The 144179-nt window shown below is 34.6% G+C and overlaps 6 protein-coding genes and 1 long non-coding RNA gene across 11 annotated transcripts; 2 read left to right on the top strand and 5 right to left on the bottom strand.

Annotated features, from left to right (window-relative positions):
* Positions 1-79851: 79851 nt before the first annotated feature.
* LOC123685922 (alpha-soluble NSF attachment protein) lies at positions 79852-83334 on the bottom strand. Its single transcript, XM_045625789.1, has 3 exons — positions 83160-83334; positions 82895-83091; positions 79852-82136 (listed from the first exon to the last, which is right to left on the bottom strand). Exons 1-3 carry the CDS (start codon positions 83249-83251, stop codon positions 81547-81549), a joined length of 879 nt encoding a protein of 292 aa, XP_045481745.1. The 5' UTR covers positions 83252-83334; the 3' UTR covers positions 79852-81546.
* Positions 83335-83723: 389 nt separating this feature from the next.
* On the top strand, positions 83724-109431 carry LOC123686477 (putative transcription factor capicua). Of its 4 annotated transcripts, none has more exons than XM_045626645.1 (14): positions 83724-83836; positions 84099-84570; positions 100083-100707; positions 101317-101515; positions 101598-101767; positions 101824-101927; positions 102003-102249; positions 102311-102828; positions 103309-103529; positions 103612-104732; positions 104795-104995; positions 105054-105240; positions 105302-105576; positions 105681-109431. In XM_045626645.1, exons 2-14 carry the CDS (start codon positions 84262-84264, stop codon positions 106019-106021), a joined length of 4518 nt encoding a protein of 1505 aa, XP_045482601.1. In that variant the 5' UTR covers positions 83724-83836; positions 84099-84261; the 3' UTR covers positions 106022-109431. The 4 variants fall into 4 exon arrangements, with proteins under 4 accessions (XP_045482601.1, XP_045482598.1, XP_045482602.1 ...); XM_045626642.1 differs by having other exon boundaries at positions 100083-101001; XM_045626646.1 differs by having other exon boundaries at positions 83811-83972.
* A 38-nt stretch (positions 109432-109469) lies between these two features.
* LOC123686479 (sterol carrier protein 2) lies at positions 109470-112901 on the bottom strand. The gene is made up of 8 exons (XM_045626648.1): positions 112651-112901; positions 112453-112579; positions 112205-112395; positions 111593-111783; positions 111301-111538; positions 110889-111241; positions 110491-110762; positions 109470-109764 (listed from the first exon to the last, which is right to left on the bottom strand). The coding sequence occupies exons 1-8, from the start codon at positions 112687-112689 to the stop codon at positions 109574-109576; spliced, it is 1602 nt and encodes a 533-aa protein (XP_045482604.1). The 5' UTR covers positions 112690-112901; the 3' UTR covers positions 109470-109573.
* Positions 112902-113018: 117 nt separating this feature from the next.
* On the top strand, positions 113019-116440 carry LOC123686478 (eukaryotic translation initiation factor 2D). Its single transcript, XM_045626647.1, has 6 exons — positions 113019-113242; positions 113298-114240; positions 114289-114509; positions 114727-114813; positions 115847-116214; positions 116318-116440. The coding sequence occupies exons 1-6, from the start codon at positions 113187-113189 to the stop codon at positions 116380-116382; spliced, it is 1740 nt and encodes a 579-aa protein (XP_045482603.1). The 5' UTR covers positions 113019-113186; the 3' UTR covers positions 116383-116440.
* Positions 116441-120087: 3647 nt separating this feature from the next.
* LOC123686129 (pro-interleukin-16-like) lies at positions 120088-141563 on the bottom strand. 2 transcript variants are annotated; one of them, XM_045626122.1, is made up of 3 exons: positions 141459-141544; positions 122181-122330; positions 120088-120341 (listed from the first exon to the last, which is right to left on the bottom strand). In XM_045626122.1, exons 1-3 carry the CDS (start codon positions 141502-141504, stop codon positions 120265-120267), a joined length of 273 nt encoding a protein of 90 aa, XP_045482078.1. In that variant the 5' UTR covers positions 141505-141544; the 3' UTR covers positions 120088-120264. The 2 variants fall into 2 exon arrangements, with proteins under 2 accessions (XP_045482078.1, XP_045482077.1); XM_045626121.1 differs by lacking the exons at positions 120088-120341; positions 122181-122330 and adding exons at positions 140026-140276; positions 141244-141393 and having other exon boundaries at positions 141459-141563.
* LOC123686130 lies at positions 134627-138215 on the bottom strand. The gene is made up of 6 exons (XR_006748406.1): positions 136659-138215; positions 136347-136539; positions 136044-136238; positions 135746-135919; positions 135447-135692; positions 134627-135199 (listed from the first exon to the last, which is right to left on the bottom strand). It is a non-coding gene; the product is annotated as an uncharacterized LOC123686130 (long non-coding RNA).
* Positions 141564-141615: 52 nt separating the features above from the next.
* Positions 141616-143203, bottom strand: LOC123686117 (pro-interleukin-16-like). Its single transcript, XM_045626100.1, has 5 exons — positions 143130-143203; positions 142876-142966; positions 142764-142775; positions 142342-142674; positions 141616-141921 (listed from the first exon to the last, which is right to left on the bottom strand). The coding sequence occupies exons 1-5, from the start codon at positions 143201-143203 to the stop codon at positions 141631-141633; spliced, it is 801 nt and encodes a 266-aa protein (XP_045482056.1). The 3' UTR covers positions 141616-141630.
* Positions 143204-144179: the final 976 nt, after the last annotated feature.

Genomic DNA, 144179 nt, shown 5'->3' with positions numbered 1-144179 from the left:
TTCTGGATATAACGGTGTTTCGACATACACTTGAGGATTAGCTTTACTCCAAATGCGGCAGTTTTGTTTGTTGACGTAGCCATTCAACCAGAAGTGCGCTTCATCGCTAAACAAAATGAAATGGACTTAGTGCGCGATACGTATCCCACACAGAATCATTATTTTCGAAATGAAATTGCACTATTTGCAAGCGTTGTTCAGGCATGAGTCTATTCATGATGAGTTGCCAAAACAAACTGAGAATAAATCACTTGACAGCTGTTAAATTGGTCGCCATCTCGAACAGTAATGCCAACTTAAAGTTATATACCTCGAAAAAAACACCCATTATTAGTCTTTACTGTGAAACAAGAACATTTATTTCCGGTTCAAGTCACAAGCTTTCAACTATCACAGTTGTAGAGGACCTTCCTTCGCCTCAGTTTCAACTCCTGTAACAAAAAAATTGACGATCACTATAACTGAATTTTTCACCTTCCCTGATGTCGAAAGAAGCGTACTGAGAGGAAAATATTCCTCACTTAACACAAACTCAACAAGTGATTAAGATACAGAATAAAACCACAGGAAAAAATTAAGCCGAACAAGGGAAATAAGGAACTCGAGGCGGAAAGCGGGGTATGGAAATCACCTCATAATTTCATAATTCTGAAATGGCCTTGTTCAAATTCCACGTAATTTGCGGATGATGTTGTTTAGGAGTTCCTTAATGCCCACCCTTAGCAAGAAAAAAGCCATTGTCATCCACCTGATTTGCATAAGAAACCCGGGCCGAAAAGGTTTTTCCGATTTGAGAATTATCCTTTCCTAGCTCACTTTATACACAAGGTGTTTTGTTCCCATGGAGATCTGAAGAGTATCTCTGCCAAATGGGAGAAGATTCTCTCTTGTTGGGATGAAATTATTCTCATTTATTGTTTCTCTTCTAGATCCAACTGTTTCGATTAAAACTTTTCAAATATTGAAATGAATTTATTTTCTTTAAAATATTGAATATGCTGAAGTTCAAATAATAGTGTTAACACTATTGAAATCGAGTCAATATTTCGTTTATACACTCCGCCAATAAATTAGCACCACTAAAAATTAGTCGAAAGTTTAAGATACATTTTCGTCAAAACTATATTTCGAATTTTGTCGTTTTTTTGTTTAGTGATAGGTTATTATCTTATGAACGTTAATGTGTAAACTGTATGCGCATAAAAACCAGAATTTAACAAATACCGGGTATCGCAATTATAGCCTATTTTCATAAAACATTTCAGCCTTATCGTATTTCAACATTTGATTTTTTGATTCACTTCAATATCTTTCTTACTACATTTGCGTTAATTTATTGACGAAGTGTATTTTTAGACTTCATTCAGGCTACATTTGAAACAGACAAAATAGGCGTAACTTTGTTTCTATGGTTTTTTTCCGATATTCGAGGCTTTAATTCGAAAAACTGGTTATACATTTATGATTCAAAGTTTTGTCCATCGCTGGCCACTACTTTCCGCAATCTTTCGGACAGCTTATGAATCCCGCGTTGAAAAAACTGGTCATCTTTTAAAGTGCTGGACAGCCGGTCTTAAGCCATTGATCGAAAAAAGTGATAGTCCGAAGGAGCAACGTCTAGAGAATACGGCAAGTGGGGTAGGACTTGACAACTTTCGCACTTGGAGCATTGTCATGCTGTAAAATCACTTCAACATGTCTCTCATTGTATTTAATTCCTTTGTCTTTCAATGCTCGACTCGAACGCGTTAATTGCATTCGACAACCATTGCCTGTGATTTTATCAGACGGTTTTAACAACTCATAATACATTACGACGAGCTGTTCCCACCAAATACTGAGCATCATGACCTTGCAACCGTAAATATTCAGTTCGGCCATCTACGTAGAAGCATGACCAGTATATTTCCATGATGTTCTGCGCTTGGGATAATCGTGATTTTTTTCGTCTCCAGTCACAATGCGTTGCAGAAATCCCTTCCGCCTTTGCCTTGCAAACACCTGTTCACAAGCAAACAAACGTCGTTCAAAATCTCTGTTCTTCAACTCTTACAGCACCTAATTTCCTTGTTTCTGAATCATTCCCATGACTTTGACGTTTCAAAATGGTTTGCTGCGTTACTCCAATGATCCTGCCAATTCTTGTTGCGTTTGACACTAGTCTTGATCAAGTAATGCCTCGAATTCTGCATCTTTGAAAACATTTTCTCTTCCACCGCCATACGGGTCTTCGACATCGAAATCACCGTTCTTGAGACGTTGAAACCACTCTCGGCACGTTCTTTCACTAATATCGGCCTTATCATAGATATTTGAGAGCATTCGATGAGCCTCAGTCGCAGATCTCTTCATATCGACACAAATCGACTAATACTTTTATGGCGTTATGTTTACAAATACCTAAGATTATTTTATGACATCTACGATCTATTTATTTCGATTACCACTTACCGCTACAGCCATCTATTACAAAACGGCGGAAGCAAAATTGTACACCTAATAAATCAATTTTCGAATATATAGAAAAGACATGAATATATGGAAACGAATGACACAGGTACGAACCTCTTGAAATGATATATTTTGTATTATTTTCGATTAGTGGTCTTGATTGCAGAGACACTCTGTAGAAGTGAACTCACCTATTATCAAGGGAGGGATTGTTTTTCGGTATGCTTTGTTTACGTTACTTCCTGTTATCCTGGCATCTCTAGGTAAACTTATCGTGGTATTAAACAGAATTGTCTTGCTTGATGTCTTGTTGATTTAGGTTGGGCGTAATGTGTAAGAGCAAATATACTATTTCTACAATAATCAACTAATATACAGAGATGGTCTATTGATTCATCTGACTGTAACGAGCTTGGATATATTCTGAGAATCCAGAATCCAGTTGTAGGTACTTAATTTAATCACGTTTTCCTGGAAAAAAATTCTCAAATGAATATAACAAATAGGATAATTTCAAGAAATAACAGGCCAATTGAAAAGTCCCCGGTCTACTATAGTAAAACATATTTTTTTGGCAAAATTTGATTTTATTATTCAACATAGTTGCCTTCGAGGGCGATACAGCGAATAGAGCGATCTTCCAACTTTTCGATATAATTTTTGTAGTACGATTTGTCTTTCGCTTCAAAATAGACCTCAGTTTTGGTGATTACTTCTTCATTGGCGCTAAATTTCTTTACAGCGAGCATTCTTTCGAGGTCTGAGAACAGGAGAAAGTCGCTGGGAGCCAGATCTGGCGAATATGGTGGATGCAGAAGCAATGCGAAACCTAATTCATGCAATTTTTTCATTGTTTTCATTGATTTGTGACACGGCGCATTGTCTGATGAAACAGCACCTTTTTTTTTCAAATTGGATTTCATCCTTCAAACGATCGAATAACACGTTGTTGCTTTTGAACGATTGTGAGCTCGCGCGGCATCCATTTTGCACACAGCTTTCTCATGTACCAATATTCGTGAATTATATGATGTACACGTTCAGATGATACCTTCACAAAGTCTGCTATCTCCATCAACTTCACTTTACGGTCATTCAAAATTATTTTGTGATTTTTTTGAAATTTTGTCGTCGATGACAGCCTCTTTCGGGCGTCCACTGCATTCGCCGTCTTCGGTACTCATTTTATCACGTTTAAACTTGGCATACCAATCAATGATGGTTGATTTTCCTGGTGCAGACCCCAGAAACTCTTCATCAAGTCGAAATGTTGCTTCAACTGTATTTTTTCCTTTCAAAAAGCAATATTTTATCAGCACAAGAAATTCTTTTTTTCCATCTTTCTTCGAATAACAAAAGTAGCTACACTCACAACGCAATTTCTCACAAACTAATGGTCGGACTGCTGTCAAATTTTGACACTTGTCGTTTGAAGGCTGGTACTGACTAAATATCATATGAATTTAATACTAGCACCGCCATCTCTGCATCAGATCGGAGACTTCTCAATTGGCCTTACATAGGTGAAACCATCCATTAGTACTTGAAAATTTTGGCTTGTTTATTTATGCATCTATTGCGGCCTTGATGACCACAGAACTGTATACATATACACGGTTTATCTGAATGTGAGGGGTGATTCTGTGATGAAAATTAACAAAAAAACTCTCAACGTTTATTATAATTGTATGGTCGATATTCGACAGGTTTTTGTTCATTGTATGTTCACTATTCATTTTCATCACAGAATCCCCTTTTACTTTTTTCCGGTGTTATTCAGATACACCCTATATAAATGAAATATGATTTATGATGAAATCATTGTGATGGAGGCTTAACACAGTCATCACAAATTTTCAACTACGAAATATTTGTAAGATTTTAACTTTTTCTTCATTAACAAAATTATGTCTTCGGTACCAATTATGTTGCTCATTAGTGAAGGTTTCAAGTTTCTAGAATTTTCCGCTCGAGAGTTATGGTGTTTTCGGGTAGGAGGGCGGACGAACAGAATTCAACTTGATCGGACATTCATCCTCCGAATTAGAAAATTAAAGACCTCGTGATAAAATGATTTAGCACATTGTTGGAGAAACTTTCAAAATTTCCCTTAGAACTGACAAAAATATAAAGTAAGAATTAAACTACAAAAAAGAACAGAACAAATGTGATAAATATTTCAACCCCTTGATTGTCTACCTTACTCCCTTCCACACTGTATTTTCATCTGTCCCTGCCTCAGATTCGAACCACAATCATGAAAAAAACGTCTAATGTTATATGACCGTCATGAATTACAACAATTTTCAAGGCTCGACCCTTTCTTACTCCAACAAATTTATACTTTTCAATTTGGCACCGCCAAAAGACGTAACAACCTTACATTTAAAGCCTCCAGGATTAACAGTAATTAGATATTCAGGACTCCTGGAACATTAATAAAACGAGGCAATCTTTCACGGGAAAGACTTATCGCAGCTTCGTTTTTGACAAATAACACCACAGATTTAGCCTCTGGGACGAAATACACACTTTGCCATTTCCCAAGACGCCAGTCTGGAATGAATTTTTGTGTTGAAATGACTCTGCTTACTAATAAAGTTATCAAAGTTGTTAAATATTAACTCATGCGTCAAGCCTTGATTATCCTCCCTTTTCAAGAAGCAATGCTTTCCGTTGTGTGTCAAGAATGAAAGACAAGCGAATTAGGTATGTTGTGGAGGGTCTGTCAAATGTACTGGCTTGTTTGAGAAAGCAAATCTTAAGGGAACTGCTCAATTTTTATTGAAATACAACAGCTATAACAATAGGGAAAAATCAGTTTCAAATTATTTTTCTGAATTTGACTTCAAAAGATACAAATTCTCTGTTATGCTTTCTAGCAGGCCAATTACCATAGTAAAACACATTTTTTCGACAAGTTTCGATTTTATTATTCAACATAGTTGCCTCAGAGGTAATAACAGCGATTATAGCGATCTTCCAACTTTTCGATAACATTTTTGTAGTACGATTTGTGTTTCGCTTCAAAATAGGCCTCAGTTTCGGCGATTACTCCTTCATTGGCGCTAAATTTCTTTCCAGCGAGCCTTCTTTTGAGGTCTGAGAACAGGAAAAAGTCGCTGGGGGCCACATCTGACAAATACGGTGGATGCAGAAGCAATTCGAAGCCCAATTCATGCAACATTGCCATTGTTTCATCATTTCATTTTTTTTAACAATCCAATAACGCTATATAATAATCGCTGTTGATGATCTGGTCCTTTTGAATGTGATTAATGAATATTATGCCTTGCGCATCCGAGAATACTGATGCCATAACCTTGCCAGCTGACTTTTCTGTTTTTCCTCGCTTTGGATTCGTTTCATCGTGTGCAGTCCACTCAGCTGACTGTCGATTGGAGTCCGGAGTGAAATGATGGAGCCATGTTTCATCCATTATCACATATCGACGCAAAAATTTAGGTTTATTGCACTTGAACAGCTTCAAACACTGCTCAAAATCATTAATACACAGCTTTCTCATGTAAAAATATTCGTGAATGATATGATGTACACGTTCAGATGATATCTTCACAATGTCTGCTTTTTCGATCAACTTCACTTTACCGTCATTCAAATTTTATTTGTGAACTTTTTCGATTTTTTCGTCGGTGACAGTCTCTTTTGGGCGTCCACTGCGTTCGCCGTCTTCGGTGCTTATTTTATCACGTTTAAACTTACCATACCAATCAATGATGGTTTATTTTCCTGGTGCAGACCCCGGAAACTCTTCATCAAGCCAAAATTTTGCTTCAACTGTATTATTTCTCTGCAAAAAGCAATATTTTATCAGCACACGAAATTCTTTTTTTTCCATCCTTTTTCAAATAACAAAAGTAGCTACACTCACAACGCAATATCTCACAAACTAATGGTCGGACTGCTGTCAAATTTTCACACGTATCGTTTGAAGGTTGGTACTAACTGAAAATCATATGGATTTAATACTAGCACCGCTATCTGTGCATCAGACCGGGGACTTTTTAATTGGTCTTATTCCTACTGAAAACTACTGCCTCGGAGTTGTCATTGTTTTGAGACGTAAAAAATCAGCTGGAGTCACATCAGGGAAATACACTGGTGTCTGCCAGAACTAAGAGCATTGAAAATACGTGCAAATAGCTCTTAAAGGGGGAACACCCTGTATCTAGAAAAAAAACGTTTTTGGGTTCATGTTTATTGGATGTTTTTCTTTAAATTATTTATTCAAGGAATCTCTCATTTTAGTTTGTTCCTCCAATTCAGTAATAGCCTGTAAACCTACTTCCGATTTTTCAAAAGAGCGACAATAGAAAGGAATTTTATATGTTGGATTAACTTGGGTTGAAATGTTTTATACTTTCTTGCAGACAATAATTAGAGTTCATAAAATTGATGATTATTTTGTCGTTATCGAGTAAAATAAAATTGACTGTTCATATCCTCAACTGGAACATTCAGTCATTTAAACGTTATTTTATTTTGGTTTCATTAAGTCCCCAATTAGAATCCAAACTATCGAAGATTGGGCAGATTGGATCTTGTCATCTAACATGTTTCCTTGTTGGTGGTTAATTCGTTAGAACGTTTTATAGCACAGTGGCAACTTCCGATGAATAAGCTGTAAAAATACGCGTTAGAGTGGCCCGAAGGCAGAAGAGAAATCCAAAAGGAAAACAAGTATAGCTCGTTAAAGGAATGGATCTATTGATGGCCGACAATTCTTGCGGAGCTCTGGGCCTACTAAATCTTATCTAAAAGTAGTATTGAACTGGGGTGCTCGCAATAGAGCTATAAATAAGAACCAAACACGAAAGATTTTGGCACATGACTATGAAGAGAGTTCACTTCCTTTATACTGATTGGATGAATCCGGTTCAAATTGAAATTGATTAGGGTATTCATTCAGGTATTTTGTGTGGATATTTTCCGCTCGAAAAATAACACCATACCTAAATATTTGTAACGATTGGGACGAGTTAACACTTTCAGGGATGTTACAGTTAATACTGAGGAAAAAATATACCTCTTGTCTTCTGCATCAACTTCGAAAAGTCTACTTTTGAAACGCTATTTTCTTTCCAATCCATTTTCTTCAATGGAACACCCTATATTTGTCAACACAGTTTTTTGTCTGCAGAGTTATCGAAAATCAACCAGTTATCGGTTTTTCAAAAATGTTACCTGTTTCAAGATATTGATTTTTTTTATTTCATTGTTTTGATGGGACATCTAATATATCAATTTTTTTCATTCATGTTGAGATTCTTTTGTGTTTTTTCAGTAATTATTATGGTTTATATTTTACTCATAACACATCTTAGAAATTAATTACCGTTTTAGAGATATAGAGGGGACTCGATTAAAATTATACAATAGACACTAAATGAATTAGATCTCGAAATAAATTGAGTGTAAATCTCTTATATTTATATATAAAGTATCCCATTAAAAAAAAAATTGAAGTCTGTTATTTGTTTCGATTTTTTGATTTCATTTTTTTAATGACACATTATATCTAAATATTTTTCATTTATTTCGAGATTCAATTCATTTTGTATCCATCATATAATTGTTATTCGTTCATACATAAACAGGGTTGGAATAAAGTATAGAATCCAGTAAATATCTTTCGAACGAAAAGGATAATATTTATGAAATTTTGTAGGTAAGTGCAATAGCACAAAATGCATCTGATGTATAATTTTTGGTTGATAATATATTTCCGGTAGAACCGAAAATACCCTCAACATTTTTAATTTATATGGGATCTCCTGTATATCTTTGTAAATGTTGAAAGAGCTTGGGATTTCGAATGCGCATATACTGGACTGGGTTTAGTGACAAATATCTAATAAAAACGAGGAATAACTTACTGTAACTTCTCGACTAGCTGAATTTATTTACTGCAGACTAATGAGAATAATGTTTTAAACAAAATTAAATCAAATGTTCGAAATGCCCACCGATCACCTCCTGACAATGTGCCATCCTATTAACAAATTCTTGAGTCACTCTTTGCAAGTCCTCTCCACGTATTATAGTTGACATTCATCAATAATTCTTCTTCTCAATTCCTGCAAACATGTTGATCGTCTAACCCTAACGTAAACACGTGGTTTTCGATAACCTAAAAAAAAATCTAACGGGCTAAGATCCGGAGAAAGGGCAGGACACTCTATGAATCCTCTACGGCCAATCCATCGATTTGTAGATCCCATATATATTAAAAGGGTTGAGGGTATTTCCGGTTCACCCGGAAGTATATTATAACCAAAAAATTTTACAACAGATGCATTTTGCGCCATTGCGCTTACCTACCTGCAAAATTTCGTAAATATTGTTTGTTTCGTTCAAAAGATATTTACTTGGTAACATACTTTATCTCAACCCATGGGGAATTTCATTAAAAAACTTGAGGCGAAAAAATCAATACTCCGAATCAGATGACATTTTTGAAAAACCAAAAACAGGCAAAGTTGGTGTTTTCAAGCCGAAGATTGGTCGAAAAGTATTATTGAATATTTTTTAACAAATCTGCGGCTCAATAACACCAACTTTGCTATATACACTAGGGGAATAAATTAAAGGATCAAAATAAAATTCGAAATTTGAAGCGGTTTTTCAAATGGCTGTATTTTCGATAACAATGGTCGTATCTCAATTTGAAGAGGAGATTTTTGAAGCATGAAGTTTATAGTTTAGAGATCTCATAATGAAAAAATTTTTCAAGCAACGTGTACCGCTCAATCCTAATTAATACAGTATCTAAAATTTCTGTAAAATTTTTTCAGTTTTTATTTTTGGCCCACAGACTTGGTTATTTTAATTCCAACTTAACCACTATATGGATGAGATAACTTGTTCATTCAGCTTCAATATCATTTTTTCAAAATTTCGATACAAGCATTTCTCTCTGAAATATCGAACTTCGAATTGAAAAGGACCTTTTTGTATTTAACCATCAATATCTCACCAATCAATTGCATAGAAAATTTAGGGGTTGTTTTGAAATCTTGAGTGAATTCTCTACAAGAAGTAGCTACGGTCTTTTCGGAAAAAAATTTTTTTCGTTCTGTACATTGATTTGAAAAGTTGATAAGAAAAGGGCTTTAGGAGGCTTTCTGGATAATCAAGCGCTAAATTGAAAATATCAAAAAACCATCAACGTTGAGTGTGCCTTTTATGTTCAATATCACCACAAAAATCCCAGAGAATTTCAATTCAATCCATGGAGCAGTTTTTTTGTTTCATTCGATCGAATTTTCGAAAAATTAAAGATTAATTAATTAAAATTAAAATAATTGAACAGAAACGAAGATATTGCGAAATATTTGAAACAGTCCTTTTTCAGAAACGCCCTGTAACTCGAGAACGAATCAAAATACCTTTGAGCTCGGGAGTCCTTTTAGAGTCTAATAATTTTTGGAATACTTTAAGTGAGCATAGAATTTGAAACACCCTGTACACAAAAAAAAGTAGAAATCAATGGCATTTTTGAGAGAAATAGACTTTTATAGTTTTCAGGTAAGCGAACTATAATTGAAATATCTCTTCTAATCAATTGTAATATTACATCTCCAGATTTTACCAACAGAAAAAGCGAAAATATTGTTCTATAATTTTCAGATTTCATGATATTTTGAAGATAAATATTTATAGGTATTTTTGTAGGTACCCTAGAATATAGGGTTGAAATATCTGTTCGAATCAAGTAGCCACTTCGTGAAATTTCAAAGCTAGGATATGTATAGTGGATAGTTGAGAGGAATCCCGACACACGTGACTGCATCAGGCAATGCGGGACTGTAGAGGAGCTGGCCAGCTGTAATCATTTGCAGCACTTTTGAGTGTGACACCAATCTGTATTCGGAAGAAATGACGTTCTTTGAACACCCGCATGCCTGAGGCTTTTCCAGATGACTACAATCGGAATCATTACGAATATAGATACGTATCAACCTATTTGCGTCTTTACTTTGATGGGGCTGTCTTTTGTTGTATACCCCAAGCCGCTGATTAACGCTGGAACTCTTTGCTGAATGTGGAAATTCTGTGACGTTGCATGTTTCATTATGCGACGCTTAAACGTTCCTGATTGAAACTAAAATTTGAAACTGGCGATGCGAATATTCTCAATGCTGTGGAAAATTCACCAATCCTATTCTTATCGTCGCAGTTTTTGTTCGTTTCCACTTGAAATTTAACTCGAGATATTCGAACTAGTGATAGGCATCCTTCTAGGAGTCGATAACAATGTTCTCGAGAGCTTTAAAGAATCGAATGTTCATTCGAGAATCGAGAACACATATTCCGAATGGTGTAATTTGAGTTCTCATTCATTCAATTTTCATACAATGCCTGTAATTGACGAATTTTTAGCTGAAAATGGTTTTATAGGATGAGTAGGGACCCACCGATGAATAAATCCTGGTCAGAATCAAATCTATTCGGCCGTATAGATAGTACCTTTCAAAATAAAATACGTAGAGAAATTTTCAGGGTAGGTACAGGGTTTTTCACTATAATTTGACCCCCCTTTCAACTTTGTTAATAAAAGAGGTACAAAACGAAATATATACAGGGTGTTTCCTAAACATGCGGCAAAAATTCAGGGGGTTGTTCCTTGGACTATTTTAAGCATGTTTTGTCCTTGGATGATTTTTGAAAAACCTCTTTGTTTCGAAGATACAGGGCGAACAACATTTTTCATATTTTTAAAATTAATAATAGTTTAAATAAAAATGCGTACCGCACTGTGTTTACTAAGTAGGTACAATTTATTTTTAAATTTGTTTAACAACATTCCAATTACTAAAAACGGCCAGTTTTTTGACTAAAAATTGATAAGTGCAGATGGTAAAGGAATACAGATTAAACACGGTTTTCATTTGAATTCGTTCGGATCATTGCTGGGTGTAACTTAATAAGAAATAATCCTGGTGTTTTTGAAAGGGTTCGGCAGTCAATGAGGAGAAGATTGGATGCTTGTATGCTGGCTAGAGGTGGTCATTTTCAACAGTTTTTGTAGGTTGTGTTGAATTTTCATGTAATTTTTCATAATAAAATGTTATTATCTGAAATTTTGTTTCCCCTATATCTTCGAAAAAAATAGGTTTTTCAAAAATCATCAAAGGACAAAATATTCTTAGAATAGTCCAAGGAACAACCCCCTGAATTTTTGCCGCATGTTTAGGAAACACCCTGTATAGAATGCGCAGCATATTGATAGCAACTTCATTTTTTCAAATGGAACACCCTGTATATTTTTCTATATTTGACTAGCTCTTTTTCCCCCGATTACGAATATATAACATATTAAGGACCGAATTTCTGAACACAAAAGAGACTCCCTTCACATCCTCAATCCATTGAAGAACAAAAAAGAAAATAATACTGCATTAGCGGAGCACGTAAGAAATCTCCTTCATTTATTTAATTTCGATCCGGGCTCAGTAGGAATATTAGGTAGGCAGACAAGTTTAAAGAAACGGTTATTACATGAGATGATATCCATAAAACAGGACAAAAATTCCATCAATAAGAGAAATGACATAGAAAATCTGAATACCGCGTACTATTATTCAATAGGAAAAATGAAAGATTGATAGAAGCTGTTGTCCAACCAAGATAAAACGCGCACACTCCATAAACAACTGATATGCTAACCTCAGTTTTTAAATAGTTATTTATAATACAAGTGCAGAAGGCATTGATATTCTTCCACGAGTTCAAAATTCAAAAACGAGCCACGAAGTGGCGAGTTTTGGAATGAACGAGTGGTAGAATGAGCCTTCTGTACGAGTGTTATACATTATTTTCTCTAATTCATTGCATTTTCATTGAAATTAATGAAATATTTCCATAAATATAATTTAGTGATTTTTGTATTGAAAAATGTTGGTTGGCAGAACTGATTTCTTTAAGGCAATTTGATGAATTGACAGATAAAGCCGTAGCGGAAAGTTCGGAGTGCCAACATAGAATAATAAAATATAACCATGAAAACTGTGCGTTTCTGATATATTCTCGCACGATTTTGTTCTACAAGATGTGGAAGAATGAACGGAATAACCACAGAATTAGAGAAAAGTCCTTTATGCAAGCAGTTGTTATCATTTCCAACATTTTAATTATTGACAACGGAACCACACAAAGTGAAAATGTAAGTCGACAACTCTAGTCAAAACACGATATTTTTCTAACATGTTTCCTCACTTTCTGAATTTATATGTTTGTAAAGATTTTAAAAATAAGATTTTAACTTTTAATGTTGTAATTTCGTGCATCTGTATTTGATTGTAGTTCTCAGGTACTCAGAATCTCTCATTCTGAGTACCTGAGTTTCAAATTTTAAGAACGACCTGGCAAGTAATCAGTTTCAAGTGGAAGGCTGCGATAATTCAAAATGCCCTTTTTTGAGTTATCTCGTTGGCGACGATATGACATACATTTTTCACTATAAATTGGAATTGGATGATTTGGATGCCATTCATTCTCTCCTTGTAGCTTTGTTATTTTCATTGTTCTCCACATAAAGCGAAAATATTTCAAATTTTTCCGCTTCTGTGTAGTGCATATTCGATGAATAGTTTTATTCAATGACAAACGTATGTTATATATCATTTTCAACGAGATAACTCAAAAAAGGGCAGTTTGAATTATCGCAGCCTTTCACTTGAAACTGATAATTTGCCAGGTGGTTCTTAAAATTTGAAACTCTTTGGCATTCAGAATAAGAGAGATAGGCCAAACATATGTTATATATTTGAAATCGGGGGAAAAGAATGTAGTCAAATATAGAAAATATACAGGGTGTTCTATTGGAAAAAATGAAGTTGCTATCAATATGTTGCCCACTCTGTATATATTTCTTTTTAAAAAACACTAGTCGATTTCGTGAAACTTTTGTAGAAAACATTTTTTTGTACCTCTTCTAGTAACAAAGTTAAAGGGGGGGTCAAATTATGGTGAAAAACCCGGTACATTTGAAGTCTGAATATGTTGAAGAACCAGTTTTGGACCCCATTGACATGTATATTGAAAATCACATATAAGTTTAAAATGTTGCACATAAATTTCAAATTGGTTTATCGATTGCTTAGGGGTATGATCCGATAACCTAACCAAGCGTCTTCTGGGTGTCTCATTAAGTATGTATGAATATATTTACAAAGTCTCTCAAATTCTAGTTCACAATGTTACAAGATATTCAGTTTCTATTAAGTGTACAACTTTGCTACCACCGTTTCACAATAGTGTCTGTAGCGGTAAGTGGTAGTCTAAATAAATAGATTGTAGATGTCATACAATAAGCTTAGGTATTTGTAAACATAACTCCATCGAATTATTAGTCGATTTGTGTCTGCATCATAAAGTTATTCTCGATTAAACATGTCAGCTCACGAGCCAAATCATTTTTAATTTTCTGCTTTAATATGAAGAAACCTCAGGCCGCGGCTCATCAAATGCTCTCAAATACCTATGGTGAGTCAATTATAAGTGAAAGAACGTGTCAAGAGTGGTTTCAAAAACGGTGATTTTGACGTCGACGACCAGCATGATGGTGGAAGAGAGAAGGTTTTCGAATATGCAGAATTGGAGGCATAACTCTGCTAACACTCTTTGAAAGATCTGATGAATGATACAATGAGATTATAAATCATAGTGAAACATTTTCCGTTTTTTTTTTGACATAGTGTTATGTCGAAGAGAATTTCAGACGTCAATATTTGCGAACCAATGAAGGTACAGCTCTTCACCCCTGCCTTGAATTAAACCAGTCAATGATCCAAGAAAAAAGAGAAAAACAAATTGATGCAACCCTTGAGAAAAAACTCAAATGTTTTATAGGCTCATTCAGAAGGGGTTAATAGGCAATATACACCGCATTAAGCAGGATACTCACGGCTTGTTCGGCTCATTTATGGTGAAGTCAAAGCAGTAAACTTCTAACAAGAAGCCTGCGTAACCTAAAAATTAACGTACACATAAGTACTTTACTAGAATGAAATGATTAAGGTAGAATTTTACTCAGGGGTGTAATTCCAACTCCGTTATTCTTGAATGTGACATTCTTTCACAATGGAGAACGATTAAGAAACTCTGCGGTGGAATGATTTGTTGTCTCTTGTTTCGGATGTGATTACCCTTGTCGCTTCCGCAGTTAGAATAAGCATCTCGAGATGGCCTCTCAGTAAGAAGAGGGAGGCTGCGGAACAAATTACTACACCATAAAGAACCCAATATGCGTCACCCTAAAACGGTCTATTTGGAACTTTTTCCGAATTTTGAGTGGGAACTTGAAGAATACGGTAATCTTCTGCATTAAGAGGTTTCCAGAAAACGTGGTTCGTTCTTCAATATTTCGATAGTGACGTTTTTCACCATAATTATATAAGATCACCGTTTTTTGGTTTCGTTGAGTAAGTCGAGAAAAAGACTCAAATGCATGAAGATGTAAAAATCGAAGACATTCTTATCTGATGAGCATTCATTCTGGTACGAAATTCGGTATTATTGTAAGATATCGTGTCTATAGGCGTACAATTGTGCTTCCAATGTATTTTCCGAAATGTAAGGCTTTATTATGAAAAAAAACTGATTAGACATTTATGTATGATTCAAAATATTGGCCATCGATGATCACTACATTCTCCCTTCTTTCGGGCAGCGTAGGAATCCCGCATTGAAAAAACCTATCATTGTCGAGCATTGTCATGCTGTAAAATCACTTTATTATGTCTTTCGTTGCATTACAGCCGTTTGTCTTTCAATGCTCGGTTCAAACGCATTAATTGCGTTCTAGGAAGACCGGAATATCCCCATGGTTTTCTGCGCTTGGGTTATCGTAATGAACCCATTTTTCGTCACCCAATTTTCTTGTTTCTGAATCCTTACCATGACTTTCAGGTGTTTCGAAATGGCTTGTTGTGCCACTCCCAATGATTCAGCCAATTCTTGTTGTGTTTGACTTGAGTCTTGATCAAGTAATGCCTCCAATTCTGCATATTCGAGAATGTTCTCTCTTCCACCTCCATGCTGGTTTTCCACGTCAAAATCTCTGTTCTTAAAGCTTTAAAACCAAGATACGTTCTTTCACTAATAGCGGCCTCACTATAGGTATTTGAGAGCATCAGATGGGCATCATCCGCAGATTTCTTTATATTAAAGCAGAAAATTAAATCCTCCCGCAAAGGACGAGAATTTGGCTCGTAAGCTGACATGTTTAATCGAGAATAACTTCATGACGCAGACACAAATCAAATATAATATTGCGATGGCGTTATGTTTACAAATACCTAAGCTTATTGTATAACAACTACGATCTATTTATTCCGAGTATCACTTACTGCTACAGCCATCTCTTGCAAAACGAAGGAAGCAAAGTTGTACACCTAATAGTTATAATGCTACAACAATGTGTATCCAAAAGTTCATAGAGATACTAATGGGGATAGGATTTTTGTTACAATTGCTTGAATGAAATCTGTATGTGCCTTGAAAGATATTTCCATAGTTGAGTAGGTTATCATTTCAGAAAAACCTGATTATTTTTTTCCGTGTAAAAGCTACTAAGCTGAGTAAGAGGTAACTCATTTTATCAATAACCTTAACAGTCTCGGGAAAACCAATATCTCAGCAAGATCATGCCCGACCTCATGCTGCCAAACTTAATTTAACCTTTTTCGAAGCGACCCATGTGAATATTTTGCCATGGCCGCCCACATCCCCCGATCTTTCGCCCATAGAGCATGCTTGGGACATCATGGGTAGAAGGCTTGGGAATACAGGAAAGTACAGGTAGCTTGGGATAGTATCCCTCAAGAAAATAGACCATGCTATTGCATCAATGCCGAGACGTGTTGGGGAGTGTATAAATGATCGCGGTGGACAAACACATAATTAATAAATTTATTCAAAAAATTGTAAACCCTTCCTTTTTTTCTACAAATTTAAATCATTTACTCCTTGCTATACTATCTGTGTTTTACCAAAGAAAATTTAAAATTTATAAAGCTCCTTCTGGATGTTGCAGTTTCTTAGTCAGTTAGTATATATGGATTTCCATTCGTACAAACTTGCTCGATCATGCTGTTTTCGAACGCCTTGTATTTCCGTCAATCCCAAGACGTCGAGACGCCATCAGTGGCAAAAAAACGACTGCAGCCGATAAAAATCGATTTCTGAAATTATAAAACAACACTTCACAATAGGGAGTCGTCTCTGAAAGCGTCGCGCTGATAACCATTCAAAGTTTTTGCTAATTATGTTGGTTAATTTCTGAACGAAGATTCCGACCCCTCAACATTATTCTTATAATTGCAAGAAAGAAACCGGAGGGGTTGGAAGAAGAGGGTTCTAATGCCCGTCGCCTTTTGATCGGCAATAAAATTAGTATACCTTGTGTGCGGACGTCAGCAAAGCGTTTGGAGTTTTTGATAAAGAACAGGGCTCCCCTGTGGACAGACAATAGCTTGCGGTTGGGTCATCCGATGCGTGTTTCTCATTCCTTGGTACAGACGAGGGGTTGTTTTCTCTTCAGTCGTCCTTTTCTATCCCGATACACTGAATACAATCCGTTTTAGACACTCTCAAAGCCTCTGCATCTCATCTAAACTGTCTCATTCTGTTTGAATTCGAAATTCTCCGATAAAGAAAGTCAACTATGACAACCAAATCATTCGAATTGTTATCCTTTCAGGCTGATAAAGGTGATGCAATCAAATTAGGAAAATAGAAGATACGGCCAACATCGAGGTTATGAGTTCGAAAGCAAGAATAATTGAAGCGGGAGTACCACAAGGATCTCTTATAGGTCCACTTTTATTCAATATACATAGTAAATTTTCTGCATCTTCGAAAACCTTCTCTCTTCCACCGCCATGCTGGACTTCGACACCAAAATCACCGTTTTTGATGCGTTGAAACCACTCTCGGCACGTTCTTTCACTATTAGCGGCTCACCATAGGTATTTGAGAGCAGTAGATGAGCCTCAGCCGCAGATTTCTTCATATTAAAGCAGAAAATTAAAAACTCCTGCAAATGACGAGAATGTTCAATCGAGAATTACTTTATGGTACAGACACAAATCGAATAATATTTCGATGGTGTTATGTTTACGAATACCTAAGCTTACTGTATGATATCAAATTTGTCGGTATTCCTTCCTGTTGTGGCTGACCGAATTAAATCTCATTCGGTACTTTCCATTTCTACACAAGTAATTTTTGTTGATCAAGCTTGAAATGCCGCCTTTAAAATTTGGTGCCCTAGGAATTTTTTTTTAATATTCTTTAAGACTGAGAAGTATGGTAATTGGATAGAGAAGATATAAAAGAATATTGAATTGGAAGATGCCGAATTGAAAAGATATAACTAGTAATATGAATTCATTAGTATATAATTTATATTTGATATTAGGGAAGTTAAGTTATTTGTGAGTTGAAAACAATAAAAATTGTAAATTTGATATCTAAAACCAACTGAGAAAGAGTCTCTATTCTTATATCTAAATTTCAAATTTTGGAAAAGTATTTCAAGTTATTGGATAGAATTCTTTCGAAATCGAAGAATAGTAATTTTTTAAATTATACGATCGATTACACTACCTACGAATAATAGCGATTGATAAAAAGGATCACTAAACTCGAGAGCTACTCTGGTCATATCGAGTTCTTCACCTCGGATAGAACTGAATCGATCTAGTGAGCTTTTGCGGTGGATGACTCGCCCCTGGCTGATTGTAAACAACCCTGCGATGCTGTCTTCGATTTCATCCCCATGTTCGCACTGACCATCTTAACCACGAACGCGTCAACAACTAGGAATTCGGTATCAATAGTTCAATACTGCACTAAGTTATATTTGACCAATGCATTATTCATTTCCTTCAGCAACTCAGCAAATAGAATGTTCTCAATCAGATCCAAACTACCTTCTACTCTTGTATTTGCGAGAAATTAATAATTCATTTAGGTATTCGTTTATTTGGACGAAAATCGGACTGATAGAGAAGTGCCATTTTCTTGTTTCTGCTGGATGTTGAGAGAACTATTTTCAGACATTGGAGCATCTACAGAAATTATCATTATCCATTTCCTTTAATAACATCATAATATTCAAGGGGATATATGAAAATCAAAATTAAAACTGAAATAATTCGACTATTTTCTTAATTGGAATTGAATGACGTAGTTTCCCTATGTTGAAGTAGCTGTAGTTAGATACTAAACTCTAATATAAATATATTTCTTTCCATTTGAAATACACAAACCTACAGGGTGGTCCAGATTTCAGTTCAGTAACTTTGGCGTCGGATGAAACAATTCTTTTCATGGAAAAAAGTTCCCATAAACTTATATCGTAATATGCTCAGGGTGTTGAAGTTTGTATAAAAAACAGTTTTCAACTCATCAGTCTAGTGTTATTATTAGGCCAATTAAAAAGTCCCTGGTCAGATGCGCAAATGACGGTGCTAATATTAAATCCATAGTTTGTGACATATTGCGTTGTGAGTGTAGCTACTTTCGTTATTTGACAAAATAGGGAAAAAAATAATTTCGTATGGTGATAATATTCCTTTTTGAAGAGAAAAAATACAGTTGAAGCAAAATCTTGGCTTGAGGAACAGTTTCCGGGGTCTGCACTAGGAAAATCAACCATCATTAATTGGTATGCTGAAGTTTAACGTGGTGAAATGAGCACCGAAGACGGCGAACGCAGTGGACGCCCAAAAGAGGCTGTCACCGACGAAAAAATGAAAAAAGTTCACAAAATAATTTTGAATGACCATAAAGTGAAGTTGACCGAGATAGCAGACATTGTGAAGATATCATCCGAACGTGTACATCATATTATTCACAAATATTTGTACATGAAAAAGCTATGTGCAAAATGGGTGCCGCACGAGCTCACAATCGATCAAAAGCAACAACGTGTTAATGATTCTGAGCAGTGTTTGAAGCTGTTTAAGTGCAATAAACCTGAATTTTTGCATCGATATGTGACAATGGATGAAACATGGCTCCATCATTTCACTCCGGAGTCCAATTGACAATCAGCTGAGTGGACTGCACACGATGAACCGAATCCAAAGCGAGGAAAACACAACAGTCAGCTGGCGAGGTTATGGCATCAGTATTTTGGGATGCGCAAAGTATAATATTCATTGATTACCTTCAAAAAGGCCAAACCATCAACAGCGATTATTATATAGTTATTGGATCGTTTAAAGGATGAAATCATGAAACAATGGCAAAATTGCATGAATTGGAATTGCTTCTGCATCCACTGTTTTCGCCAGATCTGGCCCCCAGCGACTTTTTTGTGTTCTCAAACCTCAAAGGAATGCTCGCTGGAAAGAAATTTAGCGCCAATGAAGGAGTAATAGCCGAAACTGAGGCCTATTTTGAAGTGAAAGACAAATCGTACTACAAAAATGGTATCGAAAAGTGGGAAGATCGCTATAATCGCTGTAACGCCCTCCAAGGCAACTATGTTGAATAATAAAATCGAATTTTGCCAAAAAAAATGTGTTTTACTATGGTAGACCGGGGACTTTCATCAATCAAAAACCCCAAAAAAAGTTTAGAACATCTCCAAAATTGTGAGTATCGAACTAGTTCTAAGAATTATATAGAAAATAAATTTGAGGAAATTTAATCGGACTTTTTTTGAGCGCTCGTTCCCTGAACAGGTCGCTCCATCATTTCATCTACAATTTTCTCTTTTTTTTCAGCTTAGATAGATAGATGAAATATGTGTCTAAATAGTCTCACCGAAAAAGTGAAAAGTTGTTTTGTGTAAACCTTAGAATTCATTCAATTATTCAGGATCCCACTGTAATCCTGCTTGAAATTTGGACCAAAAAAAAATGTGGCAAAAATGAAAAGGCTATTGCCCAAACCCAAAGTTTGTTCTCAAATTAGATTCAGTAAACTTTTCTCATTCGCTAGTTTATTGAATGAAATAACACAATAACAAAATCTTCAAAACGGATAATGGTTTTGAGGTATTGAGTTTTCAACCAAACACCCTAAGAAAATTTTAAAATATCTCCATTATTGTGAGCATCGAACTAGTTTTCAGAACTACATGGAAAATAAATTTGAGGAAATTGAATCGGACTTCATTCTGAGCGCTCGTTCCCTGAACAGGTCTCTCCATAATTTCATCTACAATTTTCTTCTTTTTTTCAGCTCAGATAGATAGATGAAATAAGTGTCTAAATAGTCCCACCGAAAAAGTGAAAAGTTGTTTTGTGTAAACCTTAGAATTTATTCAATTATTCAGGATCTCACTGTAATCCTGCCTAAAATTTGGACCAAAAAAAATGGCATAAATGAAATGCTGTTGCCCAAAGCCAAAGTTTGTTCTCAAATTAGATTCAGTGAACTTTTCTCATTCGCTAGTTTACAGAGGAATGATTCTAACGTAAATGAAATATATATGATTGTGTTCCCAGATGAATATTCATAAAATCACGATAAGCCACTTCAATCTGAAGATTTCCTCTCTGCTTAATTCGCTAGTCCCATGCAGAATGTTTGCGTCATAAATAAAATACAAATTAAGTTAGGAGTACTCCTTGACGTGATACGATGCAGATTATTGCAAATTTATTTCTCTAGGTGGCTGAGGTATGGCAACCCGCCAGAATACCAATGTGCATAGTCGAGGGGGTTAGAGTGGAAGGGAGGATGGCGAACAGGTCACCCCCTTCAAGCAGACAACGACATAGTTTATGTTTTTGAACGATTGAATCGGTTAACGTCCTAACATAATCCTTTCTCTGCGAATCCCTGAATGAATTAACTGTTTGGTATATCCTGGAGGGATGCTCAGGGCAAGCATTTCAGGACTTAACGAATCAGATTTCAATAGCTTGAAAATCCAGGATATTGATTTTGGGTTTTTTAAATTTAACATATCCAGACTTGAATTGAAATCTTCTATGTATGTTTTTGAAATGATCTAGAAAAGCACTGGCGCTTAGGGATTCATCAAGCCAAGTAGCTTGGCATTTTAACCAACTACTCGACTCGAAAATCAAGCTCGTGAAAAATTACATTCTTGAGCTCAGAATTGTCAAGGTTTTTTATCAACGCCAGCATCTTCAGCTCCTGTTGAAAGAAAATTTTTCAGAGCTGCTCTTTCAGTTACAAAAACCCGCCATAGGTTAGGCGACAAATCTATAAGATGCCTCATGTGTCTCAGATTCTGGATGGAAAATTATGAAATAAAACAAAACCTGGAGGTTTTTCAATATTAAGAAATTTCATGTTTTTTGTTATGATTTATAGTGATTTAATTTATCTTTCTATTTCAAAAAAGTTGATAATTTTGGTTCTTTTATATAATAAGTTCATTAAATGAAAGTGTTTTTTGCAAGGTTCCTTCTCATTTCATCATTTTTTTATTGATGTAACACTACACAATAAAACTGCCAAAAATCGAGTAGCTTGATATGATTCAAGTATTTGATAAATAAATACTTGACTTGACTTGATATTGAAAACCTACAACTGGACTTGAGCTTGACTTGAAATCAAGTCAAGCTCAAGCCAAGTAGCTTGAAAATCAAGCCAATCCGTGAATCCCTAATGACACTTGTTGAAATTCTTTTTCATGTAATCCTCATCCTTATAAAAGGTCGAGCAGTGTGTCACTCCTCTCTTGATATAGACAACCTACCGCACTAAACCTAACCTACTTTTCTCAAGGTTCTGGACATCTATTTGTCTATTAACCCTTTTCTGTTTATAACTGGTTTCACATATACTATGCCGAGCTTGTCCCACCAAATACTAAGCATGACCGTGCATGAACCCATTTTTCGAATCCAGTCACAATGCGATGCAAAAATCTCTTCCGTCTTTGCCTAGCAAGCAGGTTTCACAGGCAAACAATTCCGTTCAACATCTCCTGGCTTCAACTCGTACAACACCCAATTTCCTTGTTTCTGAATCATTCCCAGGACTTTCAGGCGTTTTGAAATGGCTTGTTGCGTCCCTCCCGATTATCCTGCCAATTCTTGTTGCATTTGACACGAGTCTTGATCAAGTGTTGCCTCCAATTCTGCATCTTCGAAAACCACAAATCAGCGATCTTGAAGCTTTGAAACCACTCTTTGCATGTTCTTTCCCTAATAGCCTGACTATAGGTGTTTGAGAGCATTCAATGAGCCTCAGCCACAGATTTCTTCATATTGAAGCAGAAAATGAGAACCTCCCGCGAATGATGACAATTTGGCTCGTAACCTGACATGTTTAATCGAGAATAACGTCGATAAATTGACAAATATTTCGATGACGTTAAGTTTTCAAATACCTGAGCTTATTTATTGTATGACATCTACGAGCTATTTATTTCGACTACCACTTACCGCTACAGCCATCTATTGCAAAGGTGTACACTTAATATATCACGTTCTCTATCTTGCGGTTTTGCTGTTAACCTAGGTCTCTCACAGGATACTCCTTTTTTTTATATTTGCAATTGAGTTTTCCTCAATCCCTGTTCTTTGGTAGTTGATCTCTGGGTCTTTCATGATAGGTTGGTATCCTAATAACATCTTCACAACTGAATTCTTTTTAGTTTGTCATTAGGATGCTGACTTGCTCTCTCTAGGAAATCTGAGGCAGTTTCCCATTCTAAGTCTGTGTAGATTTGTTGATTTCTTATGAACCACGGCATATTCATTGCAGCTCTTGACAGTTCATTTTTTTGTCACTCGTATCTTCATGATATTGTTTTTGGCTTCATTTGCTGCTGCTTTTTTCTGTATGAAGACAAAAAAAAATGATACTTCAACATATTTCAGTAACTAAGCTTCAATTTGTCCACCATGAATGAGCAATGTCGAATATCAACTCATATTGTGAAAAATTATTTTCAATTCGCTGTTAGTCGGATGTTATTTCGATTATGTTCGTAGCGTTCTGAAGAAATCCTACCGAACTATGCAAAAAATTAATTCAAGAATTTGATATGCATACTTAATCGATAAAACTCAATTCAAAATTTGTAGTTTCGTAGTTCATAGCACTTATATGAAATTCTAAACATTAAAATTTCATTAACAATATTTTTGGATCAAACTCTCCTTAATTCAAGTCTTAAATAGAATAATTCTAGATGTTTAAAAGACATCTAGACAAAAATATGAAAATATACCTCAACTTTTTGATGATTTCATTCATAGTGTCAAATGTTAATCAAATCTCAGATTGAGTTCAACCCGCTTTCAATTTTCTCGAACAGCTTCAAATTTCCAAGAAACAGACTGCTCAATCAAGAGATCATAAAGTGAGGAATCATATTGTTGAGGAAACTTACAAGTGTAACCCATATTAATTTCCTCTCCAGCTTTTGCAGCTATTAACTGACAGATGCAAGCATTAAAACAAGGATAACAATATATCCTTCCAAACTGAGATGGCGGATCCCCGTCAAATATTTATTAGGAAAGCCGAAGCTTTTACATTTTGCGACAAATCGAGCTACTTTATGATTCTTCCTTAATAACATTACGCTCACTGTCTTGTATTAGCAATTCCAACATTTAGGGGTACGAGAACGGATATATGTTCTAAAACGAGTAATTTGCTGAATCATTAATTTCAGAAGCGATGTAAACACTTCAGATTAATTACTTTTTATCGTCATATTGGTAGACAAACCCTAATGGCTTTCACTACTCGTATACATTGTCTAATGAATAATGAAAGAACTTTACTTTCTGTTACGGAAAAAAGAAGACATTTCAATTGAAAATTTTGAATTGAAATTACATCAAATTTTACACTATTGGTTATCATTTCAGTTTTCATCGCAAAATATATCGAGAGTATGGGAAAAATCTCATAAATAAAAAAATCCTAAAACGAGATTTGAAATTCGTGTGATATGTTCAGAAATACATAATTTCTCTTCATGGAAACTAAACGTAAATTACTCATGGGAATTAGATGCTGTGCGGAACTTCAAAGTTTCCTCAATAATTGGAAAAATAACCACCCAAATGGAAAAAAAAGTTACAACTTTGCTTCCGCCGTTTTTTTCCGAAATTCGAGGCTTTATTGTAGAAAACTTGATATATATTAATGATTCAAAGTATTGTCCATCGCTGGCCTCTACTTTCTCCCATCTTTCGGGCAGCGTACGAATCTCGCGTTGAAAAAACTGGTCATGTTTTTAAGCGATCCACGAATCGATACAATCTTTTACTTCTTCATAAGACTAGAAGTACTGGTCAGCCAGGCCTTGTGCCATTGATCGAAACAAGTGATAGTCTGAGGGAGCAATGTCTGGAAAATATTACTAGGGTAAGGACATTTAAACGTTTCCAAGTACGTCTTGACTTGACCACTTTCGCAACATGGGGTCGAGCAAAGTCATGCTGTAAAATCACTTCATCATGTCTCTCGTATGGCTGCCGTTTGTCTTTCAATGTCCGGCTCAATTGCATTAATTACGTTCGATAACGATCGCCTGTGATTGTTTCAGTCAGTTTTAACAATTCATAATGTACTACGCAGAGCTGGTTCTACCAAATACTAAGCATGTCCTGGGAACCGTGAATATTCGGTTTGGCCTTCGATGTGGACGCATGGCCGGGATATTCCCATGATTTTCTGCACTTGGGTTCATCATAATAAACCCATTTTCCGTCTCCAGTCACAATGCGATGAAGAAATCCCTGCCGTCTTTGACTTGCAAGCAGCTGTTCACAAGCAAACAAACGCCGTTCAACATCTCTTGACTTCAACTCGTACGGCACCCAATTTTCTTGTTTCTGAATCATTTCCATGACTTTCAGGCTTTTCGAAATGGCTTGTTGCGTCACTCCCAATGATCCTGCCAATTCTTGTTGCGTTTGACACGAGTCTTGATCAAGTAATGCCTGCAATTCTGCTTTTTCAAAAACCTTCTTTCTTTCACCTCCCTGCTAGTCTTCTACGTCAAAATCACCTTTCTTGGAGCGTTGAAACCACTCTCGGCATATTTTTTCACTAATAGCGGCCGCGCCATAGGTATTTGAGAGCATTCGATGTGCCTCAGCCGCAGATTTCTACAGATTAAAGCAGAAAATTAAAACCTTCCACATATGACGAGAATTTGGCTCGTAAGCTGACATGTTTAATTGAGAATAACTTCATGATATAGTCACAAATCGACTAATATCTTGATGGCGTTATGTTTAAAAATACCTAGGCTTATTGTATGACATCTACGATATATTTATTTTGACTACCACTTACCGCTTCAACCATCTATTACAAAACGGCGGAAGCAAAGTAGTATACCAATAATGATACAGGACTGTGTATTCAACAATTCATTAAGAGACTAATTGGGATATGATTTTTTGTTATTTATCCCTCTTTTGGTACAATTTCCTCAATGAAATCTGTATGTGCTCTGAAAGATATTTCCATAGTTTAGTGGGTTATCATATCAGATGAATCTGATTATTTTTATTGTATTAAAATTTCTATATCTCAGATTCCGTCAAATTCCACCGAACATGAGTGAACAAGAGCTGAAAGCTCTTGAATTCACGCCAATGCTTTCCTCATTTTTTCTATACAATATTTTTCATATATTCATTGGTATATTTCGTGTTTTTCCATTTTCGTCATGGTTTCGAATAACAGTAAAATTGAATCAAAGTCTCTAGTTCGAACAGCGTTATTAGCAGCATTCAATACAGAATCAGTTGTATGTGCAACAAAGGAGTGAAAAGCTTTGTCAGCAGAGCCGTATCAGGATTAGATGAATGTATAAATTACGTCACCCACAGTCCCCGGATTAAAAAGATCATGAATCATTCTTTGCCCTGTTTGGTACGTTCGTTCCACATTGATTTATTTATATATTTATAAGAAAGCGTCGAAAAATAATTGCATCTGAAGTAACTAAGGTGGCAATTTAAATTCAATAGGATGCTTAAGTAATTTTTAATGTGGAAATAAATCTTCAGAGGAGCGGAGTTTTCTTTTCTGCCTCTAAAAAGGGAGGTAAATGTGCAGGACGTGCATGCATGACGCAGATAACCGCCAGCTACTTTATCTCCGACCCCTGTTGCTAAATGCCGGCCAGCGCCTATCTTCTATCTTGAATTCTTTCATCCTCCCCGACCTAGATACCATTTGTTTTATATATGGCGAAGTTCACCAGCATCCCTCAAACTGTTGCCACTTCGATTCGATCTTATTGTAAAGTTTTAAAGATCTTCTAAGTTCGTCTAAACACATTCAAAAATGTAAATCATTTTCAGGGATAAGGAATATTTACAATTTATTGAGTAAGTTACGTTTCATAAATTCTATTCTTCAGGTGAATGAGGATTAAATTTTGTATAAATGATACTCTACATTGTATGGAATAAATTGTAAAACATATACTTAGAACTTTCCATAATCTGTTGCCACTTCAGTTCGATGTTATCTCTTCTCGTTATTCAAAATACATACATTATGTTGCATATGAAACATCTCACCTGAAAAGTTCATCATTTATACATATACCTTCAAAAATGTTAATTATTCAACAGTGGGTAAGTTTTCAGTGATACGGAGTATTTACAATTTATTGAGTCTTCTTCTTCTTCTTCTTCTTCTTAATTTAAGCCTAGGGCTTGTATATTCCACTTTAGTCCTCGGTGGAGGTAGATATCCAGGAGTCTTTCCAGCGCTTAGGGGGTCTGCCGACTGGTCTTTATTGAGTAAGTTTCGTTTTTAAAATAAAATCCTCTTTGCCAGGGTTAATAAGGACTGAATTTTGTATAAACGCATGAAAATGAACATACTTTACATTGTATGAAAAAAATTGTAAAACATATATCTGAAACTTTCCACAAATTGTTGCCACTTCAGTTGGATCTTATCCCTTCTCTTTATTCAAAATACATACATTATATTGTATATGTAACATTCCACTTAAATAGTTCATCATTCGTACATATACCTTCAAAAAGTAAATTATTCAACAGTGGCTAAGTTTTTAGAGTTAAGGAATATTTACAAGTTATTGAGTAAATGACGTTTTGAAAATTAATTCTTTTCTTAAGGGTGAATGAGGATTAAGTTTTGAATAAACGCACGAAAATCATACATAATTAACATTGTATGAAAAAAATTGTAAAACATATATCTAAAACTTTCCACTAACTGTTGCCACTTCAGTTTGATCTTATCCCTTCTCTTTATTCAAAATACATACATTATATTGCATATGAAACATTCCACCAAAATATCATTTATACATACCTACAAAAATGTAAATGTAAATTATAAAACAGTGGGAAGTTTTCAGTGTCAAGGAATATTTACAATTTGTTGATTAAGTGACGTTATGGCCCCCCCTAAGATTACCTCATTTTTCAGCACAACACCCTCAATATTACTTTCTCAATCCAAAGGGCATGGAAAAAAGGAAAGTAATTGATTTACAACAATTTTCCGGTTTTCAATGACAATCATGGACGCCTTATCGTTTTTCAATAATTTTCATTTTGCCCCCCCTGAAAAAAATTTCTGCGGGCGCCCATGGGTACCACTTGAATTCGATCACATTCAATTTCGAACTACAAATATTCAGGGTGTTCCATATACGAGTTTCCTTCTAAATAGTTCGTTTGATATGAAAATCCTCCCAAAACAACTAGAATTTCATCAAATTCCTTCTTGAAACGCAAATATACAGGGGGTCTAACCCTTTTTGTCTGAATTTTCCGTTTTACACGAAATCCCTCCGACCTTGATCTTCTATCAAGACCAAGTTTGAACCGTATATCTTTGTAATGTGACTGAATACCATAGCGACAATAAAGAAACAACCAAATAATATTCTAGCGTCACTTAACTCGAATATATCGCTCCAAACGTATCTCTATGTTCAAAAATTTGGATACTACCGAGAAAAAAGTGGTATGGTGTTGTTGGTGTCATGTGACAAACCTGGGACTTATTATTATAAACTTTTGATACATAAATTGAATCCAAGTTACCCGACTAAGATAATATAGAATCGCTCAAAAACATTTAAAGGGATTTTCAATGAAGTATCAACTTGGGCAATGCGTAGATAATCTAAATTTTATCATGAAACATTAACGAATTTTTTATTGATGTTGATGTAAATTTGTTCCATTGTAGTTCTTCTTCAAATTGATCTGATACCACTTCCATTCATCAGGGAACATTTTGAGAAGCACTGATGCTTGATATAATATATATTTTATAACAACCCTTAAACGGTGCTATCAATCTAAAAGTTTGGCAACACAATGCAAATAAGTTCGTGGAAAATGCTTATCCTTGCAACCTTTAAAAATTAATGATTTTTCGATAATATTATTATTTTTTATGTGAGCTAAAAAACAGTGTAAAGAGCAAAACTTTCGTTATACGTTGTTAGGTCAGCATATGAATGATAACTGTCTAGGGGATTTCGTTTTGAATGAAATTTTCAGGAAAATTCTACTAATCCGATACTGTTCAACAGGTATTGCCAATAGATTTCACCGCTTCCATTGTTCTCGTGAAAAAGTGAATACCGAGCTGAAATATCTAATGAAACTATGTTTCATAAAAATATCCGGCATGCCTTCCAAATCAACGTATCGGATATTCATTGACAATTTGTAAGATAAATGAAAAAAAGGGTGAAATATTTCGTGAATTCGCTCCGTCAAATAAAAAAGCGCTAGTTATGTGTAAAAAAAGACTGGACATTGTCTGATGAACTGAAAATTGACTCACGCTGGCCCGCATATATGGCAAGCCTTTTTTTTTCGCATGTTCAATATACAATTTTCGTCCAGCTATCGATTGAACACTGTAAAATAGACGTTCCATCGAAGCTAATGAAGTTTTTAGAAAAGCTGACGTGATGTTCTTTGGGATTTAGGACATGATTTTCGAATACTACTTTCAATATTGTTTTATTAAATGTTTGATTATTATTTTTCTCAGAGTTTCAAAATTATTTTATTTTCTACTCAGTTATTTGAGTTCAATAAGACGTGTATACTACCCATATCCTATAAAATAATCAATTAATTCAATTGAAAACATCTAAGCATTATATTCCACTGTTTTCATAAGTTCACTCTCTGCATTCTTTAAGAAAATTATGCAATTTCCAATATGACAGATGCCAACTTTGAACTTTTTTTTTAATGAGAAAATAACTGAATAATCATTTTCAAGTATTATCAAAAAAAGGGTCGTAAATCGTTCCAAAGGAATTCAAGCTCTTTGGGAATATTGGGATATGTTTGGTCATGATCAAACGTGAAATTCCTGGTACCTACCTCAATATTTGCGTTCTCTGGTACGTTTCTGAAATTCTTTATGAGTATTAAGGTTGGAGCATTAATGTTTCTTAGTATATGTGTCTGCATCATAAAGGTAATCTCGATAAAACATGTCAGCTTACGAGCCAAATTCTCGTCATTTGCCGAAAGTTGTAATTTTGTGCTTCGATATGAAGAAATTTGCGACTGAGACTCATCGAATGCTCTCAAATACCTATAGTGAGGCCGCTATAAGTGATGAAAGAACGTGCCGAGAGTGGTTTCAACGCTTCAAGAATGGTGATTTTGAACAGCATGGCGAGAATTGGCAGGATCATTTGGAGTGACACAACAACTCATTTCAAAATGCCTGAAAGTCATGGGAATTATTCAGAAACAAGGAAATTGGGTGCCGTACGAGTTGAAGCCGAGACATGTTGAACGGCGTTTGTTCACTTGTGACTGTGACATTGTGACTGGAGATGAAAAATGGGTTCATTACGATAATCCCAAGCGCAGAAAATCATGGAGATATCCCGGCCACGCTTTCACGTCGACGGCCAAACCGAATATTCACTGTTCCAAGGTCATGCTCAGTATTTGGTGGAACCAGCTGAGCGTAGTATTCTTCAGACGTTGCTCCCTTGGACTATCAAATGTTTCGATCAATGGCACACGGCCTGGCTGACTAGCACTTTCGTTCTCATGGAGAAGTAAAAAATTGGATCGATTCTTGGATAGCTTCAAAAGATGACCAGTTTTTTCGAAGCGGGATTCGTACGCTTCCCAAAATATGGGAGAAAGTAGTGACCAGCGAAGGACAATACTTTGAATCATAAATGTATAAACATTTTTATACAATAATGTCTCCAATTTCGAAAAAAAAAAAACGGAAGCAAAGTTGTACGCCCATGTATATTAAAGAATTTTTTGGCATAATAGAATACGAAGGGCTTTTTTTAGTAGCGAAGGACAAGAAATCATGGTTCCAAAAACACTAGACTATCTTCCAATTACCACGCTTCTACAGTACTTTTAACTTATATTTTTCCAACAATTATCACTTTCAAATATATTCATTAATAATAATAACCGTCTGTCTGTAGATTGCAAAACTCCATGAAAATGAGTAAAAAAACACAAAAAAAGAATATTATTATTAATTGATGAAAATTCATTATGAAATGAAATAAAACAAATTAATTACAACAAATATTTCAAGACTAACAACAATTGGTTTGCCAACACTGTTTTTTCTTCAAGTTAATTCGACATTTCGACTGATGGCAAAACATTTGATGTTAATGTTGAAAATTGTGATATTTTTTTTATTTTACAGAAAAAGGATATTTTACATTTTGTTTGTCTGTTTGTATTTACACCCAGTGAATGCTCTGACAAATTTCCCAATAGGAATTATGGCGATAGAAAATTCGATGGGATTTCCAACAATAGAGGAACAAAAGAGTGTTTTTTTTAGAGCTATAGAATTTTAAATTGCAATAAAACAACGATGGATTATTCGATTGACATGAATTTTATTTATCCGCAAGATAATCTTGTGGCATTACATTTTGAATATGATTTCTGGCATATGACCATCACGGCTGGCTCGGATGTAGTCCAATCTGGACGTCCAATTTTCGATGACTTTTTCCAACATTTGTGGCCGTATATCGGCAATAACACGGCGAATGTTGTCTTCCAAATGCTCAAGGGTTTGTGGCTTATCCGCGTAGACCAATAACTTTACATAGGCCCACAGAAAGTAGTCTAGCGGTGTTAAATCACAAGATCTTGAAGGCCAATTCACAGGTCCAAAACGTGAAATAAGGCGGTCACCAAACGTGTCTTTCAATAAATCGATTATGGCACTAGCTGTGTGACATGTTGCGCCGTCTTGTTGGAACCACAGCTCCTGGACATCATGGTTGTTCAATTCAGGAATGAAAAAGTTAGTGATCATGGCTCTATACCGATCATCATTGACTGTAACGTTCTGGCCATCATCGTTTTTGAAGAAGTACGAACCAATGATTCCACTATCCCATAAAGCGCACCAAACAGCATTTTTTCTGAATGTACCAGTGTTTCGACATACACTTGAGGATTAGCTTCACTCCAAATGCGGCAGTTTTGTTTGTTGACGTAGCCATTCAACCAGAAGTGCGCTTCATCGCTAAACAAAATAAAATGGACATAGTGCGGGATACGTATTCCGCACAGAACCATTATTTTCGAAATGAAATTGCACTATTTGCAAGCGTTGTTCAGGCGTGAGTCTATTCACGATGAATTGCCAAACCAAACTGAGAATAAATCACTTGACAGCTGTTAAATAGGTCGCCATCTCGAACAGTTATGCCAACTTAAAGTTATATACCTCGAAAAAAAACATCCGTTAGTTAATTTTGAATTCAGCATTTGCAGATGCGAAAAAAAATTTTAAGAGCGGAAAAAGCAACATTTTGAGAAAAGAAAATTTATTGTAGGACACTTCTACATTTCTACAGTTTTAAAATAGACCCCTAACTGGTGGTACAAATACAATATGTGTTATTTAAGATCAAGTTAATGCTTAAAATTTGCTACGACATTCTATACTGGGTGTTAGCTCACCCAGTATAGACACATAGTTATGAGAAGAAACCAGACACAAACTGTAAATTTTCCAGTGATAGTTCAAATAATTCCGTTTTCAAATTCCTAAGGTTTCTGGGTGAAAGAGCATTTGAAGGTAATCCAGTAGCCTTGAATATAATCACATTCATCAGTAACGCCAAGAAAAGGGGGAAACAAATAAATCGCATAGAATATAAGGAGGGAGGCGATAGCAGTAATCGAACTTGCCCAAAGCAATACAATAATCAGAAGTCTCAAGGATTTATTCCTGAAAGTTCGACTGGCTTGAAGAGAAGAGAACAAAGAGATCAATTACACCAGGCTTGAATAAAATTTATCGAGTGATAAACGCTGGAAAAATGGGAGGCAAAAGGGAAAGCTAAATAAGTTCCTTATCGATAGGGGATCGAGAGAAGGGAGGAGGGAGTTGATACCCAATACGTGACAGTGATTTAAAAAATTAGCAGCACCTATCCTCCCCGTTTTTTTTTTTATTTCCCTTCGCCCCGTATTTTTCGCGAAACTACTCAGCAAGTCAGCCAAGCTTATAAATCCGGTAAAAAGCGCCGGGGCTTCTTATTCTGATTTAATGAGTTTAATATCATTATCCTGCAATGATTTTCGCCGCTTGGTGGCGTTTAGGAGGCATTGGGACCCATTGAGGTGGAAGGAAATGCAGGCAGACGACCCATTCCAGGGCTACATACTTCACTACACCGTCTTCTGTTTCACTTCAACTCGCAGAACATACGCCCAAGGAAGATATTAAGGCCTTACGGAAGGAATATCGACCTGCATTCGCTGTCTTTCTGATTGAACGGATGGCCCTGATAAACTGTTCCGAAAGCACTCGAAGCAGATCCGTAACGCACTCGATTTTCATTCAAATAATTGAATAACGATTACTCCCGAAAATAATCAGTTTATTGTTTATTGTTCAGACTGGTTACAAAGCATGAAATTTTAACTTTAACTTGAAGAACTTAACTAAACTAAACTAAAAGAGTCGGAGAAATATTCTTTTACAGTATAAAAACAGTAAGATAATATAGGGTGTTTTTTCGAGGTATATAATTTTAAGTTAGCATTACTGTTCAAGATGGCGACCGATTCAACAGCTGTCATGTGATTTATTCTCAGTTTGGTTTGGCAATTCATCATGAATAGACTCACGCTTGAAGAACGCTAGCAAATAGTGCAATTTTATTTCGAAAATAATGGTTCTGTGCGGAATACGTATCGCGCACTACGTTCATTTTATTTTGTTTAGCGATGAATGGCTACGTCAACAAACAAAACTGCCGCATTTGGAGTGAAGCTAATCCTCAAGTGTATGTCGAAACACCGTTACATCCAGAAAAACTGACTGTATGATGCGCTTTATGGGCTGGTGGAATCATTGGTCCGTACTTCTTCAAAAACGATGATGGCCAGAACGTTACAGTCGATGGTGATCGGGATAGATCAATGATTACTAACTTTTTCATTCCTGAATTGAACAACCATGATGTCCAGGAGCTGAGGTTCCAACAAGACGGCGCAACATGTCACACAGCTCGTGCCACAATCGATTTATTGAAAGACACGTTTGGTGACCGCATAATTTCACGTTTTGGACCTATGAATTGGCCTCCAAGATCTTGTGATTTAACACCGCTAGACTACTTTCTGTGGGGCTATGTAAAGTCATTGGTCTATGCGGATAAGCCACAAACCCTTGACCATTTGGAAGACAACATTCGCCGTGTTATTGCCGATATACGGCCACAAATGTTGGAAAAAGTCATCGAAAATTGGACGTCCAGATTGGACTACATCCGAGCCAGCCGTGGCGGTCATATGCCAGAAATCATATTTAAAATGTAATGCCACAAGATTTTCTTGCGGATAAATAAAATTCATGTGAATCGAATGATCCATCGTTGTTTTATTGCAATTTAAAGTTCTATAACTCTAAAAAAAACACCCTTTATAATCGAAATATTCAGGCTTCCTCCAAGTGACTTTGGATATGCTATAGTAGTTTCTAGTTCTGCCAATTTTGGTCAAAAAATTCGAACGCCTTCTTGGTGTTGCATTTTTATGACACACATGATATATCGGCTGCAAAACACAGAAGAAAAATATTCTGTTATTTTTCATTTCGTATAAAATCTTTCCTTTGAAATTCAAATAGTTTTCAAAATAAATGCTGCGTCTTTTGTACAAGAGGTCCATGAATTTTAAAGGGACTCAATCCAATAGGTTAAAAAAATTCTCAGGCTTATCAACACATAATGATGAAAATGAAGTTTTTAGCGCAAAGTACTAACGTTTATAGTTCAAGACAAAAATTAAAGGACAACTGAAACAAAAATTGTTCCACTCTTGTAAGTTTCATCATCCAGTTGCATTTCGCTTATGTATCGTTTTCTTGAAATCCACGAAGCATTTTTCTATCAATCAACAACATCTATTACTTCGATTTGATGTCACTTAGTAGTATTTCTATTTTTAATTCTTAATCTTAACAAAGTCTTTCATGAGACTATGTTAATGATTATGAAGTTAAAATGTAGGATTCCAATTGAGATCCACACATTCAGAGCCATAATTTTGTTACAGGATGTTACATAACTTTCAGTATCTTTGTTCTTAAGAAAAATTCCGCTCAAATGCCTATCGTCAATAATTAATTATGTATTTCAATCTGGTGGAATTGAGTGATACGAATTCCTTCAGTTCTCCAAAAAGGATCAATCATTGTATGGAAATAAATGGCTAATGCTCGTTCGGTCCTTTCTTGTCGAAGTGTACGGATCACATTGAGTATCTCTGTCCTCAACAATCCAACCTAATTCCCAAAATCCCGAATTCATAATTGATACGTCAAGAATACTCTGTAGATAATCATTTGATTTCAATGGAAGCCACCCGGTTTGAAGGGAAACGAATGAAAGAATAAATTACGATATCGGTGAAGTTCTTATTTATTCATGTTGATCAGGTCTGCTTCTGAAAAGAAAAGAAACGAATTTAGGAGTGGTAAGTTGCAGTAGGTTAGAGTAGAGCATGCAAATTTTTCGAAGACGGTGTCAATTAAAATTCAGAATTTCGATTTGGTTCGGGGCTCGATAGGAAAATCAAATTTCATTTCGGTCGGATGAGTTTGGAATAATAAAGTGTTTCCCTTAATGCAGCTTGTTTTCAGAACTCAGTTCCCGTTCAAAATGTTAATTCGTCTGATTTCTACCGACGCACTTTTTAACACAGGGGTGTTATGAAGCAATATCGAGTTTTTCAAGGAATCCCTCCGTTGATTTTATACTTCACCATGTTTTTCTATCACGGTCGTCAACAATCAAATCAAATTGGAAGGGGGAGTCCAGCCAAAAAAATATCGTTTTATTTTTCACTTGATTTGAATCAGTTTCTGAGTGAATCCTAGATACCATCAGATTCTAAAAAAATTGTCGCTTAGTTGGCACAAATGTCTCACATCCTATATACTACTATATAAGTTTTAGCAACCTCTCTCAGTTTTTTTTATATATACTATTCAAATTTCAAAGTTTTGGGATTTCAACAATGGAAGTACAACGCTACAGAGAATCTGTATTAAATTTTAAATAGAATTCTATGTGACTGAAATATTACAAAATTGGATGTGAAAACCAAATTTGAGAATTGTACTGAATTCGATTCATGAAAATGTATTTTGAAAATTGCATGTTTCGTTGATGTAAGACAGAAATGCATCAATTGGAAAACGTTACTTGATTATAAATGTATAATAAGATGAGATAGATCTCTGCAAAACTCCAACCCCAACGAAAATTTCAATCTAACTATTAGCATAGTATAAGTATACTATGCTATGAGGTAGAATATAATTCAAGTTGAGATAGGTATGTTGCAATACTTACCTATCTAGCCGCATTTTTCTTTTCATGACTGCAATCAACTATGAAATAATATGGCTGCAAATTATCTTCAAATGAAAACAATGAAATTAGCAAGTTGGAATTGAACTTACACTTGAGCCTTTTCATTTTTCAACATTTTCATATTCGATTCACTTCATTATCTTCCTTATTACTCGAGAAACACCATTTTTTAGGATTACATGATTTTATGGAAAATCAAGATCCAAATCTAACAATAAGAAAACGAAACAAATAAAAAGAAACAAGTTGAATTATAGTGTCAGTAGTGAGTATTTACATATGTGGTATACTTAAAATGAGAGTATTTTGGTCCAAGTCTTCCCAAATCGCAATCAATCTCTGCGTACGTCTTCCAAACTATTAAAGTTACGTTCCTCTTGTAATCTCCTCCCAAGAATATCCCAGAGATTCTCTATGGGATTTAAATCCTGGTTCCGAGCTGGCCATACCGACTTCTTCTAAATAATTTCTCACAACTCGATGAAGCCGGGCATCATCTTGCACCAGCAAAAATCCTTGCCCTATCTAAGTCGCAAATGGCATAAGTTGTGGTTTTAAAATCTCCAATATGTACTTCTCAGTTGTAAGTTTTCCATTAATGATCACAAGTTCCGTGCGACCAGTCAAAGAAATGAAAGGGTTGTGCCATGACATATTTCACCAATTCTTCGGTAACTCCAATCTTCCTCAAATAATAATGCTGTTTGAGTACATTCTTAACATGTAAGATTTAGGATTGGAGGAAACACTAAATCTTACAAATTCTTTTATCAAAAAGAATTTACAAAAAATATCACACTGACAATTAGCATTTACATTTGACAATTACTGGTATTCTTTGTTTTTTCCATTGCCTGCTACTAAGTCTAGATGTCTAGATGCACCATGCTGGTAATGTTAATTAAATTCAATAAAATCACGTCATACTATAACACTAACTTTCAGAAGAAAATAACCTGTCACGTCCAAATCGGACCAGTAGTTTTGGGGAAAATGTATCTTAATCTTTTGCCTAATTTTCAGTAGTGCGTAAATTTATTGACGGAGTGTTTATTTGAAATTTTATCTTGATGTGTTGAGATCGTTCGCGTTGAAAAAAAGGAAGTAGTAAACTATAGTGAAACATTTGCTATATTTTGTCCACGAAGCTGTTTTTTTCACGTATTTTCAAATAAACTTTACCAATCTAATTTTTTTGTTAATGTGTCGGTTTGGTCTTGTTCTTATCCATCAAAAATGATGATAATAATAAGTTCGTAACAGTACAAAACCAAAAGTCTATATATCGCACATAGATAATTCAGTAGCTTGAGTTGGAATAGGTAAATAAACCCCCGAAATTCAATTCCTCAACTCGAAATGAACTTTCGGTATCTGTCTCTCTCGGATGAGCGTAGCCAAAGATACGTATAACGCGTTTTCCCAAAAGTTTAAAAAGCTATTGGCCGATTCGCACGACTTCTATTCCGAATGCACGTCATACGCACGACTTGCTCTGAAAACAGTGACACAAACTTGTCCCCTCTTATTTGGGGGAGGATTCATTATTAACTCCAAACTGAATCCTTGCTATTAAGTGGGCTTCCAACGGAAGACAGTGATATATGATCCATTTTTGTCACCACACTATCATAATATCACTTCAAATCGTATCACAGGTGAATTATCCAAGAAAAATTATCCTGAAATAAATTAGCATATCTCAAATTTCACCAACGTAGAAACAAAACATTAAGGGAAGAGAAGAGATCATCTCAATTCAAATGAAATGTAGTGTTATTTTCGATTTTTCTCTTAGAAACCTCGAAGAGTGCAGAATCAAATTCTTACGTAGATGGCTGTAGCGGTAAGTGGTAGTCGAAATAAATAAAGGGTGTTTTTTTTTGAGGTATATAACTTTTCATTGGCATTACTGTTCAAGATGGCGACCGATTTAACAGCTGTCAAGTGATTTATTCTCAGTTTGGTTTGGCAATTTATCGTGAATAGACTCACGCCTAAACAACGCTTGCAAATAGTGCAATTTCATTTCGAAAATAATAGTTCTGTGCAGAATACGTATCGCGCACTACATCCATTTCATTTTGTTTAGCGATGAAGCGCACTTCTGGTTGAATGGCTACGTCAACAAACAAAACTACCGCATTTGGAGTGAAGCTAATCCTCAAGTGTATGTCGAAACACCGTTACATCCAGAAAAACTGACTGTTTGGTGCGCTTTATGGGCTGGTGGAATCATTGGTCCGTACTTCTTCAGAAACGATTATGGCCAGAACGTTACAGTCAATGGTGATCGGTATAGAGCCATGATTACTAATTTTTTCATTCCTGAATTGAACAACCATGATGTCCAGGAGCTGTGGTTCCAACAAGACGGCGCAACATGTCACACAGCTCGTGCCCCAATCGATTTATTGAAAGACACGCTTGGTGACCGCCTAATTTCACGTTTTGGACCTGTGAATTGGCCTCCATGATCTTGTGATTTAACACCGCTAGACTCCTTTTTGTGGGGCTATGTAAAGTCATTGGTCTATGCGGATAAGCCACAAACCCTTGACCATTTGAAAGACAACATTCGCCGTGTTATTGCCGATATACGGCCACAAATGTTGGAAAAAGTCATCGAAAATTGGACGTCCAGATTGGACTACATCCGAGCCAGCCGTGGCGGTCATATGCCAGAAATCATATTTAAAATGTAATGCCACAAGATTATCTTGCGGATAAATAAAATTCATGTCAATCGAATAATCCATCGTTGTTTTATTGCAATTTAAAATTCTATAGCTCTAAAAAAAAAACACCCTTTATTTCGAATTGAAAGAGGAAATAATAAAACATATTTTATTCTACCTAATTTGTAGTGTTTTATGTTATTGAAATGTGTTTCTTCAATCAAGAATCGAATTTCCCCTTTTTTCATGACGTCGAAGCCCGCTCTGTTGTCGTAGGTGGTGGGTTTTATCCGGCAAAGCCTACTCAGCGTCCACTCCATGAATACCACTGGACCCTGCATGTATTGCGAAAGAAATAACAACAGGTTCGCTTAGTTTAGAAGATTTTCACTTCGCCATCGAAAACACGATTGACTTTAACTTTATTCATTGGACGAGTCCCAGAAATTTTCGGGAATGAATTTTGAGAGGTTAATTCGATTAGTTACTACGAAAATATTTTTCCAATGGCATTGCCAAAAAGCGTCTGAACGATTCCGAATTTAATTCGATGAAACTGACCAATTGGACTGAATACGTTTCTAAACGAATTAGCATTTCAACTGGATCGGCAAAAGACAGCAAATGCGAATTGTTCTTCAACTTGGAAAACAAACACTGCAAAATTTTTACGATAGCTCATAATTTCCTGTCACAGAACAGATGATCTCAAATCTTTCAGGGAATTATCAACATACGCCACGGAGTTTGAAACCTGGATTTTCCTTTCCGAATCCTTTCGAAAATTATTGAAATACTAGTTTGAACCTTTCTGCACACTACAAAAGTTTCTCGTATGAAATTCGTAACAGATCTATTGAAAATTTTATTGAACATTATTTCATAAAATGATTCGAATTCTTCGGAATTTTCGCTGAAAATAGCTCTATAGCACCTCAAAAATCAATAATATGGTAAAATGAATTATTTCCAGACTCTAGACGTTCATTGAATTAACCCAAAAGTATTTACTGGAAGTACCTGCACCTTCGCCATTTTGTGTCATTCAAATAATAGTTCCCAAGTGTTACTGAACCATTGATTGCAACCTCGATAAAAGTATATCCCAACTCTTACAAATATTAGAATTCCCGATTATCTTCTTCAAATGCCTCCAAAACTTCCATAATTTAAAATTAGGATTTTTTCACGATCCAATTGTCAACTAAGGAGAGTAATTGAAAATACTTTTCAATCATCGTTCGGAAACTGTAACATCTCTGCATGAAAAATGTATTGCTGTGTTGCAAAAATAGCTCGGCTTTAAAATTTATAAAATCATTGGGTATCATCAAGAAAAATGTTCGAACTACTCGGAATTAACCAAAAGGTCTCTACTGGTAGTACCATCGCCTCCGCCATTTTGTATCATTTGGTTTTAAAAAGCATTGAGTATTTTACCACGAAAAATAGCTTGAAGTTCTCGAGCATCTCAACTAAAATTCGATGTTTGAATAACTAAATTGCACATTCCATGAAATATAATTAATTTTTCGTTGGAATTGTTGAGAAATCCATAAACCAATACAATTTTCAATTATGAATAATTCATTACAATTCTTGAATTGTCGAATTTAGTTATGGAAACATCGAATTTTTGTTTTTTCTGTATTTTCCGGATGTCACAGACTACTCCACACAGTTAGAAATTGCGGTGTTTCCTCATTTAAAGTTCTTCCTCGATAACTCTCAAAGTACTCATTTTAGGTATAGGGTTTGCTTTAGTAACCGATACTATTTTGTATGTAGAATCGACTTAAATAATGAAAAATATAGGTTTTAATTTGAGAATCTTCAGTTTCGATGAATTTGAGTTGTCTAAGTTCATGATCCCCTGATAAATACCCTGTTCATTTTTGGTCCAAACCGCAAACAGTCAGTACTACGTATTTGCAGAATCGAAAAAAAATGTTTTCGAAAAAAGGTTTTTCTGCCGAAATATTCGAAATAATGTGAGTCCTCATCACCACCATTTTTTTCATAAGAATCCCATTAACTCATTCTGCAGAATGCAGAACTTTTAGTATTGAAACCTTCGCCATTTTGTATCATTTTCATAGTGATTGTTCTCTTGTAATTAATACTGAATTGAAAACATGTAAACCTATGATACAACATGAAGCACGTTCAAATATCACAAAATAATATCACTTGTTAGATATTATATTAGATAAATAATGAAAATTGCAGTTTCGTTTCTTCATCGAGAGATTCCAGAGTTTCGTCCTTGGATAAAACACACTAAAATAGGGATTTGCTTCACAATGGCGTTGATATACCATTCTTGCTAATGAAATAGCTGTCTATACGGGCTTCTCAGTATATCTTGTACGATTAGGTGAAAAACACAACGTTAGCGGATCTGTTACGCTATCAGCCCCTTTGGATGTAAAGCACCTGGATTACTCAATGGTTTATCAAGATTGATAGTCCAGAACTCCTTATAAATATAGTATTTTATTCCTGAGATGGTGTAGCATTCGAAGAGAGAAGTCCATATTCAGCCTCTTAAGCGCGAACAGTTTTTGGGATGAGTTCATAAGATTAATAGTAGGCCCTGTTTATCCTATGTAAATGCTATTAGCGCTTTTGCTTGGATCAAGCGAAACTGTGCTCAGGCATTTATTTGTAACTGAACTACAGGCAAATATTGTCAACTTGCCCTTATGCTAATCGCTTCATCAGTTTTCGGAAGCAAGAACTTTGGAGATGGATCAGCGTGGGAAACTTCGCTTTCAAGGAAAAAGACATGTGTACATTCTGTCAAGAAAATAAAGGAATTATTCAATGAAAGGCACGATTGAAAGGATCCTAGAATTTGGCATTACTGTCCTCTATATTCATCATCTTATGTTCCTTTTGTTTATTGCACTCAATATTGTCAGTTTATCCCAAGTGTGATATGCAATTTTTTTATAATAAATTAAATTGAGATCAAAGATGTCTCAGAATTTGATTTGCATATGGAATTACGTAGGTGCTATGAATTTATACATATAGTAATGCAGTAGAAATCTGGTGTCTGCATATGTCAGAAATTCATGGAAAAAATTGAACGATACAAAAATGGTGAAGGAATTTTATAAATTTGTCTTAATGTCTTTCATTATGTGTATCTACATATATAAGCTAATCTTCAAAACTTTATCGTTCATCAAGAATAAATAATGAATGTCAAAGATTGCTTGAACTCTGTGAAAGATGTCTTTCTAATTCTGGTATTTGAAGACAAATAAAAAATATTGACTTAAAAATAAAGAAAGCACTGATGTGAACTCAGGGGCTTTTGAGCGCTCGTTCATTAATTCGCCAATTGCGACCTTGGAACTCATATACAGGGTTAGAACTATTTAGAGGTGCACTATAGGGATATCGAAAGCCATTCGAAATACAGGATGGCCCCAATGACCAAAAACTAAAAATCAAGATTTTCTTTTTTTCTGTATAACTCATTTATTTCAGGAGATAATTCAACGAAATTCGGTTTGTAGTCATTATCCAATATAGAGATTCTAATGGTGTCGTCAGATTTTATATATATGAGGTGATGAATTACTAATTCATCAATATATCACTATTACGGAAGTATTGAGTCTAGCTACGCAAATTTCAACTTCCTTTTCATTTTTTTGTTTGAGTAGTAGACTGGTGCCTGAATTGTTAAATAACTTGTTAATTTGTTCAGTTGTTTGATAAGTAACGTCCTAATAATAACAAATACGAATAAGAGATAAAACCAATCTAAAAATGAATTACAAAGTAATGTTGAAATAATTATGGATTCAATATTTTTGATGATTCATTGTTAAAAGTCACTTCAAACCACTTTCAGGTATCCAAATTCTTAAAAACTTCACTTTGAATTTGAAAATTTGTGCAGTAAAACTTGAAGTACACGTCTCAGTTTAGGTTTTAGTGGTGTTTCCGAATATTTGAACAGATTTTCAAAATTCCGATGTACAGGGTGTTGTTTCGAGGATTCAAACGATTCATAATTTTTTGTTAACCCGTACCTGAATTTTCAAGGCGATTATTGCATGATACGTTTGGGCTCTCAATTAGGAACATATTTGCCAAATATGAAGAAAATATACCGGATGGTTCGTTTGATATGGCCTCAGAAAGAAACGGGCAAAATTCATAAAACACCCTGTATCTCGGCTACGAAGACAGTAAGACCCAATAAATGGGGTATCTCCAGAACCGCCTTGGTGACACCTATGCACCTGTGAAGTATTTCTGTTTCCTAATGAAACACCCTGTATATACATGCAAAATCCATATTTAATTTCCATGTAAATCAGTGAGAACAGATATGTTTTTCAAATCAACAGAGTCCTTCTATCCTGTGTATTATGTACCGTCAGATGGAAAGGTTCTAATTTAATTTTCCATATTATCGAGTTGCTTGGGCTGTGCTAAGTTACAAAGCCCCTATCTTAACAACACGAGATTAAATGGAATCAGGGTCCATCTCTAGGTATCTACCGAAGGGATAATAAGTTCAAGGGAAGCTCAGTACACATAACAAAGTCAACCAGTGTCCGTTACAAGCAATCGTTTTCCAGCTTGATTAGCAAGACATGGTCAGGTAATCTGATGGTGAGAACCAAAGCAGCATCCCTTATGATTGTGAGCAGATGTTAAGAGGATCAATAAGTCGCGTAAATGAGTGCTATCCAAACTGAGATCAATCTTGTTAGACTGAACGATTATGGCCAGAACGTTACAGTCAATGGTGATCGGTATAGAGCCATGATTACTAATTTTTTCATTCCTGAATTGAACAACCATGATGTCCAGGAGCTGTGGTTCCAACAAGACGGCGCAACATGTCACACAGCTCGTGCCCCAATCGATTTATTGAAAGACACGCTTGGTGACCGCCTAATTTCACGTTTTGGACCTGTGAATTGGCCTCCATGATCTTGTGATTTAACACCGCTAGACTCCTTTTTGTGGGGCTATGTAAAGTCATTGGTCTATGCGGATAAGCCACAAACCCTTGACCATTTGAAAGACAACATTCGCCGTGTTATTGCCGATATACGGCCACAAATGTTGGAAAAAGTCATCGAAAATTGGACGTCCAGATTGGACTACATCCGAGCCAGCCGTGGCGGTCATATGCCAGAAATCATATTTAAAATGTAATGCCACAAGATTATCTTGCGGATAAATAAAATTCATGTCAATCGAATAATCCATCGTTGTTTTATTGCAATTTAAAATTCTATAGCTCTAAAAAAAAAACACCCTTTATTTCGAATTGAAACACCCTGTATCTCGGCTACGAAGACAGTAAGACCCAATAAATGGGGTATCTCCAGAACCGCCTTGGTGACACCTATGCACCTGTGAAGTATTTCTGTTTCCTAATGAAACACCCTGTATATACATGCAAAATCCATATTTAATTTCCATGTAAATCAGTGAGAACAGATATGTTTTTCAAATCAACAGAGTCCTTCTATCCTGTGTATTATGTACCGTCAGATGGAAAGGTTCTAATTTAATTTTCCATATTATCGAGTTGCTTGGGCTGTGCTAAGTTACAAAGCCCCTATCTTAACAACACGAGATTAAATGGAATCAGGGTCCATCTCTAGGTATCTACCGAAGGGATAATAAGTTCAAGGGAAGCTCAGTACACATAACAAAGTCAACCAGTGTCCGTTACAAGCAATCGTTTTCCAGCTTGATTAGCAAGACATGGTCAGGTAATCTGATGGTGAGAACCAAAGCAGCATCCCTTATGATTGTGAGCAGATGTTAAGAGGATCAATAAGTCGCGTAAATGAGTGCTATCCAAACTGAGATCAATCTTGTTAGACTGAACTGATTCAGTGTAATCAGTCTTGAAAAAACATCAGAGGTGTTTCTATTCATTATTCCTCATATTATAATGTTTATCATTCCGATTAATTATTAAAACATGTATGATCCAATTATAGCTGGGATTTTGGTTCATTATTTTCTATTCTTGGAAAACAAAAGAAAAAGCACTGGTCAGAAGGAAGCTTGTCCAAATTTTCATTAACATTTTTGCCTCAATTCACTTATTTCAGCTGAAAAAAATCTGGCCAAATAAGCATAGAATAACCTGGATTATTCGATACAATGGTATTTACGAATTTTCCAAACATTTCCTTGAAGAAATGAAAAAATCAAATATAAATAACAAATACAGGGTGATTCACCGGGATGGCCCATTAGACGTTTATGGAAAACTAATCATAATTTTGAGCTGAAAATTTGCATATTGGGGTTTGGGACAATGATCTTTCTCCCTAAAATATTTTTGGATATCTTCAACTCCCAGTTATACTGTAAACATATTACTACTTCCTTATTTCAAATGGCACACCCAGTATATAATTGCAGCATTAGATAGCTTTTTTGATGTCAATTTTGGAAATTTGCTATACCTTGGGTAAAAACTCAACGGTTCATGAGTTAATGGGATTCTTATGAAAAAAATGGTGGCGATGAGGACTCACATTCTTTTGAATTTTTCGGTAGAAGAAGAACCTTAAATGAGGAAAAACCAAAATTTCTCACTGTATGGAGTAGTCTGTGACCGGAAAACACAGAAAAAAACTAAAATTCGATGTTTTGATAACTAAATTTGACATTTCATGACTTATAATTAATTTTTCGTTGGTATCGTTGAGAAATCCATAAACCTATACAATTTTGAATTAACATTACAATTCTTGAAATGTCAAATTTAAGTGTGGAAAATTCGAATTTTGGTTTCTTTCTGAGTTTTCCGGAAGTCATAGACTACACCACACAGTTAGAAATTGCGTTGTTTCCTCATTTAAAGTTCTTCCTCGATAACTCTTAAAGTATTCATTGTAGGTATGGAGTTTGCTTAAGTAACCCCTACTATTTTTGTACGTAGAATCGACTGAAAGAATAGAAAAATACAATAATATAATGATTGAAGAATTTCAAAATCTTGAGTTTTGATGAAAGTCCAAGTCAAGTTCATGATCTTTTTATACACACCCTGTACATTTTTGATCTAAACCGCAAACAGTCATATAATACTACAGGGACATATCTGAAATATAATTCTACATATTTGCAGAATCGCAAAAAAAAATGTTTCTTCGGAAAAAGCTTTTCTGCCGGAATATTAAAAAAAATGCGAGTCCTCATCGACACCATTTTTTTCATTAGAATCCCATTAACTCATGAACCGTTGAGTTTTTCCCAAGGTATGGAATACTGTCGAAATTGTCAAAAAAGCTATCTAATGATTCAATAATATACTGGGTGTGCCATTTGAAAGAAGGAAGTAGTAGTCTGTTTGAGGTAAAGCCGGAAGTTGTAGAGATCTGAATGTATTTTAGGAAGAAAGATCATTGTCTCAAATCCCAAAATTCAAATTTTCAGCTCAGAATTAGGATTAGTTTTCCATAGATGTCCATAATAAATCCCGATGGTGAATCACCCTGTATATATATGGTATTTTTCCCTTCATTATTGAAAATTTGAGAATACGTAGAATAGAATATTTTCTAAGAAACTCCATGAAATTTGGTAGAAAAATTGGTTACTGCACCTCATTTAGCTCCAGACTAAAAAAAAACTTTTCTGGAATCAATTCTTCGTGGAAAGTTTTCATGAATACTCCCTATACAAATATATCGAACAGTGGCATATCAGGGAAATATGGTGGATAATATCTGTTTTTCTCAAAAAATTAATTTGTTTGTATTCAAAGTGATGATTCGTTTCGTATAGTTTCAAAAAATTGATTTTTTCAGGATGAGAAACCAAACGACATTCTATCCAGACTAATAAGAGGAATAAATCATATCGGTTCCTATCGAGAAAAAAATTATGATTGTTACATGTAATATATTTCCAGTGAAGCCAAACATCCTCAACAGTCTCGACAAATTTATGTATAATCGAAGCTCAATAGCGTTACAGAAGGGGAAGGATATATTATATTTTGCAGTGAGGATCTGTTTCTTGAATTGGTAAATACCGAGATTGCATGCACCTGCTACAAGTTGTTGATGAGAGCTACAAAACTGAAATTAGTTCAATGCTTGCTTAGATTTCTGTCATTAGCATTCTGTAAGCATCCGGTGGTTGTGAAATTAGAATCCAAGCGGAGGAATATTGCGTATCATCATCCCATACGTCAAATGATTAATGATTATCATAATCTTGAATAGATCGGTTATTGAAACTCATTATTGCGTGACACAGATAAATCATTTTGGAAATTGGTACATGAATTTTTTTTTTACTGAAACCGAAAAACAGAAACATAAACGATTATTCAGTAGAGATTTTGAGCTCTCATTCATTCATGCGCCAATTGAATCCTCAAATACTACATACAGCGTGCCAAAAAAATAACGTGACTCGTAAATAATTCTTGTACGAAGGATTATTAAGGAAAATCCTCGCACCCATCGATTTTTAATTTCAAAAGTGATGTATCCTGTGCTTTTTTGAATTTTATATTTTTCACCCCTCTACTTAATTTTTTTCAAATGGGAATATATGGATTGTGATATATCAAATGAAAGGTATTTTGATTACCTATTCAGCGATGTGGCTAAAAGTAGAATTGGTTGTGCCGTTTCTCTTTCAAAAATTAGGAAATAATTCACAATTTGTGATTAGAGAGTAACTACAATCAGACCATTATTCTTTTACTAATTATTATTAAGGGAATTCCACGGATCCAAGGGTTTTTTAATTTGATTCCAAAAAGATGGTGTGCCTCCGCATTATGGAATTGAAGTGAGGAGGTATCTTGCACATTTCCTGAGAAATGGATTGGTAGGAGAGGATCAGTTGAATGGCCACCCCGATCTCCGGATTTAAACCCTCTCAACTATTTTGTATGGGGCCATTTGAAGAGCACGGTTTTCCAAAATCGGCTAGATAATTTGGCTTGCACTTTGTAAAGCAGTCAACGGTGCTCAATTCGAACATTTAATACATTGAAGATATTTTCCATCCTTGAATAGAATAATAAAATAAAAATAGGACCAAACAGGGAGTAACTATACCCAAATGATTATTTTCTAATGTTTCAATAAAATAAAATGGCGAAACCAATTTGCGTTTCATTCACATCGTTGAGTAGGTAATGAAATTACCTTTCATTTGATGTATCACAATCAATATATTCCCATTTGAAAAAATTAAGTAGAGGGGTACAGGTCGTAGGGGATGAGAAATATCAAATTCGAAAAAGCATGGGATAAATTGCTTTTAAAATTTGAAATTGACGGGTGCGAGGATTTTCCTCAATAATTCTTCGTACAAGAATTATTGACGAGTCACGTTACTTTTTTGGCACGCTGTATATACCTACACAGTTATGTTTGCTCCTGGCTTCACGTCAGTGTTTTCTTAAACTTTCTATGGTTCTGATGAGGCTATCATAAAAAAAACAAGATTGGCATGGTTTTTCCATACAGCGTGCCAAAAAAATAACACAACAGGGCAATAACTCCCGTACTAAGAATTATTAAGGAAATCCTCTCATCAGTCAATTTTCAAATTCAAAAGCAAGTTACGCTTTGCATTTTTCAATTTGATATTTATCTAATATTTTCGGTGGTCACCAAGATCTCTGGATTCAACACCGACAAAATTTTTCAATATATCAATATTTTCAAATTGATAAATGTTGTTCTTTGAATATGACCAAAGGAAAACATCTATCGATGTTGAATCCAGAAACCTTGGTGGCCACCGAATTGGTTGATTTGCCGTGTGAATCTGAAATTTTTGATGATTTTTATAGTTTGACAATGAATTTATATATCACGTTATATATTTTTGAAAAGGGAACAAAAAGCAATTTTATTTTTTTATTTTATGGTTTATATCTAAAAAAATACAAGTTAGTATTATAACTAATTGCAATGAAAAACAAATAATTACAACAATGGATTCTATTGAAAAAGTGTCTGTAGGTTGTTTTTGTTTCATGTTTATACCACCATTAAAAAGTTAATAAAGAGTTGAATTTATGAGGTTTTCGCCAAATTGAATCTTTCAAAAATCGAATTAGTAATTACGAAAATATTGGGTATTTATCTTCCAATATTCTTCTTGAATATTTGATTATTAGAAATAGTAGACTTAACATACTTTTGGAGGTGAAAAAAAAAGAAGAATCTGAATGGTAAATCTCCAAGCTTCCTATAGTGAGAGAGAAGTACATTGTAATCAACTGTCATGAAGTATCTTCTTTGCGAAGAGATTCGAATTGAATTCGAGGATCTCTTAAATGTCCCAATCCGCTGATCCGCCGCTGATCCATTTGTTCCCCTCCGGAAAAATAATCTATGAAAGGAAACGGAAATAGCTCTGAATGCCCACTCTAAGACCCATTTTCAATTCATATTTTCCTCGAAATATGACAATAAAACAATAAATCAGTTTCTCAAATAAGAAAGAATGACAAAATGCAAATGATGGGAATAACAATGCGTCTCAAAATACATCAAAACAATTCGGGAATTCTATTTCACGCCAGAAAAACGACCAGAAGATTTGGGAATAATTATTACCCCTGGAATTTCGCTCGCCCTTGCACCTCCTGCTACCCTCAAGAGAAAATCGATTCAGCTTCGAGAAAAATAAACACATGATGAATGGAGATTGTCGTCAATGGTTTTCAGCAGTCCTTGTGGGGTTATCCTCGAAGATTTTCTTGAATTTCATTTCCGTTTTGTTCGGCAAGATGTAGCAGGCAATTTTGTTGCCATTTTACCCCAGAGGTTCGTAAAGCAATTACAAATTCGCTATCAAACAACGACAATAAAAAGAAGCGAACGTAACGTTCAACTGAAACTTACTGGTGGATATCGTAAATCTAGAGTTTACATTAACTTCGGAAGATAAGTCATACCGAATATTTCAACGCTATTAAAATTTGGTTTCTCGAAAAATAAAGAGAGCACTGACGTGAGTCAGGAGCTTTTGAGCGCCCGTTCATTCATGCACCGTTTACACCTTTGGTAGCCACATTTAATTATAATGAATCAATTTATTGATACAAAAAAATTTACATAAATAAGAAAATTGAATAAATAATTATCAACTTCATGGCAAAATTCAGGTGAACACAAATTTGCATCCCCTACTCTTCCACTCAAACTATTAATGAACTTAAGGGTGAACAATACCTTTTCATGTTCTTCAGTACAAATCCATTTCGACTGTGTGCGGAAATTGCTTTATCTTTTCTTCCAATTTTCATGACAAACCTTAGAATGGCTATTAAATATCAGCTCACTGATTTCTTTTCGCAAAAAAATTATAAAAAAAATAAAAACAGAATAATTACCTCAAATTTTTGTGGAAATTATTTTGTCATTGTAAACAGACAAATGTGAATGCATAATGATTTTTTTTCCATTATTTAGTTCTTATATACATAGGCGTACAACTTTGCTTCCGCTTTCTTTTTTTTTCGAAATTCGAGGCTTTATTGTAAAAAACTGGTTACACATTTATGGATTCAAAGTATTATTGTCTATCGCTGGCAGTGGCCAGATGGGAGAAAGTAGTGACTTTTTCCCATCTTTCGGGCAGCGTACGAATCCCGCGTTGAAGAAACTGGTAATCTTTTGAAGCGATCCACGAATCGATCGAATTTTTTACTTCTTCTTAAGATCGGAAGTGCCAGTCAGCCAGGCCGTGTGCCATTGATCGTAACAAGTGATAGTCCGAGGGAACAACGTCTGGAGAATACGGCGGGTGGGGTAGGACATCTTATTTCAAAGTTTCCAAGTGTGTCTTGACCACTTTCGCAACATGAGGTCAAGCATTGCCATGCTGTAAAATCACTTTATCATGTCTCTCGTTGTATAGTGGCCGTTTTTCTTTCAATGCTCGACTCAAACACATTAATTGCGTTCGATAACGATCGCCTGTGATTGGTTCAGTCGGTTTTAGCAAGTCATAATACACTACACCGAGCTGGTCCGACCAAATACTGAGCATGACCTTGGAACCGTGAATATTCTGTTTAGCCGTAGACGTGGAAGCATGGCCGGTATATCTCTATGATTTTATGCACTTGGGATTATCGTAATGACCCATTTTTCATCTCCAGTTACAATGCGATACAAAAATCCCTTCCGTCTTTGCCTTGCAAGCAGTTGTTCACAAGAAAATAAAACAAACGCCGTTCAACCACTCTCGGCTTCAACTCGTACGGTACCCAATTTCCTTGTTTCTGAATCATTCCCATGACTTTCAGGCGTTTTGAAATGGCTTGTTGCGTCACTCCCAATGATCCTGTCAATTCTTGTTGTGTTTTACACGAGTCTTGATCAAGTTATGTCTTCAATTCTGCATTTTCGAGAACCTTCTCTTTTCCACCGCCATGCTGGTCTTCGACGTCAAAATCACCGTTCTTGAAGTATTGAAACCACTTTCGGCACGTTGTCTCACTTATAGCGGCCTCACCATAAGTATTTGAGAGCATTCGATGAGGCTCAGCCGCAAGTTTCGCCATATTAAAGCAGAAAATTAAAACCTCCTGCAAATGACGAGAATTTGGCTCTTATTGACATTTTAATTTGAGAATAACTTTATGATGCAGACACAAATCGACTAATATTTCGATGGCGTTATGTTTACAAATACCTAAGCTTATTGTATGACATCTAAGATCTATTTATTTTGACTGATGGTATTTAAATCTCGTCCTCGTAATCAATCAACAAAATAGGTAATCACAGCTTGAGAACCGGTGAACAGCAAAAAAGAATAAGAAACCTTTATTAAATTTGCCAACGTTTCGAACCTCATTTTTCGTTTTTACCTACATTTGGATTCTACTTCGTTGTGACAGAGCATTTATTAATTGATTTTTCACCTTATAATCCTAACAAGAAAAGAGACATAATAGATTTTATCGATGTGAGTTTGTTACGTCGTCTTTTAATCAAATAATGTCTGTAGTTGTGTTCAATTTTAACTTTAATTCGACAAATATTCTTCACAAATTGAATTGACAAACTACTTCAAAAAAACTTATGTCAAAAACTATTTTATGTCAAAAACACTGACTCTGATCTAACTATATGAAATAATACATATAATACAGAGTGAAGAGCAACATTTTCTCCCCTCCGTGAAGAAGTTTCAGCTTATCTCACTCTAGCCATCTTCCATCTCGATTCTGCACAACTTTGCAGCCGGGCACTTGAATACTCCGTTACTAGTTCTGACACTCACTACTCGAACTCGTCCATCAGGGCCTGGATAAAGTGTCTCTACTCTTCTTAACTTCCACTGTCTTCTTGGACAATTTTCTTCAACAATGATGACTATGTCATTGATATTCAGCTGCTTTCCGTCATTATTCCATTTTGTTCTTTTAGTTAAACTAGGCAGGTATTCTTTGGTCCACCGTTTCCAAAAACAATCGACTATTTTCTGTGATTTGGCCCACTCTTTCCTGAAGTCTTTCATTCTTGAAAAATCAGTTATATAATTAGAGGATCCTAGTAAAAAATGATTTGGGGTCAGGGACTCTAAATCATTTGGGTCTGTTGAAACTTTTGTTAATGGTCTCGTATTTATGATATTTTCACACTCGGCAAATATTGTCAGCATAAGTTCATCTTCAAGAACTTGTCCATTCAAAATGGTGTAGAATGCTTTTTTAACGGACTGCACCATGCGTTCCCAGACACCACCCATGTGTGGTGATGCTGGTGCCAAAAATTTCCAGTCGATACCTTCCTGTGTGAAGGTGTCAGTGATTCTTGCCTGGTCAATATCTCCGAGTGCTCTCTTCAGCTCTTCTGCTGCACCCCGAAAATTCGTTCCATTGTCGGAATATATCTCTTTTGGCTGTCCTCTTCTAGCTATCATTCTACGAATAGCTAAAATAGCTGAATCTGTGGTGAGTGAATGCGCTACCTCGAGGTGGACAGCTCTTATAGTGAGGCAGGTAAAAATCACTCCCCATCTCTTCTCTCTTCGTCGTCCTATGGAAACCAATAACGGTCCAAAATAGTCCATGCCTGTGAACGTGAATGGTCGGATATTTGGTGTCAAACGTGCTACAGGAAGCTGTCCCATTTTTGGAATAATTGGTTTTGATTTGGTGATTCTGCATTTCTGACATCTCTTGAACGCCGACTTCACCGCACTTCTTCCATCAATTATCCAGAAGCGTTGCCTTATATCGTTTAAAACGGCTTCCACTCCTTGATGAGCGAAATTTTCATGATAATTTTGGAGGAGTAGTCGCGTGAATTGGTGCTTTGTGGGGAGTATTATGGGTTGATTGGCAGAAATTGACATCTCAGGAGCTAGATTTGTCCGTCCACTCAGGAGCAATATTCCTCTTTCGTCAAGGATTGGTGAGAGGTTTTTCAGACGACTTTTACTTGACAATGGTTTTCCTTTGGCTATACATCCTATGTCTTCCCCAGAACTCTCCTGCTGGCACCGTTTGATACAAAGGGTTTCAGATTTTTGAATCTCGGAAACTTCCAACTGCCCAAGAAAAACTCTGTTGCTTCTTCTCAGTCTGTCCAGAAGAATATCTACGAATCTCAACATCCAAGCAGTCACGCGTATCAACCGAGTCCATTTTGAAAATCGGTTGATGTCAGGCAGATATGATTCTTCTTCTATAGTAACTGCTGTTATTTCAATTTCTTCATATGGAAGATCTTTCAAATTCACAATATTCTTCTTCTTGAGCCATAAGGTTTTGTCCAATTCATACAAGAAATCAGGACCTTTAAACCAACTTGCGCAGGTCGTCTTATTGCCGTCGTCTTTGTTGTAGGTTCTGGTGGCAATATCGGTCATAACTTGCATTTCATAAACGTCCCATTGTCGATTCGTATCCCCATCTCGCCATAAAAACCTCTGGGAGCTTTGGTCTTCCTTTCTTACTATAACTTGATGGAACATTTCTCTGACATCACTGTAGAATCCAATTTTCCTTTGTCGAAATTTAATCAATTCCTCCACCAATGATTGTAGCAAGTCTGGGCCAGATAGTAAATTATCATTCAGACTGGTTCCGTTCGATTTTGAGGCGGCATCAAAGACTAAACGAAGTTTCTTTGGCTTATTGGGGTTAATTACTCCGAAATGCGGCAAATACCAGCATCGAGGACCTTCTTCATTGGATTCTGCAAGAGTCAACTTCCTTGCATATCCTTTCTCGACGTAGCTTCTTATTTTCTCAGAGTATCGCTTCCCAAATTCCCTATCCTTCTGTATTTGTTTCTCCACGCATCTCAGTCGCTGAATGGCAATTGTTTTGCTCTCTGGGAGATGGATGTTGTCTTCCTTCCACAGCAGCCCTATCTCGAATCTGTTTCCTACACGTCTGATTGTATTTTTCATTATCTCCATAGCCCTCTGTTCTGCTTTATTCACGTTCGTTTTCATTGGAACTACTCCAAAGGCATCTGTGGTAAAAGATTGTTTCACCATTTCATGGAGTGAATCGTCGGACATTCCAGAACTGCAGATGTGGAAGGAATATACCTGTTTTTCTTGTCTGATACAGTTTCTTCCGTGAAGTATCCAACCCAGATTGGTTTTTGTCGCAATGGGAAGATTGTCGCTGCTTTGAATAACTTTTCTGGCTACAGTGAGGCGTACATTGTCTTGACCCAATAAAATCATAGGGCGTTCTCCTATTTCGTGGAAGGGAATTCCTGACAAATAAGAATACCTTTCCCAATCGGATTTTCGGATCTCTTGAATGGGGAGAGCTAAATTTTGTACTGTTCTGACATTTTTCATATTGAAAATCTTAGCTCCGTCGAATACTCCCGATATATCAATATTTAAACAACTTGAATCTTCATGGCGAGAGGCTAAATTGTTAGTCCATTGGATGCAAAGCGGTTGAGGTGTGCCATTCAGTCCCAATCTGTTAGCTATCGACTTGTCTACGAGAGTCACAGAAGAAGCTTCGTCACATAAAGCTACGGTCTCCAAAACAGTGTTGTTTCCATACAACTTCACTTTCACCATCCTCAACAAAACATTGCCTTCTCCATGTCCAACTGCAAGCACGTTCTCATTGTTTTCAAATTCTGTCTGTGTTGAATGGGTATCAGTATCTTCGATTGATCTTTGAGTATCTTTATGAAGCAGCTGATGATGGGAACGCTTACAACCATTGATGTTACACTGTCGTCTTGCTCTGCATTTCATGGTCTGGTGATTACGTCGGAGACATGAAAAACAAAGTTTCTGTTTTGTAATAACCGCCCATCTTGTATCAACGTCGTCAGAGGACATTTTCGAACAATTCTCTATTTTGTGTCCTTTTACTGCACAATATTTACATTTCTCGTCATGATTTTTTATATCTGTCGAAATCAAAGTAGTTTCTTGTCGTCTTGAAGAGAACTGAAGTTTTGGTTTTGTTTCTATCTTGAAACTATTGGAACTATTGACAAAACACGCTGCAGTTGCCTTTTCATTAATCCAGATAGAAAAGTCGTTCAGATTTGTCGTTTCCCTTTTTCGCATAATTTCTTCTCCCCATTGGAGTTTCAACGAATAAGGTAGTTTCTGAACCAATTCTCTTAGTATTTGCGGATTTTGGAGGTGTTCAAAATGGTCTAATGATTTGATAGTAGCCACGAGACAGCAAACATGATTTGAGAGGTGAATCAAAGTGTCCATGTTTTCTCTAATTGGTGAAAGATTTCTCACCTTCGTGATGAGCCCCTCGATGATTTGGTCAGGTCTACCAAATCTCATTTCGAGTGTCCTCAAAACTAAATCAATGTTGTCTGGGGAGGTCATCATTCCTGATACTGCAAGCTTGGCTTCACCTCTTAAACATTTTTGCAGTTTTATCATCATTTCTTCTGAAGAATATTCGCATAATTTGGAAATACGCATGAAGTGTGAAATGAATGTTGGCCATTCTTCGGAATTGCCGTCAAAAATACAGAAATCTTTGTCCACAACTTGCCTTGCTGCAAATATATTTTGCTTTGGAGCACTAGCAACAGACTTTATGGCTTCACTGATGGTATTGCATAATTGTTTTATTTCAGATATTTCTTCATTTCCTTGTTTTGGCAGGATTTCATCTCTGGAGGGCGAATGCAAATCATTTATCCATTTTCTTGTCTTCTCTAAAGAATGGTTTTCATCCTCTGGCATCTGGCAGTCAATATTCTGTACTGATAACTGAGATCGGTCTCCTTGAAGTTCTTCAATTTCAGTCTCTTGAACTTCATTTTCTAATTCTAAGATTTTTAGCTGATTTTCTAGCTTCTTCATTTCGATCGCTTGTCTGATCTTCTCGACTTCAACGGCATGTCTTTTTTTACGAAGAGAAACACTATCTGATTTTGAAAGATTGGATTTCATAGAAAGAACGGATGAAGTTTTTGGTAAATCATTACCGACGTCTTTGGGTTGTAGGCATCGACTCTGCTTGTCTGTCTGGCTTGAGTTCACCTTGTTCACTTCCTCTCGTTTGTCCATTATATTATTTGTCTGAATTTCATCTATTCTTTGGCTCTGAACAATTTCTGATTTGTTCGACATGACACTGACTGAATGTCGTCTTAACAATCCAAAAGCAGGTGGCCACTCATAACTGGGGTTTAGTCTACTATGGGTACCTGCAGTCTTTCTTGTATTTGGCATGTCTCAAAACTCCTCTGGAACTGTTTCTTCACCAAAGGACTTGTTATCCGGCTCGAAGGACCAATGTTACGTCGTCTTTTAATCAAATAATGTCTGTAGTTGTGTTCAATTTTAACTTTAATTCGACAAATATTCTTCACAAATTGAATTGACAAACTACTTCAAAAAAACTTATGTCAAAAACTATTTTATGTCAAAAACACTGACTCTGATCTAACTATATGAAATAATACATATAATACAGAGTGAAGAGCAACAGAGTTCGTGAGTTATTTTTACGAATTTTCCAGTGCCGAGAAATGCCTTTTAATAATTTCAGAGAATGTTTTCTGGTCTAAAGAGTTCTGAGATGAAAGTTAGTGAAGAGATCCAGGAAACCTAATGAAGAGACCTGGTGAAGAATCAATAAATATTCGAAACGTTGGCAAATTTAATAAAGGTTTTCTTATTCTTTTTTGCTGTTCACGGGTCCTCAAGCTGTGATTACCTAATTTGTTTATTTTGACTACCACTTACCGCAACAGCCATTTATTGCAAAACAGCGGAAGCAAGTTGTACACCTAATATAAAAAATGGCAGATATGAAAAACAAAAATGCATTTAATATTTTAATTATTGGTTTTCTCCTGAAAAAATAATAAATGAAATTGTGTTCAAATTATCACGTAATTCTGTTTTTCAGGGCAGGTCACTTTGAGAAATATAGATACGATCGATCTGAAATATTCTATTTTATTTTAAAATGACAGTTTTTAAGGATGAAGCAAAAAAGGTTGTAAAAAAATCGCATTAATACAAATTTGAAAAACACAAAAAACCTTCTAACTTCATGTCAGTGCTGTTTTTGTTCTTTCATATCGTCGGCTAAGAGTGTAAATCTGCTATGTCCATAATGAACAATTTCACAGGAGACCAAAAAAACCGTACATTACAGTGTTATAATAATGATAATAAGAGAGTTTAATCATGAAAATACATTCAATAGAGTTCATTGAATGTATTTTCAATAGAGTTTATTGAATGTATTTTCATGAATAAACTCTCTTATTATTATTATTATTATAACACTGTACTGTACGGTTTTTTTGGTCTCCTGTGAAATTGTTCATTATGGACATAGCAGATTTACACTCTTAGCCGACGATATGTGAATACTAAGCATGAACCGTTAAAATAAAATAATATAATTTCAATTATCATCCTTATCCACCTGCAAAGTGATTTTTTTTTAAATTTCCTCAATGAGAAATCTTGAATGTATAAGTACTGAAAAACCTTTACTAGAGGAAAATAAGTCTTGGATTCGAAATTCAGATGCAGGTATAAGATGAATTTTTCGGGTCAAACGAAAACTTATTGTCCAAAACAAAAAAACCAGCATATTGTATATCTAATCATTGTTCTGAATTGCTAAGACGAAAATGTCGAAAGTTGAATTTATTCCCTCCACCGAGTGAATTAAGTGAAATCGCCAAGATCTGATATTCAAAGCTCCGAAATATAGCGGAATTCAGATATTGTGCAAGGGGTTGTATCCAATTGCTTTCGAGCAGCTACTCTAATTAACACAATGTAATTAAATCAATTATGGCCACAGGGTCCGTGGGTTTCTCGGCGAATTATACTGAATTCTCTGCAAGATGTTAACTCCTCCTCAAATTTAAATGCCCATATTGTCTAAGATTGCGGCTTGTACTTATGTAAGATTTGATGATACATTACCCCCCTTGATTTTCTTGGGATTGTAAGGGCTTGGTGGAGGGATGTCAAATGAAGTTCTCTGACCTTTAGACTCCCGAATTCGGAAAGATTGTTCCATTCGAGAGGAGGAATATACAGGGTGGCCATTTGAAAACGAAACAGACGAGATTACAGACGAAATAAAGTTTTTCGATAGAAATGCTCGGACAGGTCGATTTCTGTTTCGAGGGGGACAACTTAAGATGTAAGTAACGGACGCATAGCGCTTCAACCCTTGCTGCTACAACCCCCACCCCCAATTTTTGAATAGGGAAGATGGGGTGAGTGATACCTCAATTTAAAGGTATTTTTATACTGATTTCAGCACAGTAATTGTTTTTTCATTTTATGCATTAGTTCTCGAAATATTCATGCGTTAGTTAGGAAGGAAGCCACAGTCATGGTTGTTTTGAAGCTCAAAATGTCGATTTTTCACAAAACACTACAAGTGCCATGAAAACACTACTTCATTTTCAAATACTTAGTTAAGAATATTTCGAGAACTAATGCATAAAATGAAAAAACAATTACTGTGCTGAAATCAGTATAAAAATACCTTTCAAATGAGGTATCACTCACCCCATCTTCCCTATTCAAAATTTGGGGGTGAGGGTTGTAGTAGCAAGGGTTGAAGCGCTATGCGTCCGTAACCTACATCTTAAGTTGTCCCCCTCGAAACAGAAATCGACCTGTCCGAGCATTTCTATCGAAAAACTTTATTTCGTCTGTAATCTCGTCTGTTTCGTTTTCAAATGGCCACCCTGTATATGGATACTTTGTGGACAGAACACAATTTCAATATCGCTTCTTTAAGTTATTGATGTATACATCTGACTACATATCTTGAGCTACAAATGAGAAAAAAATGTTTCTGTTATAATAAATCAAAAGTAAATAATTGTCTTTCCAAATAATAATTTGTAGTTGCAATATTATTTTCAGTTGGAATAAAACAGAAACCATAGACGTACAACTTTGCTTCCGTCGTTTTTCTACAAAATTAGGGGCTTTATTGTAAGAAACTAGTTATACATTTATGATTCAAAGTATTGTCCATCGCTGGCCAATACTCCTCTCATCTTTCGGCCAGCGTACGAATCCCGCGTTGAAAAAACTAGTAATCTTTTGAAGCGATCCAATGGCCGTGTGCCATTGAACGAAATAAGTGATAGTCCGAGGAAGCAACGTCTGGAGAAAACGACAGGTGGGTTCCCATTTCAATGTTTCCAAGTATGTCTTGACCACTTTCGCAACATGGGGTCGAGCATTGCCATTCTGTAAAATCACTTTATCATGTCTCTCGTTGTATTGCGGCCGTTTGTCTTTCAATGCTCGACTCAAACAAATTAATTGCGTTCGATAACGATCGCCTGTGGTTGTTTCAGTCGGTTTTAACAACTCATAATACACTACGCCGAGCTGGTCCCACCAAATACTGAACATGACCTTGGAACCGTGAATATTCGGTTTGGGCGTGGATGTGGAGGCCATTATTTTCTGCGCTTGAGATTATCGTTATGAACCCATTTTTCATCTCCAGTTACAATGCGATACAAAAATCCCCTTCGTCTTCGCCTTGCAAGCAGTTGTTCACAAGTAAACAAACGCCGTTCAACATCTCTCGTCTTCAACTCGTACGGCACCCAATTTTCTTGTCTCTGAATAATTCCCATGATTTTCAAGCGTGTTGAAATGGCTTGTTGCGTCACTCCCAATGATCCTGCCGCATCTTGTTGCATTTGACACGAGTCTTGATCAAGTAATGCTTTCAATTCTGCATCTTCGAAAACCTTCTCTCTCCCACTGCCATGTTGGTTTTCGACGTCAAAATCGCCATTCTTGAAGCGTTGAAACCACTCTCAGCGCGTTCTTTCACTAATAGCGGCCTCACCATAGGTATTTGAGAGCATTGGATGTGCCTCAGCCGCAGATTTCATCATATTAAAGCAGAAAATTAAAACCTCCCGCAACTGTCGAGACATTGGCTCATAAACTGACATGTTTAATCGAGAATAACACTATGATGCAGACACAAATCTACTCATATGTCGATGATTTTATGTTTACAAATACCTAAGCTTATTGTATGACATCTACGATCTATTTATTTCGACTACCACTTACCGCTACAGCCATCTATTGCAAGAGCAAAGTTGCCAAATTAGATGCAAACCTTGCACGTTTGCCGCCTGAGATTTCCAAAGACTATCTCGAAATATTTCCGTGACAACAGATCCAATCAAGATGAGATTTTGCGTGTATATTAACAATAATAAATCTTAGCTTTGCACAGAATTTCATGTTGAAAGCAACATCAGAATCAGAAAATTCGAGCGGAATATCGAAAACCTAATATTTCAGTGACAACAGATATCACAAATATTAGTGATCACAAACTTTCTAACGGTTGACTAGGTAAGCAAAATAGTTGTATAAACGTAAAGTCGAAACAAAATATTAATATTGCGATGCTGTTCTTATATTTACAGGAAATATCTTGTGAAAAATAAGAAACTGCCCAATCTAAAGAAGGTGTATTTTTTCCTCCGTGAATAGACATTATAGACACAAATCCCCGGATAACATATGATTAGTTTTCTGGGTCCCCCTACCCCCTGAATCATTTGAACCTGAAAAGGGTCTGGGCCATTTATTACAGGCAAATGGACGTCTACAAGTTAAAGGCGGCCGACTAGCTCTTTTCCCATCTTCATTTACCTAATCGAAGCAAAATCCTAGCCATGTTCCAAATCGTAGAGGACAGTCTTGTGAAGCGAATTAATCTTGATAGCCTAGATTACCAATTGCGAACTGTATTCTTAATATTCAAATAGGCTGTTGTGTACAAATGTTCGAAAGAGTCTATTTCATTTGAAGGAAACAGTTTCATACCTTAACAGGCCAATTGAAAGGTTTCCGGTCTACTATAATAAAACACATTTTTTTTGGCGAAATTCGATTTTATTATTCAACATAGTTGCCTTCGAGAGCGATACAGCGATTATAGCGATCTTCCAACTTTTCGATACCATTTTTGTAGTACGATTTGTCTTTCGCTTCAAAATAGGCCTTAGCTTCGGTAATTACTTCTTCATTGGCGCTGAATTTCTTTCTAGCGAGCATTCTTTCAAGGTCTGCGAACAGGAAAAAGTCGCTGGGGGCCAAATCTGGCAAATACGGTGGATGCAGAAGCAATTCGAAGCCCAATTCATGCAATTTTGCCATTGTTTTCATTGATTTGTGACACGGCGCATTGTCTTGATGAAACAGCACCTTTTTTTCAAATGGGGCCGTTTTTTAACAATTTTATCCTTTGAACGATCCAATACCGCTATATAATAATCGCTGTTGATGATCTGGCTCTTTTGGAGGTAATCAATGAATATTATATCTTGCGCATCCCAGAATACTGATGCTATAACCTTGCTAGCTGACTGTTGAGTTTTTGGATTCGGTTCATCGTGTGCAGTCCACTCAGCTGACTGTCGATTGGACTCCGGAGTGAAATGATGAAGCCATGTATCATCCATTGTCACATATCGACGCAAGAATTCAGGTTTATCGCACTTAAACAGCTTCAAACACTGCTCAGAATCATTGACACGTTGTTGCTTTTGATTGATTGTAAGCTCGCGCAGCACCCATTTTGCACACAGCTTTATCTTGTACAAATATTCGTGAATGATATGATGTACACGTGCAGATGATATCTTCACAATGTCTGCTAACTCGATCAACTTCACTTTACGGTCATTCAAAATTATTTTGTGAATTTTTTTATTTTTTCGTCGGTTACAGCCTCTTTTGGACATCCAGTACGTTCGCCGTCTTCGGTGCTCATTTCACCACGTTTAAACTTAGCATACCAATCAATGATGGTTGATTTTCCTGGTGCAGACCCCGGAAACTCTTCATCAAGCCAAAATTTTGCTTCAACTGTATTTTTTCCCTTCAAAAAGCAATATTTTATCAGCACACGATATTCTTTTTTACCATCTTTTTTCAAATAACAAAAGGAGCTACACTAACAACGCAATATCTCACAAACTAATGGTAAGAGTGCTGTCAAATTTTAACACGTATTGTTTGAAGGTTGGTACTAACCAAAAATCATATGGATTTAATACTAGCACCGCCATCTGTGCATCAGACCGGGGGCTTTTCAATTGGCCTAATACAACATACCTACCCAATAAATATAGCTAAATATTTCACAAACATTTCTTGCTGTTTTTAATTGCAAAATACGAAATTTATTACAAACTGGTGATATAACATATTATGTGGAGGAAATTGTTCAATGAACCACAATATACAAGGTGTCCAAATGAAAAGTAGCCAATTTGCTCATTTCTTCTATAATTTAAAATTCTATCTTTGAAGTCCTGAATCAAAATCAAGTAATTTTTTAATATAGTCGTTACTTTATATTTTCTTCAATGGTAGTACACCTAAGCTTAACAATATATCTAATAGTCGAGTAGCAAATTCGGAAAATTTAAGTAAATTTCGTAAGGTAGGTGATAAACCGTTGTTTAGAATTTGCAGTGTTTCTATTGGCATTGTGAAGGGTGTTTTTTTAGAGCTATAGAACTTTAAATTGCAATAAAACAACGATGGATTATTCGATTGACATAAATTTTGTTTATCCGCAAGATAATCTTGTGGCATTACATTTTGAATATGATTTCTGGCATATGACCGCCACGGCTGGCTCGGATGTAGTCCAATCTGGACGTCCAATTTTCGATTACTTTTTCCAACATTTGTGGCCGTATATCGGCAATAACACGGCGAATGTTGTCTTCCAAATGGTCAAGGGTTTGTGGCTTATCCGCATAGACCAATGACTTTACATAGCCCCACAGAAAGTAGTCTAGCGGTGTTAAATCACAAGATCTTAGAGGCCAATTCACAGGTCCAAAACGTGAAATTAGGCGGTCACTAAACGTGTCTTTCAATAAATCGATTGTGGCACGAGCTGTGTGACATGTTGCGCCGTCTTGTTGGATCCACAGCTCCTGGACATCATGGTTCTTCAATTCAGGAATTAAAAAGTTAGTAATCATGGCTCTATACCGATCACCATTGACTGTAACGTTCTGGCCATCATCGTTTTTGAAGAAGTACGGACCAATGATTCCACCAGCCCATAAAGAGCACCAAACAGTCAGTTTTTCTGGATGTAACGGTGTTTCGACATACACTTGAGGATTAGCTTCACTCCAAATGCGGCAGTTTTGTTTGTTGACGTAGACATTCAACCAGAAGTGCGCTTTATCGCTGAACAAAATAAAATGGACGTAGTGCGCGATACGTATTCCGCAGAGAACCATTATTTTCGAAATAAAATTTCACTATTCGCAAGCGTTGTTCAGGCGTGAGTCTATTCATGATGAATTGCCAAACCAAAATGAAAATAAATCACTTGACAGCTGTTAAATCGGTCGCCATCTTGAACAGTAATGCCAACTTAAAGTTATATACCTCGAAAAAAAAAACACCCGTTATATAAGGTCCCTTCAAAATATAGGAACCAGCTGTAGTGCCAGCTACATCGGCTCTACAAATTGTGTTAAGAAAAAGAAAATGGTAGTTATCACCTGGATACCTTGAATTTTTTTTAATCTCATAAGCATGGTTCTGGAGTATCAAAAACTTTTTTGATTTTTTTCTTCAATTTCAATCGCTTCCCAAAGAATGTAATCCAGATTTCGTTCATTCGTAAATCTTATCCCTGTTGAGTTGGGTTGATTTACCCCAGATGAATTCCATATTTGTATTTTAATAGGCATCGACCTGCCATAGAATAATATGGAAATGAAGTTTTGGAGGGTTAAGAAGGGGCACTGGCTAAAAGCTCATATGGGCAATTTGAAACGACTTCAAGTAGATAAGTGGTTTTGGTGATAGGGTGGCTTTCTGCTAAATGACCGGTTGTGTGAGAAACGGATACAAATCCGATAGACCATGAATCCATGGGGTCACTCTATACTTCCTTTCCAGTATTCGAAATAAATTTGGGGAGGAACTGGACAGGGTATGTCTTGGAAATCGTTCAATACCGGGTGTTTCGACATACAGAATCAATTCTGGCTTATTCGAATATTAGACCAAAGATTTTTGATTTTATTAGAAAAAATGTTTTTTCTCTTTTACTAAAAGTAGACACAAAATATTTTCATTCAACGCACAAATTTGTATTCACGTTCCTGATTTTTTCACGAAATTCGGCGTGTTAATTCTTGCTTAAAAATCCCTACAGTCTAAACTTTTTGATCTCTCTTTATAATCAAGATATAGTGTTTTTTAATGTTTTTTTCAATTTCTTCAATTACCCATAACTTTCGAACCAGCCTATATATTTTCATGATATTTGGTACGTTTATCCTCTACTTCAACTACTTTATACCGACATAATATCTTATTTTTTTTCAGATCTTGCCGAGGAATAATTGATGAATAAGATCCAACCAAAAAAAAAAACACCTGTTTATCAAAATGCCTTAAATTTGATAGGAAATTCTAATAAATGAGAAAAAACCAAAGGGAGAAAAGTATTTCTCAAACTTCCGCATGCAATTTCAAAATTCAGTAAATTCAGTCAAACCTGAATTTTCAGAGCACAGTAACCAAATTTTCGAATAAATCAATTTTTCATTTTTGGTTCCACAGAAAACGATAAGTTCGAGGATAAAATTTATTCATCAAATATCAAAATTAAAATTAAACAATAAAATGAGTTCTGAAAACCTTTATGCTATAAAAAGCCTTTGAAACAGAGAAAATAAAGAAGTTTCACAAAAATTGCTCGGAATGGCTATCATTCGGCACATTGCATTTCTGTGCTCGTTTAATTAGACAAGTTATTGTTTTTTTTATTATTTTTTGATTATTTTTCAATTTGTTTCGAGCATCCTCGATTCTTTGAAGAAGATGCATTCTATCGTTTATTCGTGTCGAGAAAACTTCTGATTTTAAGTAACTCCTTAACAAAATAATCGATAGGATTCAGGTCGAGGCCCCTTGCAGACCAGTTATGAGGTCCACCCCTATCTTCATTCGAGAAATTGGTCACAATGGCCTTGAAATGAGATGATATCACTAACTGGAATCATTACATATTTCTTCCAACAAAAACCTCTGCATTTCGTTGTGTCTCAATTTTTGGGAGTCAAAAATTTCAATTTAATTGGTAAAATTAATGAATACCGAATGAAAATTGATTGTTCTGGAATTTTGGTTACTGTGGGGTCTGAAAATCCAAGTTTGACTGGATGTATTGAGTATTGAAATCGGTTGAGGAAGTTCGAGAAATACCTTGCTCCCTTAAGTTTTTCCTCCCTTATTCGATTATTCTATCAAACTCAAGGAATTTTGATATACAGGCTTTTTTTTTTGGTTGAATCTTTTTAATCAATTTTTTCTAGGGCGGACCTGAAAAAAAATCAGATACTATGTCTGTATGGAGTACAGAGAATGAGAGTGCAGAGAATAAACGTACCAAATACCATGAATATGAATAGGGTGGTTTGAAAGTTATGGGTAATTGAAGAAAATGAAGCTTCCGCTCATTTACCAATGAATCACCCTGTATACAAATGTTTACTCATTAGATGTATGCGATCATATATGTAGAATGTATGTCTCGCGTGTGAATAAAATATATAAAGACGGCCAGGAACTTCCCTCCCAAGTCTTCAAGACCACCAGGGACGGACTGACCCTAGCACTTAATTCTCAGAACCTTTTTTTGGTTGAAGATATCGGCGATATTTCTTCATTTGTATATTTTATCATTAATTTTGCAGACAAAAAAGATGTAGGACCAGTGCAATATCGAAAAATAATAATTATAATAATAAAATGGTTTATTCTGTAAGCTACAGGGTATAAACATATAATCACAGAGGCGTGAGCCTGTACGTGGCAAAATATAATGAAGTAGCCAGTATTCAAATAAATTCACAAATCAAGATCAATTTCTTTTAACATATTTCAATAAAAATATAAAAATCAACAAAACAAAGCACAGTTATGATCACAGATAAGTGCCCATTCTATACATACAATATATCATTAACACAGGGGCGCACTCATTCGTTCAGGTCCACTATCAGTAACCTGGTCATCAAATTGAATTGAAATATCTTCTGCTTTGTCAATTACCCAATTTTTCAATTTTTTCCTCTTTTCAATGTAAAAAGGAACTTTTATCGAGTTACCAGCATTATTATGATTGAATATCGAAATTTTTTTCGGTTTATTTCTCGCAATGAAAATTAATTCTCTCAATACCATTATTCATGAAAAAATATTTGGATATTCAATCTTAAAATTGCTTATAACAAGAAAAACAGTGCATTTTTTTGATGTTGCACCGATATAACTTTTTTGTAAAACTAATGATAAAATAAATAAATATAGGAATTTCTCCGATATCTCCAACCAAAAAAAATTTCTGGCCAATAGTCAGTGCGTCCCTGGTGATCTTGTATGTTTATAAGTAAAGTTTTGGAAACAAGTAATTACTGTTATTACTGATCACAGATAACAGAGTAGAGTGTTACTGATGATTTGTATTTACTCACGATCAAAAATTACCATGATTTGTCGAAACCATAAATTCATATCCTTCAACTTACTCAGTGAAATTGATTCATATTACGTTCCATAGATATTTCAATACCGTACTTCAATTCAAATACTGTCCAGTACACCTCTTGAATTACACAAACCGGAAAGTGTTTTTCTTTGTCCTATAATATCTGATGTAGCTGGTCCTCTGTCGATAACCGGTTTCTATCTGCTTACATTCATCTCGTCTAGTGTCTGTTCAAACTGATAGGGAATCTAATTGAAAATTCAGTGTTTCCCAATTACAAAATATGAGGCGCTGAATCTGCACAAGGCCTGTGCTGCGATTATTGGTGTGTACTTTCAATTTTGGACAATTTTCTTTTTTGATACTGATGGAATTCGTAATTCAGGCTGGGTTCCCAACGTAGGGTATGATTTCAATTTCCGAATAATAGAGAACATGATTGAAGGTCAAAAAAGGTTCACGTTATAAGGAATATTCTGAAATTTCTCAGATTTTGTGTGTATTTTACTCTTGTTCCACAATTTGTAATATTAATTCACACTCAGTATCCAGAGTAGCGAATTCCTGAATTCTCGAGTACTTCTATCCGAAATACAGGGTGTTCCTAAATTGAAGTTGAAAACTAGGAGAATACTTGGGTGCGTTTGAGAAAAAAAGTCCTGATAACATGGACCCGCAAACGTTCTGTTTTCGTGATACAGGGTGTTTCTTGTAGTCCAACTATTTTGTGCTATCTTCGCTACAGATTGATTGAATAAGTACCAAATCTTACAATTAATTCATTGATCTCAGCCTACTTACTAGATCTTTATAATAATTTGGATTTTCCCGAGGATTAATAAAAATATTTGGATTATTTTCTCGAAATCGGAGGCAGATACGACAAAACTACAAGAAACCAAGAATTGTAGGGCTGAACCAAAGTTTCTCTTTCTTTTTTCTAAACTACCAGTGGTCCACCAAAAAAGAAATTCTGGAAGAAAGAAGCGGGCACTGTTGCAAAACAAAATATCACCCTGTAGTTAGCATATCACGTAATGAAAACTTCAAATTGGCCTTTGCCAAATTTAAGTTAAATATCTTGTGAAGGGCAGGTGCTATGAGAAAAAACTTGAAAAAATCAAACATTGACTTTATCAGGACTTTTATTCTTTATTGGACTTTTTTCCTGAAATGATCTTCTCTTGTACCTCCAATTTGGGAACGCTCTGGGTTTTGCGCATCCACCATTTTGTAGCAATTTCACTGATTGATCACTTATAAAACAATTACATGGATTTGAATACAGAAGGATTCACAAAATAGTGAAGTAATGAAATTCATAATATATAGGTGCATATCAAAATCTCATCTTTTATTGTCAGCACATTTTATTATGATTAAATTTCATGACTAATAAGCATGGGATCGTGAGATTGAAAAGATACGTTGGTTTCATGGTATGCACTTTGAATATTTAATCATTCATTTGGTACAAATGACGGCTGGTTGAACTTCCTTGTTATAATATTAGGTGTACAACTTTGCTTCCGCCGTTTTGAAATAGATGGCTGTAGCGGTAAGTGGTAGTCGAAAAAAATAGATCGTTGATGTCATACAATAAGCTTAGGTATTTGTAAACATAACTCCATCGAAATATTTGCCAATTTGTGTCAGCATCATAAGGTCATTATGAAACATGTAAACATGTCAGTTTACGAGCCAAATTCTCGTCATTTGCGGGAGGTTTTAATTTTCTGCGGCTGAGGCTCATCAAATGCTCTCGAATATCTATCCCGCTTCAAGAACGGGGATTTTGACGTCGAAGACCAGCAAGGCAGTGGAAGAGAAAAGGTTTTCGAAGATGCATAATTGTAGGAATTGCTTGATCAAGACTTGTGTCAGACGCAACCAGAATTGGCAGGATCATTGGGAGTGACGCAAAAAGCCATTTCAAAACGCCTGAAAGTCATGGGAACGATTCAAAAACAAGGAAATTGGGTGCCGTACGAGTTGAAGCCGAGAGATGTTGAACGGCGTTTGTTTGCTTGTGAACGGCTGCTTGCTGTAGTGTTAATGATATTCTATATAGTCTTTTTTCCTCTAATATTTTAAGTCTTCAAGTCTATTGTGGATTATCCTTCATTTGAAGAATACACTTGCAAGGCAAAGACGGAAGGAATTTCTGCATCACAATGTGACTGGAGAGGAAAACTGAGTTCATATGATAATCCCAAGCGCAGACAATCATGAGGATATCCCGGCCAGGCTTCCACGTCGACGGCCAAAGCAAATATTCACGGTTTCAAGGTCATGCTCAGTATTTGGTGGGACCAGCTCGGCGTAGTGAGTTTTGAGTTGTTAAAACCAACTGAAACAATCATGCTATTAGAAGCGTTTGAGCCGAGCAATGAAAGACAAACGGCCGCAATAGAACGAGAGACATGGGGTATGGTCCGTATATCGCCGAGAATTTGAGAGCGGTTACTAGTGGTTTTCAATGTGTCAGGTAACCTGCTTCTTATTTACGGACCGCTTGACACTTGTCAATGGTCAACAAATTTTTAATTGACAGAATTTTGGAGGTTATAAACGGTTGATCTCTTTTAATTTGTAAATAACTAATAGTTTTTAATTGCCCTGAATGATTTGTTTCATAATTAAAATAATAAAAAATTTTTAAGTGTTAGATGTCATGGAAAATATTCATAACCATTAATCTGACAATTTAAATAAAAACTGCCAACCGGAGTGGGCTTAGTTACCGAACCTAACCAGAATAAAAGAACGTTTGCTCTGGTGACAGATAACTCACCGAAGTTTGAGGAAATAGTCAGCGATTTTTGAGGAATTTGACATATACGGACCACCAACTTACTAACCATAGTAACCAAGGTGATAAACTGACCATACCAATGATAAAGTGATTTTACAGCATGAGAATCCTCGAACTCATGCTGCGAAAGTGGTAAAGTCATACTCGGAAACGTTGAAATGAGAAGTACTACCCCATCCGCTGTATTCTCCAGACGTTGCTCCCTCGGACTATCACTTGTTTCGATCAATGGCACACGGCCTGGCTGAACAGCACTTCCGGTTTTAGAAAGAAGTGAAAAATTGGATCGATTCGTGGATCGCTTAAAAAGATAACCTGTTTTTTCAATGCAGGATTCGTAAGCTGCCCGAAAGTGGACATAGATTTGAAATTCTTTGAATCATAAATGTATCACCATTTTTTTACAATAATGCCTCGAATTTCGGGAAAAAAATCTGCGGAAGGAAACTTGAAGGCCTATGTAATTAACCTATAAATTTTTGTAATGAGTTATTTTCACAAAAATAAAGAAATTAATTTCTTTTCTACCATTCATAAACGAGAACCAGTTCAGGAACAAATTGCTACGAATATGTTCTTGTGATTCAGAATGCTTCGAAGGGAATAACCGTAGATTTGTCGGATATCGAGAGGGTATAAGGAAGCAGAAAGAACCCAAGCAGGACTTTCCCCTATATATACTTTATATTTTATTATGTTTCTTTGTGAAAATATCATAAATCGAACCGAAAGTGTCTTTTACGTTCGATTATTCTTATAGAATATAGAAAATTTATTCTCGATAGTGAATGCCCTTAATAAAAAACAAAAGTGTATTGTATTGTAAGGAGTCCGGTTTTTATGGCTTTCTTGATTTCACCGCAATTCTTTATAATAACGAGACGTTGGTCCTTTTGGTCGTAATATATACAATTTTAAATCGAAATCCTTCGCAGTAGTTCTATTGAATGAGGGTTAGGGTGTAAAGTTTGATTTATAGGATCGAGAAATATTACTTTCCAAGAAGAAAATGACAAATTGGCTGCAAAACATTCATTCATTCAAATTATTCGTGTTTCGTTTTTTGGCAACTTCACTTTGCAACTTCGAATCTTCAGAATTTTTCCATATGCTAAGGGTTTCACACATCCTTGGTGTTTATAAAAGGTGTTTTTTTTAGAGCAATAGAACTTTAAATTGCAATAAAACAACGATGGCTTATTCGATTGACATTGAATTTTATTTATCCGCAAGATAATCTTGTGACATTACATTTTAAATATGATTTCTGGCATATGACCGTCACGGCTGGCTCGGATGTAGTCCAATCTGGACGTCCAATTTTCGATGACTTTTTCCAACATTTGTGGCCGTATATCGCCAATAACACGGCGAATGTTGTCTTTCAAATGGTTTGTGGCTTATCCGCATAGACCAATGACTTTACATAGCCCCACAGAAAGTAGTCTAGCGGTGTTAAATCACAAGATCTTGGAGGCAAATTCACAGGTCCAAAACGTGAAATTAGGCGGTCACCAAACGTGTCTTTCAATAAATCGATTGTGGCACGAGCTGTGTGACATGTTGCGCCGTCTTGTTGGAACCACAGCTCCTGTACATCATGCTTGTTCAATTCAGGAATAAAACAGTTAGTAATCATGGCTCTATACCGATCACCATTGACTGTAACGTTCTGGCCATCATCGTTTTTGAATAAGTACGGACCAATGATTCCACCAGCCCATAAAGCGCACCAAACAGTCAGTTTTTCTGGATGTAAGGGTGTTTCGACATACACTTGAGGATTAGCTTCACTCCAAATACGGCAGTTTTGTTTGTTGACGTAGTCATTCAACCAGAAGTGCGTTTCATCGCTAATGGACGTAGTGCGCGATACGTATTCCGCACAGAACACAGAACCATTATTTTCGAAATAAAATTTCACTATTTGCAAGCGTTGTTCAGGCGTGAGTCTATTCATGATGAATTGCCAAACCAAACTGAGAATAAAGCACTTGACAGCTGTTGAATCGATCGCCATTTTGAACAGATATGCCAACTTAAAGTTATATACCTCGAAAAAAAACACCCTATATTATGATCGGAATATCTTCTTTTCGGTTTTTATATCATCAAATGCTTTCTTCTCCTATATTGTGTTACGTACGCGTCAAGTTTGCTCAACATTTTTCATCCAGGATCTCCGATTTGACAGTGTGTGGATAAATTGAAGAACAGATTCCTTATTATTTAGCCTTTTAAAATAAACCTTTGATTTTTAAATGATTCAAAAATAAAAAATTAAAGAAGTTGTCTGAGGAGCGGATTGGCCACTCAGTAGGTCCTCTACGTCCTATTAATATTATACATATTATAATATCCTTTGTTTTACATAGGCGTACAACTTTGCGTCCGCCGTTTTTCCTGAAATTCAAGGCTTTATTGACTTTCAATATACGGCTCAAACGCATTAATTGCGTTCGATAACGGTCGCCTGTGATTGTTTCAGTCGGTTTCAACAACTCATAATACACCACGCTGAACTGGCCCCATCAAATACTAGGCATGACCTTGGAACCGTGAATATTCAGTTTGGCCGTCGACGTTGAAGGATAGTCGGGATATCCCCATGATTTTCTGCACTTGGGATTATCTTAATGAACCCATTTCTTGTATCCAGTCTCAATGCAATGCAGAAATCCTTTCCGTCCTTGCCTTGCAAGCAGCTGTTCACAAGCAAACAAACGCCGTTCAACATCTCTCGCCTTCCACTCGTACGACACCCAATTTCCTTGTTTCTGAATCATTCCCATGACTTTCAGGCGTTTTGGAATGGCTTGTTGCGTCACTCCCAATGATCCTGCCGATTTTGTGGCGTTTGACACGAGTCTTGATCAAGTAACGCCTCCAATTTTGCATCTTCGAAAACCTTCTTTTTTCCACCGCATATCTCCGACGTCAAATCACCGTTCTTGAAGCGTTGCAACCACTCTCGGCACGTTCTTTCATTAATAGCGGCCTCACCATATGTTTTTGAGAGCATTCGATGAGTCTCAGCCACAGATTTTTTCATATAAAAGCAGAAAATTACAACCTCTCGCAAATTACGAAAATTTCGCTCGTAAACGGACATGTTTAATCTAGAATAACTTTATGATGCAGACACAAATTGACTAATATGTCGAAGGCGTTATGTTTACAAATACCTAAGCTTATTGTATGACATCTACGATCTATTTATTTCGACTACCAGTTACTGCTTCAGCCGTCTATTGCAAAATGGCGGAAGCAAAGTTGTACACCTAATAGGTCTGCGCGAAAATTTGAAGTATACGTCTCAGTTGAGTTTTTAGTGGTGTTTCCGAATATTAAAACAGATTTTCAAAATTCCGATGTACACGGTGTTGTTTCGAGGATTCAAACGATTCATAATTTTTTGTTACCCCGGACCTGGATTTTCAAGGCGGTTATTGCATGATACGTTTGGGCTCTCGATTAGGAACATATTTGCCAAATATGAAGAAAATATACCGGGGGGTTCGTTTGATATGGCCTCAGAAAGAAACGGGCAAAATTCATAAAACACCCTGTATCTCGGCTACGAAGACAGTAAGACCCAATAAAAGGGGTATCTCCAGAACCACCTTGGTGCCACCTATGCACCTGTGAAGTATTTCCGTTTCCCAATGAATCACCCTGTATTAGATAAAAAATTAGAGATAAACCAATTTTCATTTCTAAATGAATCAAGTTTTTATGAGCAACACAGAAAACGTCGTAAAGCTGAATAAACGACAAAGAAATTTTTCCCTGAATCTGCATTTATATTCTCCATTCTGAACTGTCTTAAAGGGGGTGGAAAAATCCCTTGGTGAAAATATGATCGGAGCTGTATCAGTAATTAATGCAAAAGTTCGTTAAGATAAAAAGTTGTCTCCAACAAAATGAGATTGATGAAGGAGTATTTAACATGGACTATTTGCCTCATCTCCTAAAGGTGGCATTTCAGAACGGAAGAGCAAAGTCAAGACAAAATGAACGTTGTTTTTAATTATTGCCGGGAGATTGAAATATGCAGCCAAAATGCAAAGGATATTACCTCATTTATAACGTTATAAAGGAGGAAACACAACGCCCAAATTATACAGACTTAACGGATTTCGGGTGGGATCAATTATAAACTCATTTCTTCTTAATTTTAATGTTTTCCAAGTCACGAATTGAAATCACGGTCTCATTTAAGCTCTCCAATATTAAAGGTGTCTTACCGCGAAATTAAACTTTGCTCCTTACTTAATCACAAAGAAAATGAGGTCTTGATTTCTTCAAGCTCAGTGTAAAGTCTCACTTACAAAATTAGAACTCAATAACTCTTCATATTCATTCCTAAGATCAACTACTCAGTAGAAAACCACTACATATTCCACAATATATACTAGTGGAATAAATTAAAGGATCAAAATAACATTCGAAATTTTTAGCAGTTTTTCAAATGGCTGTATTTTCGTAACTATCGTCGTATCTCAATTTGAAAAAAAGCTTTTTGAAACTTGAAGTTTATAGTTTAGAGATCTCATGATGAAAAAATTTTTCAAGCAAGGTGTACCGCTCAATCCTTATGAATATAGTATTTAAAATTTCTGCGAAATTTTTCAGTTTTTATTTTCGGCCCACAGACTTGGAAATTTTTTTTCCAACTTAACCACTATATGGATGAGATAACTTGTTCATTCAGCTTCAATATCCTTCTTTCAAAATTTCGATACGAGCATTTCTCTCTGAAATATCGAACTTTGAATTGAAAAGGACCTTTTTGTCTTTAACCATCAATATCTCACCAATCAATGTTTGCACAGAAAATTTAGGGCATGTTTTGAAATCTTGAATGAATTCTCTACAAGAAGTAGCTATGGTATTTTCGGAAAAAAATTTTCTTCGTTCTCTACATTAATTTGAAAAGTTGATAAAAAATGTGCTTTTGAAGGCTTTTTGGATAATCAAGCGCTGAATTGAAAATATCAAAAAAAACATCAATGTTGAGTGTGCGTTTTACAGCTTTTTTTAAGCTTCAAAAAGCTTTTTTTCAAATTGAGATACGACCATAGTTATGAAAAATACAGCCATTTGAAAAACCGCTTAAAATTTCGAATTTTACTTTGATCCTTCAATTTATTCCACTATAATAGTTTTCGATTTCCTTTTTTGGAGGGATATATCTTGACTCGAGAAAAACTGTAAGAACGTCAGTACGAAACATTTTGATGAATTTCCAGCTGTGGGATTTGAACCCGGCGGATTCTGAAATCCAAAATCAAATATCGAAATTCATAACTCCGAGACTATGAGTGCTAGAACTTTGCAGTAAAAAATATCATATTCAGTATCATCTTGGCAATATTATTCTGAATTTTTTATTATTTTGAATGCAGTAAAGTTCTCAGTATGTTTTCCAGTTTCAATTTCAATCTCTCACTAATTTTGTCTTCTGTTCTTCTTCTAGAGAAATTAAGAATATCGAATGAAGAACACTCTACCAACATTTAATAATGAAGGAATAATTTACAGAACTGAATAGTCTTCTAGTAGTAAAGGTTTTCAGAGTTCTGTTCACTTCGCAACTCATGGTTGGTCAGGCTAACAGTTGTAATTTGGCCTTTTAACAATGTAATTCCCAAAAATGTTTGTGAAACAAAATTAGATAATATTTTATTTATTTCCAATGCCTCAGGTATTTAAGTACACAGAAAGAAGTTTTCACAAAAAAAATAGATATCCAGATGGGTACAAAGTTAAATTTTACATTTCATTTTTTTTTTTTTTTAATGTTTGCTGGTATAGAATCCTCATAATGCTGTGGTGTGCTTTGGCTCAAGAGTTGATCTTCAAAGAAGCTCATTCATTAATTAGTTGAAAATTAGTTAGAAAACATATGAGAACAACAACATATAATGATGTTTTAATATGTAGATATTTTTCAGGGGAAATTAATATTTATTTTGGGGGCTTCTAAGAAGAAACTGATTGCAAATACGAATTCAACATGGAAAATTCTAAATATCATAAAATTTCGAAGTCGATCTGAAACGAAACCTTTTTTTGGCGATAAAATTCAAGGGTCTTGGTTTTTCCGAAAAAATCGACTAATCGAACATTTTAGAATTGTTTTGAAAGATTTCGTGGCCATAGATTCCAAATTTAGTATTGAAACCGATAGCAGCTTGCTTTTCAGTATGAAAATATATACATCATATCAAATTTTGAAATTTTTTTCGTAAAATCCCACAAAATACAAGATATAACAGCTCCAACTTCTGTCAGGAAACATCAAATAATGGCTGATAGGTGTGCAAAATCAAAAATTCTTCGTTATATCAAAATTTGAAGCTGATCTGAACAAAAACTCTTTTCGCAAAGTATTATCAAATATTCCATACACTTTATGGGAGGAAGCGCTTACGTGTAGCGCATCCACCAAATTATATTTCTAGGAATCAGCCATGTGATGCCATCCAGGAAAAGTAGTTCCAAGCAATCGTTTGTAGGGTCCTATTGTCACAGGATTCTATTCATATTTTACTGCGCCATTAAAAAAATCAATGAATTGTGTATAGGCTTAGAGGAAAAATCTTTACTGAATTGAATTTTTGGTAATTTCAGAAAAACTGAAATAATTGATTTGTCGTCACTTCAGTATTAGGTCTGAGTGCATACACCTATTTCAACTGTAAATTTATTTTCTCTAGACCATCATGATTGAGGTTCATCAATAAAAATACTGTCCCTCTTGAAAATTTTCCCACAAAAAAACAGATTGCAGATTTGTTTTCGGTATTGTCAAATGTTCCTTCCAACAAATTGTGTCCCACACATCTTAAACATCTACGATTTTAAATGAAATTTGGTATGAAAAAGGATTTCGTGATTTGTGTATAAAGTATATAGTTGTATAATTATATAATTACCTATTAATAAAGGCTAACAACGTTTTACAAAAAAAGTGATTTCCATAAGTGTCATCTATGTAAATATACTACTTCACAAGAGTTAGGGATATCGTATTCAATTGTTTTAAAAAGTATATAATCTTCGAGAAAATCGCTGTAAAATCATTTAAAACTCAATGACAACTCGAATCGATCCAATGAAAATCAGTATGAGACATTTCGTCAATCTGGTCGCCTTTTTTCTGAAGTTTGGTTCTATGCATATGCTTCATGAATGTTCTTATTTTGAAATGAAGTCAGTTTATCAACGGCTTCGATTTGAAACGAGTTTTCTGAAAATGGCAAGACGTAAATTAGCAAACGCTGAGGCTAATAGGGCTATCGAAATGCTACAGGGTCACCTAACTCAGGTTGTTGTAGCGGAAAGGATCCAAATCAGCCAAAGTGTGATATCTCCACTTTGGAATAGGTTCAGGGAGATAGGTTCCGTGTAGGAAACTTGGAAAGACCAAGGCTTGGTGGGCGACGAAAAACAACATCTGCTCAGAATCGTTTCATCACCGTTTCGTCGAGAAGAAACCCTACATCTACGTGTAGAATGCTACGGAATACTCTTCAAAATGCAGATGGGGTCCAAGTTTCCATCGAAACCATCAGACGACGTTTGAGAGAGGTGAATCTAGGTTCTAGACGTTCATTAAGAGGAGTTCCATTAACACGTGACCATAAGCGTGAAAGACTGGAATGGGCATGGCAACATATCAATTGGAACGATCATTGGCGTAGTGTCCTTTTCACTGATGAATCCAGATATGGACGATTTTCAGATTCTCGAAGAATAAGGGAATGGACAATCCCACGCATACCCCGTAATCGTCGCTATGTCCAAGAAGTCCATTCATCTCGAGGGGGTAGTGTTATGGTATTGGCCGGGATATATTTCAACGGGCGCACAGATCTACACATTTCTGCTGGAAATATGACCGCCTTACACTATAGGGAACATGTCATTGATAATGTTGTGCAAAATTTTCACGCTACTTTTGGTGAAACTTTTCAATTTTTAGACAATAACGCTAGACCGCACCGTGCAGCTATAGTTGAGAATGCGCGCGAGGAGCTTGGTATTCCACATTTACCAATAGCTCCGCACTCACCAGATTTGAATTGCATAAAACATGCATGGGAAATGCTCCAAAGAAGATTAGATAATCATCAACCTACCTCAGAATCCTTGAATGATCTGAGAGAGCTTCTGCCCCGTTTATGGAACCAAATTCCTCAAGAAATGTTCAACAACCTCGTGCGTAGGTACCTATGCAAAGAAGATGTCAAGCTGTTATTGATGCCCGTGGAGGCCATACATTGTATTGATAGTCTTAAAATGCTTGAATTCTCTGAGAATAAAATTTCGTTATTTGACTCGATTTTTCTTAACCACCCTGTATACGCTGCAGACCTACAGGCTAAAATTAATTTCATTTCCTGCAACTTGAAATCATATTAATATGAATTTTCATTACAAATATCTCATTTAAACTATATTTTTTTGCAATTTAATTCAATATACCTAACTCATGTGGAGCAGTGTAATTCATCTATAAGCTGAAGTGAGTCACGTTTATGAGCAAATCATAGACTTATAATAACATAACCAAATCATAGACCAATAATAACATTTATTGTTATTATAGTTCTAAGGGCCAAATAAAACTCATTGCAGGCATTTATTATCATAAGAGCATCCACCAATAATGATATTTACTCCTGACAAGCATTCAATTAATATTCTAGTACAAAAAAGCCTTTTGTGATAAGTTTGGTAGGTATCTCATGAACACCTACCTCAGAAGGAAAATGCTTTTCCCCTCTTGGTATCTAAATGACTATTTCAATAAATTCTCAATGAAAATGATAATGATAATGAAAATTCATTATCAAATGAAATTTAAAGAAATAATTCCCAAAAATATTTGTGGAAAACACTTTATTTTGTGTCAGGTATTTTCTGAATTGACGTAGAAAAAATTGAAACCAATATTCTAATTTCAAAAGTTTCAAAGTAAATTGGCTGTGGGGAAGGTTTTTTGAATTTTCACATTTTCTCATATTTTATTACTGGAAATAATCTAATTGAGAGTAATAGGCATATAATAAAAGAATATTAATGGAGTTTATTTCGGGAATAAACGAATTACATCACTGAGGTATAATGCATTATTACCTGTATGTGTGTAGTCTTGAATGTATTTGATGATTATAATTTTATACCAATGAAGAATGTTAAATTGAAATTATTCTTCACCAAATTTCTCAATTTTCGAAAATTCTACTTCCAAAACAAAGAATGTGTAATGTGTTGAATATTGAGCTTTTTATTACGAATCTTCAATATCTGGATGATAGTTCTCAGAATCCGTCGCTAAAAATTTCCAGATTTCCGAATTGGTTCTCCATCTAGTGTCGATAGGAGCAACTTCAAAAGAGCATGTACTGAACCCTATAAGAAGAGCTACAATCCTGCCCACTGTACTTTTGGTAAATTTCTTCCTATTTTATTGAAAAACTTTCTGTTAATGCCATACTTCAACACTATCAATCATTCAGTTTCCTTCTTTTCACAGGATAACCTCTTTTCGGTTGATATTACGGTTTATTTACATTGGCTCCATCTATCAGAGTGATATAGAGATACCCATCATCCGATAATTCAATGTGAAGAATTCTTATACATTCTATTTCTAGTAAAAAAATCAACTTTCCCCAAAGTATAATCGAATTGATTTATATTTATTTATAGTTCAATCATTTGATTCTTGTAAAAGTAAAATTTTTCATTGTCAGACCTCTTATATGAGAAATGAAACAATTTCAAATTTTAAATGGGATTTTACTTCTACAAAAATCAAATAATTGAACTTGATGATTGAAAATGCTCAGGATTATACTATAAAAAGCTTGTTACAAAAAAGGTCTGATTTTTTTTCCTGGCAAAATTGATTCCTAATCGTTCAGACATAGCAGCTGTTAAGAATGGGTACACATCTAGGTATTCAAAAAGGCTGTGCAATTCTAAAACCGAGCTTTATCGAGTAACATGAAATATTTACATCAAAATTGATAGGTATATATAGTTTTTATTAGGATATGCTTCATGCAATTATTTAATTCAAATTCACATTATTAGCAGCGTGCTGGAAATGGAAAAATAACACTTTGAAATAAAATTGTATATTTTTGAGCAGCTGATCATAAATTCCTGCAACTGGTTAGGCATACTTCATTCCAAAATAATTATCTTTTTTTTTTTGTTTATACAATGTATTTCGCACTTCAGATTGAATCAACGTTTTTCTTCTGGGATTTATCAGTTTTTGAATGAAATTTTTCCATTTCTATTGAAATATTATAAATTCTCACACTGCTTATGATTATGAACTGGCAGTTAATTCATTCTGAAATCATTTCACCTATCCTACTTGCGAATTTAATCAACAATTGCGAGATTTCAATAACTATAAACAATTCACAGTTAGACTGATATCATTCCATCAAGTCAAAATTTAAACTTCGTTGATAGCAATTGAAAAAGTATTCAATATAAGAGAAACAAATTATTTAAAAATTGAAATAAAATATTTGGATAATCAAGTCAATTGTGCTTTTTACCTTTTCAAAGCATATCAGCATGAAAGAAGTTTTAGGCATTAGAAATTCCATCAATTTCATATATTTCCCGTTTAAAACTTGAGAAGACACTCTTATTCACAAGTGTGTACATAATAAATTCAATTATTTTCTGGTTAGTTGGGAACTACTCAACATGTTCTGAAACTAACAATATTCCTGAATAATATATCATCAATTCAGATAAATAACAATAATATATGTCAATACTTTGGTTATTCAATCTCAATATAAATTTCAAGCTGAAAAAGATGGATAAATTGTTATATCCATTAACGAATAGAATAATCCAGCTATTTTGTTTTAATAATAACTTTAGATTATACAGGGTGTCTTTTATTTTTAAGTAATTTCAACAGTAGATTCATGTAACCTTTACAGAATATATCAATAAAAATAAATTAAGGAATGGAGTCTTAATTTTCTCAGATTCAGAAATGAGTTTCATTTAGGGCACCCAAAACATGTGATCAAAAATTTCAAATATCTAAAGACATTATCTAAACTTCATAAAGTGACAATTATTCATCTCCACTCCTTCCTACAATGCAGAAAAAGTAAAATTCAAATGAAGTAACTAGTACAATCTGTATTTGTCCATATATCCATATATATTATTTATGAGGTTAGTAACAAAAAATCAATCTATGCTTAGATGGTTCAAGTAGATTTAAAATCATTGTATCATTCCAGATTATTCTTTTACAACTGTGTATACCTGCAATAAGGACTATAAGTTTCTGTTCAAAAAGTTAATTTGTGAATTTTATACACAATTAAACAAGAATTATAAATCTTAGGCAGCATCCTTCGCGAAGTTTCATAATAATGAATATACCCTTGACATATCAATTGAAATACATGGAATGTTATTATTTATAAAGTGTATATTAAAAGTCATTACTTGTATACCTTCTATTACAAAACAAGCTAATATCATAATACGCCAATTAAAAGTAAATGACCTGAATTCCTCTAAAAAACCTAAATCAGCTAAGAAAAGGAACTTTCAAGAGGCAACAATAAAATTTTAAATAAACAACAAATAAATCAACATTGCGTCTTGAAATGCCTTAGCGCAAATCTGGGCTCTCGTTCAGTTGTTTCTTGATGCGTAACAGTATTGTAGTATACCACTGATCTAAACGGGAGACAGAATCATAATCCTTTACTGCATCAGTGAATCCATCTATATTCTGTTCCTCCAGCTGTTCAATCAAAACGTTAATTAATTTATATTCCCTCGAATCTTGGAATGCTGGATACATTTGGGTGTATCTCTCAAGAGCATGCTGAGCGTTCAATAAATCCACACAAAGGTGACATAAGGATGCACGGAAGAGATATTCTTTAGCACTATATTTTAGGAGAGAACTTTCTAGGGCCGAAGTGGCTACTTCCTCATAGATTTGTATTGCTTTTTCATATTTCTCAAGCTGGGCAGCATACTGAGCTACTTTCAGGAGACACTTATTAGCTGAAGAATTACTTTCTTCCCCACGGAAATAATCTGCAGCCTGTTCATAATGCTGCACTGCCCTTTCCAAGTCAACTGCATCTATTTCATACATTTCAGCGATTGTCTGATGATGTTTGGCAGCCATGGTGAATCTGCCCATATCTGTGTAAATTTCAATCGCCTTCATCAAACAGCTTACAGCCTCTATAAGAAAAATTCAGATTGGGTTTAATTACCAGAATGAGTGATATTACTCAATATTGTATTCCTAAAAACTATTGTTGAATAGAATCTGGAAGTAGTGGAAATAATTTTCAACAAAACTCTGTAAGAAGTTTAGTTCTTACAATTACTTGAGAAGTCGAGATAATTAATGGAAAATATTATAGTGATGATATTCACTTCCTGGTATATTGTTTTTCAAACCTTTGGACAAGACTCTCAGTAATTTAGGGCCTTACTATTTCTGTATCTTAATTAATTCTTAATTTTCTGTTGAGTCTTATATCTGGTCATGTAGTAGTTTTTGAATTGTTAGAAAATGAAATAGAAAACAATATTCAATTGTCACAAGTTTCAAAGTAATCTGGCCATTGGGGAGATTAAATTATCATATACTGGCTTTGAACGTTTATTGTTTGAAAAGGAAAAGAAATTGGCCATTATCCAAAGCATTCATAAATTATCTGCAGAGAAAGTTAAATCATCCTTGGAGCAATCTAACAGGTTAGCCATTAGTATTGAAACAAAATCAATGAAGACAAGTTACTAGATAATCATTTATCTCCAATGTATTAAGATAGATATGAATCTCCAGTTTATCTCAATAGAATTTGAAAATCAAATGTTTTTCACTTGCATCCTTGTTATCAAAAGGAGCTTTGAGGTGTTATAATAGCAAGTAACAATTTGATAGAATTTGAGATGTGCAAGTCGAAAATCCTTATTTGCTTTCAACTTACCATTGATGTCAGACTTCTTATAGCAGTTAGCAGCATCCACATAGTTGGTAGCTGCATCGTGCCGAGCACCTGATCTCAAATGCAAATTGGCAGTTTCACAAAATGCACTTCCAGCTTGTGGCCAATTTTTGGCCATCTTGAATAAATTGCCAGCTCTTTGATAACATTCTATCGCATCTTCGACTCTACTGTTTCCCCTGTTGTAAAAGAATACATAGTTCTTGGTGATTTCGAAAAATTTATTTCATATAACAAAGGAACATACCCGAAGAAGGATCCGAAAAATCCTTTCGTAGTATTCAATTTTTTCTCAGCTTCTGCGATTAGTTGTTGAGCTTTCTGTTCGTTGCTTGCCATTTTTCTAATTAATTTTATTTACATGAAATTCCTAAACACTTCCCTAATCGACACAAATATTGACGTTATAATTATATGACAATCTGATAGAGGGAGCTTGGATCAATGGAAAGTTGGATAGTCATAGAATATGGTTCAATTTTTTTTCACATAAATGAAAAAACACTAGATATTATAGTGATTATTGTTGATTGAACCAATTCAAAATCAATTTTACTACCAAAATAAGCCTTAATTTGATCATCATAAATCGATAATTATCTATTTTTTTCCGAGGGAATTGGAAAATATGATCATGTTGAATGCTGGTTCGAAGAAGTAAAATCAGTTTTTTTTGTATTGATAAAATCAAATAATCTATCAATTTCAAAGTTCATTAGTCAAAGTATCCAAAATTTCGAATTCATTCAGCTAATTGTCTCATTGTCAAATCTAAGGACGACAATTGCCGAAGTATTCCGAATAGTATAGAGATTTTTCATTCTTTACTACTGGCTATACTGAGTGGAGGGAGGTTATTTTATGACTGCGTTCTGTGGGTGTTCAGTGAGCAAATGTTGTGATTTATATTTAATAAAAAATTAGGTAATAATCCATAAAACTCCTTCATTTTAATGATAATAATCCCGACGGTAATTAGTGACTCATCGACAAATGTCTATAGATACAAAAGAGAATGTATGATTTCGTTTGAAAAAAAATGTTTATTTACTATGAAAAGGTACTATAATAACATTCCATTCATAAAGTAGCATTTGTTTATTGGTCATAGTAGCAATTGTAAAATAGTATTTTGTATCGTATACCTTTATTCCTGCTGTTCATTGATTATATTTTCTTTTTTCAGAATGATTATGTGAAAAAATGAGCCAGAAAACTCTAGTGTATATAGAAATATACACTTTCAGGTGATGAATATACAACTTGAACAAAGATGTACATAATAAATGAGAACAATGCCTCTTTGGGTTTTCAAAAATTTCTCATTAGTTGAAGTTAATGTTTGAATTATGTCAAACATGGATATGTGTGTACGAAAGCTTCCTAAAAAGAGAAAATTTGATCCATCTGAATTGGAAGAGAACAATGTTCAGAACTTGGGTACCCCATGCATTCCTGTATCTGTTGTGCAAAGTGTTATTACTACACCACAGTCAACTGCTGTTGATTATTCTTGTCCCCCTAGATTGAACGAAGGAAGTACATTCAATAATAAACAAAATGTCGTTGATTTAAGTGAATGGTGTGATCATCGGGTACTGGCTAAACAGGGTGATTGGTATTATCCAGGAGTCATTCGGGATGCTAATGGAACAAATGTGAGTATTCTATTTCCTTTTTGTCAATCCAAAATTTGGAACTAGTAGTTATAGTTTTTTGAAGCACTAAGTTCAAGAAACTCGAAGCACCATTTGACATAAAATTAATTATAAATGGTATTATCTCAAAATTTGAACGAATTTAGTCCACTTAAAATCAATGAAACAACTTGTTTATCATGTTTCTTCTATGTCATCGAGCCAGAATGAATAATTATTTTTTGATCAGTTATATAAATGTTTCTTTCTCAAATCAGCTCTGTATCGTAAGAACTAAACTTGTTACTCATTTTTTTTATACCAGTATTTCTTATTTTTTCTTTTATAGAAATTACTTTCATGGACTTGGGACAGAAATATTTTTAAATTCATTATAATCCAAGTGAAACAATTGAATCTGCTGCAAATTTTATCATTCAGTGGAAAATTATTATTCTGTTTAAAAATTTCGAAAAATTAATGGATGTTCACAGTATCGTTTTAATTAGAAGTTCTAAAAATTAGAAGCGGTTACGTTAAACTTTATTTATTGTGGAGGTTGCATTCTGAGTAGTATTTCACATGTAATTGAATTACTTGTTCCAATTGAGATATAATGAAGCAGCACCACATGTTAAATCAGCATTAGGATTAATTTTCAGCGAAATGTTGTTGTTGAAAATGACTTGATAAACTTATAAATGGCACAAAAATGTAAATTGTTCAATTGAAAATTTAAATTTTTTAGTTAAATTGTTTCTAAGGTCAAGTTTCTTTTTTCTGGTATTCCTTTATTTTTGCAAATTAGGGATTTTCTCATTTTAACACAAGATAATCTATATTGTAGAGCATCTTTGAATAATACATCAACTAGAGGGATTGTTATAACTTGGGATTCTGTAGGAAGGAGTCCAAGAAACATATTACAGAGTCTTAACTTAAGACTTTGTAATTAGGTCAACGAAGTCGTCTTTGTGGTAGTCTCTATAGCAGCAAAAAAGGGTCTGAAGGATATTCTAGGATACTCGCGTTTTCCTGAAAACCTCCTATTATGTTTGGTCGGAATAAATTATGTCACAAAACTATCTCTAGAGATGGGTTTCATAATCATAGACAGTAAAAAGTTATGTGTCTTTTCAAAATTTATTTTCACACAACAAGCAACATGTACAACATAGTATAGTTTATTCAAAGTCACTTGAACTAGTCCATAAAAGCGCTTGGCCATAGATGTGTCCCTTTGAAGTGGATAACGCGATCTGCAAAATACCGGGGTTTATCTGAAAGTATTGTTAGTCAATAAATTCACTGGCCCCAAAAGAATTTCTGGAAACTTGGACAAACCTTGCATAATCGAAATATTCATCTTCCTCCAAGTGACTTTGGATATTCTATACCAAAGCTTCATGTCTTCTCATGTATATGCTAGTTCACAGCAAGCTTTTCGATCATCTGATTTGAATTGTATAGATCATATGTGCTGCATTATATTTGATAACCAACATACAGGGTGTCCTAAGTTCGAGTTTCTATTAGACGTTTCTGGAGAACTGAGCCTATTTAATTTCTAAAAATTGTTATTATATTTGATATTATCAGATATTTCCGGTTATACACGGAATGAAAATAATTTTTCTGAAAAAATATTTTCTTCTCTTTTTCAACTATTCTATTATTCCAAATAGTTTTTTCAAAATATCAATAGAAAAAAAGTTTAGGTAAATAGGGAATATCTAACAATATCGTAATCTCAATTTTCTGAATTCAAATAGGTCTAGTTCTTCAGAAACGTCTAATAGGCACTCGCCCTTGCGACACCCTGTATCACTTGAAATTATAAAATAGTGCGAAATTTTGAATGTTTGATCCGGAACTACGAAAAAAATTTCGTAGTTCGAGATATTTAATGAAAATAACAATCTATTGTATTAAATTTAATTGTTTTTTCGAATGTATAGTTTTCGTGAAACTTTGGCCGTATTCGTGGAAGTTGAAATCATAGTACGTAGTGAACTTATTATAGTAATTAATAATCAGTTGAATTATTTGCTCGCAGAGTTATCTTTCACAAAATGATTTCGATTAATCAATAGTTGGTAGGAAATTGGAATTTGTAATCATTTGTATTACATGTAATGATAACGATTTCAAATTGATTCACCAATTTTCTTTTCCAAGGAAAATATCGACCATGTTTTCGATAATATTATTATGTTATTGATTCTTTCATTTTGAAGAATTCGTAATCAGCGTACGATAGTAGTATAAATTCAGCTTGCGTGCACAGAAATTAAGTAAATCAGTACAGATGTGCTTTTTATCTTCGTAATTATCATTTAGCTCATGCCCACTTGCTCTGCTTCTGAGTCAGGTAATACTCAAGTCCCCAAACTATAACATATGAGTCAGAATTTACATACTTATATACACATACAATTAATAGTAAACAATGTTTAAAGAAACACAATTTGAGCTGGCAGCTCTGTAGTAGATTGATATCGATAAATACTTTTCAATGGTAATCAAAGTACGTACCTTCCTTGGTTTTACAAAAAGCCACCGAAATTTTAAATACTGCTTTACGAAGCAGGACCGGCTTCTTTGAAAATTTAGAGACGATTAATTTTACGCAATGGTTTTTCTTGTATCGGAAACTTCGATATATCTTTAAATGACATTTATTCTGACATCAACTACAGTTGCAAATGTTACTATACTAACTGACAAAGAAACTGCAACACCCTGAAGAAGATGTTTTTTTCATGTAAACAATTTTTGTTACTTGAATATTGTAGTCGTTTTTTGACAGTTTTTTAAATTTTACAACAAACCAGCTGTTCGAGGAGATCCAAAGTCGATGTTTAGTTGTTGTTAAAATGCCTATAGCACGTGTACGTGGACTTTATCGCCATCAGCTTCGTGAATTTGAAAGAGTTCGAATTATTGGTCTACGGGAGGCGGGGTTGTCATTTCAAGAAATCGCTAACCGTATGAAGACAAATCCAACTACTGTTACGAGATGTTGTTAAACATGGTTTGATAATGCCCCAAAATCGAAGAAGAGTAGGCACCGGATGTCGGAGGGGCTCAAATGAAGTTCAAGATCAACATCTAAGACTTATGGCCATTAGAGACCGATTTGCGACAACTCGATCTTTGGGTGATGAATGGTTAGGGCAACAAGGCCATCTTGTAACTGTCCGAACGGTTTACCGCCGGATAAGGTCTTTTGGACTTCAGCATTATCGACCCCATCTTGTGTTACCTCTGACGGTTGAGCATCGCCGGCAACGATTACAGTGGTGCAGAAAACGTTGGATTGTGAAATGGCATCAAGTCGTCTTTTCTGATGAATCCCGATTCTCCATGGAGGCACATGAGAATCCAATATTTCAGCAAGATAATGCCCGACCTCATGTTGCCAGAGTTAGGTTAAACTTTTTCGAAGCAAACCATGTGGATATTTTGCCATGGCCGCCCAGATCCCCCGATCTTTCGCCTTTAGAGCATGTTTGGGACATCGTGGGAAGAAGGCTTGTAAATTTACCCCAGTTCCCACGGACTTTGGCGGCTCTGAGACATGAAGTAGAGGTAGCTTGGGATAGTATCCCTCAAGAAGAAATAGACAATCTTATTGCATCATTGCTGAGACGTTTTGGGGAGGGTATAGATAATCGCGGTGGACAAACACATTATTAACAAATTTATTAAAAGAAGAGTAAATCCTCTGTTTTTTTCACCAAAATTTAGTCATTTACTCCTTGCTATACTATCTTTGTTTACCAAAAAAATAAAATTTTAACAGCTTCTTCTGGATGTTGCAGTTTTTTTGTTAGTTAGTATATTTTATGTTGCATGTTGTTGGTACTGAGTTTAATCAAGATTTCATATTTGGAAAAATCCACACAGAATCACGAAATTCAAAATGTATGGCACGAAATACTTTTTTTTAAGCTCTGAGAAGCGCTCGGTTGGCATCCGAGCAGTCACAGTTTCGTATCCGCAGAGAACAATATATATCTTTTTTTATTTAATAAGCTGATTTTTCAATAGTATTGTTTCATATGTTTATTTTGGAAAAGAGGAAATGAACAGATCCCTATTTAATTTCAAGTTAATCACACCGTCAGAACCATAGAAAATTCAAGAAGAATATTGGAAAAGAAAAACCCAATATTCTACTGATCTGATCAGGTGGAAATTTTGCGTGTATATATAGAATGGACATCCCAAGCTTCGTGCGAAATTTCTTGTGGATACACGGAAAAAAATCGTAATCTACATTCAAGTATAAGGATAATCTTGAACAAATATTCTAAATCTAAGTTGTTTTAATATTGCGTTGAAACTATTTTACTTGAAACAAAAATATCATTCTTTCATTTCAAGAACACACATATACTTGTTTACCAAGATTACAATATATTTAACTGAAAATTTCATGTTCTCGATTCAACAAGATCACTAGTATAAAAGCAAGAATAGCTATCAAGATCCATTGAAAATCATTTGTTTTGATGGAAGAGTTGCACTGATTATATTAAGAATAGCTATCTTGGTTGAAATCTAAAATATCTTCCGCGAATTCATTTACTGCTTTTCTGAAGCATACACTATTCTTCATCCAAATACTAATATACGCAAGCCAAATACAGATACGCTCTACTACGGCTGGCCGTTTGTTCCTGCGCAGATTGTGGTTGGTCGGAGCGAATGATAGGGCTTGCGCATGATGCTAGTCTAGATAGTTGGAACTAGTGGAAAGTGGAAAGTTTATTGGCAGACATTTTCGAAGTCGAAGAGAGCAGGAACAGTTTTTTATAGTTTAGTGTTCATAATATTTTTAGTGATTTATTATTATGGAGAAAATTCTAGATGAATGGGAATTGGCCGATTTGATTCCAATATTCAAGGGTGAGTACCTATATTTACAGATATTTTGAGAAATTGTTTTATGCACTTCGTTGGTCTGAATGAAAAAATTAACAGATTGATTGTTGGCAGGTATCATTAGATTTTATACTGAAATTCACGCTTTGGGTTTTCAGAGCATGGAATAACACCTGATAATATAACAAAACTAACAGAAAGCCTAATTAAGGAATTGATCCCTAATATCGGAAAAAGGATGAAATTCACTGAGTGTGGATTAAGATAGTAGAGTCGTCGGTATGTACTCAAGTATGTTCACACAATAGTTAATGCAATAGGTGGTACAAATTTAGTACCTGTTCTAATTTTAGGAAACAAAGATATAATTTTTTAATTTTTGTTATACGTTTTTTTTATGATAATATATTATATATTTTTGACGAATGTTATATGTTCATGTTGAGAAAATAAAATGTGTTCAATTTTTTCCTTTGTAAATTCTGTTATCACCCAAAATTCCATTTTCAGGTACCTCATAAGAAAAATATGGAATGTTGAGTGATCCTTCGGAGAAAATAATTATTGTTGTTATCCCTCCATCAGCTATCCGTTTTTTAACGATGTGATACTAGACCTTCCATATTTAATCATTAAAAAAAAACTCGATCTTCTCTCCAAAATAATCTGCCTAACAGAGGATGTCATTTATTTCAAAAACCAATATTGAGGGATTATACGATATATGCCCAATATGATTTGTCGAGATAAATAATATCGTGATACCTAATATGTTAATACTGCCTGAAAGGTACAAGTTTCTCTATATTTGAAGAGATAATAGATGATTTCCAAAATAAATTCAACTTCATTTCACTTAACTCAAGTATAATACAATTCGAAACTCGGTGGTTTACAATTCTTCGGGTATATTAATCGCTAGAGGTAACATTACCTCCGTACTTCATTATGTACGATTACTGTAGAGTTGTACCATGAACCTTATATTCCTTACAATTCGTACAAATCTACAGTAATCCTACACAATGAAGTACCCTAAATCTCGGACGTAATGTTACCTCTAGCGATTAATATACCCAAAGAATTGTAAACCACCGAGTTTTATTTATTCTTATTTGGAAACTAAGGAAGTTTCGTCAGAAGATTGTTCTATGTTCGATCCAAGAAGTCTTATTCTTATTCGAAGTTTTAGGTAGGTTTACTCGAAGAATGTTCTATACTCATTCCAAGAAGCCTTATTCTTAATCGGAAACTAAGAAAGTTTTGCCAGAAGATTGTTCTATGTTCGATCCAAGTGGGCTTATTCTTGGTTAAAGTAATCCTTCATCTTGATATAAAAGTTATTATACTATTCTCAAGTTTACTTTTCCTCATATGAATTGTAGTGAACATTTACGTTTAAGAATAACGTGCATCTTGCATTGAGTCAAGTTATGCTTGCGGATATATGAGTCTAATATTGCTTCCAGTCAAGACTACTAGTCTTGGATATAGCATATATATTTTTCAGTGTAGCGTCATCATGACCACAGAAAATTCAAGAAGAATATTGAAAAATAAATATCAAATATTTCTGTGATTAAAAATCCGATCAGATAAAAATTTTACAACTACATATATATAAGATCACCATTTCAAGCTATTTGCGAAATTTCGTGTGGATACTGTCACAAGGACCACAGAAAATACAAGAAGAAAACCCAATATTCCACAGTTCCCATCTGGTTGAAATTTTGCGTGTCTATATATAGAAGAGACATCCCAAGCTTCGTGCGAAAATTCGTGTGGATAGTGTCATAAGGACCACAGAAAATTCAAGAAGAATATTGAAAAATAAATACCAAATATTTCTGTGATTATGAATCCGTTCAGATTGAAATTTTACAAGTACATATATATAAAATCACCATTCCAAGTTATTTGCGATATTTCGTGTGGATACTGTCATAAGGACCACAGAAAATTCAAGAAGAATATTGGAAAAGAAAAATCCAATATTCCACGGATCCGACCGAGTTGAAATTTTGCGTGTTTATATAGAATAGACATACCAAGCTTCGTGCGAAATTTCGTGTGGATAGCGTCATTAGGACCACAGATAATTCAAGAAGAATATTGAAAAATAAATACCACATATTTCTGTGCTAATAAATCCGTTCAGATTGAAATTTTACGAGTACATATATATAAAATCACCATTCCAAGTTATTTGCGATATTTCGTGTGGATACTGTCATAAGGACCACAGAAAATTCATGAAGAATATTGAAAGAGAAATATCCTATATTCCACGGATCCGATCGGGTTGAAATTTTGCGTGTATATATAGAATAGACATACCAAGCTTCGTGCGAAATTTCGTGTGTATAGCGTCATTAGGACCACAAAAATTCAAGAAGAATATTGAAAAAATAAATACCACATATTTCTGTGCTAATGAATCCGTTCATATTGAAATTTTACGAGTACATATATATATAAAATCACCGTTCCAAGCTATTTGCGAAATTTAATGTGGATAGTGTAATAAGGACCACAGAAAATTCAAGAAGAATATTGGAAAAGATATAGGTATATTATATCCAAAGTCACTTGGAGTAAGATGAATATTTCGATTATACAAGGTTTTCCAAGTTTCTAGAAATTCCTTTGGGGCCAGTGAATTTATTGCCTTACAATACTTTCAAATAAACCCTGGTATTTAGCAGATCGCGGTATCCACTTCAAAAGGACATCTATGGCCAAGCGTTTTCATGGACTAGTTCAAGTGACTTTGGATATACTATACCAAGTATTTCTGTGATTATAAATCCGATCAGGTGGAAATTTTGCGTTTATATCTAGAGTCACCATTTCAAGCTTTATAAATATTGTTCGTTTTTTTTCATCGATTTCCTCAGTGTATCGAAGCAATTCTAGTGAAAATCCGGTCTTCCAAGATATATCTGCAATATGCAACACTATTTTTAATTTGGCATTGAATTTTAATGCCCGGTAAACTGAATGTGGTATGTTATTCGATAACGGAAAAAATCACGTTTAGCGTTTTGTCGACTAGGTGCTATTTGCGATTTTACTGCGGTAGTGCGTTTCTTGTTTCCACTTTAGCTATAGAAAAAGACGTGAATTTCAGGAATTTCGTTGGACGTTATGGTTCATTCATGAAATTGCTTATATTCACATCGAAGCGAGACACACACGTGACGATTTACCTGCCAAAGTGCAAACGTTCCGGCAGGTTATCTGTTATTTTCTAAAAAAAAAACCTCTGTCCGACCAATTTTCAGAATTGCAATTTCAAATATTCATTCCATTAGTAATCGAATTTCCATTAGACTCGATTCAACCCGATTTGAATGAATCAATTGTAACCCGAGAATTCGTATATAGTTTTTATGTAGAATGTTTCGTATTGAGCGATTCCGAGTTCTGGCAATATTGATCTAAAAGTATATTCTTCGCTGCATGTGACAGGTGGTATTGTAAACGTGATGATATTGGGTTTCTTGGTGAAGATATGATTAGGTGGATAATTTAAAAGCCATTTGACAATCAGTTGAATGTGATCATTATTTAAAATAAAATTCTGAAATATTTCCTGTTTGGTTATATTGATGGCATTAATCCCAATGAAAAATCACGTAATGGGTAGGTCATAATCTATCGGAACATGCATAAATTAATTAATTACATACATAATATTTATCAATTTTGCTGTCATGTGTACGGGTTGGGTAAGCTCTTTCGGTTCAGCCTTTGTCATGCGTAAACGTGAAATTCCCTTAATTTCAATATGTAGCTTTGTAACGGGTGTTTTTTTTCGAGGTATAAAACTTTAAGTTGGCATTACTGTTCAAGATGACGACCGATTTAACAGCTGTCAAGTGATTTATTCTCAGTTTGGTTTGGCAATTCATCATGAATAGACTCCCGCCTGAACAACGCTTGCAAATAGTGCAATTTTATTTCTAAAATAATGGTTCTGTGCGGAATACGTCTCGCGCACTACGTCCATTTTATTTTGTTTAGCGATGAAGCGCACTTCTGGTTGAATGGCTACGTCAACAAACAAAACTGCCGCATTTGGAGTGAAGCTAATCCTCAAGTGTATGTCGAAACACCGTTACATCCAGAGAAACTGACTGTTTGGTGCGATTTATGGGCTGGTGGAATCATTGGTCCGTACTTCTTCAAAAACGATGACGGCCAGAACGTTACAGTCAATGGTGATCGGTATAGAGCCATGATTACTAACTTTTTCATTCCTGAATTGAACAACCATGATGTCCAGGAGCTGTGGTTCCAACAAGACGGCGCAACATGTCACACAGCTCGTGCCACAATCGATTTATTGAAAGACTCGTTTGGTGACCGCCTAATTTCACGTTTTGGACCTGTGAATTGGCCTCCAAGATCTTGTGATTTAACACCGCTAGACTACTTTCTGTGGGGCTATGTAGAGTCATTGGTCTATGCTGATAAGCCACAAACCCTTGATCATTTGGAAGACAACATTCGCCATGTTATTGCCGATATACGGCCACAAATGTTGGAAAAGGTCATCGAAAATTGGACGTCCAGATTGAACTACATCCGAGCCAGCCGTGGCGGTCATATGCCAGAAATCATATTTAAAATATAATGCCACAAGATTATCTTGTGGATAAATCAAGTTTATGTCAATCGAATAATCCATCGTTGTTTTATTGCAATTTAAAGTTCTATAGCACTAAAAAAAACACCCTTTATTAGTCAGAGTTTGATGAAATTTCATATTGATCTTTGGGTTGGGACATTACAGTTTCAAAAACAATTTCAGCTTTTTAGAATATACTTTGAGCGTTGTGGGTGCGTAAGTAAGTATAATCTTCTTTTGGGATAATAACACGTTACTCAATATGTACCGGGCCTGGAAAACAGATGCCATACCACTTTTTTTTTCCTTAATACCAAGCAGGGTTGCCATATTGGGGTATTTTCCCCCAAATTTGGGAGATTTTTGGACACTCAGGGGAAATTTGGGAGATTATATTTCTTGGGATATTTTTTGGGGAAAAATATTCAAATTTTATATTATCATTATGTCGAATTGTTCGCCTAATTTAATGTCTATTTATTAATGGAAATACTACTTTCGAACTCTAGAAGAACCACGATATAGGCATCCAAGCTTGCTATAGCTCTTATATTCCTCCCATTTCAAATGCTACTGTAGAACGAGCATTTTCAATAATCAACATCATCAAAGACGAGTTGAGGAATAAATTGTCAATTCCGCCCACTAAAGCAATTCCAAGAGTTTTCATTTGATGAAAATCGCCTTTTAGCCCACCCAAGTTATGCTAGATAATTTCAATGCAAACATGTATCAAACTATTGCAGAAAATAATTCGGCCCTAGATATATTTTCATATATAAATTTCATTGTTCCAATGTCTAATATCCATTTTTATGAATTTTTTTTTCTGTAGTAAGAGTAATTGAATACTTATTTTATTATATTCTGTGTATACATACGTCCATTACAATCTTAATTGATTAGTTAATTAATCTAAAATTAATTAATTATTACGTTCAGTAAGGTTAGTAATCAACATATGAAAATTTAAGGGATTTTCGAAAATATCATGATTTTTGGGCATTGTTTGTGGTATTTTCAATGTTTGTGGTATTTTCAATGAAGCAACATGGCAACCCTGGTACCAAGCTTCAAAAGAAATATTGAAGGTCAAGTGACGCTTCATTAACTTGTTGCGAAGAACCTGTTCGGTTCTTTTCGTAACATCCCTACTACATTTGTTATTGTTTGAAAAATAACAGAAAAGGTATTGAAAATTTGAAAGACATGCATCCCTCTTTAAGGTGACTTTGCTGAAGAATAAAGTCGAATTTTCAAGAAGAATTTCTGGTTAGGCCCAGGTAAATCATACAGAACCACGACATTGAACTAATCTTCACGCACTGTTTAAACTCTGTGATTCAAAATGCCTTTTCAGACAGAAAATTGATACTGAGTACAGATCTATCGATGATATTCTTCTCGCTTGTCATATTGGCCTTCACTAGTTTTCTGGTGAAGTCATAATATTATCGATAACACCATCTACTTCCCTCTTGAAAGAAGTAGTATACGGCAATCGAAAGAAATTAAAATTTTCAGTATTCTCAAGCTGTTCTATAGTTTTAGAAAATGTTTCTTACCAATGTAGCTTGCAACATCGAAACTTTTCTAGCATAAAAAAAGTGTACCATATCTCCAATACTAAACCTTTGAAAGGGTTCAAGGAAAAAAATTGTTACCACTCCCTTGAATTTTGCGGTGTTTCAACTCTTTCATCTTATATCAACAGTTCAGCTATTTGAATCGGCATGTATTTGTCAATTTTTTGTATAGAGGAAAATAATAATCGGAAGTCTCTTGTGAAATACGTTTTTTTTTACATTTCAATGAAAACATCCAAAGCGTTTAAACTAATAAAATGATTGATTTGATATGAAAAGGTTTGGTAACAAAATTATGCAGTGAGTGTTTGAGGCCTCGCAACGTTATTTTACTAATATTCATTTATTCCTACGGACATGCCATTTAATATTCATGATAATCATTTTAAAAATCAAAATACAAAAAAAAATTTTCATATTATTTATAATATCATGATATAGATCAAATCATACAGAACCATCACATTGAACGAATCTTCGAGCACTGTTTAAACTATATGATTGAAAGTGTCTTCTCAGACAGAAAAATGATGTTGGGGACAGGTATATCGATGATTTTCTTCTCGGTTGTCATATTGTCCTGCACTAGTTTTCTGTTAAAGTCATAATATTATCGATAACACTATCTGCTTCCCTCTTGAAAGAAGTAGTATACGGAAATCGCAAATAATTTTTTTAATAACTTCTCTGCTTGAATTTCAAATTTTCAGCATTCTCAAGCGGTTCCATAATTTTTGAAAATGTTTCTTACCAATGTAGCTTGCAACATCGAAACTTTTCTAGCATAAAAGAGTACCATATTTCCAATACTAAACCTTTGAAAGGGTTCAAGGAAAAAAATTGTTACCATTCCCTTGAATTTTGCTTGAAATTTGCGATGTTTCAACTCTTTCATAGAATATCAACAGTTCAGCTATTCGAATGGGCATATATTTGTCAATTTTCTGTATAGAGGAAAATAATAATCGGAAGCTTCTTGTGAAATACGTTTTTTTGTTACATTTTAATGAAAATATCAAAAGCGTGTAAACTAATAAAATGATTGATTCGATATGGAAAGGTTTGGTAACAAAACTATGCAGTGAGTTTTTGAGGCCCCGCAACGTTATTTTACTGATATTCATTTATTCCTACGAACATACCATTTAATTTTCATGATAATCATTTTAAAAATCAAAATACAAAAAAAAAATTCTCATATTATTTATAATATGATGATATAGATCAAATCATACAGATCCACCACATTGAACGAATCTTCAAGCACTGTTTAAACTCTGTGATTAAGAGTGTCTTCTCAGACAGAAAATTGATGTTGGGAACAGATATATCGATGATTTTCTTCTCGGTTGTCATATTGTCCTGCACTAGTTTTCTGGTGAAGTCATAATATTATCGATAACACTATCTGCTTTCTTCTTGAAAGTAGTAGTATACAGAAATCGCAAGTGATTTTTTTAATAACTTCTCTGCTTGAATTTCAAATTTTCAGCATTCTCAAGCGGTTCCATAATTTTTGAAAATGTTTCTTACCAATGTAGCTTGCAACATCGAAACTTTTCTAGCATAAAAGAGTACCATATTTCCAATACTAAACCTTTGAAAGGGTTCAAGGAAAAAAATTGTTACCATTCCCTTGAATTTTGCTTGAAATTTGCGGTGTTTCTACTCTTTCATAGAATATCAACAGTTCGGCTATTTGAATGGGCATATATTTGTCAATTTTTTGTATAGAGGAAAATAATAATCGGAAGCCTCTTGTGAAATACGCGTTTTTTTACAATTTAATGAAAACGTTCAGAGCGCGTAAATTAATTGCCTCGAATAATAATAAATAACTATGATTTGTATGATGAACATTACACAAATTCCGGATGTGAGGTTAAGCATCTGAAAACATATTTGCGCCTGTACTTGTGCAAGGACAATAAAGATTTACGTGTACTGAAGTTGAATGAACATCCATAGTGTAAAAAATTCATTTGAAATTTGCCGAACTCTACTCTAGTCGAATTTGAATCCAAACTGATCCATATCAATTATTTTCGTTACGAAAATGTTTCAATGTTTTTTGTACTCTAAAGGTCTTCATTCAAAAACTTACTATAACCACTTTCCTGTTTCAAAGATTTGATAAGGCTATATTTTCTAGTAGGTATTTTCCTCATTCTTTCTCAATAATTCAATTTAGAAACCTCAAATCATTGATAGTATCTCTACTGATAACCCAAAACTATTCAAATTCATTTACTGTATTATTTGGAACTGCATATTAAAATGAAATAATCTAATGAAGCCTGATTGAAAGGACTCCGCTGAAAATAGCAACGTTTGAATTGGTTTTCCAACTTCAATTGGAATATCATTGGTGTGGTTTCATGCAATTAGAAGAAGCGTCAGATTAATCCGTGACTTTCCACTTCATTTCATACTGGAATCAAAACAACCCAATGAAGGGGTTCTTAATTGAAACATAGTTGCCTTAAGTTATGCATAATTTTCGACATGTTAATATATGCATGTGTCAGAAAATTCAAATTTAGATTGCGAAGAGGGACACACCATGAATTAAATTATTTTCATAATCGATTGCATAAAAGAACCGCCGATAAATAAATAAAATTCGATCCTTGGAAAATAAATTAACAATGTTTGGGCGTCTATAGCAGCAATAACAGGTCAATTGAAAGTCCCCGGTCTACCATAGTAAAACACATTTTTTTGGCAAAATTCGATTTTATTATTCAACATAGTTGCCTTCGAGGGCGATACAGCGATTGTAGCGATCTTTCAACTTTTCGATACCATTTTTGTAGTTCGATTTGTCTTTCGCTTCAAAATAGGCCTTAGTTTCGGCTATTACTTCTTCATTGGCGCTAAATTTCTTTCCAGCGGGCATTGTTTTGAGGTCTGAGAACGAGAAAAAGTCGCTGGGGGCCAGATCTGGCGAATACGGTGGATGTAGAAGCAATTCGAAGCCCAATTCATGGAATTTTGCCATTGTTTTCATTGATTTGTGACACGGTGCATTGTCTCGATGAAACAGCACTTTTTTTTCTTCAAATGGGGCCGTTTTTTAACGAGTCCATCCTTTACACGATCCAATAACGCTAAATAATAATCGCTGTTGATGGTCTGGCCCTTTTGAAGGTAATCAATGAATATTATACCTTGCGCATCCCAGAATACTGATGCCATAACCTTGCCAGCTGACTGTTGTGTTTTTCCTCGCTTTGGATTCGGTTCATCACTCAGCTGACTGTCGATTGGACTCCGGAGTGAAATGATGGAGTCATCTTTTACCCATTGTCACATATCGACGCAAAAAACCAGGTTTATTGCACTTAAACAGCTTCAAACACTGCTCAGAATCATTAACACGTTATTGCTTTTGATCGATTGTGAGCTCGCGCGGCACCCATTTTGCATACAGCTTCCTCATGTACAAATATTCGTGAATGATATGATGTACACGTTCAGATGATATCTTCACAATGTCTGCTATCTCGATCAACTTCACTCTACGGTCATTCAAAATTATTTTGCGAACTTTTTTATTTTTTCGTCGGTGACAGCCTCTTTTGGGCGTCCACTGCGTTCGCCGTCTTCGGTGCTCATATACACGTTTAAACTTAGCATACCAATCAATGATGGTTGATTTTCCTGGTGCAGACCCCGGAAACTGTTCATCAAGCCAAGATTTAGCTTCAAATGTATTCTTCCCTTCAAAAAGCAATATTTTATCAGCAATCGAAATTCCTTTTTTCAAATAACAAAAGTAGCTACAATCACAACGCAATATCTCACAAACTAATGGTCGGACTACTGTCAAATTTTGACACGTATCGTTTGAAGATTGGTACTAACTAAAAATCATATGGATTTAATACTAGCACTGCCATCTGTGCATCAGACCGGAGACTTTTCAATTGGCCTAATACAATGGACTTAGATACTCCCAATTTCTACAGGTGCAACACAATGTCATACTTCATCACAGTTCCAATTCAATACAGTTCCTGAAAACTGCGTGAGATTTTTTTGTTCGAGGTGAAGTCTAGTGCAGCAGGAGAGGAGCAAATAAATCTAGATATGATTTTTTTATGTGTCAATAGCATTCTTCCAATTCTTACACATATTGTCAATTCTTGCTCATTCTAGGGTTATCTGATCCATGGAAAATTTCAAAAGTTCACCCTTAAAAAGTTGTTGAGAATGAATTATCTCACTCTGTGAATAGGTATTTTTAGTTTCTAGTCTGTACGACATAAATAGTTCTTTCACAAAAATCATTTCATATATAGTCTTTATTTAATCATGTAAAATTGTTTGAAAGCCAATTTTCGAATTCTAGCTTGGAATTGTGAAAAGACTTGTGTTCATAACATTTTCATTCGGTAACTTTATCTTTTTCTTTCCAGATAACTGTTGCCCTTGATGGTAGAGACGAAAGAATACTGCAGTACTGTAACGTACTTGACAAAGATTGTTATGACATAATAGGAGATGCTAGTCCCTCTTTCAATCAGATAACTCTTGGAGCAAGGGTTTGTGTTAGACATGACCAGTCGATGTTTGTAGAAGGTGTAGTTTGTAAAATAGAACTACAACCTCCAAAATTTCTAGTTGCAAAATTAGGCGAGCAGCATTGCTATATCACAGTTAAGAGATCGGAACTGAGACTTCTTCGGCCACCATGGTACGATGAACTAGAGAATTTGGAAGAGCCATCTACAAATATAATCTCACCACCACAGCTTCAGCCAGAATACTATCCCAGAAATGTTTCTCCACCTGGATTACATACCCCGGTTTCTGTGAGCACTCCAGTGTCAACATCTAGAAATTATGAGGACTTCAACGAGAGTGAAGACGAGCTCAGGAGAGAGGACATAATATTTCCTTCAGAAGGCAATGATAAGTTATCCGGGAGTAGTAAAAGAAGCAGTGTACATAGTCGAGGTAGCTCCTCTAGCAGCATAACACCCAGATCCCAACCGACAACACCAAGAAGCCAAGCTGCCACACCACATAAGTACAAAAAAGGTGACATTGTTTCAAATCCGAACGGTATAAGGAAAAAATTTAATGGAAAGCAATGGAGACGGTTATGTTCGAAAGATGGTACATGTAATAAAGAATCACAACGAAGAGGTTATTGCTCTAGACACCTCAGTCTTAAGGGTAGTAGTCTTCGAAGTAATTCATCATATCCCAGATCTAATAGCAAAGGAGATGGTGAAGATACTTCCAGAGATTCTGAAACATCACCTAACTGTAGTGAAAGACGTATCACTGGTCGTTTTGATCAAGATGAAACAGATGTAGCTAATATGTTAGGTATGTTAATGAATTTTAAAAAAATACTGATTGCTTTCAATTATACGCAATTAATTCAAGTTCGAACCGAACACATCAATTCATTTTTAATTCGAAATTTGTACTTAACCTGTTTCCTTGTTTTCTAGTTTAGAAATTTTCTCCTGTTCACTTTGTAGTTCATTACACTCATTTTTTTTCATCAAGGTTTTTTATGTTAGAATACATGTACAAATGAATTACAAAAATGGGAGGTTTCTCGAGTTTTTATTACTTTGCTTTAGAACTCATTCAGCTTGTTTTCATAAAAAGGAATTTGATTTTTTTGTATTTCAGTTTCATTGGGAAGCTCAAGGTCAGCAACACCAGTTTTTTCACCAAATGGTCAGGCAACTTCACCCCATCATATGCAGTCACCTATAACTGTCGGTTCTAGACAAAATGTCTTCATGCCTATTAGTAGCCATTCCCTTCAGAAAAGGACATCTCCTGTTCCAACTGGATATAATACTCCTTATCATCAGCCTGTGATACGGTAAGAGCGGTTTCCAATACATATTTTTGTTACTAATCTGACTTTCAAAACCTCTAATCTAAACTTTAACCCATGTTTCCAGACCTGAGTTAGTACGACCTGTCCAAGGAACAACTAGCGTTATAAGAGTTTCTCCAAATCCAAGACAGTGGAATTCAGTTACATCAGAACAGCAGCAGCACAACATCATACTTCAACATGCCCTAAACACCACTGCCCAGTCAATGGAAATTGAATCACAACAAACTCAAGGTATAGACTATATCACCAATGATTATTTTTTCCATTAATATTTTATTTATTCTCAGCTTCGAGCACTGTTTATCGAGTAACACCACAGGCGATTGATAGGAATATATTGATTATCAAGAATGAAGACGATCAGAAGGATATTACATCATTTCAACGACAGGTTAGTTTTTCTATATTATAAAGAGATCTTATTTGGTGGCTTATGTCACTGAAACTAACAAATTATTCTCTGCAGGTAATTCAAAGTGATCATCTTCAAGCTACCTCAACAATAAGGGTGGCTACTAATAATATCAGCAGTATAAGTAGTGGTCACACCAATAATGCAGGCATACTTCAGACGAACTCTATTGGTACTAATTTGTTACCAACTCAGCTAGTTCCTGTTTTGCCTGCTGCAACTCAATCGGTTGTGAAAAGAGTATCAACTGCCACAGTTCATCATACACCATCACCTCCCATAATAATGAAGCAAGAACAAGGTACATAATTGACTTAATTACAAAAAAACCAACATGAGATCTTATTCCCTAATACTTTCAGTTTCACCGAGCCTCAATAACCATAAGGAGCATATAGTTCAACACGTCAGCACGCCATCTCAGCAACATTTATCGTTGCAAGTTCAGCAACAAATTAGGATACCTATGCAGCAACAGATGTCACCATCTACTCCTTGTCTTAATCAGAACAGGCTGTTGATGGCTCACCCAAAAGTTTCAACACCAAACAATAATAACAATCAAATGCAGCAATCTGCATTCGTCATACCTTGGCATACGTTAGTTCCGATTTTGACCACAACAACAGGTCCCATTTCCCCGCCTTCATCCGAGTTGTCTCCTCCCCTTTCTGCACCTCCTATACCTCTATCTAGGACAGGTGGTGATATCAACGATGAGGAACATGAAATTGATTCTTTGCCTGTCACTATTGAGGAAGATGATGATGTATTTGAACCTGAAACAACTGATTCTATCGATACGTCTGCTGGAAACAAGAGAAGAAGTCAGAGTCTCAGTGCTTTATCCAACAGCAATAAAGATGGCAGTTTAGTCAAGGTAGGAATTAATTTGATACTGCTGTGTCGAGTTGTAGTCATCAAAATTATCAAATAATAATGTTTCGCCGTCTTTACTTATGGTTGACGCCCATTTCGTAGCGTGTTGACTGATTTTTATGTAAAACCTGTAAAACTACTTCTTAGGTAGAATTTTTAATGTTTTAAACATAAAAATTCATTTGCAACAAAAAAATTTCAAAGTTTTTTATTATAAATTTTTATGCAAACAGCGCTTAAAACACTGACTCCGTCTTAGTATTGGGGACTAATGTGCCAACTTAGTATTCTTCTTATCTTGAATTTATTTTATTTTAACAGAATTTACGGAAGAACCTTTGTGGCTCAAAAACATTTCAAATGAATAGGCGGAAAAAGTAGTGAAAAGCAAACCCTAAGTTGATTAAAATTTAAAAAATAGGGAATGGCCAAATCAAATAAACTATTCAAATTTTCCATTACGTTATTTCCGCTATTTCAGACCAAAGATAGGATAAGAAGACCGATGAATGCATTCATGATTTTTTCAAAGAGACATAGAGCTATGGTACATCAAAGACATCCAAATCAAGATAACAGAACTGTATCAAAGATATTAGGTGAATGGTGGTATGCGTTAGCTCCCGAACGAAAGAAAAAATATCATGAATTGGCTTCTGAAGTCAAGGAAGCTCACTTCAAGGCTCATCCAGAGTGGAAGTGGTAAGTAAAATTTGTGTTAATGATTCTGGCATTTGGTTTCGGAAATTAGGTATGTCTTACAGTTAGTATAAATTCCTCACAGGTGCAATAAAGATAGGAGAAAATCATCAACTGGTTCAGTAAGAGGTAAGCTGAACTCTTCTAGTGAGATGGGTGATATTGGTGAAGCCTTGCCAAGCCCTCAGGCTTTACATACCCCCCCACCAATTATAGAAGTGCAAAGACCACCTCTGCAGGAACAGGACAATCCTGGCGATGGTTCTGATGATGATCAGATGGTGATATGTGAGGACACAGGTCCAGAGATTGATCTCAAATGTAAAGAAAAAGTAACTGATTCTGATACGGAATCTCATAGTGATAATGAAACGGCTGAAAATAAACAATATTCTCAGCAACCTTATAGTCCAATTAGTAGCAGCGGTTGTGTTGATATTACATGTAGACCTAAACCTATTAAAGCTAGGTTATCTTCTTCAGACTGTCCCAAATATAGTCCAGTACCGACGTCCAATAGCCTTAGTTTACATTACCAATCACCTGTAAACCCCAGCGGTGTTTCCGGTTTTCAACCTACAGGGGGCGCTTTTCAAAAGATGCCGATTTCTCCCAAAATCGTCAAAATGGAAAAAGCAGAAGGCGGCTCAGAAATAGAAACTTGGTCAGGTGGAGGTTACAAAACTGATATCCCTTTGAATATAGCTGTCTCGAAAGCATTAGATACTTCTAATAATCCGTGGAACAGCTTGCCGCCCAGACATTCTGAACACAATTTGAGCAAAATGAACAATAACCCAACACTTATACTCAAGCAGCAAGTCAAACCGAATTCCATAATTCACGTGAGCGATACTCAAAGCAGTCAACCTGTTGTTGCAATTTTCAATTCTACCGCGATTGGTACAAGACCTACTGGATTATGTTTGACTAATGATCCTGAAAGATCTCAACCTGTAGTTATGGTTTCTTCATCGGCCTCTGATCATCCAGTGCAATATGTTATGATGCAGAATTCTTATGCCATATCGATGGGAGATTCAGGTGTTAGAGGCTTATTGCCAACTTTACAGATATTACCAAAAGCAGCGCCTACACAGTCCGTTATTGTAAATCAGCAGCAGAACAAAATTCTAAACACTTCTCAGGCTGATTACGTCCAGAGTAGTCAGTTATGTGCCACTACTACATTCGCGAACAATACAGGTTAGTTGAAATGGTAGATATAAAAACCAACTTGTGTTAACATTTCGCTTATTGTTTTTTAGGAGTAATGCTAAGGATAGACCAACAAAAAGATTTGCATTCAACTGATAGTGAGTTTAATCCTTCGCAAAGCGAAGTTCCTCAATCACCTCACTTGAATAATTCAGAATCTTCATCGGTGTCGGAAGGAAATAAGGAATTCAAGCTTGCCCCCACTCCAGCGCAGTTAGGTAAAGCCCCCTTGCAAAGGCGTCAATCTTTAGGTATGCGATATTTCAATTTTTATGAAAACTTTATTCATCAATTTCTTTTCTTTATTAGCTGTCTTTAGTAACGTAAATCAGGTTCAAAGTTCCAAAGAAAATTCTCCGCATAATCCTGGTAACGAACAGCAAAATCAACAGGAACAACAATTAATACCGCAACAGCAATCGATGGAGGGACCTCTAACATCTCCGTCTCAGAAAAAAAGTTTTTTCAAGAGGAATATAGAAGATGGGATGGATAGGTGAGGATTCTATATAAGTTTTATAAACTGAGAGTTATCCTATATTTGAACTTCTTTTCAGAGTGTTGGAGCAAGTCAATTTCCAAAAGAAATTTTCTTCTTTGCCTCAGTTCAAGCCTGAGGAATGTCAGTCGCCAAGTTCAATAACAGCACAGAGCCCTGGCTTATTTAACTACAAAAAAGCGAGAAATCTGCATAACACAAATCGTTTGTCGGTTGAAGAAGAATCGGAACCGGAAACTCCTCAATCTGTTCCCAAATCTGCATCTTCTTCAAAGCCCATAGTTATTGGCAATCAGTTCTTTGGACCAGATTTCAATATAGAGAACGTTAGAGGTATTCATCTTCTTCTATTTTTATCAAGTATTTTATTCACTGGATATATGTGATTATAGGTATTAATTATTCGAGCAGTCATATATATATTTTTTTTTTTTCAGAGTTAACAGATATGGGCGAGGGTAATTCTCCTAGGACACCTAGAACGCCTGGAACTTCTAGGGAATCGGATAGGGGTCATCGCAAGATATTAGAACAAAGGCGTCAGTTGGTGCTCCAGTTGTTCAAAGAACATAATACCTTGTTTCCTTCGACACAAGCTACATCTACATTCCAAGCACAGCACTTGGATATATTCCCAAACAAAATGAGTCTGCAATTAAAAATTAGGGAGGTTCGACAGAAAATGATGGCTCATAATAATCTTACACCGCATAGTGCAAATAGTCAAAGTAGTCCTTTAACACCTGCCGAACCTGTAAGAGTTACATCCAGCAGTTAGCTAGCAATGTGCAATAGTGTTTTGTCTTCCTTTTCATACGTTATTCTTAAACTGACTGAAAATGACAATTAGTAATCGTAAAGCTTTATCAACAGAGTTTATTTATACAAGTAGCATAAAAAACATAAAAAGCAATAGAGAATCAACAAAAAAAAATTCATCTGCTTGAAATTTCTACAATTTTATTGCATCCATTGATGAAGTCTAAGCTATTTCACCTATACATTTTTTTTCCCTTTCATATTTCACAGCAATGGAATGTAAGCCATTTGGAAGGTGTGCAATTTTAAATTTTTTTAAATTTATTACGAAATTTCAAATTTTTCATTGATTATAGACTGTAAATTAACCCAATCCCCACAATCTAAATCTAAACAATAAGTAAAAAAAAATTCCTAACAGTCATGAACGCCATAATGAATTTCACTTTACTTCAACTCTTATACTTCTCAATTTTTTGTGATTTTATGCAAGAATACTTATGACTTATTCAGAAGATACAAATCAGAGTTTACGTTTGTATACTATTAAATTAAACATATCGCAATTGGAACTTAATAGAATTTCGATTTTTTTTTTTTCCATATTTTTATTAAGGAATGCCTGCTTTTTACGTATGAAGGTACTAAAAAGTTAGAAAGTGTCTATTGAATATATGTAAATATTATTTCCGAAATCAAATTGAAAAAGAATGTTTGCTAAATACACACATCAAAAGTTTAAGGAATTTATTTTCTTCTCTGTTCAAATTTTTGTTACTTGTTATTACATCTTGATGCTTCAGAAAGTCAATTTTATTTTAAAAGATGACAAATAATTTTTTTCAATTTGATTTAGAAGCAAGTAAAATGACATGTAGATAAATTTATATAATTGTGCATAACGGCTATTTGAGATCTGCTTAGTATACAATCTTATTTTTTTGACAATAAAATACCAATACCTAATTTTATCAAATTTTTCAGACAAAAATTAGTTTATTTTATGTATTGGTATTTTGTTTTTAAGAAAAAAACAATTAAATTCAAGGAGATAAATGAAATTTTGAAATGGAGAATCACTAGAATTTTCGGATTGTTATTAGAATTTACATCAATTTTTCTAAATATTGAAATATAAATATTTGGGAAATTTTGAGTCTGAAGTACTTGAAACATAATTTCATTTCCGCAAAATTCATTCAATATTAAGATAAATTTCCCCGATGTAGAGATTAAAACAAAATTCATTTTGCAGAAATATAATTTTAATTTGAAGTAATAATTGTCAAATTCAGAAAACTTGATTATAACCATCTAGATCATACGTTCAAATATCCGAATTTTTGTTTAACAAAGCAGATCTCTCATGGTAAACGCACATAACTCAGTCAGTTAACAGGGCAATATAAAAGACGGAACCAAGAGTGTTTCACTCACTTTATATTGTACAGATTACATTGAAAAGCCTTCATTAAAGCACAATTGTTGAAAAGAATCTGTTGTTGTATAGTGATATAGTATCAAGTGTAGAAAATAATTGTTAACACTGATGTTCTAATGAATAAGTAATTCTGATTGAACTGTGCTTAAGGTAGTTATATTATGATATCAAGACATCAATGAATAGTGAATTTCAATAGTTGTTATAAATAATAAATTTCAGGATTAAACTGCAACACCAGATAAAGAGAAAACGTCTCAAAATCTTCGATTTTTGTTGAACTACGTAAATACTCCATAGAGTGAAAAAATTCGGAACTTTCTAGCTGTAGTTTAATTTTGCCTCAAACTACGGTAAGCATCTCCAGCGATTTTTTGTTCATATATTGTAACTACAATGAATTTCTTCTAATTGATTTTCTTGTCCGGATATCGTATTTATGTTTTCCTTAAGGTGAGTTGGGGAGTAGATGGTTTATTCTATCCTGTTGATCTGTCTTTCAGAACAGAAATACTGATACACTATCTAGTTACAATCTACGACCGAGAAATCTCTAAAGATGCTAACTGCAGTTATAGTCGAAACAAGCGAAAATATCTGGCTGTGAAAGCTTTCAGCATTATGCCTAGTTACCGATAACGTTTACAAATTATATATAATTCTAATAGAAAACAAAGGGCTTTCATGATATTCTAGAATTGAGATGTTTTACTTTTTCTTAATATTTCAAAAAACTGGAATTTATACATTATCGAAATTTTTATTCTATGACTTCTGGCATGTTGCTTATTTCCTTCGCAATTCTATTTACTGTGACCCTTCTTTATGCTATTTTGAAAGTTGTCAGCTGAATTAACTTTAATAATTTTGGTGCTACTTCACAGAAATATGTGTATTTTCGACCTTTTTTTGCTCTATCAATATTCTAAATTTGTTTTATCAGCAATTATGGTGTAAGGTCTGAAGGTACAACATATTTTCTGTTTTTTCGTGTAATCAGTTCTGTAGGACAGGTGCGTAGTTCTGGCTTTATTTTTTTAGTTATGTTAATGTTTGAATCACTTTGTTACAGAATTTGATAAAGCAATTCGAAAACACCATTTGTAGTTTATAAAGAGTTGTATATTTATTGTTGTATTTTTTTAATGTTCTAAAATATTTGTAAATTATATTTCATAAATTGTTTGTTTTGATGCCAATGTAGATATTTTGAAGATTTATCATCAAAAGTTTCAGTTTTTAACATGAAAATATGCTGATTTTAACAATATATTACACTTATTATTATAATTTGATACCTTTGATACGGTAATATCTTATTTTTATTATCACTGTATTGATAAATTATGTGATGTACTTAATTATATGATCATCTTTATTTTTGTATATATGCTAGATTGAATCGACTTTTATTTTTGGTTGAATACAAATTTATGTAAGCATTTGTTGCTTAAGAAAAAAAGTTGGATGATGGAAACAGTCTTCATATTCAATCACATAATTAACTTGTTAATGAAACACAAAACTTTTTTTTCTAGTTGGCAAAAGAAGTATTGTGCAGGGAAATTATATAATTATTGCTCAACTGATTTCATTTGCTTCCATATTTTTTTCGGCGCTAGATTTGAAGGTTTTTGTTTCTTGTTGATAGGTATTGATGTAGTGAAGATTTGTGTTGATGGCAGGGGACTACTTTAAATCATCTAGATGTATCAGATGAAATATTAACCCTCCAAAGTAATGAATGACTCCAATAGTTGGTCATTATTGTTACAAAGTGTTAGCATTTTATATAGCAGATTGATCTCGTTAGTGAAAACACATAGTGTATAAATATGATGCACATTTGGTGTTCTGATTTGAGCACATAATTACATTTCATGTAAATAAATACACTTATAGGTACCATTTGTACTATCATATTCTATTTTATTTAAAGAAACCCATTGTAAAGATCACATCTAAATCACAATAAATGTAACAGTGTTCTTTTGTCTTTATTCATTTCCTGGTATCAATAAAAAACTTTTGATTTAATAAATATATTTGTCACCCCATAACATGTGTGAATGTGATAAAAAAATAACAGGAATTTGACTTAAACCAGACACCATTTACATAACCATTAACTTATAATTTTGCTGTGATATCAACAATTCTTGCTTTTGCAATTTTTTGTAGTTCTGTCACCTTCATAGCAAGACCTATGTTTCCTTGAATTTTAATTTTTCCTTGGAAAAATGCTTTCTGGGGATTTATCTTTCCACCAAATAATTCTACAATATCTTTGTCATTCACTATGATTGTCACATCAGGTTTAACTGAAACAAGAGAAACAATGAAAATAATTCCGAATTAACCTAATTCTACATTTCAATTTGACTTTGAGAAAAAGCTAGTGTTGTATATTGTTTGAAGAATTTACATATTTTTTATAGGCGATTTCCGGTGAAATGGTTAATTTTGTTGAGTTCTACAAATCACCTTTAAAAATAACCTATATAACATATTTCAATAAATCACCGGGAACTGATAATTTAATTGCCTAAATTCATTATATTGCCAAGTTCACACAACTGTTATGTATACTCTCAAGTTCATTTTTCATTGAGTTTGTTCACAGTGCTCTATTTTGTTTGTTCATCTCAAACGTTTTTGCGAAATATGACAATATCTGACTTCAATTTTGTAATGTTAACAGATTTTTGTATGCGCTGAGAAGTGGTTGAAAAAGAACAGATTTATGGAAGGAAAAGTAATGAATTTTTGCGTAAAATACCGAATTTTACTCAAAAAATTAAACTTCTACTAGATGCACCCGCTTTCAGTCAATAGAATAATAATATTTTGATGTATGCATTAGTGTTGGCCTAAGATAATCATTTTGGATTTTTGGAAGAAACCTACTTGAGGAGGATCATATTTAGATGAATAAAATATTAGCTATTACTATCTTTCTATTATTAATTTGTGAACCTAGTTTTTTTTTCTGCTAGCTTCAATAGAACTTTTTTCAATAAAAATAATGAAGAATAATAGACATTCACCTTTAGAATTGAATTCAATTGTTCCCTTGCCGGTCTTTGTGTTTATAACCCAATAACCTTCCTCTCCATTTTCTTTCTTGACTTTCAATCCATACACTCCTCTAAATTTATCAACAGTATTCTCGTTGTCAATCAGCATAATTTGCTGCAAAATTTTCAGATAAGGAGTTACAATAAAACCTTCACCATTGCCTGAAGCATTTGTTTTTCGTACTCCAACAGATGAAGGGAAACCCTTTGCATACAGAGCTACCACTACTGCTCCACCAAGTCTGAAAAAAAAGGAAGAAAGTGTTGAATTGAAGAATGAAAGAGCTGATATAGAAAAAAAAGATAAAAAAAGAAAGTACAAGTGAGAATTACTTAAAGAAGGAAAGAGAGGATTTGAATTTGTCTACCCAATGTTGTGTTGAAGGGCAAGTCTAGCTCCAGGAACTTGTCTTGCACCAGCCTCGCCTCTTAGTTGCCAACAAAGCTCGGCACACTGTGCCAAACCAGTAGCACCAAGAGGATGTCCTTTAGAAATGAGACCACCACTTGGATTAACAACATATTTTCCACCATATGTATTGTCACCTCTATCGATAAATTCACCTGCTTTACCAGGAGGACAAAGACCAAGAGCTTCATATGTAATCAACTCATTTGCAGAGAAACAATCGTGCAGTTCCACCACTTGAACATCTGTAGGTTTTGTACCAGTCTTATAAAATAAACGTTCAGCAGCTTTTTTAGTCATGTCATAGCCAACCTTGAAAAAATTCAGGTAAATATTGAATGATCTTCTACATTGAGACTTCTTTCACTCACAAGTTTAATCAAACTTTTCTCATTAAAAGTAGAAGGAGTATCTGTTGCCATTTCTATCCCAAGAATTTCTATTGCTTGATTCTCAAGACCATGTGATCTAACAAATCTCTCAGAAACTACAATGGCAGCGGCTGCTCCATCGCTAGTTGGGCAACATTGCAATTTAGTTAAAGGTCCAAATACTTGAGGGGACTTCATGATTTGTTCTAGAGTATATTCATCTCTGAATTGTGAATTGCTATAAAATATTGAAATTTGAATGACCTCTTCAGTTACATTGATCATTACTTACAGATTATTAACTGAATGTTTGTGATTTTTGTAGGCAATTTTGGCGAAATGTTCAGCCTTTGTGCCATATTTTCTCATATGCTCTAATCCAGCATTGCCGAACATTTGAGCAGTAATTGGTGCTGCATTGAGACCGACAAGGTCAGCCATTAAAGTAACATGTTTATCCATAGGATTTGTTCTATCCATAAACTGGAATTATTTGCATTAAATGAGCTCAACAAAAAATATAAACTACATAATCTAGCATGAGGATTGGTCTTTACTGCCCCTTCATCTCTATTCTTCTTCATGGTAGTTTTAATTTTAGATAAGTTGTGATCAAATATTTCTAGGCGAAATGTCTAGAACTTATTTAGGAATTTTTTTGTTGAATTATGGGCTACATAAAAAGTTTTATTAGCATAGGTCAGTATGTTATCATTTTATTTCGTTTCAGATAGTAGCTTATCAATTTGTAAACAAATTGGATTTTTATACCCAGTTCATCATAAAAATATCAGCATAAATAATATTTAATGATCCGTGCAAGTTATAATTAATGCTTTCTCTTAATGGTTGAACAACTTCTGTACTGCTTAAAGAAATATTATATTTGAGTTCAATAACTTACTTTAGATGTTAGACTTCCTTTATCCATTTTTTCAAAACCTACAGCAAGTACGCAATCTTTACCAGATTCAATAAATTCTTTGGCAATTAATAAAGCACTAGATCCAGTAGAACAATTGTTATTTACATTGAAAATTGGTATTCCTGTCATACCAACTTCATAAATCGCCCTTTGACCACAAGTAGAATCTCCTTTAGAACAGAAATTTCCCAATAAAATCATTTTTAATACTTGATATTAATGCTTACCATATACATATCCAACTGTAGCAAGTTCAACATCGTTTATATTTAACTTAGAATCTTGTAGAGCCTTTTCTATTGCTTCTTTAGCAAATTCGGGATAATCGCCTTCTCGAACGCCAGGTTTTTCGAACTGATATAATAAATAATTTTATAATTTTATGAAGTCTAAATATTAGAGATAATAGACTAGCAAAAACTTACTTTGGTCATTCCAACACCAACAACAAATACACGAACCATTTTGAAGGAATAAGAAACTTTCTCTTAACTTTAATTGCCTACAACTTCGCGAATAGTCGATGAAGTAATGTGTAAAAGTCGAGATGGTGTAATAACTAATCTGACACTTTCGATGGGTACAAATTCCAATGATATGGCAAAACTCAAGACAATTCACACGACAAAACGGAGGCGACTCAATTTCCCTTTCTCCACAGTATTTATTTATTTTGTAGACATGTTATGACAGTTAAATTTAACCTTATTTAATATATCTCAGAAGATCACAGAAAAACTATATATCTTTTGAGAATCAAATAACAAAATAAGACATATTCTCAATACCATCAATATAATCCTATTCATGAATTGATTATGTTTTCTTAAACAGCAATTAATTTCAATGATTTCCATCTGCTAATTTTTCGAATTATGGTTTTGATTAAGTTTTACAACTCTATGACTTTCGTAGGAAAGGTTATGTTTTCGTTCAAAATCTGAAAATTTTAAGTATCAAAATGTTTCGTAAACCAATAAAAATTAAAAGTAACACACCTGTTAAGAGTTCTGAAAGGCAAGTTACAATTATACTTCATTTTTAATTGAACTCAATGTGAACCTGTTTCTAGGAAGCATGTAAAAGATAAAATTCATAAGCAGTATCCGACCCTGACTGAAGAAGACCTAAACAATTTATTGCCAAAAAAAGAGGGCTTGAATTGTGTAAAAATAGTTACAGCTTCCAATGAAATAATTCAAGTATACACAGTTCTAAAACGCCCAATTTGCTTTGAGTTACATGATAAGATCTTCCCGACAATATGTCTCTTATGGCAGTTTCCTAATATTATCCATAATTTCACAACACATAAGGAAGTAATGAATTTTATATATTCTGGAGCCGATTTGATGCTACCTGGTGTTTTAACACCTCCAGCCCAAACCAGTCTTCCCAAATATGGATGTGCAATCCAGAAAGATAGTATTGTTGCTATTAATCTATCAACCAATAAGGCATCTATTGCTGTTGGCTTTGCCACAATGAGCTCCGTGGAAATGGAAGCTTCTGGAAAGAAAGGAAAATGTGTTTCTGTTATCCATACCTATGGAGATAAATTGTTTACTCTAGAGGGATTTGACAGTCCAATTCCACAAATGGGTCCACCAGAATGGTTAACTTTCCAAAAAGATGACGATTTTCCTCCATTAGGCGCACGTCCCAAAAGAAAACTGAGTCAAAATTTGTCCAGTCCTGGTGATACTCCACAGTCTGAAGGTGCAAATAATTCTCCAGCTGATGATAAGGAGAAGAAAGAAGAAAGTATCGATAATGACAAAAACATGTTAGAGACTAATGAAATCACAAAAGAAATGACGATTGAAGATGTTGATGAGCTGTTGTACAATTGCTTTTTTACTGCAATTAAATATTCAAAAACTTTGACACTTCCAATTTTAACTTCCAATTTCTACAAGCTACAGATGCTGGCTAATTGTCCTCCTGGAAAAACTTTAGATATTAAGAAATCTTCTTTTAAAAAATTGAAACCATTTCTGGATAAAATGTGCAAGGTATGTTATTTCCAAGTATTATTAAGATACAAATCTATTTATTTTCAGGAAAATATTATAGTAGTTAAAGAAATGAAGAAAGGTGTTGAATCTATTGTCGAGGTCAATAAGTCGCATCCTAAATTTGAGGGATTTTATGTTTCACCAGAAGAGAGACCTAGAAAAAATCAGGAAGATTGCTCTTCAAGTGGTACCCCAAGTGTTATAGAATCATATGTTGTCACTAATGCTGTTCTTCCAATTCTCAATTTCAGTAGGCCTAAGTGGCAGTAAGTGAGATTTTTTCAGTTGTCTCAATATAAACTTGACTCTGAAGTGTTGAATGGACTCAGTTATGCAGGTCTCTTGATTTGGAAACTATTTGATATATTACCCAACATATAATAATGTGAAGTGTATTTTGTTTCACATGCTGTAATGCATGAATTAGTTGTTTGATAACAATGATAATAGTTGTTTGAAAAGAGACTAATATTTTTGTTTCAGAAAAGGAGATACAATTCTTGGTAGTGATGTGAGAAAGTATATTAGAGAATATATTATGCTCAGAAATTGCCAACATGAGAATTCTAAGTAAGTGGAGAAAAATACTGATTTATAAATGAATTTATATGTTTTGCCATAAGAAACCATACTTCAATGTGTAATAGCATTTGACTTATATTTGTAACTAGCTGCCCGCTCTCGCTCCTCACCCTTGATGTAACTCCTCTGTAATCTTCTTTTTCCTTTATCACTCAATTTCAAGAAACCTGGACCACTATATATATATATTTTCGATAATTCTCGCAATTAACAAAATAATTCTTTTGCATTATATCAATAATCCTTATGATAAAATAAGAAATAATGATTTTCTTTTGAATTCAATTATCTACTTTTTGTCAGGTAACCTGAAATACAAGATCTGAAGTGGTGATCCAAAAATTTTTACTTCACGATAGATTGGTGGTGTAGGATCAGAGAAACAGGAAAATGATACTCTGTTAGTTCGCCGACATTTCGGAAAAATTTATTTCCGTCATCAGGGCTCTACAAAATTTACGGGAAACATCATTTGCAACATTGATGAAGGTGTTTATAAAAATAAAGGAAAGATGAGCATTACTAAAAGTTATTGACTAGAAAATATCACAGAAAAGATGGTCTGGCATAATTTAGACATACAATGAAACATTATACAATTCAAAAGATTTGTTATTTTAAAATAAAAGGTAATATACATACATTTAGGTATAAACAAAGTACTTATAAGCTAGACAAATATATCTTCCCAAAATCATCTTATCAAAATTCAAATCAATTCTCCAATATCATTTTCCTGTTTCTCTGATCCTACACCACCAGTTTATCGAGAACCTAAAATACATCCATTGAAGTGTCAAATTATACTCCATGAATGTTTGCTAGGTCGGAGAAAAAAGGAAAGCCTTTTTTTTCTTTTCCGTACTATTTTTTCGGAAATATTTTGTGGTATAAATCTTCTCATTACATTAATGAACACAACAAAAAAAGAATTATCCAATTAGGTGCAGTCTTTTGAACGTGATGCCCTTACATAATATCCATAAATCCTCTTTTATATATAGATATCTAAATTTTGCAGATTGGTTCAACCTGATGAAGCATTGTCATCCATTTGCAAAAACACAAATCCAATAGCATGGGAAGAAGTGTACGAAAAAGTATGTGATAGTATGAAAAACTGTTTCAAGGTACAAACAAATCAAAAAGAAATTCTTAATAAAGGAAAAGTAAGCCCGATAACTATTAGTGTGGCTAACCGATCAGGAAATAAAAAAGTTACCCTAGTTGACAATTTAGAACTTTTTGGAGTGAAAATTCTAGAGTTTGCTAAAGAATGTCAGCATGGTGTTGCTGCAAGTACAAGCGTCAGCATTCCACCAGGCAAAAAAACAGAACAGTTACTTGTTCAAGGAAATCAAGTCCTTTTTGTGTATAATTTGTTGGTTGGTATGTATATTTTCATTGATTTCAATGTGAACTATTCATTCCTAGACTTTATTATTTACTCAAGAGATACTTATGGTTAAAAGAACAAATTTATTGTTTTCAGATAAATACCAAATTCCAAAACGTTACATAAGAGGATTGGAGAATGCTCCGAAAAGGAAGAAATAAGCACCAGCAAAATTATTTTGTGAAATATTGATGTTTCAAAATATGATATTTTGATGTTGTTGTTGTTGTTATTATTTTGATTGTTACTTCTTCTGCAAACTGCGGTTTCAAGGTTGTCATTATCTTGATGAATTATTCACTCAGTTTATGAAAGTTCTGAGGAGTCCCCTGTCATATATTAATTTAAAATAGCCTATTTTATTAGGATATATTCTTGAATTATAAGTGTACAAAAAAGTGTAATGAGAAAAATAACACTGTTTGAATTTAAAGCGATATGACTATCCACACGCTTTTTCAATTTCCATTCAAAATTCCAGGAATTTCCTAAACTAATTTTAAAGTTGAGAATTTTATTATTCAATACAATTTACCTGGGAGTCATCTATACAAACTTCAATGAACTATGATTACCGCTAGGTAATCTTAGCATCAATACGAATAGAATTCTATAACTAATAGGACTCATCTAACCTTAGGTTCGAACTTATTTGTCTAGATGTCGCCAAACTGCAAAAATTTTCAGATTTTTTCAAATTTTAGAAGGAAAAACTGAAATATTTAGAAATCCATAAATTTCAAATTTTTCTAAAAATAAAGATGAATTGAATTGTTATGCATGTTTAAAATCAAAATTCAAATAAATTCTAGAATTATAGAGTAAAATGCCTGCATAAGCAACAATGGATTTTTTACGTAAACCATCGGATACCTCCTCGACCTTCTAGTGATCCTGTTACCCTTAGAAAATCAATAAGAGGTATGGGAATCGCCTTGTATTGATTTATGTATTTAATTTGATGTCAACTTTCGTGACTCCTTATTAAACATTCAAGATTAATACGGATAAAATCTTCCTTCACTGTACGAATCTCAATTTAACACTAAAATTCTTATTTTACATTTCTTAAAGGTTAAAGGGCAGTCGTAATTTTCAGAAGATCTTTTTTTGTTGAATTTTTTCATATATCTGTAAATTTCTAGAGAAACTGACTTCTTATTTATTCAACAATGATTGGCGAGATCGGCTGGTGGATTTGAATTCAATTTAAACAACATTTTCGAAATTAAATAATAAACTAGTTCAAACGATTCTTCATGAACAATAATTCATTGAAAATTCGAGGAAATTAGTCGTAGGTCATCATTTTGTTCATTTTTAGAAAAAAAGATTTGAACAAGCACTATTGAAATTATATTTTCATCTTTGAAATTTGTGGAACAGGGGCCAACGCATATATGTGTAGCGATGAATTTGAATAATTAATATATTTTATTCGGTTGGAATCAAGTTGGAACATGACAAAATTATCTAGTATTGCTACTTTCATAAAATAAAAAATATTAATGACGAAAAAAATTCCTATTTTCCCGTGCCTAACTTGCAATTCCTTGTCAAGAATTTGGTAACAGACATATGAGACTGAGGAGGTATATCAGGAGCAGGAGTTGAATTGAATAGGCAACACACAAAACGTATTCGCGTAATATTGGTTGCCTGGAGAAGATCTGCGACGCGGATACCTCCTCATTCAAGATATGTTCCATATACGAATATTTGACTTTGGATGTGATTTTCGTGAGTTAAATAGGTGAATTCGAACAAAAAATCAAGAATTTGGTAACAGACATATGAGACTGGGGAGGTATATCAGGAACAGGAGTTGAATTGAATAGGCAACACACAAAACGTATTCGCGTAATATTGGTTGCCTGGAGAAGATCTGCGACGCGGATACCTCCTCATTCATCATATGTTCCCGATACGAATATTTAGGTTGGATGTTCATCGAAAAATCATGAATTTGGTAACAGGGACATATGAGACTGGGGAGGTATATCAGGAGCAGGAGTTGAATTGAATAGGCAACACACAAAACGTATTCGCGTAATATTGGTTGCCTTGAGAAGATCTGCCACCGGTATACCTCCTCATTCATCATATGTTCCTGATAGGAATATTTGAGTTTGGGTGTGATTTTCGTGGATGAAATAGGTAAATTTCAACCAAAAATCAAGAATTTGGTAACGGGAACATATGAAACTGAGGAGGTATATCAGGAGCAGAAGTAAAATTGAATAGGCAACACACAAAACGTATTCGCGTAATATTGGTTGCCTGGAGAAGATCTGCGACGCGGATACCTCCACATTCATCATATGTTCCCGATACGAATATTTGAGTTTGGGTGTGATTTTCGTGAGTGGAATGTGTAAATTTGAACCAAAAATCAAGAATTTGGTAACAGGAACATATGAGACTGAGGATGTATATCAGGAGCAGGAATAAATTTGAATAGGCAACACATAAAACGTCTTAGTGTATAATTGGTTGCCTTGAGAAGATCTGCGACCTGAATGCCTCCTCATGCATCATATGTTCCTGATACTCACGAAAATAATATCCAACCTGAATATTCGTATCAGGAACCTATTGCCTATTCAATTTTACTCCTGCTCCTGATATACCTTCTCAGTCTCATATGTCCCTGTTACCAAATTCATGATTTTCCGATGAACATCCAACCTAAATATTCGTATCGGGAACATATGATGAATGAGGAGGTATACGGGTCGCAGATCTTCTCAAGGCAACCAATAATACGCGAATACGTGTTGTGTGTTGCCTATTCAATTCAATTTCAATTTTACTCCTGCTCCTGATATACCTCCTCGGTCTCATATGTTCCTGTTTCAAAATTCGTACACCAAATTCTTGTCATTTTGTTCGAATTTTCCGATTTCATACACGAAAATCACCTCCAAACACAAAAATTTGTATCAGGAACATATGATGAATGAGGAGGTATCCGGATCTTCTCAAGGCAACCAATAATACGCGAATACGTTTTGTCTGTTGCCTATTCAATTTTACTCCTGCTCCTCATATACCTCCTCAGTCTCATATGTTCCCGTTACCAAATTCATGAATTTTCGTTGAAATTTCCCACTTGACTCACGAACATCACATCCAACCTAAATATTCGTATCGGAAACACGAAAATCACATCCAAACTCAAATATTCGTATCAGGAACATATGATGAATGAGGAGGTATCCGGGTCGCAGATCTTCTTAAGGCAACCAATAATACGCGAATACGTTTTGTGTGTTGCCTATTCAATTTTACTCCTGCTCCTGATATACCTCCTCGGTCTCATATGCTCTTGTTACAAAATTCGTACACCAAATTCTTGATTTTTCGTTCAATTTTACCTATTTCACTCACGAAAATAACATCCAACCTAAATATTCGTATCAGGAACATATGATGAAAGAGGAGGTATCCGGGTCGCAGATTTTCTCAAGGCAACCAATAATACGAGAATCAATTTGTGTTGTGAATTATAATAAATAGGACAAATTATGAAAAAAAGTTTTCGTTACAAAATTACGGAGGTATTTCCAATTTGGTTGCAGAAGGAGAAGGCAAACTTCCTCGGATAAGCCTCTTCCTTAGGTTTATTATTCGGAAGTAACTTGAGAAGTTGTCAACTTCAACTAGCCCACACACGAGCAACTTAGTCGCCTATTTGAGAAGTTGTCAACTTGGTTGGCGACTAAGTTGCTCGTCTGTGGGCCCCATAATATACGATGATGAAGTTAACTAGGCATATTTATCTGCTGAGACTGGAATTTAAAAACTGTTGATTTTTTTTAAATAATAAGTCTGAGATATTTCAAGAAGATTAGAAAGGGCATGTCAATACATTCTATATTTGTTAATAAGTCAACATTTCATACAAAAAAACAATATTAAATTAGGCCAAACGACATACAGATGGCAACAAAAAATTTCATTCTCCATATATCATAATCTTTGTAGTTCCTACATCAACTTTCTTCATAACGGTCCATGCTCGGATTCGAGATAGATTTCTATTATTGTCGAGATATTCCATTTATTGTCAAGATTTCATCTCCAACTTTCAACCTACCATCTTTATCGGCAGCTCCACCTGAAATTCAGAAGAATTATATTATTTATAATTATGTAATTATGGAGTTCGCGAAAAGCATGGACTTGACATTAGGAGCTTTTGAGCGCTACTTCACTTACCACAGAACAGCTTATAGTCATAAATGATGTGATTTATTATAATGTCATTGTTGTCAGTTAGTGTATATAGATTCAGGGTATGATATGATATGATCCTCTGAAATTTCGGAATGACCATTCGAGTGATAATTTAATTTTACATGTACAAACTGAATTTCAACAGTCGAAGTCAGATCTTCTGTTCGAATTTCCTTTGGTTCTAGTGAGATGAAATTTCAAATAAAGCTTGAAATTGTTATTGTAAATCTATTAGGCCAATTGAAAAGTCCCCGGTCTGATGCACAGATGAACGTGCCAGTATTAAATCCATATGATTCTTAGTTGGTACCAACCTTCAAACGATCGTTGTCAAAATTTTACAGCAGTCCAACCATTAGTTTGTGAGATATTGTGTTGTGAGTGTGTAGCTACTTTTGTTATTTGAAAAAAGATGGAAAAAAAAGGACTTTCGTTTTAGTTTGATAATAGGTATTGTGTTGTGAGTGTAGCTACACTTGTTATTTGAAAAAAGATGGAAAAAAGAATTTCGATTACTGATAAAATATTGCTTTTTGAAGGGAAAAAATACAGTTGAAGCAAAATCTTGGCTTGATGAAGAGTTTCCGGAGACTGCACCAGGCAAATCATTCATCATTGATTTTTATACTTAGTTTAAACGTGGTAAATGAGTACCGAAGACGGCGAACGCAGAGGACGACCAGAACAGGCTGTCACAGACGAAAAAATCGAGAAAGTTCACAAAATCTTTTTGTATGACCGTGAAGTTGATCGAGACAGAAGACATTGTGAAGTTATCATCTGAACGTGTACATCATATCATTAACGAATATTTGTACAAGATAAAGCTGTGTGCAAAATGGGTGCCGCGCGAGCTCACAATCGATCAAAAGCAACAACATGTTAATGATTCTGAGCAGTGTTTGAAGCTGTTTAAGAGCAAATAACCTAAATTTTTGCGTCGATATGTGACAAGACAAGACAAGCGTCCAATCGACAGTCAGCTGAGTGGACTGCACACGATGAACCGAATCTGAAGCGAGGAAAAACACAACAGTCAGCTGGCAAGGTTATGGCATCAGTATTCTGGGATGCGCTAGGTATGATATTCATTGATTACCTCCAAAAGGGCAAGACCATCAGCAGCGATTATTATATAGCATTATTAAATCGTTAAATGGAAGAAATATTCGAAAACGGCCTCATTTGAAGAAAAAAAAAAGTGCTGTTTCTTCAAGACAATGCGCCATGTAACAAATCACTGGAAACAATGGGAAAATTTGGCTTCGAATTGCTTCTGAATCCACCGTATTCGCCAGATCTGGCCCCCAGTGACTTTTTCCAGTTCTCAGACCTCAGGAGAATTCTCGCTGAAAAGAAATTTAGCGCCAATGAAGAAGTAATCGCCGAAACTGAGGCAAAAAACAAATAGTACTACAAAAATGGTATCGAAAAGTTGTAAGATCGCTATTTGCCAAAAAAAATGTGTTTTACTATGGTACACCGGGGACTTTTCAATTGGCCTGATACATGAAACTTTTAAACTTGGTCGGATCGATTGTGAATATTGAGTATTTTTTCCCCATATTCGTATTAAATTTTTTCAGGTTCTGACGACGAGATATCTCTTGAGATTAGAGAGTTATCGAATTATTTCGACGAATACAGACATCATGCAAAATAATATACCACCGTTTTCGGGGAATGAGCGCTCAAAATAAAAAAAATAAACTGTTTCAACCTTGGAAGATTTTCTTCACAGTAATTGGTACATCTCCTTGTGGCGAATCCTTTCCTCCTTCTACGCTGAATCCCAAACCATTCTGATCCTTCTGCAGGATTATCTCATGATTAGGCTTCTTGGACATAACGATAATCTGAGCAGCCGTTTCTGAAGCAAAAAATGATGAAGATGTAGACTTTAAATTTGAATCGTAGAAGAGACAGCTACAAAAAAATGTGTGAGAACTTCAACTCATTTTGTGATGGCCAAGATATATTCTCATCATCAAGGGGAAATTTGATCAAGACAGCAATTCATTGTTTTTCAGTAATGTATCTTAGATCATGTGAAACTTATGTTTTTTATTTGTCGTTTCAATGCTATCTTTTGTTACTTTTTGTAATTTATATTCAGGGAATGTATCTTAGATCAAGTGAAATTTTTGTTTTTTTATTTTTTGTTTCAATGCTATCTTTTGTTATTTTTTGTAATTTATATTCACATTGTCCTGTAAATGGGTTGAACAGTTGGACAATAAAGCTATTATTATTATTAAAGTACCTGTATCTAAATTATTGTCGAGGGAAATAGATCTTCTTCTCAACATTTTTACGTCTTTTGGTACTTCGTCCTTCAAAGCTGTTTCTATTACGAAGGTTTAAACAACAGCCTAAGGCAGAAAAAAAAATTGGAATTAGGTCGTGTACTCTGATAGTCAAAAAGTTATGGTACCTTATCTAATTAACAAATTAACTCATGCGTACCTTCAGTAGTTGTACAGCACTCAGTTGTACTAACTTAGTCCTTTGGTGTCCTTTCCATTGATTGAATCAATATGATCACCTTTCGTTAGAGTTCCATCTTGATAGGCAACACTTCCATATCTTATTCGATGAACTACGATATCCTTATTTTCATCAGTTCCACCAGTTATTGTGATACATTTGGCTTCCGGATTAACTTGCTGGTTTTTTTACGAGTTTCTTCAACCTTACTAACTGATTCATTTCCTACAGATGATATTTGCTACAAACATATTCAGAATCAGACATTCGGCAAGTTGCATTGGTATTTGAACCTTCATTACAACCAATGAACAATCCTCGACACAAATCAGATTTAATAATTTAGTACCAAAAATATTGGTTGGCTTGAGGCCAGATAAAAAATAAACCATTCCTGAAGATTAGAAATTTTTGTTTGAATCCAAAATATAGCGTTTTAAATTTTCTATCACATTGTTTTAATGCAAACTCAAAAGGAAAACGAGTGATAATAATACTATATCAAATACAAATTTTCTAGGTCAGACGTAAGTATTTTTTCCAAAGGATGGGACAAATTAAGTTAAAGTCAACATAAAAAAAATCCTGAAACTTGATCACGTATAAGAAAATCTATGTATCTAGCTCTTGAGCAAGGTAATCTTACCTTTATTTTTGGGACGATATTCTTATCTGGTTGTGGATCTGGAGAACTAGGAACTGATTTTGTTACTTCAGGAAATAAGTTCAACTTTTTGGTCGAGTATTTTGGCACCTCTGCATTTTCTCTGATGTTTTTCCTCAGATCTGTGATGATAAGGGACTTGGTACTGCTAAATTTCGATATTCTTTCTTCTCTTCTGGATACTAATGGAACTGGTTTCAAGCCATTTCGGAATGTAGAGGTGTTATCCTTTGATGATATTAAAGATGATCTTGTAGAGGTTTGGAGATCCCAATTTCTCAAGTTTGTCCTCGGTGAAACAATCTACAGTTTTGATGACAAATTAGGAACTTTTGGAGAAATATAAAAAGTTTATAGATACGAATAGAGGGAACTATTCACTATGAACTCACCTTGATTCGTTTCTTTCACAGCTATTTTCTGAGTTTCCAGAACTCTTGTCTGTGGTTTTTCAACTTTTTCCTCGATAACAACATGCGTTTCAATTTTTTCATTATTATTTACGTTTGTGAGTTTGCTTACATTTTCAGTCTTATCATCCGGAACATCCAATTTCCTATTCACAACGGGAGATCCAATTTTAAAATCGTTTCCAGTACGACATTTAGCAGGAGCTAATATATTCTTTCTATTCAAAACCTCAACACTCGAAGACTATTGATATGAATTGAATTGTTATGAATATTTGGAATCAAAATTTAAATAAATTCAAGAATTATAGAGTGAAATGTCTGCATAAGCAACAACGGATATCTCCTCGACCTTCTAGTGATCCTGTTACCCTTAGAAAATCAATAAGAGGTATGGGAATCGCCTTTATTGATTGATGTATTTAGTATGATGCCAACATTCGTGGCTCCTTGTCTGACGGATCGCCATAGCAGTGGCGTAACATATTTCGATTTATTTCGTAATGATGCTCAAAAATAGTTTACGTTGTGATTTATTTATGAAAATTCTTTCGTGCTTCAAAAGGTTAATGGATTTCTCATTTTTATGATTCAGCTATTGTGAATTCAGGACAAGAAGATTTCTGCTGAAACATTCAACATGAATACGGATAAAATCTTCTTCAATGTAGATACGAATTTCAATTCAACACTCAAATTATTATTTTACATTTCTTAAAGATTAAAGGGCAGTCGTAATTTTCAGAAGATCTTTTTTTTTGTTGCATTTTCTCATATATCTGTAAATTTCTAGAGAATCTGACTTCTTATTTATTCAACAATGATAGGCGGGATCGGCTGGTGGATTTAAATTCAATTTATACAACTTTTTCAAAACATAATGAACAAGTTCAATCGATTTTTCAGGAACAATAATTTTTATTGTTGTAATTTGTGGAACAGGAACCAACGCATATATGTGTACCGATAACTTTGAATAATTAATATATTTTATTCGGTTGGAATCAAGTTGAAACATGACAAAATTATCCAGAATTGCTACTTTCATAAAATAAATAAAATTATTGACGAAAAAATTCCTATTTTCCCGTGCCTAACTTAAGTCCCCCGATAGTTTTCTATCATAAAACCATAAAAATCAATTATTTGCTATTCCTTGTCTTTCATTTCTGCTCTTATGGGTACAATAATACGCATAAGGTAATAATAATTACTAATCAGTCTAGAAGAGTTCCTAGTTTTAACCTAAGGAAAATATTACAGTATATTATTAATCATATAAAAACAGGTCATGAATATAACAATTGCGAGAAAAGACATTAGATAAAATAACAGAATATATTTATTACCGAAATAGAGAATTTAAATTATTAATGTTCTATGCTGAAATATATTGGTTTACAATAATCAACCCATTTGAATTTAATGTGTACTGAATATATTCATTAGAAAAATCTATTGGTTTACAAATATTATAGTTTTCGTCAATCTACTTCTCAACTGTTTCCAATCTAATTTCACTCTTTGTCGATTTCTCAATTCGTGGCGAATCCTCGAATTGAAATAGGTTTCAAGAATCATTTCCGTTACAGCAGGGTCATGGATTCTCTCTGGTTCATCATCAAACAGATGCTGATTGAAACATTGAACAACTTTGGATCAACACTGTTCAATGTAGTGAGAGCCAGACGGAGTAAGAAGTTCGAATTATTTTTATCCAAAATATTAAAAACCCTTTCTGTCCACTTAAATATTTTTTTAAACTCAGTACAAATATCAACTACAAATTGAGAGGCATTGGTCAGACACCCCAAGGTTTTTTTTAACTGTAGTTTTGAGTCGGTGCTGTTCAACTTCAGAATGGACACACAAATCTGACAGTTGATTTGATTTGATTTGATTTTTCTCACAACCTTTGTAACTAGATCTCGAAATGTAAGTCACAACATCCTTTGTGTATTCACTTGAATGCCAATTTCTCGAATTGAACGCATATACTTATAGGACAAGTTCTTCAAAAATTTGAGCTGTACTCTCTTTCCACATTTCTATTATCAAGGGGCAGTAACTCTGTATTATCAATGCTAATCACGTTAGCGGAAGTTGAAGCTTTGTTGGTCCAGAAATAGTCAACTAGAAAAAAAGAGAATTATTGTTGTATATCACATTTTATCAATCCAATTCAACTACTGATTTTCATGAAATATTCATATGGCTCACTTTCAAAATGAAAATATGTTCATAATTATTTTTCAATTTAAAAATTAATATTTTCAGAAATTAAATTATTTCGTATTTAATGATTCAAACTACCATTTCGTGTTCTGATTACAATTCATGAAAAATATACATTCAACTATTAAAATATTTTACTTACGTTTAATGCATTCTTCATATCTTCTTCAACGAAAAATTGTGATGAATATTTTTCATCAGATCTTGTAAATTTAATATGGATGATTCAAGGTGTTTCAATTGATTTACTAATATTTTATTTTTGATCTTGAATTTGGAGAGGATTCTTCGAGATAACCTAAAGAATTTCTTTTGCAGCCTTGGGTTTTCCAAATGACGATGTGAATAGTTTCCAATATAGCGGGGATTAGAGAAAAACTGTCTCTACCTAGAAAAGTAGAATTTAAAATAAACTTTAGTTTTTTTCAAAAAATCTTACTTTATTTTAGATATTCATAGTTCCCCAGAGAAAGAAGTGGCACTAGAGCTAAATGATGCAGATTTTGAAGGAAAGGATAAAGTCAGTGTTTCTTCTGAATCTTTTTTTGAAGGAGATTGTATTTTAGAATCACAGAGAGATTCCTCAATACCTCCATTCCCTTCTGAGTAAGTCCTACAAATTGCTTTATGTTATATGGTAATATCCTGAGGAAGATTTTCATTGCAAGGAATTATAATAAATATGACAAATTATGAAAAAAACAGAGGTATTTTCAATTTAATTGCAGAAGACAAACCTTCTTGGATAAGCCTCTTTCTTAGGTTCTAAATGTCACAGCAAACAAGTTGACAAGTGGTAGAGGATGCACATTTTGAAGGACAGCTAAAAGTAGTTGAAGGGTCAAATCTCAATCTTTTTTTGATGGTGATTGTGTTTTAGAATCAGATTCAGTTGAGTCCTGTTCTTCAATACTTCCATTCCCTTCTGAGTAGGTCCTACAAATTGCTTTATGTTATATGATGATATTCTGAGAAAGATTTTCATTGCAAGGAATTATAATAAATAGGACAAATTATGAAAAAAAGTTTTCGTTACAAACTTACGGAGGTATTTCCAATTTGATTGCAGAAGGAGAAGGCAAACTTCCTCGGGTGTGCCTCTGCCTTAGGTTTATTATTTGGAAGCAATCTTCAGGAAAGTGCTTTGAGCAAAGATAATATATATTATTTTCCAAGATTGATCGGTTCCAAGAAATTCTTGCAACCATTTTTCTCGTACGAGTTTATTCGATCGAAGTCTAGAAGAAAACATTTATTAGTCGTATAAATTAGTTTTCCTTGGTTTCAATTATACATAACTGAATATATGTTTTAAGGAAAAAAAATCAGGATTCTGCCCGCCTATGGATGGAACTCACCTATGAAGACTAACCACTAACCTCCCACGATATAATTGAAATCACACAAAAACACTTGTTAGGCATGTCTAATATCACTGCTAATGGTTACAAGTGAAAATACAAAACAATTAAAACAAGGAATAATGAAGATTTAGCCAACTGAGGTGGTGTACAAGCCAGAACCAAATGACAGGTAACCCGAATGAACGTTGCCACATCGACAATTTATCTGAATGGTCGGAAAAATATTAATCTTCTCCTCAGTTCATTCCTTCGTATTGAAAATAGAGCCGGCAACGTTTTCAATTCGGCTAGCTCAATTGTGATTGGCCGCACTAAGCTTTCATCTCTCTTGTATTAGGAATCGTGCCCATATGTTTACTTTCCTTTTCTATATTCCAAGCAACCTTTTACTCACAACCTAAAAGCCAAATGTTACATCAGGATCATAGAAAGGCGAGGAGGTATTCAGAGCAATCTGTTTGATCAATAAATGAACTGGTCAAGTGGCTCTATGTATTGAGGCCAATTATCATCCTACGGAGCATAGAGTTGTTATGTAATGTTTACATTCGGATTCGACTAATGAAGCCAAGACAACCATTTGAAACTTAAGCATTAATTAATTACTTGTTGAATCTCAACTGATTAAGCTGTGCACAATAAATAAGTTGAACCTTGTTCTGTGTTTTATTGAATCTATAATTTCAATTCATAATCAAATTTCCAAAGCCATTCCGTCGTTAACCAATAACCATGAAACACCGGAAGTTTGTAGGTTACCTGCATGAAAATTCTATGATTACACCGGATACCTCTTCGACTTCCTATGTTCCTACTGAATACAGTGCAAGTATAGCGATCAAAATTTCCAAAGCCTTTTCCGTCTCAGGAAAAAGGCCCCGTGTTTCTTAAAAATTACGGTCAGCGCCTTGAAATTTAGTTCAGGTTTGTCTTGCCATATCCTTCGCCACAATTCGAGTTCATTTCTGATGTTTAAATAATAAAACTTGGAAAAAGTGTCCCAAACATTGGAAATGGAATGAATTGTCTTCATTTGAGCAGGGTGTAGTATGCTTAATGTCTGGCGTGTTTTCTTCAAGAAATCTTCTGATGATGGAATCCAAGTAAGGAATAATTATAGACCTTCACCAGTACTCAGATGGGCTAGTGGCTGGTTGGTTGGTTGAATTTGTCTTTCGGCAGTCCGGGCTTTTCGGCGTTTGAAAAGGCATCTTTCATTATTTCCTCAGCTACTTTTTCTGCATCATCACGGTGACTTTTGATCATTTGAAAAATTTTTGTTTGCACCGGTTATCAGATAGAGCATTGTGATCGTTAATCAAAGGGGTCAGTTTATGTGACGCACAATGGGAAAACAAAGCTTTGTCCTGATTCGACAAAACTAACAAAATCTTCTTGTATAGTATATCCAAAGTCACTTGAACTAGTCTATAAAAACGCTTGGCCATATATGTCCCTTTGAAGTGGATACCGCGATCTGCTAATTACCGGGGTTTATTTGAAAGTATTGTTAGGCAATCAATACACAGAACCCAAAGGAATTTCTGGAAACTTGGACAACACTTTTATAACCGAAAAATTCAGTTTCCTCCAAGTGACTTTGGATATACTATACTCTGTAACACTTTGCATCAAAATATAATTAGAATATAATTCCAATAGATTCTTCTTGTTCTTTTCCTCAAATGTCTGCCATTTCATGTGCTAATATGCTATATGCTGTTCCTTTTTCACTTTATCCATATTATCCCTTCTCAGTACTTCGCCACACTAATGATACTACTATTTTACTTACCTTTTAATTAAGGATTTCATTTTGGATATCAACTGATCGGTAGCTCGAATTTTATTACCACCACCAATTAGTTAGGTAGTATTATATAGTGGTTGAACGCGTCCTACAAAAATACTTCCTTTAAAGCCGACGATGTTGTCGACGGATGCTGGGATTGCTCGATCATAAAAAATATAGAATTATGCTTCTCGGAAAAAGCTCCGAAGCAATAGAAACATCTGGCTCAAAAATTTCCGAAAGAGTAAAAGATTTCTCAAACCTCATTCTCTGTTATCGTAATTTCCGATTCGAAACTTCGAAACAATATCGGTACTTTCTAGATATGATATGTAGTTATTTCCTATTCAATTTTTTTCAAGGTTTTGGAAGAAGAGTCGAGTTTGAATTGAACATTATTTTCATAATGGTAACAATGGTAACTTGTATTTTTCGAAGTCGTACAATCCGAATTTGGCATAGCTTCTGCTTAGAAAATGTTTTCTACACTTTATATTATATTTAAAACTCGAAAACACTCCGTTTTTCGAGTTGTTTGGGTAGTAAACCAATTGAATATAAATATTCAGTTTGGACATTTTCTTATTAGGTATCTCAAATTTTCTCACTTGCAATGTGATCGCAAACATTTTTCGTGACCGTTTATCAATGGACGTCTCAATTTTTTTCAGAAAATGAATCTAATCTTATCAATAGGTTTCCGTTGGTTCCATTCTGAGCATAAAAAAATTAACTTATTTTCATCACAATGCTAAAGACCTTTAGAATAAATGGCGAATGACGTATGGATGACATGCAAACAAATTGATTGGCAATACTTATAATTATTCAACAGTTTGATTCTCTCTAGTTTTCTGGTCCAGATGGTCTGGAATGATGCCCACACACGAGCAACTTAGTCGCCAACTTGAGAAGTTGTCAACTTCAACTGGCCCACACACGAGCAACTTAGTCGCCAACTTGAGAAGTTGTCAACTTCAACTGGCCCACACACGAGCAACTTAGTCGCCAACTTGAGAAGTTGTCAACTTCAACTGGCCCACACACGAGCAACTTAGTCGCCAACTTGAGAAGTTGTCAACTTCAACTGGCCCACACACGAGCAACTTAGTCGCCAACTTGAGAAGTTGTCAACTCCAACTGGCCCACACACGAGCAACTTAGTCGCCAACTTGAGAAGTTGTCAACTTGGTTGGCGACTAAGTTGCTCGTCTGTGGGCCCCATAATATACGATGATATAACATGGTAAAGTTAACTTAACTACGCATATTTATCTGCTGAGACTGGAATTTAAAAACTGTTGAATTTTTTTTAAATAATTAGTCTGAGATATTTAATGAAGATTAGAAAGGGCATATCAGTACGTTCTATATTTGTTAATAAGTCAACATTTCACACGAAACAACAATATCAAATTAGGCGAAACGACATTCAGATGGCAACAAAAAATTTCATTCTCAATATATCATCGATTTTATCATTTAAGTTACTGCATCAACTTTCTTCATAATGGTCCATTCTTGGATTCGAGATAGATTTGAAAAATCTATTCCATCCATAGTCAAAATTTCATCTCCAAGTTTCAACCTTCCATCTTTATCGACAACTCCACCTGAAATTCAGGAGAATTATATTATTTATAATCATGTAATTATGATATTTGAGAAAAGCACAGACTTGACATTAGGAACTTTTGAGCGCTTTTCCATTTATGCGCCAAATGTTCCCTCGCTTATCACAGAACAGCTTATAGGCATATATGATGTGATTTATTATAAGATCATTGTTGTCGGTTAGTGTATGTAGATTCAGGGTTCTTATGATATGATACTCTGAAATTTCAGAATGACCATTCGAGTGATAATTTTACATGTACAAACTTAATTTAAACTTTGTTTAAGAAAATATCGGCAAAATTTTTTCCATATTCTATTCGAATTTTCTATGGTTCTAGTGTCATGAAATTTCAAATAAAGCTTGAAATTGTCATTGTAAATCTATTAGGCCAATTGAGAAGTCCCCGGTCTGATGCACAGATGGACGTGCTAGTATTAAATCCATATGATTCTTAGTTAGTACCAACCTTCAAGCGATACGTGTCAAAATTTTACAGCAGTCCGACCATTAGTGAGTGTAGCTACTTTTGTTATTTGAAAAAAGATCGAAAACAAAAGAATTTCGTGTGCTGATAAAATTTTTTTACGTCTTTTGATACTTCGTCCTTCAAAGCAATTTCTATCACGAAGGCTTCAACAACAGCTCAAGGCAGAAAAAAAATTGGAATTAGGTCTTGTACTCTGATAGTCAAAAAGTTATGGTAAATTAACTCATGCGTACCTTCAGTATTTGTACAACATCTGTGTAACTTAGTCCTTTGGTGTCCTTTCCATTGATTGAAACAATATGATCACCTTTCATCAGAGTTCCATCTTGATATGCAACACTATGATATCCTTATTTTCATCAGTTCCACCATTTATTGTGATAACAATATTTTCCCAACGACATTTGGCTTCAGGATTACCTTGCAGGTTTTTTTATGAGTTTCTTCAACCTTACACACTGATTCATTTCCTACAGATGATATTTGCTACAAACATATTCAGAATACTTCTATCAGACATTCGGCAAGTTGCATTGATTATATTTATTAGTCCAATCGATCATTTACATGATATAAGACAAGTCAAAATATACATTATATACAAATATTTCTTGGTATTTGAACCTTTATTACAAACTATAAACAATCCTCGACACAAATCAGATTGAATAATTTAGTACAAAAAATATTGGTTGGCTTGGAGCCACATAAAAAATAAATCATTCCTGAAGATTAGAAATTTTTGTTTGAAACCAAAATGTAGTGTTTTAAATTTTCACATTGTTTTAATGAAAACTCAAAAGTAAAACGAGTGATAATAACAAATAATACAAATTTTCTAGGTCAGCCGTAAGTATATTTTCCAAAGGATGGGACAAATTTGAGTGAAAGTTACTCTCAATATGAAAAAATCCTGAAACTTGATAACGTATAAAAAAATCTATGTATCTAGCTCTTGAGCAAGGTAATCTCACCTTTATTTTTGGGACGACATTCTCATCTGGTTGTGGATCTGGAGAACAAGAAACTGATTTCGTTACTTCAGGAAATAAGTCCAACTTTTTTGTGTAGTATTTTGGTACCTCTGCAACAGTTTTCGCATTTTCTTCGATGTTTTTCCTCTGATCTGTGATGCTAAGGGACTTGGTTCGCTAAATTTCGATATTCTTTCTTCTCTTCTGGATACTAATGGAACTGGTTTCAAGCCATTTCGGAATGTAGAGGTGTTATATGATATTGATATTGATCAAGGTAATCTTACCTTTACTTTTGGGACGACATTCTCATCTGGTTGTGGATCTGGAGAACTAGAAACTGATTTCGTTACTTCAGGAAATAAGTCCAACTTTTTGGTGTAGTATTTTGGTACCTCTGCAACAGTTTTCGCATTTTCTTCGAAGTTTTTCCTCAGATCTGAGATGCTAAGGGACTTGGTACTGCTGAATTTCGATATTCTTTCTTCTCTTCTGGATACTAATGGAACTGGTTTCAAGCCATTTCGGAATGTAGAGGTGTTATATGATATTAAAGATGTTCTTGTAGAGGTTTGGAGATCCCAATTTCTCAAGTTTGTCCTCGGTGAAACAATCTACAGTTTTGATGAAAAATTAGGAACTTTTGGAGAAATATAAAAAGTTTATAGATACGAATAGAGGGAACTATTCACTATGAACTCACCTTGATTCGTTTCTTTCACAGCTATTTTCTCAGTTTCCAGAACTCTTGTCAGTGGTTTTTCAACTTTTTCCTCGATAACAACATGCGTTTCAATTTTTTCAATATTATTTACGTTTGTGAGTTCGCTTACATTTTCAGTCTTATCACCTGGAACTTCCAATTTCCTATTCACAACGGGAGATCCAATTTTAAAATCTTTTCCAGTACGACATTTAGCAGGAGCTAATATATTCTTTCTATTCAAAACCTGAACACTCGAAGAATATTGATATGAATTGAATTGTTAATAATATTTGAAATCAAAATTTAAATAAATTCTAGAATTATAGAGTAAAATGTCTGCATAAGCAACAATGAATTTTTCACGTTAACCAACGGATATCTCCTCGACCTTCTAGTGATCCTGTTACCCTTAGAAAATCAATAAGAGGTATGGGAATCGCCTTGTATTGATTGATGTATTTTGATGCCAACAGTCGTGGCTCCTTGTCTGACAGAACGCCTTAGCAGTGGCGTAACATATTTCGATTTATTTCAAAATTATGCTCAAAAATTGTTTACGTTGTTATTTATTTATGAAAATTCTTTCGTACTTCAAAAGGTCAATGGTTTTCTCATTTTTATAATTCAGCCATTGCGAAGTTAGAAAAAGAAGATTTCTGCTAAAACATTCAACTTGAATACGAATAAAATCTTCTTCACTTAACGAATTACGATTTTACACTCAAATTATTATTTTACATTTCTTAAAGGTTAGAGGGCAGTCGTAATTTTCAGGAGATCTTTTTTTTTGTTGCATTTTTTCAAATATCGGTGAATTTCTAGAGAAAGTGACGTCTTATTTATTCAACAATGATTGGCGTGATCGGCTGGTGGATTTGAATTCAATTTATACAACTTTTTCAAAACATAATGAACTAGTTCGAACGATTTTTCATGAACAATAATTTATTGAAAATTCGAGGTGAATTGTCTTAGGTCACCATTTTGTTCATTTTCAGAAAAAAAATCTTTGAACAAGCACTATTGAAATAATAATTTCATTGTTGAAATTTGTGGAACAGGGACTAACGCATATATGCATAACTTTGAATAATTAATATATTTTATTTGGTTGGAATCAAGTTGAAACATGACAAAATTATCGAGAATTGCTACTATCATAAAATAAATAAAATTACTGACGAAAAAATTCCTATTTTCCCGTGCCCAACTTAAGTTCCCCGATCGTTCTCTAACATAAAACTGAAAAAATCAATTATTTGCTATTCCTTGTCTTTCATTCCTGCTCTTATGGGTACAATAATACCCATAGGGTAATAATAATTACTAATGAGTCTAGCAGAGTTCCTAGTTTTAATCTAAGGAAAAGTATATTATTAATCAAATAAAACAGGTCATGAATATAGCAATAGAGAGAAAAGACATTAGATAAAATAACAGAATATATTTATTACCGAAATAAAGAATTTAAATTATTAATGTTCTAAGCAGAAATATATTGGTTTACAATAATCAACCCATTTGAATTTAATGTGTATTAATATATTCATTAGAAAAATCTATTGGTGTACAAATATTATAGTTTTCGTCAATCTACTTCTCAACTGATTCCAATCTAATTTCACACTTTGTCGATTTCTCAATTCGTGGCGAATCCTCGAATTGAAATAGGTTTCAAGAATCATTTCCGTTACAGCAGGGTCATGGATTCTCTCTGGTTCATCATCAAACAGATGCTGATTGAAACATTGAACAACTTTGGATCAACACTATTCAATGTAGTGAGAGCTAGACGGAGTAAGAAGTTCGAATAATTTTCATCGAAAATATTAAAAACCCTTTCTGTCCACCTGAATATTTTTTCAGCCTCATCAACTACAAAGTGAGAGGCATTGGTACGACACCCCAATGTTTTTTTAACTGTAGTTTTGGGTCGGTGCTGTTCAACTTCAGCTTATCACGTTAGCGGAAGTTGAAGCTTTGTTGGTCCAGAAATAGTCAACTAGAAAAAAAGAGAATTATTGTTGTACATCACAGATTTCTCCATCCAATTCAACTACTGATTTTCATGAAAAATTCATATGGCTTACTTTCAAAATGAAAATATATTCATAATTTTTTTTTCAATTTAAAAAATTTATATTTTCAGAAATCAAATTATTTCATATTTAATGATTCAAACTACCATTTCGTGTTCTGATTACAATTTATGAAAAATATGCATTCAAATATTGAAATATTTTACTCACGTTTAATGCATTCTTCATATCTTCTTCACCGAAAAATTGTGATGAATAGTTTTCATCAGATCTTGTAAATTTGATATGGATAATTTAAGGTGTTTCACTTGATTTACTTATATTTTATTTTTGATCTTGAATTTGGACAGGATTCTTCGAGATAACCTGAAGAATTTCTTTTGCTGCCTTGGGTTTTCCAAATGACGATGTGAATAATCTCCAATATAGTGGGGATTTGAGAAAAACTATCTCTACCTAGAAAAGTAGAATTTAAAAATGAACTCTAGTTTTTTTTCAAAATATCTCACTTTATTTTAGATATTCATAGTTCCCCAGAGAAAGAAGTGGCACTAGAGTTAAATGATGCAGATTTTGAAGGAGAGGATAAAGTCAGTGTTTCTTCTGAATCATTTATTGATGGAGATTGTATTTTATAATCAGAAAGAGATTCTTCAATACCTCTATTCCCTTCTGATTAAGTCCTGCAAATTGTTTTATGTTATATGGTAATATTCTGAGGAAGATTTTCATTGCAAGGAATTATAATAAATATGACAAATTAGGAAGAAAACAGAGGCATTTTCAATTTAATTGCCGAAGACAAACCTCCTTGGATGAGCCTCTTTCTTAGGTTCTAAATGTCACTACCAAACAAGTCGACAAGAGGTAGAGGATGCACATTTTGAAGGACACCTTAAAGTAGTTGAAGGGTCAAATCTCATGTTTTCTTTTATGATGATTGGGTTTTAGACTCAGATTCAGTTGAGTCCTGTTCTTCAATACTTCCCTTCTGAGTAGGTACTACAAATTGCTTTATGTTATATAATAATATTTTGAGGAAGATTTTCATTGCAAGGAATTATAATAAATAGGACAAATTATGAAAAAAAGTTTTCGTTACAAACTTACAGAGGTATTTCCAATTTGATTGCAAAAGAAGAAGGGGAATAAGCCGAATAAGCCTCTGTCTTAGGTTCATTATTCGGAAGCAATCTTCAGGAAAGTGATTCGAGCAAAGATAATATATTTTATTTTCCAAGAATGGTCGGTTCCAAGAAATTCTCGCAACCATTTTTCTCGTACGAGTTGATTCGATCGAAGTCTAGAAGAAAACATTTATTAGTCGTATAAATTAGTTTTCCTTGGTTTCAATTATACGTAACTGAATATTTGTTTTAAGGAAAAAAATCAGGATTCTGCACGCCTATGGATGGAACTCACCTATGAAGTCTAACCACTAACCTCCCACAATATAAGTAAAACCACACAAAAACACTTGTTAGGCATGTCTAATATCACTGATAATGGTAACAAATGAAAATACAAAACAATTAAATCAAGGAATAATTAAGATTTAGCCAACTGAGGTGGTGTACAAGCCAGAACCAAATGACAGATAACCCGAATGAACGTTGCCACATCGACAATTTATCTGAATGGTCGGAAAAATATTAATCTTCTCCTCAGTTCATTCCTTCGTATTGAAAATAGAGCCGGCAACGTTTTCAATTCGGCTAGCTCAATTGTGATTGGCCGCACTAAGCTTTCATCTCTCTTGTATTAGGAATCGTGCCCATATGTTTACTTTCCTTTTCTATATTCCAAGCAACCTTTTACTCACAACCTAAAAGCCAAATGTTACATCAGGATCATAGAAAGGCGAGGAGGTATCCAGAGCAATCTGTTGGATCAATAAATGAACTGGTCAAGTGGCTCTATGTATTGAGGCCAATTATCATCCTACGGAGCATAGAGTTGATATGTAATGTTTACATTCGGATTCGACTAATGAAGCCAAGCCAACCACTTGAAACTTAAGCATTAATTAATTACTTGTTGAATCTCAACTGAGTAAGCTGTGCACAATAAATAAGTTGAACCTTGTTCTGTGTTTTATTGAATCTATAATTGCAATTCATAATCAAATTCCCAAAGCCATTCCGTCGTTAACCAATAACCATGAAACACCGGAAGTTTGTAGGTTACCTGCATGAAAATTCTATGATTACCCCGGATACCTCTTCGACTTCCTATGTTCCTACTGAATACAGTGCAAGTATAGTGATCGAAATTTCCAAAGCTTTTTCCGTCTCAGGAAAAAGGCCCCGTGTTTCTTAAAAAAAATTACGGTCAGCGCCTTGAAATTTAGTTCAGGTTTGTCTTGCCATATCCTTCGCCACAATTCGAGTTCATTTCTGATGTTTAAATAATAAAACTTGGAAAAAGTGTCCCAAACATTGGAAATGGAATGAATTGTCTTCATTTGAGCAGGGTGTAGTATGCTTAATGTCTGGCGTGTTTTCTTCAGGAAATCTTCTGATGATGGAATCCAAGTAAGGAATAATTATAGACCTTCTTCAGTACTCAAATGGGCTAGTGGCTGGTTGGTTGGTTGAATTTGTCCTTCGACAGTCCGGGCTTTTCGGCGTTTGTAAAGGCATCTGTCATTAATTCCTCAGCTACTTTTTCTGCATCATCACGGTGACTTTTGATCATTTGAAAAATTTTTGTTTGATCCGGATATCAGATAGAGCATTGAGATCGTTAATAACCAGGGTCAGTTTATGTGACCCACAATAGGAAAACGAAGCTTAGTCCTGATTCGACAAAACCAACAAAATCTTCTTGTACTCTGTAACACTTTGCATCGAAATATAATTAGAATATAATTCCAATAGTTTCTTCTTGTTCTTATCCTCAAAAGTCAAATGTCTGCTGTTTCATCTGCTAATATGCTATATGCTCTCCCACTTCCACTTTATCCATAATACCTATCCCTTTTCAGTACTTCTATTTTACTAATATTGAGGCTTTCATTTTGGATATCAACTGATCGGTAGCTCGAATTTTATTACCACCACCAATTAGGTAGGTAACGGGTGTTTCTTTTCTTTTTCTTTACTTTAAGTTGGCATTACTGTTCAAGATGACGACCGATTTAACAGCTGTGATTTATTCTCAGTTTGGTTTGGCAATTCATCATGAATAGACTCACGCCTGAACAACGCTTGCAAATAGTGCAATTTCATTTCGAAAATAATAGTTCTGTGTGGAATACGTATCGCGCACTATTTTGTTTAGCGATGAAGCGCACTTCTGGTTGAATGGCTACGTCAACAAACAAAACTGCCGCATTTGGAGTGAAGCTAATCCTCAAGTGTGTGTCGAAACACCGTTACATCCAGAAAAACTGACTGTTTGGTGCGCTTTATGGGCTGGTGAATCATTGGTCCGTATTTCTTCAAAAACGATGATGGCCAGAACGTTACATTCAATGGTGATCGGTATAGAGCCATGATTACTAACTTTTTCATTCCTGAATTGAACAACCATGATGTCCAGGAGCTGTGGTTCCAACAAGACGACGCAACATATCACACAGCTCGTGCCACAATCGATTTATTGAAAGACACGTTTGGTGACCGCCTAATTTCACGTTTTGGACATGTGAATTGGCCTCTAAGATCTTGTGATTTAACACCGCTAGACTACTTTCTGTGGGGCTATGTAAAGTCATTGGTCTATGCGGATAAGCCACAAACCCTTGACCATTTGGAAGACAACATTCGCCGTGTTATTGCCGATATACGGCCACAAATGTTGGAAAAAGTCATCGAAAATTGGACGTCCAGATTGGACTACATCCGAGCCGGCCGTGGCGGTCATATGCCAGAAATCATATTTGAAATGTAATGCCACAAGATTATCTTGCGGATAAATAAAATTCATGTCAATCGAATAATCCATCGTTGTTTTATTGCAATTCAAAGTTCTATAGCCCTAAGAAAAACCCTTTAGTAGTATTTAGTGGTTGAATGCGTCCTACAAAAATACTTCCTCTAAAGCCAACGATGTTGTCGACGGATGCTGGGATTGCTCGATCATAAAAAATATACAATTATGCTTCTCGGAAAAAGCTTCGAAGCAATAGAAACATCCAGAACTATAGCTTCTGCTTAGAAAAATTTTTCTATAATTTATATTATATAAAAAATAAAATAAATAAAATTTCGAGTTGTTTAGGTAGTAAACCAATTGAATATAAATATTCAGTTTGGACATTTTTTTATTAGGTATAATCTCATAAAATCCAACAACTGAATAAGTTTTTCATAGACTTTTCCTTCAACTCATTAGGTATCTCAAATTTTGTTACTTGCAATGTGATAGCAAACATTTTTTGTGGCCGTTTATCAATGGACGTCTCAATTTTTCTCAAAAAATGAACCGTTCGAGTATAATCTTATCATTAGGTTTCCGTAGGATCCATTCTGAGCATAAAAAGGAAATTACTTATTTTTATCACAATTCTAAAGACCATTAGAATAAATGGCGTATGGGTGACATGCAAAGAAATTGATTGGCAATTCTTATCATCATTCAACAGCTTGATTCTATTTAATTTTCTAGTCCAGATCATCTGTAATATACAATGATATAACATGGTAAAGTTAAATTAACTTCGCATATTTATCTGCTGAGACAGCTTAAGTACGACTACGCTTTATCTGCTGAGACTGGAATTTAAAAACTCTTGATTTTTTTCAAATAATTAGTCTGAGATATTTCATGAAGATTAGAAGGGGCATATCAGTACGTTCTATATTTGTTAATAAGTCAACATTTCATATGAAACAACAATATTAAATTAGGCGAAACGACACACAGATGGCAACAAAAAATTTCATTTTCGATATATCATAATCTTTGTTGTTCCTACATCAACTTTCTTCATAACGGTCCATGCTTGGATTCGAGATAGATTTGAGAAATCTATTCCATTTATTGACAAGATTTCATCTCCATCTTTCAACCTACCATCTTTATCGGCAACGCCACCTGAAATTCAGAAGAATAATATTATTTATAATCATGTAATTATGAAATTCGAGAAAAGAATGGACTTGACATTAGGAGCTTTTGAGCGCTACTTCATTTGTGCGCCAAATGTTCCCTCGCTTACCACAGAACAGGTTATAGGCATATATGATGTGATTTATTACAATGTCATTGTTGTCGGTTAGTGTATATAGATTCAGGGTTCTCATGATATGATCCTCTGAAATTTCGGAATGACCATTCGAGTGATAATTTTACATATACAAACTGAATTTCAACAGTCGAAGTGAGATCTCTTGTTTAAGGAAATATCGGCAAAATTTTTTCCATATTTTATTCGAATTTTCTTTAGTTAAAGTGACATGAAATTTCAAATAAAGGTTGAAATTGTTATTGTAAATCTATTAGGCCAATTGAGAAGTCCCCGGTCTGATGCACAGATGGCCATGCTAGTAATAAATCCATATGATTTTTAGTTGGTACCAACCTTCAAACGATACGTGTCGAAATTTTACAGCAGTCCGACCATTAGTTTGTGAGATATTGTGTTGTGAGTGTAGGTAGCTACCTACACTCACAACACAATATCTCACAAACTAATGGTCGGACTGCTGTAAAATTTCGACACGTATCGTTTGTCAAATAACAAAAGTAGCTACTTTTGTTATTTGACAAAATGAATTTCGTTTGCTGATAAAATATTGCTTTTTGAAGGGAAAAAATACAGTTGAAGCAAAAGCTTGGCTTGATGAAGAGTTTTCGGAGTCTGACTCTTCAATTGGCCTGTTACATGCAACTTTCAGACTTGGTCGGATCGGTTGTGAATTTTTTCTGGTTTTGACGACGAGATTCCTCCCAAGATTTGAGAGTTATCGAAGAATTTTGACGAATACAGACATCATGCAAAATGATATACCACCGTTTTCGGGGAATGAGCGCTCAAAATAAAAAAATAAACTATTTCAACCTTGGAAGATTTTCTTCACAGTAATTGGTACATCTCCTTGTGGCGAATCCTTTCCTCCTTCTACGCTGAATCCTAAACCATTCTGATCTTTCTGCAGGATTACCTCATGATCAGGCTTTTTGGACATAACGATAATCTGAGCAGCCCTTTCTGAAGCAAAAAATGATGAAAATGTAGACTTTAAATTCGAATCGTAGAAGAGACAGCTACAGTACCTGTATCTAAAGTATTGTCGAGGGAAATAGATCTTCTTTTCAACATTTTTACGTCTTTTGGTACTTCGTCCTTCACAGCTATTTCTATCACAGCCTAAGGCAGAAAAAAAAATGGAATTAGGTCTTGTACTCTTATAGTCAAAAAGTTATGGTACCTTATCTAATTGAAAAATTAACTCATGCGTACCTTCAGTAGTTGTACAGCATCTGTGTAACTTAGTCCTTTGGTGTCCTTTCCATTGATTGAAACAATATGATCACCTTTCGTCAGAGTTCCATCTTGATAGGCAACACTTCCATATCTTATTCGATGAACTATGATATCCTTATTTTCATCAGTTCCACCAGTTATTGTGATACCAACATTTTCTCCAACGACATTTGGCTTCAGGATTACCTTGCAGGTTTTTTTATGAGTTTCTTCAACCTTACACACTGATTCATTTCCTACAGATGATATTTGCTACAAACATATTCAGAATACTTCTATCAGACATTCGGAAAATTGCAATGGTATTTGAACCTTCATTACAACCTATGAACAATCCTCGACACAAATCAGTTTCAATAATTTAGTACCAAAAATATTGGTTGGTTGAGGCCAAATAAAAAATTAATCATTCCTGAAGATAAGAAAGTTTTCTTTGAAACCAAAGAATAGTGTTTTATATTTTCCATTACATATATTGTTTAAATCAAACTCAAAGAAGAACAATTTGATAACAATACTATATCAAATACAAATTTGCTAGGTCAGCCATAAGCATATTTTTCAAAGGGTGGAACTAATTTGAGTGAAATTCACTCTCAATATAAATAATCCTGAAACTTGATCACGTATAAAAAAATCTATGTATCTAGCTCTTAGGCAAGGTAATCTTACCTTTATTTTTGGGACGACATTCTTATCCGATTGTGCATCTGGAGAACTAGCAACTGATTTCGTTACTTTAGGAAATAAGTCCAACTTTTTGGTCGAGTACTTTGGTACCTCTGCAACAGTTTTCGCAATTTCTTCGAAGTTTTTCCTAAGATCTGTGACGCTAAGGGACTTGGTACTGCTAAATTTCGATATTCTTTCTTCTCTTCTGGACACTATAGGAACTGGTTTCAAGGCATTTCGGAATGTAGAGGTGTTATCCTTTGATGATGTTAAAGATGATCTTGTAGAGGTTTGGAGATCCCAATTTCTCAAGTTTGTCCTCGGTGGAACAATCTACAGTTTTTATGACAAATTAGGAACTTTTGGAGACATATAAAAAGTTTATAGATACGAATAGAGGGAACTATTCACTATGAACTCACCTTGATTCGTTTCTTTCACAGCTATTTTCTCAGTTTCCAGAACTCTTGTCAGTGGTTTTTTCACTTTTTCCTCGATAACAACATGCGTTTCAATTTTTTCATTACTATTTACGTTTGTGAGTTTGCTCACATCTTCAGTTTTATCACCTGGAACATCCAATTTCTTATTTACAACGGGAGATCCAATTTTGAAATCTTTTCCACTACGACATTAAGCAGAAGCTAATATATTCTTTCTATTCAAAACCTCAACACTCGAAGAATATTGATATGAATTGAATTGTTATGAACATTTAAAATCAAAATTTAAATAAATTCTAGAATTATAGAGTAAAATGTCTGCATAAGCAACAATGAATTTTTTACGTTAACCAACGGATATCTCCTCGACCTTCTAGTGATCCTGTTACCCTTAGAAAATCAATAAGAGGTATGGGCATCGCCTTTATTGATTGATGTAATTAGTTTGATGCCAACAGTCGTGGCTCCTTGTCTGACGGAACGCCTTAGCAGTGGCGTAACATATTTCGATTTATTTCAAAATTATGCTCAGAAATAGTTTACGTTGTGATTTATTTATGAAAATTCGTTCGTACTTCAAAAGGTCAATGATTTTCTCATTTTTATGATTTAGCCATTGTGAAGTTAGGAAAGGAAGATTTCTGCTAAAACATTCAACATGAATACGAATAAAATCTTCTTCACTTTACGAATTACGATTTTACACTCAAATTATTATTTTACATTTCTTAAATGTTGAAGGGCAGTCGTAATTTTCAGGAGATCTTTTTTTCTGTTGCATTTTTTCAAATATCTGTGAATTTCTAGAGAAAGTGACTTCTTATTTATTCAACAATGATTGGCATGATCGGCTGGTGGATTTGAATTCAATTTATACAACTTTTTCAAAACATAATGAGCTAGATCGAACGATTTTTCATGAACAATAATTTATTGAAAATTCGAGGTGAATTGTCTAAGGTCACCATTTTGTTCATTTTCAGAATAAAAATCTTTGAACAAGCACTATTGAAATAATTATTTCATTGTTGAAATTTGTGGAACAGGGACTAACGCATATATGCATAACTTTGAATAATCAATATATTTTATTTGGTTGATATCAAGTTGAAACATGACAAAATTATCGAGAATTGCTACTTTCATAAAATAAATAAAATTACTAACGAAAAAATTCCTATTTTCCCGTGCCCAACTTAAGTTCCCCGATCGTTCTCTAACATAAAACTATAAAAATCAATTATTTGCTATTCCTTGTCTTTCATTTCTGCTTTTATGGGTACAATAATACCCATAGGGTAATAATAATTACTAATGAGTCTAGAAAAATTCCTAGTTTTGATCTAAGGAAAATATAACTGTATATTATCAATCATATCAAAACAGGTCATGAAT

Source organism: Harmonia axyridis, chromosome X (assembly GCF_914767665.1).
Source record: "Harmonia axyridis chromosome X, icHarAxyr1.1, whole genome shotgun sequence".
Taxonomy (NCBI): Eukaryota; Metazoa; Arthropoda; class Insecta; order Coleoptera; family Coccinellidae; genus Harmonia; species Harmonia axyridis.
The sequence above is the reverse complement of the archived record's forward strand: the minus strand, read 5'-3'. Positions and strand labels throughout refer to the sequence as shown.

Excerpts from the sequence above, each read along its gene's own strand:
- LOC123686477 (XM_045626642.1), top strand. The coding sequence starts at position 84,262 with ATGTCAAACATGGATATGTGTGTACGAAAGCTTCCTAAAAAGAGAAAA. Across the intron at positions 101,768-101,823 it reads TGAATCACAACAAACTCAAG|CTTCGAGCACTGTTTATCGA; the intron begins GTATAGACTATA and ends ATTTATTCTCAG. Across the intron at positions 102,250-102,310 it reads AATAATGAAGCAAGAACAAG|TTTCACCGAGCCTCAATAAC; the intron begins GTACATAATTGA and ends TAATACTTTCAG.
- LOC123686478 (XM_045626647.1), top strand. The coding sequence starts at position 113,187 with ATGTTTCGTAAACCAATAAAAATTAAAAGTAACACACCTGTTAAGAGT. Across the intron at positions 113,243-113,297 it reads CCTGTTAAGAGTTCTGAAAG|GAAGCATGTAAAAGATAAAA; the intron begins GCAAGTTACAAT and ends ACCTGTTTCTAG. Across the intron at positions 116,215-116,317 it reads TGTGTATAATTTGTTGGTTG|ATAAATACCAAATTCCAAAA; the intron begins GTATGTATATTT and ends TATTGTTTTCAG.
- LOC123686479 (XM_045626648.1), bottom strand. The coding sequence starts at position 112,689 with ATGGTTCGTGTATTTGTTGTTGGTGTTGGAATGACCAAA. Across the intron at positions 112,580-112,650 it reads TTGGTGTTGGAATGACCAAA|TTCGAAAAACCTGGCGTTCG; the intron begins GTAAGTTTTTGC and ends TTATTATATCAG. Across the intron at positions 109,765-110,490 it reads AATTGAATTCAATTCTAAAG|TTAAACCTGATGTGACAATC; the intron begins GTGAATGTCTAT and ends CTCTTGTTTCAG.
- LOC123686129 (XM_045626121.1), bottom strand. The coding sequence starts at position 141,504 with ATGTTGAAAAGAAGATCTATTTCCCTCGACAATACTTTAGATACAG. Across the intron at positions 141,394-141,458 it reads CGACAATACTTTAGATACAG|AAAGGGCTGCTCAGATTATC; the intron begins GTACTGTAGCTG and ends TTTTTGCTTCAG. Across the intron at positions 140,277-141,243 it reads TGTGAAGAAAATCTTCCAAG|GTGGCGTTGCCGATAAAGAT; the intron begins GTTGAAATAGTT and ends TCTGAATTTCAG.
- LOC123686117 (XM_045626100.1), bottom strand. The coding sequence starts at position 143,203 with ATGCCCATACCTCTTATTGATTTTCTAAGGGTAACAGGATCACTAGAA. Across the intron at positions 142,967-143,129 it reads GGAGATATCCGTTGGTTAAC|TGGAAAAGATTTCAAAATTG; the intron begins GTAAAAAATTCA and ends TTAATGTCGTAG. Across the intron at positions 141,922-142,341 it reads ATGTCGTCCCAAAAATAAAG|CAAATATCATCTGTAGGAAA; the intron begins GTAAGATTACCT and ends ATATGTTTGTAG.
- LOC123685922 (XM_045625789.1), bottom strand. The coding sequence starts at position 83,251 with ATGGCAAGCAACGAACAGAAAGCTCAACAACTAATCGCAGAAGCTGAG. Across the intron at positions 83,092-83,159 it reads TTTTTCGGATCCTTCTTCGG|GGGAAACAGTAGAGTCGAAG; the intron begins GTATGTTCCTTT and ends CTTTTACAACAG. Across the intron at positions 82,137-82,894 it reads TAAGAAGTCTGACATCAATG|AGGCTGTAAGCTGTTTGATG; the intron begins GTAAGTTGAAAG and ends TTTTTCTTATAG.